Consider the following 144,179-nt stretch of genomic DNA (forward strand, 5'->3'; position numbering starts at 1 on the left):
ACATATAAAGCTTTGCATAGAGCATTCATTTCCTCTTTCACAATCCTAACATTGTTACCATAATTTTTGGTCATGTTCTTGTGTCAACACCATTGCAAATTGATCTGTCAGTATTTCCAATGCATTTTGGCTGTGTCAGTTCCTGCAATGGAATTGCAAGCTCTGGTCACTAGGTAACTTTGTAGAGTGGGTTTTTGAAGTCTTCCAACTCCATTTTATGTGCAAAAAAAGCTTAGTGAAAAAGTTACAGGAGCTCCCTTTTGTTATTGGCAGAAGGATTTAGGAGAACTTTCTCCTTGTCTGCCTGAATTTGGCCCAATCCCATTTCAAATCCAAAGACTGTGCAAAATTTGTTATAATGGGATGGATGCCCAGTCAGTTTACAGCATTACTTGGGTCCCTATAATGGCACATATCATTGAACCTTGATCAAAGTGGGGGTTTAGTAGACAATTCTGTTTAATATTAGCACAGAAAATATAACTTTTTAAATACTTAAAATAATATAGTTTCTCCCATGTAGTTTTCTGTGATTTGATTGAATTTTCTGTATGACAGGTTGGCTTCTGTAATGTTGTACGCTGTACACTGGGCAAAGCAGGTGGGAATTCCAGTTAAAATCATTTCAATCTGACATCTCTATATGAAGTTATGGCATGGAAGCCAAGGAAGGTTTTAAAATCTCTCTGGGCCCCAACTACTGTCACAACTCTGTTAAAACCCAAATGAGAAGCAAATATTTCTGGGCCCTTATTTGACCATGGATCCTATGTGTGTGAAAAATTTATCACGCTACCAGCAACTGGCTCTACTTGGCTTGAAAACCTTTATTTCAAATACATGAAATAAATCTATGCGGCATAGACAATCGATCACTATTTCTCGTGGACTCACCCAGTGTAATGAAACATGGATGGCGCTATATTAAACTCAAAACTTACAAGGTTTCTGTCCATTTGACAGTTTGAGCAAAATCATCATCAAATTCCTCATACACAAGTCACTTGCTAGTTGACTTTGTGGTTAAAACTTAATATCAAAGGAGTTGCTATATGTTGTCTCCATAAGTATGGAGTGTTATGCATCTTTACCTGTTACACACATAATTGAACAAATGGGGGCCAGGGTGTGGTTTATATTCTTCTGCATTTTAATCTTGACCTATTGATAATTGGAAGGAATCTGTGCAAAATTGACTTTAGCAATCTGACCTTCTTTACATTCCTTGAAGTTGTGTTCCAGTCTTGCGGCGGTTTGATAACAACGAGGCTGGATGTTGTAAACTACCACAACTGACCTCTCACTGAGGACTACAGGCCCTAGAAGTGAGGCACATTTTCTTCGTCGCTAACTGACTATTGGAATAAGGAATTTATCCAAATTCGGATGAGGAAAGATGCAACAGTGAGACATTCGCTGGTCTGATATGGTAATGCTAAGGAAGATGAACCATCTGAACCCATATGCCACTGCAGTTTCCAAACAAAGTTTTGGTTAGAAAGTAACCATAATTTTCTGGACAGGTTGATGCAATTGGGATCTTAATTATGCCACTGCAATGCAGTTGGGAACTTAGCACAGCAACATTTGGAGCTTCTGTAAATTGTATTTCTTCATGGTTTACAACTAACATTGCTCTAGTTCCTTTAGTTTTATCTTTTTTTACACTTGCCCGTTCGAGGCTTCCTCGAATTAGTATTCACGAGGAGCTGTCTGTTCATGTTTCCTATTTCTGGGTTAATAAGGGATGAGTTGGCTGCTGAAGAGAACAGGAAGCTGTGAATGGGCAGGGAGTCGCGCTGAATTCCAGTAATGAATGCACCTCGCAGTTTTCCACAAAGCCCCCCCCCCCCCCCCCCCCCCCGATTACATGGGAAAATGACACCTCGTGAATGGCTGGCTGTTTATACACACCTTGCGAGCAAACAGACTTAGCAAGCTGCTGGAACTGCTGGATTCCCAGCAGATGTTGCATGTTTCAGTCAAGAACTGGAAAACGTGGCAGAATGTGAACTCGGAGGAAGTAAAGCAGCAAGGTTGCTGCTGATTTTTTTGTTGTTGCCTCACTCAGTTCCATCCCACGTAAACGTTGGCTGTCTACCTTAAATCTGAGTTGAGATTTGCAGCGACCGCACTGGTGCTTTTGATTGAGATGATAAACTGCACAGCTTGGACCCAGACACCAGGTAAATCAACAGGCTGAGGATTCTGAACCCACAGACAGTTCTGCTTAAAGAAATCCCGCAGGGAATAGCGCAGAACTGACGAAAATGATTACAACTGGAGGTTTGAAATGGACGGAAGTTAATGTCTTAAACAGGGTCCCTTTGGATTCGGGGCATTTTGATTCTCCCTGTGTAGTCTTAAGTATTTTACTTCCACTATAAGCAATTGGAAGAGCGAGGTTTTGATTGCCCTGCCCTTATTTGGGTGAAATGTCAGCGTTTTCTTTGCAGTTGTGGCGGGTTTAATTTGCGCTCCTTCCTTTCAATTTCACCCCCAAATTTCTTCCATACTTTTCCCCCCGCACCTGTTCAGCGTCTATTGCGCCCACCCCCGCCTCTCGTTAACCTCCCAGTCGTGCTCGGATTTCGTGTTGCTCCCGTCTTGAACAGCTCATTGGTTTGCCGCCGGGCAGCTGGAGATGCCTGAGAATGACTCTTTGTTGATCTTACTCGGCGGTGGAGTTCGGTGTTGCCGTGGAGCAGAAATGGCATTGAATTTACTCAGTGAGGCAGAACACAGAACAGGAAGGAAGCAGCCATTCTTTCTGTTCCTATTGTCCGACCACCAGGCTTAAGCAATCAAACAACCCTGCAGACTGGGATTGCAAAGGGTGCAGTTCTGCCTCTTGTCAGTGGAGGGGTTGGACGGGTCGGGTTACTGTTTCCCTTCTAATCAATTTCACCTTTTAAACTTGGTCAACGTGCTCCGACACCTTTCAACCCCGCTGTCTGTGGGCACCATTGTTTACAGGTATCATTTCTAAAGTCCACGTCGTGGCCAACCTTCATATAATACTAGTTTTTTTTTGTTTTCATTCATCGGCAATCACGTGTTATTTTTTAGGAAAAGAAAGGTCATCTCGATCTAACTAAGATTCGCCTTGTTATGTTGCACTTGGGTGTGCCCCAACTGAAAAGACTCAGTGTCTGCAGCTCTTATTGTCTGTATATTCTTTATTCCGTAAAAATGTAAATTTAATCCCGATTCCTTTTAACCTGCTCATTTTTTTTTAATCACAACCATTCAAGAGAGCAGTGACTGGAAGAATAAAAGAGATGAGTAGAAGTGTCCGGTTTCTGGACTGTTTGCCAAGTCAGGAAGTTTTTTTTTGAAAGGATACTTTAAGCTAGACCAACTCACTGAAGATGCTTTCTGTGATAGCCCGCTTGTCTACTCTAGACTAATTTGAGTTTCTATTTTAAGACATGCCCAACCTTGCCATGGTAGACTAACCTTTTTGTATACTGAGGCAATAATGAAATGCTTTCTAACTTCCTGTGACTGATTCTGTTGTAAGGCAGAGACAATGGGGGTGATGGAGAAACGGGCTCCTACTTGACAAGGTTTTGATTATAACCACCAGTAAGCGAGTACAGGAAAAACAGAAATGGTCAATGCAAAATATTTGCTGTGCTCTTCATGTAAGATTTCTTTAGTTTAACTTTATACTGAAGAAAAGATACAAACCACATTGAGAGCAACCTGTTCAAACTGTTATCGAGTGAAACTACAGATGAACAGTGGGCAGGGTTTCAAAAAGTAATGCAACTTAATGCAAGCCAGTATATCCCTTCGGGCAAAGAGCTCTACTTACCAAATAAAACATTCATGGCTGACAAAAGAAGTGAGAGGAAACTGAAGAAAGGAGCGTGCAAAGAACAGCTAGGTTCTAGGGAATGAAACAAATCTAAAGATCAGCAAAGTGCCTGAAAAGATGGGCTGTATTTTTATAAAACAAAAAGTAACTTGTGATGGATTTCAAGGTTAACATTTTAAAAAATAATTTAGCAGTAAAATGGTAATCAGTGAAAATATGGGTTCTTCCAGAAACAGATGTGGATAATTTTGTAAATGAAAATAAGGAAATGTTCAATATAGCCTGTTCAATATTTACTTTGTGTCACTCTTTATGGTAGAGGAACTGAACAGTACACTCTCACTTCATGGAAACTAACAGTGAATCAAAAGCTAGAACATGTTGAAATTAATGCAGCCTCCTCTTCCTTAACCTCTCTATTGCCTTTGACACAGTTGACATCGTGCTATTTCAACCCATCTCCATTCTCATCCAGCTGGGTGGAAATGCACTTACCTGCTTCCAACTGTATCTATCCAATCATAGAGAGAATTACCGACATTGGCTCCTCTTCCAGTAGCCACATCATTACCTATAATGTCCCTCAAGGATTTATCCATGTCTCCATGTTACTTCCCAACTGCAAACAACCCTCATCAACATCATATAAAAATCAACAAAGTCTCATTTCAAATATATGCTGACAATACCCAGACCTGCTTCATTAATGCTGTTACTGACCACTCCACTACCTCTAAACTTGTTAGATTACTTGCTGCATATTGAGTACTGGATCAGCAAAATTCCTCAATATTGAGAATGCCAGTGCCACCTTCTGTAGCTTCTGTCACAAACTCTGTTCCATTGGCACTGATTTCAATTTTCTCCCTGTCAACTGTGGGAAACTGAACCAGAGTGTTTGCAGCCTTGATGATGTGTTTGACCACAAGATGAGATTCAGACCATATCTACCCCACAAAGTGCCTACCTCCACTTTGGTAGCTTCTCCACGCCTGATGCAGTTATTCCAAAGTACTCCTGGTTGATCTTCCTCATTCTACTCTCCTTAAACATAACCCCAAACTGCTGCCTCTGTCCTAACACACATCAGATCCTGTTCACCCATTCAGTCCTTGTTGGCACAGATAGTAGAGTCATTACCTCACAGCATCAGAGTTTTAGTTCAAACAAAACCTTGGGTTTTGTCTGTGTGGAGTTTGCACATTCTCCCTGTCAGCACGTGGGTTTCCTCTAGGTTCCTCCCATGTCCCAAAGAATTGAGGGGTTTGTAGGCTAATTGGCCACTGTAAATTGCCACTAATGTGTAGGTGAGTGGTAGAGTTGATGAGAATGTGGGAGAATTTTTTTTTAAATGGGAATAATGTAGGATTGGTATAAATGGGTGGATGATGGTTAGCATGGATTTGGTGGGCCAAAGGGCCTGTTTCTGTGCCCTATGTCTCGATGACATTGGGACTCAGTTAAGAATGCCTTGCTATTAAAATTCTTCCTTGTTTTCCAATTTCTTCTTGGTCCCAACACTGTCTAATCTCCTCTAGCTGGTTAACCAAGTGGAGAAGGGAATGTCTGTGGATATAGCTTACAAGAACTTCCAGGAGCTATTTGTTAAGATTCCAGTAGGAGTGGAAGGCAGGTTATTGAATTGATTTGGAGACTGGCTAGGCAGTAGAAGACAGAGGCTTCAAAATTCATCAATATTTGAAGTAACAAGGGCATTGGGGACCCACTTCCATTTGTGGCAGGGATTTCCGAAGTCTTCGAGTGGAAGGAAGGTGAATAGGGGCAGCGGCCTTTTGTTCCCAGTGGCCGATGCCACATTGGTCACCATAGGTGGACCCCAGAGCAAGGATGCTTGTGGTCAAGGCACACAAAGGACCCAGTTGAAGAGGGGAAGGTGTGTGGTGTGGTCAGATGGGAAGTAATGACAACTTCCCTGCAGGAAGAACAACCCATGCTGCTGACTATTTTTACTACTGGACTCCCTGGGAGCAGCTCAGGCAGGTTCAACACTCTTAAGCAAGCTCTCACCATCTAATAACAGACTGCTTCTGTAGTCGAGGACTGCAGTTGGTAATAAAGTTTCCTCCTGTACTTGTTCAAATACCATGTATTCATGGTTAAAAATCATGAAGTAACATCAATTTTAAATTGCATATCAATTGACATCACTCAAATACACCCAGCAGGCTCTGATTCCTATTTAAAAACGCATTCACTTTGTGCATGATGGAATTGCAAGCCCCAGAGAGTGCAGAGCAGAGGAATCCAAAGGAAGTGATTACTAAATCTGTGCTGGCATCTCAGTCTGATGTATTGATAACACATTCAAAAGTCATATATCTAAATTATGAATGACACAAAGTTTAGTGAAGACTGGGTCATAACATTACAATGAGGCTTTAATAAATTGAGTGGAAAAACTGGGTCAAATAGACTTCAGAAGAGGCAAGTGAGGTCATCGATTATGAATGAGTAAAGCTTAATTCTGAGATACTTTAGCAGTGAAACTTGTAAAGACAATGGAGACCCAAGAGAATTTGAGAGCTGTATCCACACTCAGTGTACATAAATTCAAAAGGAATATATATGGACCTAAAGTGAAGAAAGTGTTGCTGCGCCTATACAAGGCCTTGGTGAGATCACATACAGAGAACTATGGATAGCTCTGCATACGAAGTCATCTTTAGAATTGATATAATAATCTTAGATCCAGAGATTTACCAAAATATTAACTGGACTCCAAGTGTAAGATTTTAGGGAAAAATTATATAAGCTACTTCTGAATTCCATGAAATATTGAAAAGTAAGAGTTGATTTGGCAGAAGTTTTTAGGATTTTTGAAAGGAATCAATCAGGTAGCTGGAAACTTATTTCCATCGGTGAGGTAGTCGAGGAAAAGGAGTTGGTAGGCTGCTTTAGAACAGATTAGGAAATACTTGTTAATAAAAAGAATGGTAAAAGTGTAAAGCTATCCATCAAGCAAAACAGTAGTCGGTACCTCAAATAATAATCTTCAGTTTGAGATCATTAGATTTTTGCCAGGGGAGAATTCTTTGAGATATGCAATCAAGGTGGGTGATCAGCCATGACCTCACTGATTGCTAGAAGAGGTTCAGTGGGCTGAATGGCCTGCTGTCCTTACATTGTTACCTTGTACATTTCCTTTACAGCTGTAAAGCAAAGTACTTCCAATGCTGGATGTCTGAAATAAAGCAGAAAAAAACGTTGCAAGTCAAGCAGCATCTGTGGGGAGACACGTAGAGTTAAAGTTTCAGCTCAATGACAGTTTCAAACTACTGGAGATGCTGGCAATCTGAAATAAAATGGGAAATGCTGGTTGTATTCAACAAGTCTATGCCACCTCTCTCCCACTGCCTGATTTCCAGCATCTTCTGTTATTTCCTTTGTACTGTATTGCTTATGAGCTCTATGGCAAATAAAGGATATTGCAGGGGTATATTATCAAAATATTAGCATGACTTTCAATCTTACCTTTGAAGAATTTGAGTTATAGTTGAAGTAAATGATCTTCCTGCGCACTGTAGAAGTTTGTTTGCTTTCGGACACAGGGTTTTGACCTGAAACATTGACAATTCCTTTAAGAGATAAGAAAAGATAAGATATCTTTATTGGTCACATGTACATCGAAACACACAGTGAAATGCATCTTTTTGCGCAGTGTTCTGGGGGCAGCCCGCAAGTATTGCCACACCTCCGGCACCAACATAGCATGCCCACAACTTCCTAACCTGTACGTCTTTGGAATGTGGAAGGAAACCGGAGCACCCGGAGGAAACCTACGCAGATACAGGGAGAGCGTACAAACTCCTTACAGGCAGCAGCGGGAATTGAACCCAGGTCGCTGGCACTGTAATAGCGTTATGCTGCCTTCCAGCAGACTGTTTGTTGCTCCAGACTCCAGCATCTGCAGTCCCTTGTGTCTCTCAGAGGTTTGTCTGTGTTGTGAGAATTATATTAAAGATCACCAAATTATGTGAGATGTTGCTGTTTGATTCATTGGAAGCATTCCACCTAACTTTTAAATTCCTGATTGAAAGAGTATCTTTCACTTCACAAATGCCTAAGTTATCCTGTTTCTTCTCTGTAATTGGGTTTGTATAATTCATTGAAGAAGTTGGCAATGATTGTAGTTCCATTCTTTCACACATGACTATCACGTATCAAAGTTATACTATTTGCCAACTCGTTCTGAAGAAGTAACTTTATTCATGATTTACAGAGTTTTCTGAAAAATTATCACAAATATCTGTTAAATTGTCTTCGTAAGTGATAAGGGGAAATCTGGATTCTTTTGGTATTTGGAAAAAAATCATATTGTTCTCTTGTCTTTACCCTTGAAAAATTTTTTAAAATGACACTTTTAATGCATTGACAAAAGACTATTGGTGTGGACTATTTCCGTATAAGGAAGAACTTGTATTTACATATCATCTTCTCACATCCTCATAATAGAACAAAGCGTTTTACAGAGAATAGATTACATGCAATGTGTAATTATTGTTGCCATGTAGGCAAACGTAGCCACTAAAGTGGGCATGTCACCATCTTATCAAAAGCAAATAATGATTACCAAAAGGCTTTGGAAACACGAGACGGCAGATGCTGGAATCTAGATCAACAAACAGTCTGCTGGAGGAACTTAGCAGGTTGAGCAGCATCTTTAATTGTCGATATTTCAGGCTGAAAGTCTGCATCAAGACTGATGTAACAGAGAAAGGGTTGGGAAGTGGTAACAGAGAAGGTTTGGAACAGAGACTGTTCCACCTAGCCAACAAAGAGACTGGCATCGCTGGGGCCCGTGCGAGTGCCCATGGCTATGCCTTTGATATGTGGGAATTGAGGGGAGTCAAAAGGGAAGTTGTTCAGGGAATGAACAGGTTCAGTCAGGCAGATGAGAGGGTTGGTGGAGGGGAATTGGTTGGATCTTTGTTGCAGAAAGAAGGAGAGAGATTTAAGGCCTTCCTGATTGGAGACGGAGACTGGACACGGTGAGGGTGAGGCGGTGGAGGCTGAGGAACCAGAAGTTGTCCAAATGGTGGAGGGACTGTGAGGTGTCTTCGATGTACATGGGAGGGGACTGGACATGATAGAATCAAAGTATAAGTTCAGTGGGGCAAGAGCAGGTAGAAATAATAGGGCTACCAGGACAGTCCTGTTTGTGGATCTTGGTTAAGAAGTGGGCAGTGCGGGGTTGGGGCACAGTCAGGTTGGAGGCTGTGGGGGGAGATTGCCTGATGAGATGAGATCTGTGATGGTGTGGAAGACATTAGCCTGGTACTCGTTGGTGGGGTCATAGTCCAGGGGTTGGTATGAAGAGGCATCCGAGAGCTGCCATCAGTCCTGATGCAGGATTTTGACCAGAAACATCAACAAATCCTTCTTTGCTCCTGCCAGATTTAACCTATTGAGTTCCTCCAGCAGATTGTTTGTTTCACCGAAAGGTATTGATTGGGGAAGGAATTGTGTCCCAGACACTAGACAAAGGGAACATAACAACATAATAGCAAGTTATTCTTCTGAAAGGGCACTTTTTATGTAAACAAAGGCACCTCTGATTATACTGTACTCCCAATCTTGCTTCAGCATTAATGTGTGCTCTAGACCCCAAAACTCCCCAACTCTGGGTCAGAAGTCTTCCAGGTTACCGCATATCAAATACTCATTCTGGCAATAAGGACTTTCTCTGACTTTCTCTGCCACAATTTAAAGAATCAACTTTCAGAATCCCACCACTCCTTGGGCAGAAATATGTTTCCATAACTCCCTGATAATTCTTCTACCTGCAACCTTCAATCCATGTCCTTGAACCTTCTGCTAAGGATCATAGGTCCACTCTATTTACCCAAAAATTTATGCACATCCACTTAGTTTTTTTTTCACCTTCTCAGTTCCAAAGAAAACAATACCAGCCTGGTCAACCTTTTCACATAACTAAGTTTCAACCACCCTGGAAACTTCCTCGCAAATCTCCTCTGTACCTTTTTCTAGCACATTTGCATCCTTCCTGTAATGTGTTGAGCAGAAGACAGTACTTTGGCTGTGGTCTAACAAGTGCTTTATACAATCCCAGCGTGACCTCTCCACCCTTGAACACCGTGATTCAGCCAGTAAAGGGAAGTAATCCCATCTGCCTTCCCAGCCACCTTTCCTTTCTGTCTTGTTATCAAGAATTTGTGGATGTGCTCTCCAAAGTTCCTCACTTCCTTCGCCTGTTATGCTGTCCCCTGTGGCAGTGAACCAGAATTTGTGGTCAATGACCAGTCATCCATACTTGCTAGTACCCTCCGAATAAAAATCACATTTAGCCTTGCAAAGCTCCACCTGATGTAACTATACAGAGTAGCCAGTTCTATCCATTGCAGTGAGGCTTTATAGTGACAGGGGTTTCCACAACTTGATGTTGAAGAATAAGCTCACTCCCTTGGCTTAACTAGCTGTCAAACCAGCCCATAGTTTTGGATGTTTCTGATATTAAGAAATATTCAAAAGTTGTTAAAATCTATATAAAAAAGGTTTTTAAAAATATGTAAGTAAAATAAAGGACACAAAGTAGTTTTTAAACTTTAAATATTTTTAAAATAAAATGATTAAAAATAAATCTAAATTAATGAATAATCATCTAGGTCCCTCACATCCATTTCTCTTCCTTTGAAATGAATGAAGAAGTAAAAAGTTGAACACAACCCTTAGACTTCCATAGAAATCCTAAACTTGCAGACAGTTACAGGGAGAAATTTCAGCAGATTTGCAGGGAACTGCCAATAGTTCCTTTAAAAATCTAGGTCATTACCTCATATTTCTCTGAATTGAATTCCATTTGTAAATTTTGGCTTACAATATCTTCCCTATTTGTGATCTAACTGCCTGGATCTTTTAATTCACCAGCTGGTCCTTTTGAAGATAAAATACCAACAGACCTTTGCAGGAACAGTAATAGCAACATGCTTTTATAGATCACTGCCAACATGTAAAAAAGGTCGCCAAGGAGATATGATCAGAAAAATGGACAACAGGCTAAAACTATAAAGAAAATTGCTCTGGTCAAGAGAGATCTTAAAGGAGAAGTAAGTGAAGGGTTTCAGGAATTCAACAGTTTGTGTGGCTGAAGATATGGCTATCTGTCAAGAGGGAAAGGGAGTGAGAACATATAAAACATTGAGTTTGGTGAAAGGGTTATAAAAGAGAGGGAAAGGCTACAAAATGATTTAAGCATTAAGATGACAGTTTAATTTTAAGACATTGGAGGCCCAGGTGCCAATGTAGGTTGGTGAGTATCAGGTTAATGGGTTAACAGAAGTTGTACTGGGCAAGATAAGAAACGTAAAATTTTGTATGAGCAGGAGGGATAGAAATCTGGCTGTTGAAGTAGTGAATTATGGAGGAGGCAATGGAATAATTGAGGGTTTCAACAACTGATATGTTGAGATAAAGGTGAAGGCACACACTGTTGTAAATCAACAGGATTTGTGAAGGAGTGGACATAGGTTCAGAAGCATGTGGAAATGAAATCGCAAATAGTCTGGTGAATGAATGGAATTAGTGGCAGTAAAATGGAATTTATGATTGGGCTGGGTGTTGGGGATATTAGCCTCAGTCATTTCAATTTAAAATTTATAATCCTTTTAGTGTTTGTTTCATTTAACAACTCCAAAGACCCTGAAGGCAGTTGGGGAGAATTGTATGATGTGCGTTGGAGCCACATTTTGAGCACACCATGTAGAAATGGTGTGTTCCCTTTCCTGAAGGCCTTTGGAGAAACTACATTTGTTTATTTGATAATGGAAGTGAGATAGTTTCATGTGCTTGGGAGCATTTGCTGTTGGGCAACACTAACCTTTCTTATTTAATAGTAGAATTGCTACTGTTGTCTTCAAAAACCAATAAAAATGCATTATTCCTCACTAGAATGTGGCAAATGCATGTAACAGATGGGTGAAAGCATAGAAGTGTGTATTCCTGAAGAAAGCTAGTTCCTGTCACTAATGAACTATTCACTGATGTACCATGCTGTCGTAAAATCAGTGCCGCAGTATTATCTCTGTTTGGCAGACCACAGATAAATCCCAACTCCTAGTCCTGGTCTCTATTGAAAGTTATGGGACTAGTAGATTTAATGGGAATGGCCTATATATGACATTGAAAAGAAACAGAAATTAGTGCCTGTCTCCACACTGTCTGGTATCTAAGCAACTCCAGCTGCTGTGATTTAGTACTTCACTAGTCAGATGCACCCACTGCTCTTGAGCACGGTTGTCAAATATTTGATTTTGGCCTCCAGCACCCAAGCTGCTTTGTTTTAATGTACAGGAGCACAAGTCCTTTGCCAAGTGTCCCAGTTCATGCACAGATTGACCTTGTAATTCTGTGCGAGCCAGAATTGCCAACCCTAATTGGATGTATTCCTGGAGGTTTTATCACATGATCTCCAAAATCCCCACCCAGTCAACTAGCCCTTTTTACCTTGTCTGCATAGAGAATGAGAAACATTTTGTCATTCATAATTGCTTTATAACTTATTTCCCTAGTTTGCTTTTAGCAGTATACAAGGGATTAATCTTCAGTTCCGAGAGACCCTGGGGCCCGCAGAGGGTTGGGCCCACAGTTCAAATTCAGTTGAACCCATCACCTAACTTTGGTGATAGTTCAGTGGAATCCACCCACAACATAACAGGGATCTTCTTTCACTCAGTATTCAGCACATACAGACAGCTGCGAAGGGACACAGTTGTTCGCCTTTTTACTCATAGGGCAAATGAGATTTGAGTTGGGAGTTGGGGGGAAGGAATGTGTCAGAAGGGAAGAGGGAGGGGTGGAGTTCCCAACACTCAGCTCAAACAGGAATCCCTGAATTGGTGATTGCACTGGTTAAAATGTTATGTACGGGCCTCAAGATAGCCTGTGGTACACTTCCAGGTGGAATCTGGTGAGGCCAACCATGAGGTGTACAGGATAGGGTAGTAGAGTCATTGAGTCATAGAGATGCACAGCACAGAAATAGGCCCTTCAACCCAACTCATCCATGCCAACCAAGATGTATATCCAAGCTCATGCATTTGGCCCAGATCCCTCTAAATCTTTTCTATTCATGTACCTGTCAAGATGTCTTTTAAGCATTGTAACTGTACCCACTTTTACAGCTTCCTCTGCCAGTTCGTTCCATATACCCTGTGTGAGAGTTGCCCCTCAGGTCCCTTTTAAATGTTTCCCTTCTTGCCTTAAATTTATGTCCTCTCATTTTAGACTGCCCCACCCTTGGAAAAAGACAGTGGCCATCCACCTTATCTATGCCCCTCATGATTTTTTCATACCTTTATAACGTCATCCCCCAACCTCCTACACTCCGGGGAAAAATGTTCCAGCCTATCCAGCCTCTCCTTATAACTCAAGCCCTCCAGTCCCGCTGACCTTCTTGTGACTCTTTTCTTCACCCTTTCCAGCTTAATGACATCCCTCCTATAGCTGGGTGACTAGAACTGCGAACGATACTCCAAGTGTGATCTCACCAACGACTTGTACAATTGCAACATGATGTCCTAACTCCTGTACTCAGTGCCCTGACTGATGAAGGCAAGTGGGCCCAATACCTTCTTCACCACCCTGTCTACCTTTGTCGCTTATACCTAACTGAGTAGTTTATACCAACAAAGAATCACCAGATTTAAAATAAATTGCAGTCATTGTCCTGGTGTGGGAATACTGATGATGGGGGTCAGGCTTTGGACCTGATAATGGTTCAAATGTGGCAAGGCGTCAGATTTTCCGACTGCGAGGAGCAGACCCTGATGGAGGACTGTCCATGATGGTGTACAGATTCAGAGGCCACGTGTACTGTGGACGCTTCCAAACATCTACCATAGAACAAACATAAAATAGTACAGCACAGGAACAGGCCCTTCAGTCCACGATACTGTGCCGAACTAATTAAGCTAATGACACCTAGTTTACTCTACCTTCACAAAGTCCATATCCCTCCATTCTCTGCATATTCATGTGCCTTTCTAAGACCTCCTTAAATACCTCTATCATATCTGCCTCCACTACCACCCCCGGCAGCGCATTCCAGGCACTCGCCACTCTTTGTGTAAAAAAAAACCCTGCCCCTCACATGTCCTTCGAAATTTCCCCCTCTCACCTTAAATGCATGCCCTCTAGTATTAGACATTTCGACCCTGGGGAGAAAGATACCGACTGTCTATCTATGCCTCTTATAATTTTATAAACTTCTATCAGATCTCCCCTCAGCCTCCAGAGAAAACAACCCTAGTTTGTCCAACCTCTCCTTATAGCAGGTCAACAATGGGAGATTCTGTCATGTTCCCTCAATGACTCCAGGGTCATGTCCTACATCCTTCTGGGGCACTTCTGGACAAGGAAGATAAGAATCTAATTTCTGTTATTTGTTGCATCAAATACAATTAACACCCTGAACAGTTATATTTTTAATAACCATTTACTTCACTTCACATACTACAGCCAAACGGCATCCTGTTGTTTTGAGCTCCCCCATAACCACTCCTAGTTATGCCAATTATTGCTTAAACATCATACGTAGGAACTTTGTAATTCATGGTGACAGTTCTCACACCAAGCATTACCTGCCAAATCCTGTTTTACAGTCTCATGATGTGCATACTCTAGGACACCCAACTCACTAGATTCAAACTGAGCTCCCAGTGCTGCAATGAAGCTGGCATCTTAAAAGGGCAATGTCTTACACAGACAAAACACTCTGAATGCAAACATAGCCCTGTTTAAATGTGAAGGGTTACCAATGATCGTGGGATCCTGCTTCGCAGGCTAGGCAGTATCAAGGAGAGGAAATAAAAGTTAACATTGCACATCATCAGCTTTTCATCAGAACTTTAACTTCTGATTGAAGGCAATTCACCTGAAATTTTAAATATCTTTCTCTCTCCTGTGAATATTTGTAGCATCATCTGTTTCAGATTTTATTTCCGATTTCATGCATAGGAAGTATTTTCACAAAATCACAGTGTGTTACAGAGCAGAGGAAGGTTATTTAGACCATAATGTCTGTACCAGATCCATGTAAGAGCCATGCAGCTAGTCTCAATAGCCCCACCCCCCCCTCCCCGCCCTATAGTCCAGCCCACATATTTAGCTTCCTTTTGAATGCTGCAATTGAATCTGCCTTTACTATTACTCTGGCTGCGCATTCCAGACATTATCCACTCACTGTGTGGAAAAAGTTCTTCCATTTGTTACTTTTGGTTCTTTTGCTAATCACCTTTATTCTAGGTCCCCTGGTTTCTGACTTCTCCACCAATGGGAACAATTCTTATTTACCTACTCTTTATCTACTCTACCGATTCTGTTATGGATACCATCACCAGGTTCCCTTGGAACCTCTTCATTTCCAAGGAGAACAATCCCAGTTTCCTCACTCTATCTGGAGAACTACAATATCTGATCCTTGGAATCATTCGAATAAATCTCTTAGAGTCAGAGAGTCATAGAGTTATACAGCACAGAAACAGGCCCTTAGGCCCAATTTGTCCATGCTGACCATGTTGCCTATATGAGCTTGTCCCATTTCCTTGTGTATCATCCATACTGCTCTAAGTTTTCCTATCCATGTACCAGTCCAAATGTCTTTTAAAACTTGTAATTCTACCAGTTTCTACCAGTTCCTCTGGCAGCTCGTTCTATATACCCATTACCCTCTGTATGAAAAAGTTGCCCCTCAGATTTCCTGTAAATCTTTCCCTTCTCATTTTATATCTATGCCCTATTTTGCGTTCCTTCTGAAGCCTTTATATATCCTCCCTAAAGAGTGGTGCACAGAACTGGACACACTACTTTAAATGTAGCCTTACAAGTATTTTATAATGGTACATCTCAAGTTCCACGTTCTGGTACTCAGTGCCCCTATTTAAAAAGCCCATGATCCCATGTGCTTTAACCACTTTCTCAACCTGACCTCTCACTTTCAATGAACTAAGTACGTAGATCCCCTGATCTCTCTTTCTTGTGCCACTTTTAAAATTATGTCTTTTTCTTTGTATCAATATGTGCTATTTTGTATTTCTCAGCATTAAATTACATCTGTCACCCATTCAGCAGCCTATCTAAATCTCCTTGAAGTCTATTACTGTACTTCCTACAGGTCATTATACCTCCAAGTGTTGTGTCACCTGCACATTTGGAAATTTGGCCAGGTACACCCAAATCCAAGTTATTACGTGAAGCCACGGTCCTAGTACCAACCCCTGTGGAATTCCAATGTACCCTTCAGTTTGAGAAACAACTGTTCCTTACTACTCTTTGTTTCTCATCACTTGGCTTATTCTCTACTCCATGGTCGTTATTCTTCATAACAACCCTATTAAATGGCACCTTTTGGAACTCCCATTGACACCACATAAGCAGTACTTTCCTCAATGATTCTCTCTCTAACTTCATAAAAAACACAATCAAATTATTTAAACCCAATTTGCCTTTAACTAATGTATACTGTTGGATTTGAATGCAGTGGCTGCCTTGAGGAAGTTTCAAGGTATCTATGGGGAAGTAATTAAATAATTGAAATGTACTTACAAACATAAGTAGAAATAACAGACTATGTTGTGTACAACATATGATAAAGTTCTTGAATAAAATCAAATGGAACAGATGTGCGAGTAAATTTTGCAGAACAAAGCAAGTCTCAAATTCCTTGAAATTGACTTCTCTCATTGTCTTTTCATCTTCAACAAATAGAAATGCTACAGAAAATGAATTATCTACTATTCTCTACCCTCTCATCTTTCTTGTACTTAAAATCATTTAATAGGGCTGATGACAGACAGTGTGGAAATGCATGGCACCTTCTGCCAGGTCAGTATTCCCAAAAGATGGCGGCTGCACGTGGAGCAGAAAGATCACTCAGTTCGACGGTGCACAGTGCGAATGAATGTCAGGATGTTTTTCAGATCTGGATGTCTCAGGTCTCCAATAATACAAGTTAAGTGGTTTGAATGTGGATCAGGGTTATGTCTATGGGATCCTCTTTCTCTGAAAGCAGTATGTGTATGACTTGAGCATACAAATGCTGTGAACATAAAACATAGAACTCTACAGCACAGTACAGGCCCTTCGGCCCACAATGTTGTGCCAACATTTTATCCTGCTCTAAGATCTATCTAACCCTTCCCTCCCACGTAGCCCCCGATTTTTCTATCGCTCATGTGTCTATCTAAGACTCTCTTAAATGTCCCTAATGTATCTGCCCCCACAACTTCTGCTGGCAGTATGTTCCACGCACCCACCACTATCTGTGTAAAAAAACTTACCCCTGACATCCCCCTTACACCTTTCTCCAATCACCTTAAAATTATGTCCCCTCGTGTTAGCCATTGTTGCACTGGGAAAAAGTCTCTGACTCTCCACTCGATCTATGCCTCTTATTATCTTGTACACCTCTATCAAGTCACCTCTCATCCTCCTTCTCTCCAAAGAGAAAAGCCCTAGCTCGCTCAGCCTATCCTCATAAGACATGCTCTCCAATCCAGGCAACATCCTGGTAAATATCCTCTGCACCCTCTCTAAAGCTTCCACATCCTTTCTATAATGAGGTGACCAGAACTAAACACAATACTCCAAGTGTGGTCTGACCAGAGTTCTATCTGCAACATCAAAATGTGGAGCTGTAAGCATTCAAGAAGCTGTTAATACTGATGGTTAAAGCTAGCTTGCTTCAAACCACCCAGCACCTCTTAAGGGGATTTTGGTTGAAGCAGTTATTGTCAGACATTGTAGAATTGAAGTTGAATCGGGACAAGGTAAAGAATGTTACAAGTGGGTCAGAGGTTTTCAGATCTTGCACCGGAGGCCTTGGAGAAGGTGGATAGGAGAAATAAGTGTCTACAAATTCATCTCTGTCTGTAGTGCTAATTGAGTAATGTAGTGGCAACAGTGCCTTGAACTCTGCTTCCAAATATTAGTCCATTTATTTCAAAAGAATGAATTTCAGAGGCAGGGTGCAATGCAATCTCAATGCTGTCTGGCACTCTTAGTGCTACCGGACAGACAGTTCTGTTTGTGATGTGGGCCAGAGCTTCATAGACACACACTCAGAAGGCAATGGGAATACATGCACATTGGTGGTCTACATGGAACAGTACAGCCCACGATGTTGTCCCGAACTAATTAAACTTAATTAAATGCCTAACTAAACTAATCCCTTTTACCTACACAAGGTCCATATCCCTCTATTCTCTGCACAGTCATGTGCCTGAGAGCTTTTTAAATGCCTCTATCGTATTTGCCTCCACTACCATCACTGGCAGCGCATTCCAGGCACCCACCACTCTCTGTAAAAAAAAAGCTGCCCCGTACATAAGATAGGATAAGATTTCTTTATTAGTCACATGTACATCGAAACACACAGTGAAATACATCTTTGCGTAGAATGTGCTGGGGCAGCCCACAAGTGTCACCATGCTTCCGGTGCCAACACAGCATGCCCACAACTTCCTAACCCATACGAACTTACCCCCTCTCACCTTAAATGCATGCACTCTAGTATTAGACATTTCTGTTCTGTCATGTTTCATATGGCAGCATGGTTTTCTGTCAGATGCATGCTGACCACAAGTGCTTGGGTTTTGCATTGCTGTTGAGAGCCACATTATCATCCCATGTCACCCTGTTGAGATGGTTGAAATACAGCAAGCACAGGAGACTGCCACTAACATGGCTGTGGCCAGGATACTGGGCAATGGTGTGCATGATTTATTGCTCCTGTTTACAGGCCAATTGGATGTAGAAGTGGAACCAGGACAGAGCTGACAGGCAGATTGATGTGCCTGCATTCCCTGGAAAGGATGTAGCATTCCTAGCATGGTCATGCACTCACTCCACCTACAGGTTACTGGTAAGTGAGAATAAAATTTATGTTTTCTTTATTTTGAAGAAACAAAATTGTCTGAGCACTTTGCAGAACATTTCAGTTCAGTCCACAAAGGCTTCCGTTAGCTTCTAATCTTCTGTCACTTTAATTCTCCATCTTACTCCCACTCTGACCTCTCTGCCTTTAGCCTCCAGTGCTGTTCAATGTAAGCTCAAAGAGCAGCACCTCATCTTCCACCTGCAACCTTCAGGACATATTACCGAATTGAACAATTTTAGATAGCCACCTCTCTTTTATCTCTTTCCATAGACATGATTGTGGACACAGCTCAGCAGATTATGGAAACCAGCCTCTCCTCCATGGACTCTGTCTACACTTCTCGCTGCCTCAGTAAAGCAGCCAACATAATCAAAGACCCCCACCCTCCCCAGACATTCTCTCTTCTCCCCCCTCTCTTCGGACAAAAGATACAAAAGTATGAAAGCACGTACCACCAGGCTCAAGGACAGCTTCTATCCAACTGTTATAAGACTATTGAACAGTTTCCTAGTACAATAAGATGGACTCTTGACCTCACAATCTACCACATTATGGCCTTGCACCTTACTGTCCACCTGCACTGTACTTTCTCTGTAACTGTAACACTTTATTCTGCATTCTATTATTATTTTCTCTTGTACTAACCCGATTTACTGATGTGATGAAATTATCTGTACGGACGGCATGCAAAACAAAGTTTTCCACTGTACCTCGGTACATGTGACAACAATAAACCAATTTACCAATTTCCCTTTCTGTTTTAGTTTGATTCTTTTGTCTCTTTTCTAGCTAACTGCTGTTTTTTAAAGTAATGTTTATCTTGACAACTTTGGTCTGCACCTTTCCACAGATATTCCCTCAGTTCTCTCCACACTTTTCTTTAGCGGGGGATGTTTCAGGGAGTAAATTACCAAGGCCATCGAAGTCCAAAATGGCAGTGCTGGCATCAGTCAACATTGCACTGTGATTGACACCTAGAACAAAAGAATTTATTTCCCTCCTTTTCCAGTTCTGATGAAGGGTCCTTGTCCCAAGATGTCAAATCTATTTCTCTCCCCATAGATGCTGCTTGATCTCCTGAGAGCCATCAGCATTTTCTGTTTTTTTGTTGAGAATGAAGTACATTTGGTTCTCTTCAAACAGAGAAACCAATAGTGGACAAAAAAAGCATTAAGATGTTACAAGTCCAGCATAAAAATGACCAGCACACAGAATTCATTTCCCAGTTACCTTGACAACAAGTGGTAACACAGTCCTAGTCCTGCTCTGACGACACAATTATGAGTAGAGCAGGTAATACATTTCAATGAGGATATCCTTATGGAATTGCAGATTGCTCACAGGTTGTCCCTCCTGGAAGTTCAGGTAGCAGAATAGCTCCACAAACACCCTGAGCAGATATGTCCGCTATTTGATAGGTCTTTTTCCCCTCCTTATTGTTCTGGGCACTCTCTGTTCAATCTCCCAGTTATTCTGTGTTGCAAGGAGAATACCTACTAATGCACACCAGGAGATATTGGTCTGGGCAGAAGGCTTGGAGTCAGCACAAAGTACTTCTCTGTGGTTTCCTTCATTGAGTGGTCAGGTGAAAGGTGAGCAGCTTCAAGTTCCTGGGTATTGGTATTGGTTTGTTATTGTCACTTGTACCGAAGTATAGTGAAAAACTTGTCTTGCATACCGATCGTACAGGTCAATTCATTACACAGTGCAGTTACATTGAGTCAGTACAAACATCTCAGAGGATGTATCTTGGGCCCAACACATTGAGGCAATCATGAAGAAGGCACACCAGTGGCTCTACTTCATTAGGAGTTTGAGGAGATTTGGTATGTCAAAGATTCTTGCAGATTTCTACAGACGTACGGTGGAGAGCATTCTGACTGGTTGCATCACCGCCTGGTATGGAGGCTCCAATGTGCAGGATTGAAAGAGGCTGCAGAAAGTTGTAGACTCATCCAGCTCCATCACGGGCACAACCCTCCCCACCATCGAGGACATCTTCAAGATGCGGTGCCTCAAGAAGGCAGCATCCATCATTGAGGACCCTCACCACCTGGGACGTGCTCTCTTTGCATTACTACCATCGAAGAGGAGGTACAGGAGCCTGAAGACTCACACTCAACGATTCAGGAACAGCTTCTTCCCCTCTGCCATCAGATTTCTGAACGGTCCATGAACTCATGAACACTACCTCATTATTCCTCTTAAGCACTATTTATTTATTTAATTATCTATCTATCTATCTATCTATCTATCTATCTATCTATCTATCTATCTATCTATCTATCTATCTATCTATTTATTTATTTTGTGACTTTCATTGATTTTTATGTATTTCATGTCTCACATTGTACTGCTGCCACAAATCAACAAATTTCATGACCTTCGTCAATGATAATAAACCTGATTCTGATTCTGCCATTTGATGCAACTATAAAAAGCATCAAGGTGTTAGAGATCTTCTGTAACAGCCAGAAGAAATTTATATGAAACTTAAATGCATTAAGTAACATTAATAGTACTTCATACTGCTGAATGTGTGGTTAGCCGTGGGTGTTTCAGACAGCACATTATCTAGACCATCAAAGTCCAAGATGACAGTGCTGGCATCAATCAGCATTGCACTGATTGATGCGTTGAACAAAAAAACTTAGGGAACAGAAGCAGGAACAGGGCATTCAACTCCTCAATCCAGCTTCACCATACAATAAAATCATGGCTGACCTTTACCTAAGTCTCACATTCCTGCTTGTTTTCTTTAATATCCCAAAAGCTATCTCTATGTCTTGAATATGCTCAGTGACTAAGTAATCCCACTCCATCTTTCCCCGCTTCTTGGTTAGAGAATTCCAATAAACATATTTCTTGTGAATACGTGAACATATATTCTTGTGAATGTAAGAATGTGAACATACTTCTTCCAATCTCAGTCCAGAATGGCCAATCCCTTATTTCTAGGCACCCCATCCAGGAAAAACATCACCCTACATCATTCCTATCAAGCCCCATTAGAATTTAGTATGTTTCAACAATATCCCCTCTCATTCTTCTAAACTCAAGAGGCCCAAGTTGCTTAATCACTCTACAATGGACTAACTGCCTATCCCAGGAATAAACCTGAGGAACGTTCATTTCACTCCCTCTATCACAGGGATATCCTTTCTTTAGTGGGGGTATTCCAGATATTCCAGACGCAGTCTTAGCAGGGGCCTATATAATTTCAGTAAATATCATGCTCATATACTCTTGCAACAAAGGCCTTCTGATTCCTTTCTGTACCTGCTTGTTAACTTTCAGTGATTCATGTGCAAGAACACCCAAGTCCCTCTGAACAAGATGATTGGCAGCTTACAAGCAATCAAGAGATTTTTCAATCTCTCACCACTTAAAAAATACTCTGCTTTTCCACTTTTTCCACCGGAATGGCTGACCTCACTCATTTTTCACATAATATTCCATTTGCCATGTCCTCACACATTCACTTAACCTGTTGATATCCTCCTCACAACTTACAAAGCCACAGAGCTTTGAATCATCAGCAAAGCTGGATCCCTGCAATATTCCACTGGTGACAGTTCTCAATGTGAAAATGGCCTGTTCATTCTCACTCTCTGTTTTCTGATCCTTGGCCAATCCTCAGTCCCCACAAGTATATTACCCTTAAACTCATGTGCTCCAATTTTGTTTGATGACCATTTGTATGGCATCTTATCAAAGGCCTTTTCAAAGTCTAAATATACCACATTAACTGGTTTCCCCTTTTCACTTCCATCAGTTGCAAATGCAGAAAGAAAACAGATTCATCAAACATGTTTTCTCATTCATAAATCCACATTGATTCTGCCCAATCTTGTTACCCCTGACTTAGTAACAGTTTCTAGCATTTCCCCTACTACTGATGCCAAGCTAAGTAGGTTGTAGTTCTCTATTCAGTTCCTCTTTTCTTTACATTTGCTGCCTTTCATTCTGTGGGAACTGTTCTAAAATCTGTGGAGCTTTAAAATATGAGAACTGATGCATCCAGAATCTTCATTGCCAACTTGTTCAAAGGCTTGGGATGTTGGTCATCAGGTCTTGGGAATTTATCAGCTTTCAATCCCATTTACTTATCTGAACTACATTTAGCTAATGGTGATGTGCCTACAACTTGTTCTTATGGTGACTGTGTCCTGTGCAAGCATGCCAACATCTTTTCAACATGGCATCTGATGCTGATCATGTGTGCTTCCATCATTAGTCACTCAAATGTCACCCACAGCTTCCAAATTACTGGTGCTACCAATCTAAATAGTTCCATAAGCACTTACAGTACACAATCTTCAAGGCTTTTTCAAATAGGAAATAATATTTGGGACATTCTTACTTTCAGATAAAACACGATGACTGGCACCTTGACAACAGGAAGAATACTGTACCTTCTCAGTACGTTGCACCTTCATGACTTAGGATAGTGAAACATAGTTTTGGTTAAGTTGCACCAGTGACATGGGCATGAATTATATTTGACTGCAAACAGACATATATAATCATGCATACCTGTAAGTCTTTAATGTACTCTGTGATTAGTGAGGTGGATCAGATCCCACATGGGTTCCTTTGTGTAGATCTCTGAACTGAAACAACATTGCAGAGAAGCATATATTGTCATAATAGTCCCTTGGTGATCTTTAACAATGCTGATGCCAGCTTGGTAACCTTCTGAGGAACAAAGTAATTACCACCCATGACGATAAAGCATCAGCCAAACCCTCGTGACCATCTTCACTCTGTTTCTCCCATGGAGACTTCAGCAAATCAGTGGAGCTAACACTTATTTGCAAAATTAATATTTACAGCTCCTATGGTGTAAATTACAGGACACATCAATTGACCAGGTGAAAATCTTTGATCAAGTAATCTACAATATGATCCCATGTCTCCTTGGTTTGGGGCAATTAATTTCTCAGAGCTGCTGGATGCCACTGAGATCACTGTCATCAACTGCAATATTGGTATCACCAGAAGACAATGCATGCTGCAGCAGAGATTCATTGAAACGCCAATGCCTCTACTTCTTCAGGAGGCTAAGGAAATTCGACAAGTCCCCGTTGACCCTCACCAATCTTTATAGATGCACCAGAGAAAGCATCCTATCTGGATGCATCATAACTTGGTACGGCAACTGCTCTGCCCAGGACCGTAAGAAATTGCAGAGAGTTGTGGACACAGCCCAGCGCATCACAGAAACCAGCCTCCCCTCCGTGAACTCTGTCTACACTCTTCGCTGCCTCAGTAAAGCAGCCAGCATATTCAAAGACCCAACCCACCCCAGACATTCTCTCTTCTCCCCCCTCCCATTGGGCAGATGGTACAAAAGCCTGAAAGCACGTACCACCAGGCTCAAGGACAGCATCTATCCAGCTGTTATAAGACCATTGAAATGTCCCCTAGTATGACAAAATGGACTCTTGACCTCACAATCTACCTCGTTATGGCCTTGCACCTTATTGTCTACCTGCACTGCACTTTCTCTTTAACTGTAACACTATATTCTGCATTCTGTTATTGCTTTTCCCTTGTATTACCTCGATCTACTGATGTGATGAAATGGTCCGTATGGATGGCATGCAAAACAAAGTTTTTCACTGTACCTCGGTACATGTGACATTAATAAAAAAATTACCAATTACAAAGGGTCTTCGACCTGAAAGGTTGACTTTGTTTCTCTTTCCACAGATGCTGCCTGAGTTGCTGAGTGTTTTCAGCATTTTCTGTTTTTATTGTAAATACCTAATTCCTGTCAAATTCCTTGAGGCTATTTGAAAGGAGGCACAAGCCTACACACGTATGATGGTTACTTTAAGAGCCATAGGTTGAACTGCACTCCCCATTTACATCCATTTCCTGGTTAACCATAGGTATTAGATTCAGTGCTCCATGTTCAAGAGACGATAATTGGTGCAGGGCTCATTAAAGATTTTCCATAAACATGCAATGTAAGGACCAACGAGGATTTAGTGCAGTTTGTGTTCTCTACACTACTTTCTATATCTGAAAAGTAAATTCTTAGTAGTGTTAAATTACAGGTCTGGGTAACTGTCACTGGCCAAAAACATGAGTTCAAATTTAAAATCAGTAGTTAAATGCTGAATTTAAATATTGGATTATTGTAAGAACCAATTTGGTTCGCTAATGCCTCTGAATGCCTGAAGACTACTGTTACCCAGACTGGCCTGAATGACTCAGACCCACATTGCTACTTAACTGCCTTCTGAAATAGCCAAGCAAACCATTCAGTTCAAGAGGCAATTAGGGATGGGCAATAAATTGACTTGACATTCTCAGCACAAAATCTAACACATGTTGTTTACTCTCCGCTCTGCTCTGCATTTATTTGCCAGGGAGCTCCAATTGCTGCATAGGGTGTCATTGACATCAAAGAAATAATCACTTTTTGGATCAAATCTTGTTTGCGAAATGACTTTTCAGCACATACAATAAATAATTCTGCTGAACCACAGGGATGTGTTGTGTGATTGCATTCTTTGCAGGAAGATCTCAGAAATCAGGCTTGACATTCTATACAAGTTTCATTACCTTCCAGAAGGCTGTGGAGCCTGCCTGACTATTTTGCAGCTTGGAGCTCTTCTCAGACGTGTATCACTAGGAAGCTGGTGTTAAACGTCTCCTCGGAGCACCATGGGGTACATTTAACGAGTGCTCCTGGCACCAAGCCTTGTTTGATGAGAGGGCAGATTGGACAAATAAGCTTGAGGTCAAGGGTCAACAACTTTAACTCAATATAAAAGTGGTTTAAGAGAGATATTGACAGGCGCCTGGAAAGAGACAGTCTGCTCTCACATGGCTGATAAAGGAGATTTTGCTTAAGGAGATACTGAGAGAATTTAAATAATTCAAGATAAATGATGCAAAGTTATAAATGTAACAATTGGAAATGTAGTGAATCATGAGGAGGAAAACAGCAGATACTGGATAGTTATCGTAGAGGGCGAAGATGGGAAGACATGGTGATTGAGATTTAATGAGGCTATGTGTGAGAGGATGCACATTGCAAGGAAAAATGAGGAGCAGCAATATTAGGTTGTACTGTTTTAAACAGGGTTTAGGAACAGAGGGATGTAAGGATTCATTTGTCAGTCTTTGAACGTGACATGAGAAGCTGCTAAAAAATTATGTGACACTTTATTTCATAAATCAAGGTACAGAGGAGGAAATTATGCTGAACTTTGTAAACTCACACGAATGTAGAGTCCAAAATGGGTACAATGTGTTAGTGAGGGCATCAGGGTTTTGGGCAGGGTGAGGAGGAGATTTGTTGGAACGGTACCAAGGTAGACTGACTTCAGTTATGTGGATAATCTAAAGAAGATGGATTTATGCTTCTTGGCACAGAGATAATTAAGAGATAATTTAATACAGGTTTTCAAAACTATGAAGGGTATTTGGTACATTATGCGATGTCATGAAGTCAATTATAGCAACTTCTCTTCAGTTATTTCATAAGACTCTTCATCTTTGTGCTTCTGATTTCATTCTCTGGCCTGTCTCTGCTGTGGTTGTTTACAGCCTCTCTTGTCAAACTCTGGATTCACTGAAATAGGCCGACATTAGTAAGTTTATGCCAACTGTGACATCTTTCACAGGATCTTGAAAACTTTGAATCACCTCCACATTGCAACAGTCCTTGATTAAAGCATCCAGCTTAGTCTGTGTTTTATTCATGCCGTACAGAAAGTGGAAACAATAAAAGCCTTGCAGACACTGAAGTCTTCCCCAAGTCCTGAGCTGACTCATCATTTGCAGGAGTATCACTTGTACCAAATGCAATTGAAATTACCCGTGGATTCCTGTAATGGCACAGTCAATGTCCTGAAACTCCAGTGAACCACACTCTCGCACTCTTCAAGCAGATCATAGGCTCTTCCTCTGGACGGCTTGCTATCATTGACTGCAAATATTTCCATTGTTCAGAAAATTCTAAATCACTGTCTAAATGTCAGTCTGTTCGTATTGGGCTGTCCTTCACACCAGGACATCTCACCTGGTTTAATTCACAAGCCCATTTCTAATGCAGGTTTGTTCCACAACCTTGTGGGGCCTCCACAGACAATTCAGTAATGGACACCACTGCCAAAATAATGCAGTATTTCATTGATTGCCCCACAGGGAAATGGACATGTTCCCAACCCTAGTCAGCAGACGGCCACTACAGCTCCTCAGTTTCAAAGAATTCTCCTAACGTGGGCAGTTAGTACAGCCTCACAGCTCCAGTGACCTGAGCTCAGTCCTGACCTCTGGTGCTGTCACGGTAGAGATTGCACGTCCTCCCTGTGAACACCTGGTCTTCCTCTGGGCGCTCCAGTTTCCTCCCACCTCCCAAAGGCATTTTGGTAGGTTAATAGGCCATTGTAAATTGCCCAGGTGTAGATGTGTGTTGGAATCTGGGGGGGGGGGGGGGGTTATGGAGGTATGGGAAGAATAGGTTGAACAGAAAATTAGTGGAGGAATAGGATTGTTCTGTGCACTGACATGGACTTGATAGGCTGAAATAGCTTCTGTCTATGTCATACGGGAACATGGAATTGTCTAGGTGATGGACGGTATATTGTTTGTTGATATCAACATCTTCGATTTCCACCCTGCCTCTGGAATTATTTCTTCATCATAGCCCTTGTATCTATATCACTCAACCTTCTTTCTCTTTCTCCTGAAAACAAAACCTTTGTACACATTGACCCAGCTGCTGCTTACCTTCTCCTGAGAAGATTTCACACCTAACTCAACCTTTATTCCAAGCTTCACGCTCTCCATCAGATGGGCTATTCACAAATTCCGTCTGCAATGATACTGGTGCGTCTCTACTTGTGTGTTAATCAGCACACTTGTGTTTGTGAAGAGAGCCATCTATCTTTGCTGTATTGTTACCCTGGGTTTGCCCCTGATAGAGCAGTGATAACGATCAGTGTCCCCTTTTCCATGACTACTTTGTTGTGGGTTTGTTCCCCATTTGAAGCACAAAATTCTACCCTAAGCATAATCACTGCACATTCTTAAGCTCCATGCTGAAAGCTATTCTGCAAGATCCCCTGACTGTGGTGCAGGATATCATATAGTTTTGCCTGAGTTCTTTCATTCTTCAGCCGACACGCTAAGCAATCTCACACTGCCCAATCTAAAAAGATCCAGAGGATTGCACATTTTTGCCCATTTCTTTACCTTACCACGCACTGATCAACCATTTCCTCTGATCCCCATTTGCACATGTCCCTGCAAGGTTTTTACAATGTTGTCATAAGAGACCTTATCTGTGGTTCTTGGTGCCAGGAGACTCACTACTCTCTCCAATGCTTTAGTCCTCATCACCAGCAAACATATCACTTTCTTGTTTTTGTGCACATCTACGCTTCTCTGCTCTGCGTCTTCTCCAAGGAGCTCAACAATATTGTTTGCACTCAGAATCAATTTCACCCATTCCACATACAAGATGAATGACTCTATGCACTCCAATCCCACTAGTTTACCAACATATCCACTCCCTAGCACCAGCAATGCTCTATCCTCTAGAACTCTGTTCTCTATTATCTTCACACTTGATTGCTGAAGTGTTACTCCCTCAACCATTAATATACCAAATTCATTGCCAATGTAATGTACGTAGGCACTTCGATACTGCTGTTTAATAAGGCAAATAAAGACTTTGAACTTTCAGTGGTTTCTTCATGACTGACAGGGAAAGTAAAGTCAAGCAAGCCATAATTCTGCTTAAAGCAGAATTTTATTTGAACTACCAGCAAAACATCCTTTATTGAAGACAGTGTGGTTGGTACAGCAATATAGCTAAAGTCATACTACATGGCACACTCACTTCCTGAAGGTACAGTACATCTCATATATACCTCAGTGGATACATCCAGTGGTCTATCCAGTGGAGGGAGTACCCTGGGAATGCTCAGGAAAGGATGGCAGAAACAGGTTTAATTGCAACTTTCAAAGGGGAATTGAATTTATACCTGAAAAAACATAATTTATAGGGATACAAAGAAAAAGAAGCCAATTTGAAAGCATAATGGGCTGAATATCCTCCTTTCATCCGTAGAATTCTATAGTTTTGCAACTGCATTCCAGGTTAACTTGCATTTAATTTCATCCTGTTGTCCATGTGGCATAGCACTCCTGTCAGTAGTTTCTTCATGACTGACAGGGAAAGTAAAGTCAAGCAAGTTATAATTCTGCTTAAAGCTGAGTTTTATTTGGTCACTCATAAATTATATACCTTTATCATCAAACTTATTATTCCCTTCTGGCATTCTCTTTCTTGTAGTCACTTCCCAGGCTTGAGATCATCCTATTTTTGACTTATTCCAAAGCATTGAGCACAATGTAACCGGCAGTGATTATACTCATAACAACTATCTAACTAGAAAGGTTAAAACTCCACGTTGTAGTATCTTCATTTGAAAAGTAGCTTGTATCTATCTGAGAAACTTAATGTTAGGGGTATGGTGATTCAGATTTTAGACAGTTTGTATTTGGCAGTAAATTATTTCATAAGATTAGTCGATCAGTTTTGTGTTCAATTGAAAGGAAATAATGAATGGCAAACTAAATATTTGAATAGTATTTTATTAATTACAGAAAATGCCTCCAGACGTTCTTGTTACTTCCATCACAATTGCTTCATATCAGTAATAGGATTCACTTCTGAGGAGTGTTCTGAAACTGTTCATTTTGCCCTTGATCGCTTATTATTTTATTCCAAGTCCCAGCAGGCAAAAAACAGTCAAAGTCAAAGCCAACAAACACAGCCTTTTTTCAGAAGTAGCTTCGATTCAGCAAACTGAAAAGCAGTTGAAATTAGGATCCCTCTTCACTCACATGTCGCATAATAAAAAGGCCAACTGTACGCTTTCAGCCAGCTCCTGTCTACAGACAATGGCAAATGCAGTGCAAGACTAATAACAGGATTTAAACTAAATCCAGCACAGGAAGTGAACAGTTGTACTGGCAAATAATTAACCAGTGAACATTTTACGGCGACATTAGGGCGCGTTCTGTGCTTTATTGCCTGAGGCAATTGTTATCGTGAAAGTGATACAGATCTTCATGGTTCTAAAAAAAATACAAAATAAATAAAGGCCTCCTTTTTGTTGGGGGGTGGGGTGAGGAGTTTGGGGGGGCTGGGGGGTGGTGGTGGTTTGCAGGGAGTGCTGCCCGGAGTTTGTGTTCTAATCCAATTGCACCAGGGATTATGTAGCTTGATGTAAAGGACTGTTGAAAGAACTTCCTTCCTTTCTACTTTAAGTTAGTCAGCCTTCAAAGTGAGGTGGATTGTGGTTATTTAACACAACTGAGTGGTTCAAAGTGACACTTTGATCTTGAACTGCTGCCAGATTCCCAAAGTTTAAAGCCCCCCTGCATAGTGCAGAAAGCCTGTATTCACAGCCCAGGCTAATTTGTAGTGGTATGTCAAAATGAATGCCACAGCACAGGAAAGTGGGAGGGGGAAAAGAATGACAGAATTTCTCTTTGAGTGTGCAAAAAACACCAGTAATAGCTCCTTAACCAATGGGGAAGGTATGCAAAGGGATTCCTTTATCAAACAATTCAGTATTTTGCTAAATACTTAATTAGCAACATTGCCTACCTCTTCAGCCATTTATGTTTTGTGCTCTTTTGACATAACCTATAGTTATTCCAATATTTTCCCCAAATCAGTGCATGAAGCATAACTGACGATACATTTAAGCTTTGTGAAATATCAACGGTTCCATAGAAACAATGAGTGAGAGAGAGAAAAAGAGAGAGAGGGAGGAAAGGAGGGAGGGAGGCAGGGAGCGAGAAAGAGAGAGAGAGAATAGATTCGCAGTGGTGACCATCTGGACAGGTGCAACAGCTGGTTAATAAGCTCTGGGTTACATGACAAGGATATACATAGAGCTGGTGTCTTCAAGAACCACATATGCTCTTCTGCGTCTTTCAAGAATCAAAACTGTAGTATTTTTTGGACTTCCATGCATTTTTCTTCAAAAGTATTAATTATGTTTTTTGGGCCTATTCTGGGTGTACTCTTTCCAAGTTTATTTTATCCACTGAGTAGTTTGAGTTACTGAATTTCCTTTGACTGAACAGATAGGTACATTGTTATAAACTGTATGAAACCTATTCTTTTGAACAACCCAGCTGATGGAAAATAAATTGCCAATAAGAGAACCCTGATTGCAAATGTTCAAACTCTTTCAAGGATCCTGCATTTTAGTTATTGCAAGGTACAGCTTCATGATGGATTGCTGCAGCCATAATAAATATCACTACCACAGGCAGGGGTAGGGTCCACGGTCCTTATCTGTAGCAACATTACGGAGGCCTCTCTGTCACTGCAGTTATCAATACAGGATTTGTCAGCTTCAGTTTAACTTGGGACAGGCTTCCATCTATAAAGTGATCAGGAAGCAGACACTTTCTTCTCTCACAGAGGTATTGTCTGAACCTCAATGCTAGTGAGGGTCTACTTTGGCATCAGCTTTCAAAAGACAACAAAACTTTGTATTTATACAGTGCCCTTAACAAAACTGAAAATGCCAAGGCATTTTTTAGTGATATGTTCAGGCAAAATTGGGAAAGTCCTTGAGGACAACACAAATCTAGACAGGTACGTGAATCACCAAGGCATAGAAGGCTATGCACCGAATACAGGTAAATGGGATTGTTGTAGATATGTACAACAGGAGCCATGAACACAGTGGACTGAAGGGCCTTTTTCTTCTGTTGACTCTATGCACAGTGAATCACAAGAGGTTTTAAGAACTAACTCCACAGAGGTGAGAAAGGCAGAGAGGTGGCGAGGTTCGGAAAGCTTATGGCCTTGCCAGCTGAAGTAAAGCCAATAGTTGTTGAACTAAGAAACCCAGAAAGTTCAGAAGGAAATGATTGTGACGGTTCAGAGATCAGAGAGGGCTGTACAGTTGAAAGGTGTAACAAAGATTGGGAGGGGTGAACCCTGCGATTGCTTACTATATGAGTGTAAGAATATTAAATCTTGAGTTGCTGGAACAGGAGTCTAGCTGGTTTAGCAGGCAGATGAGTGATCAAGGATTTGATAGAGCTAGCAGAGTTTTGAATGCAGATGTCAGTGGGAGGTCAATGAACAGAGGACTGGGTGGAATTCACTTTCAAAGCTTTCAGGGTCTGCTAAGTATCAGACCATTAGACAATCCATGCTGCTGAGTGGAAGGGACACAAATCCAGGGCTCAGAGGGATTCTGACAGCTGGAACCAACTTGCATGAAGCCCCTGTTTCTCAGGACAGCAGCTTATGCCAGTGCTCAAGTGATACATTGGTTGTGGCACCAGGTTTCCGAGAAACAAGCTTCACAAATGCATCAGCAATGCCTCCATACAAAAGCAGCTGCCTCAAAGGAAGGGTCATCGATGTTTTGTAACACAGAAACAAGGAATTACCTCCTCTGATGGTGAACTTCAGACTGCACATGGGAGACGCATCAGGAACGAACAAAGAAAAGCACATTTAGGCCATTTTAAACATCGGCAAAGAGTAGGATGGCTTTCATTCTCTTCTGCTTTAACTGAATAAAAGGAGATTTTGTCATTATGTTTTTTTCTTACCGTCATTCATAGAGGTTCTAGTTGTGGACTAAAGGACCCACTGCTTATGCAAATGTATTCAATCAAATGTTTAAGGCTTGGCTATGCGGAATCATTCTGGTGTGATGTGATGTTCTATGTGCAGGGATTAAATTGATCCATTTATTTGAAAGAAACAGAGAAAAAAGTTGTGGTAGTGATAACTCCTGCAGCATTATTCATCCCTGAGCCTCCTGGAAGGAAAGTTTGTACACATGTATGCTTGGTCTTTTCCATTACCAACAGCAGCATACCTTTTGGAAAAACAAACTTGGCAACGGCACTGAAAAGGAAAAAAAATAGCCTGCAGATGCTGAAAATCTGAAATATGAATAGAAAATGTTAGAACACTCAGCAGGTCAGGCTGCATCTGTGGAGAAAGAAACAGAATTAATGTTTCAGGTCAATGACTCTATCAGAATAAATAACAGAATTGAATTGTCTTATCACATAGCTGCTATGTTGACTCTTCAGTTCTTTTAAACAACTCTCCAGTTCTTTTAAATAAAAACATCTCAGGTTGCCTCATTATAGGATGTGGAAGCTTTAGAGAAGGTGCAGAGGAGATTTACCATGATGTTGCCTGGATTGGAGAACATGACTCTATCAGAATAAATACCAGAATTGGATGGTCTTATCACATAGCTGCTATATTGACATGAACAACTTTTCATAGGTAGATAGGTTGAGTGATCTACGGCTTTTCTCTTTGGGGCAAAGGAGATTGAGAGGTGACTTGATAGAGGTCTACAAGATGATAAGAGACATAGATTGAGTGGACAGTCAGAGACTTTTTCCCAGGGCAAAAATGGCCAACACGAGGGGGCATAATTTTAAGGTGATCGGAAGAAGGTATAGGGGGATATCAGAGGTAAGTCTCTTACACAGAGAGTGGTGGAACGCACTGCTGGCAGAGGTTGTGGGGGCAGATACATTAGGGACATTTAAGAGAGTTTTGGATAGCCACATAAATGATAGAAAAATGGGGGCTATGTGGGAGGGAAGGGTTAGATAGATCTTAGAGCAGGATAAAATGTCAGCACAACATTGTGGGCCGAAGGGCCTGTACTTTTCTGTAGTATTCTATGTTCTATGTTCACTCTCCATGGATAACATAGCACATGATACCAATGGCTGCTAGGAATGGATCTATGCCTTAAAAGTTGACACTTTAACAACCACAGACAAAACTGTCCAGGTATATAAACATGTAGTGTTCAGAAAAATTATTCTATTACCCATTCAGTGAATGCAACTCTTCTCATTCAGAGCCCTTACTAAGGTAGTCACAGAAACCGCATGTTTCAGAACTATTTTTTTGACTGGGCAGTAGTGTCTAGTCCTATGATGTTTTATTGGACAGTGTTCATTCTGCTTTACTCTTCCCAAAACTGCACATAATTAAAAATTACATTCAAGACAAACCCTCTTTGGAATCTCATAGCTGTTAATCAGCATATCTTACAGTGGGTACAGTTTTGCTGGTTGTCTCAGGGGACTTCAGAACTCTCAAGACAAGTCAAATACAATATGGATCAAGACTCAGAAACAATCAATTTTCAAAATATCTTCTGTAGCTCCTGCAAAGATTTCCTTTGGCTACAAGTCTAAAGTGAAGTACTGAGATTACAGTAGCTGATAATGGCACTTTTATTTCATTCCAAGTTATCGCTGGTACAATTGGAATACAATTCACAACATTTAGAGTTGCCAATATTTATTTTAATAAGTGTTGTTGAAACTCCTAGCAGTGTTGGTCGGTGCCCATAAGGAAGTCCACAGCTTGCACTGGAACTACAGGATAGCCATTGCAATTGGAAATCTAATAGCAACAAGATTTATCCATAAAATTGGTGGTGTGTCTAAATTTTGCCAAAGGCTGTGAGTAAATTCAGGACCTTTCAGTGGCAAATTGAGGTCAGTCTTTCTGCCACAGTAGTAATTGAAGCTTCTTGGCTATGAAATGGAGAAGGCAAAAAAGCTGCTTCAAATATTATTAATCTGCACACTAAAGCTCAAACACTGAGTTTATGTGGGCTGTTCATAATCAATTATATCTGGAATCATTTGATTAGGCCTGTTGTTTTCCAGTAACCTTGAAATGATGAATTGCTTACCAGCTAGTTACACCCCTGTAGCTGGCAAATCCACCGTGAAAATAAGCACTCAGTGTCATTACTGATTACTGATGCACTGCTACACAGCTCAGGGAAGCTTATGTGTAAGGGCCAAAAGATATAAGGGAAAGTAGTCTTTTTTTCCTTCATCAAGAAAGTTATGTGGGAATTTAGTATTGTTATGCCTTTCATTACCTAAGGAATTTCAACAGGGGAATAACACTTTTGACTGTTCCATCCAGCAGAATGCAGGTGGATAATTCCACACATATTTTCTGATTACCTGGCCCAGAAATTGAGGAGGAACAAACAGAATGCTGGAGGAACTCAGTGGGTCAAGCAGCATCAGCCATTGAGGAGTGTCTGTCTGATTCCAGTGCCTTGGCTTTGCATGTCAGGCCTGATGGCTTGCACAGTCGAGAACTGATTTATGGAAGAGGACGGAAGTGGCTGAATCTCACAACAGAAGGAAACAACTGACCACTTTCTCTGGGGCTGACATGGAAGTGCTGCCGGTCAAAAGTATAGAAAGGAAGGGTGCTGATTTGAGGACCACAGAAGAATCTATCATATGCAACAGATCAATGTTTGTGTAAGGCCGTGACTGAGTCCTCAGTCATCCTAAGATGTCCCAGCAGTAGTGAAAACAGTTTAGTAATCTCATTAGGACCAGAAAGAAAAGAATGTTTTCACATAAGTCGTAGGGCTGGATAATAAAATTGCTTTAAAGGGCATGGCCATATTTGAATAAAAACCAAATATTGGAGCTTTAGATGTCACATGTTTCATGTCTGAGAAATTGAGTCATTTGGCAGCACTTTGTCAAACATTTCAATTCCTTTAATGCATGCTAGCACAGTAAAGTTCCACATCTTAGTTCTTTGCTCCTTTACATTATAACTATTATAATGGTAGTCATCTATTTATGAGTCCTGACTGTTGTTGATTACACGGCTAGCTTGTTGAAGCAGCTTATTGATGTTGCATTCTTCCTCGAGGAGGAGACAACAGATAATGTTGGAGAAAACCACAATAATGGAAATGATTACACAAACATCTGGTAATTGACAGCATATGAAGCAGATTCAATGACAATAAGTGGCTAGAAATTGTTTTGCCCCCATGGTTCAAGTGTGCCAAAGCTAATGGACAATAGACCCACATGAAATTAGACCTTTACATAAGCAGGATGATAGAAAAGGTGAGAAGTGGCAGAAGTGATGTAGAAGATCCTGACCAATCTTTATTCTATAATTGTTAAGTCCATTTCTGTGAATAGCACAGCCCATGAGTACTCAGATTATATGGGACAAAGCAATGGTATGGCCTGTGTGAAGGACAGAAAATTGAAGGTGCAATGCAACAATATTAATGTGTCCTTATTCTCTGATAAACTGGAGAACATATCCCAAGACGAGGAAAATCCAATTGCAAACATTGATGTAGTGCGAGATGGGTAGAATTCTGATGTAATGGATCCCAGCTCAATTGAACACATCCAATTATCAAGCCCACCGTCATAGATATTTTAGTGTCTTAAAGCATCATGTTCATTCCAGTTCTTGAAGTGGAGAAACAAATTGAGAATTGCTATTTGGGCCAATCAGGAGAATCCCAGCTCAGTTCCTGAGCAGCAGGTGGAGATGTGGAAATGTGGAAAGAAAATGTGGAGAGAAAACTGGGGCATGACCTGGGATGTAGACTGGCTTTATGCATCAACAGTGACGTCCCTGAAATACCACGCAAATGGATCTATGTGCAAGTGCAGTGGTGAATTAGTTTCAACAAATCCTACTTTCACAGGTGCAACAGGAGTGACCGCAGGTGAAGAGAGGAGAAGCAGAAATGTCTGATCTTTCCCTAAAGGACCACATACATTACTGTTTATATACAATGAAATTACTTAGAGTGTCCTTGAGTAGAGTCCAGTCTATCTTTTTGACTGAGAATTGCAATATGACACACAGAGGTTTAAGGGAGAGATTTCACAAGGAAATGCCAAGTTATTTTAATCTATTTTAGTGAAAGATTTATTTTCATTATTTCTGTCCACTCGCTTATCAAGGAACTCCCTCTTACTGGGATATTTTTCCACATGCACAGTCAATCCCCTGCTGTTTCCGCTGAGTGGCTATTCTCCAGGTGTACCACTGGACAGTGAGTGTCAAGACAAGTTTTTCACTGTACCTCGGTACAAGTGACAATAATAAACCAATACCAATACCAATAATCATGATAAGAGCTGGATGGTGAACTCAAGCCTGTTTTGCTGGACATCAGGTGGAAATGAACACATCACCTGACACCCTCTTTGTAACCTCAGATCATTAATCAAAATCCCTCCACTGTTACCATATTGAGATCAACAAAGTTAACATAGATCAGGCATCAGACCTGGAAGTTAAGGATCTTAATGGCTTAGTAACATACAACATAGTAAATCTGCACACAGTATTATGTTTAACTTTCTTAAAGGAATGCAAAGCATCAACATTATGTATGACTATATTTGAACATAAAGCACTGAATTTTGATTTAAAACCATCCCCTTGCCTATTATCTTACACATGTTTGTTTGTCTTGGAAAGGAATAGATGAAATTTAACCAACACAGAACACAATTCACTGAAGAGAACAGAAATCTGAGTTTCCTTCCAGAATCATCAGCATTTCAAAAGATTACACAACGATATGAACGTCATTCATGACATCTTTCATTTCCACAGAAAAAAAACAAGTAAAACAGCATTCACATTAGTAATTTACAGAATTCCTTACTTGTGATCATTGGTAATTTCTGGTGCAATAATTATGTTAGAAAGATTTTTTTTAAATTCTTGTATTGCATGCTAATCAGATGACTGAAACATGAACCTAATAAAGCATTTGTTAGTCTTCAAACACCCCTTGAACTTATTCATCAAAATCTAATTATATAATTGTGGTTAATGTATCATAAAGCACAAAAGACTGTTTTTCCCATTTAGGTGACATTTAAAGAAATTTTATTGTATTTATTCTTTGACTGCATAATACCCTTTCCTTACAGCATTTTCTCAGGAATGAAATTGGCTCAGAATTCAGTCACAACACAAACTGAACATAAGCAGATGCACAGTGTGTGCACTGCTGGCAGAAGTGTTAAATAATATTTGCATTGGATTCTCAAGAAAGATAAAGCACATCTCTAAAGCTTTATATGCTTTATTTTTTGTTCTCCTTCTGCCACTCTCAGTGTTTCTCCTGACGTCATCACCTTGCCCAAATGGCTGTGATGTAGAAATCTTTAAGATTTAAAGGAATGTATAGAAATAGACCCTTCAGTCCATTCTGCAGTGGTTAGATTACCAACTCCGCTTAGCTGTCTTTAATTAGTGATAGAGTCAGAAAGTCATACAGCATGGAAAGAGGCCATTCAGCCCACTACGTCTACACTGACCAGTGGGCACCCATCTGTATTACTGCCATCTTCCTGTAGCCTTCTATACTAAAGCGACATAAATGCTTGGCTGAAGTCTTCTTAAATGCTGTCAGTGATTCTGCTTTTACCTCTCTCTCTGGCAGTGCATTCCAGATACTCACCACTCTCTGGGTGAAAAAGTTCCCCTCAGATCCCCTCCAAATCTCTTGTCCTCTGTCCTAAATTTAAATTTATTCACCTCTGATAAAAGGAAAAGTTTCCTGTAATCTACCCGATCTATGCCCCTCATAATTCTATATACCTCAATTATGTCCCCTCTTTACCTCTTCCACTCCAGGGAAAACAGACCTAGCCTCTCCAATCTCTCCTCACAGTAGAAAGTCTCCATCCCAGGCAACATCCTGGTGAATCTCCTCTGCCACCTTAATCATTTTGCTTATTTTTTTCCAATTCCAACCCTCTTGCCATTAAAAAAAATTCCTTCTTGTCTTTTTCAAGTTCAAAATAGCAAATGACATTACACCTTATTGAAGTCTACCTGCTGTACTTCTTTCCATTCAGTATATCTGTGCCTGTTTGCAACTTCTTGGCTTGGGTTACTGTTCATTGCTATTTAATCAATGAATACGGATTGAAAAACTAAATTCCAGACTCATGAGATGAAAGTGGCTGCTCTTGACATGAAGACATCATTGATCAAATAAACCCGAGTGAAATTGAAACCAGTAGTGATCAGGTGCAAAGCCTAAAAGTGGTTGGTGACATATCTACTCAGAGGAACATTTATGGAACTGATGAACAGCAATCATCCGCTTTGGGACATTTCAGCAAAAATTCCTCAGAGCGGCAGATTAGGCCCCATTACCCTCAGCCGATACATCCATGGCCGTTACATACATTCCATCAGAAAATTAGAAGTTGCTATAACAGTGTTAAGCACAATTCATGAAGCAGACAATACCCAGGCTTGTGTAGATAAGTAGAAAGTGACATTCATGCCACAAAAGCATCGATATGCGAGGGTCTAACCAGCTTCTCCTGACATTTAATGTCAGTGCAATCACTGAGTCCCTGACAATTACCATTTTGAGGTCAGCAATGGCCTGATACACAAATCTATCAGCCATGCCAGCGCTCTGGCAAGTACAGCAAGCTTCCTGTGACAAACAACTCACCTCATATCAGCTTTGCCTACAGGGACAATGAAGGAATGAGTTGGGTTACTTGCCTGGATGGGTGAACCCATGAGAAGTTTAGCATAGACAGGAATAAATCAATCATCTGGATCAGCAGTCCATGAACATTCACTCCCCTAGCAATGAACATACAGTGCCTGCATGATGGACCACCTGCAGGATGCATTAAGCAAGTTGTCGAGACTTTGTCAGCTCATCTTAAGCTTACCTCCTCCAGTTTGTGTGGAGAAAGAACATTAACACCAAGCCCCTCCCCATCACCTCACATTGTACTAACTTGGAAACATCTCACTCCTCCTGAGTGAAAATTGTGGAATTCCGCAGGAGCACCTTCAGCACATGAAGTTCATGGGAAATACTCATCTGGTGTCACTGGAACTGCTGAATTAAAATTTTTTTCCCTTACCTTATTGCTATGCATTTATCATTTCAGGGTGGATTAACAGTAACACTTAAAAACATGGTAGATAAATGAACATTTCTTTAGAAACCCAAGTCAATTTTCTCTATATTACCCAACATAGAGTCACACAACATGGAAACAGGCCCTTTGGCCCAGCTGGTCCATGCCAACCAAGGTTCCCATCTAAACTAGTCCCATTTGTCCATGTTTGGCCCATGTCACTCTCACCCTTTCCTATCCGTGTACCTGCCCAAGTATCTTTTAAATGTTGTTGATGTACCTGCCTCAACCACTTCCTCTGGCAGCTCATTCCATATACTGACCACCACCTGGGCGAAAATGTTACCCTCAGGTTACTATAAAATCTCTCCCCTCTCACCTTAAACCTATGTCCTCTAGTTCTTGATTCCCCAACCCTGGGAAAAAGACTGTGCACATTGACTCTTTCTATGCCCCCCATGATTTTATACATGTCTATAAGATCACCCCTCATTCTCCAACACTCCAATGAAAACAGTCCCAAGCTGCTCAACCTCTCTGCATAACTCAGTCCCTCAAGTTCAGGCAACATCTTTGTAAATCTCCTCTGTGCTCTTTCCAGCTTAATGGCATCTTTCCTATAGCAGGATGACCAAAACTGAACACAATATTCCAAATGCACCGATGCCCTGACTGATGAAGGCCAGTGTGTAAAAAGCCTTTTTCACCATCCTGTCTACCTGCGATGCCACTTTCAGGGAACATGTTCAAGGCTAAAGTAACAGCCCCAGTTTGGAAGAAATATTAAATTGAGGTTTTCCTGCATTTGCCTACTGGACACATTCACTCTACTGGGGGACTTGAGCAAACTCTCATAAGCATAGTCAGTCCAGTATTCAGCATTGCTGAGTGAGGGTTGATCATTGCAGAATAAAGTTAAGAGTTAATCAATGGCTCAATCAGAGTCAAGTTACTTTTAACAAACAAATTTTTGGTTTCCACCATCTCATTGAAGGAAGTCTTTGGAAGAATGCAACAACAGAATCTTTATAGAATAAGTAATAGTATATGTGCTTTACTTTTAATGTCTCCTGAAGTATGGCATGATTGATTAGTTCATTACAGTTATTATTGAAACAGTTTGAATCCTCCAAAATGCTGCATTACAACACAGGATGAGTTAAGCAAATCTGAGAGTTTGAAAATAGGAGAAGGTTATCAAAAAATCATTATAAAACAAGAATAAAACATCTATAAATTTAAACTTAATCCCTCTATGTAGTCATTCTTGTTATTACAGGAACATAAACAAGTACTTTGCCATCATTATCTATGGCTGTCATCAGTTAGATGTCACTGATACCATTACTGGGACCTGCCCACAGTAATGCACATGCCCTCCAACTTACACTGCAGATATTATGAAAAGCCATTGAAATAGTTAAGACTAAACAAAATCTTTGCATTGTTATAGTGCCTTTCAAGTCAGTCAGGTCACCACCAGGCAGGACTCTGTGCTATGCCAACAAACCACTAGTAGTTCATTAAATTCATTTAATTCCGGTTTTTCTTTGCAATCCTTCAGCTTTTGTTATTTATTGTCATATTAAACTTGTTGCACTGTAAGAGGAGTTCACAGTTTTGGACTGTCTCCTGGAAACCTGTTCTGGTCAAGCAAAAGTACGAGAACACACAAAAAAAAACTTGGCCGTGCTTTAACAAGGCGGTTTCTGGCTTTCTACAAATCTTCATGCTTATCAAGTATGAGAGGAAGTAGTTGAGCAACAAATAAAACAAACGCTCATGAAAATTTCTTAATTGCCATAAATTAGAGACAGCTGAAACCCCAGTTACAAGCCGTACTGCCACACTGTGTACATTTCGCAACAATTCTTGATTAATGGATAGCCAGGGGGAGGCGGTGTCTCATATCTGCTGTGAAAGACACCAGCTTCACATTGGTGGAATAGCAATAAATAGCATCTCTGGATTATTGCTAGGAAGTGACTCACCCTTTAAGAACATAACAGGATTTGTGCTTTCTGTATGCAGAAGAGATCATGCTGTACTGGTGACTGCAGAGGATGTCACTGCTTGGCACTCAGAGAGTAAAAAAAGTACAAGTGTGTGGGTGTGTGTAGTAAGAGCATTGTGATGTGAAATCAGAACGCTGCTTTTAAGTTAGTGCTCTTTCATTCACTAACAAAGCATTAAGGCTCCCGCAAAATGAAAATACTATCAATGTAAAAATCATTCTATTCACAACTCTTTTGAACTGAGTTGACCAATGACTTTATAATGAGGGTCAGTGCAATACTTCAACGCCGCATAGCATTAATTAGTGTGCTGAAAATTAAAGCTGAAAAGACGAATTTTTAAACGTCTTCACCCAGCAATGTCGCGACAGCAGTGTTAAACCTACAGTATACTGGCAGCAGTGGTCTGAAATTTAGATCCATTTACTTGAATGGAAAATGAATTTATGAAATGGGGTAGGATACACAGATGCCACTATATTGCTCCTTTTCTGTTATTGACAGAGCACATACATCTACCTCAACTGTTGCCTGGATTTTCCACTTTGTTTACAATTGGTAATCTGAACCCAAACTGGGCATAAAATTGGACGTGTATTTTGTCTTTAATTTTTCACTCAGACTAACTTCCATGATGCCACATGGAAAATCTGCCAAGATTCAATTCAACAGCCATTGTATAAGGAAGTAATATTTTTTAAATGACATCCAATTCTCACATTAAAAATATCCCTTGATATATTTAAAAGTGTCAACAATGCATTCCCATTATAGCTGAAAATGGGGTTATTAAAAAAAATTAATTACTGTTTGTGAGTAACCAGATTTCATAAGGACCTAAGAAAACAAGGTAGGAGTAGGCCATATAACCCCTCAATAAGATCTCAGTTGATCAGAGCCACTTTCCTGCACAGTCCATATCCATTAACTGTCTGAAAATCTATATAACTAAATTTAACTTTAAAAAAAATGTGCAAACCATTTGTTAGTATTATTGATGTAGATTAGTCTGCTCTTGAGAAAATTAAGAAAAAGAATCAAATGCTTTTAAAACATAGCTATTTGTTTCCTTGGATCTGAAAGATAATAATTTGTAAGCCTCCCGTGGGCGCAGAAAAGGGTGCAACTAGAACAAGGAGTTAAAATGAAGAATTGCAATTATATAACACTTCAAGAACTCCTAAGGAGTTTGAGAGAGAGTTTGGTATTTTTTGAAGTGTAGTTACCGTTGTAATGTTATAAATGTAACAGCCAATTAGCATGCAGCAAGCTCCCGTTAATAGCATTCAATCAGTAGATAATCTATTTTTCCATTGATGTTAATTGGGGGGGGGGGGGTGACAATAAATTCCTTTTTATTCTTCAAAATTGTGCCACTACATCTTTTACATGCACCTGGGAGAGCAGTCAGAGCTTTGATTGAACATCACATCTGAGCAACAACACCTCTGATCTTCCATTTTACTGCACAGTGACAAGTTTCCCGAGTTGGATAGAAACCAGGAACCTTGCAATTCAGAAGTACAGATTATTGGGAACTCACAAAGGTGATTAATTCAATTTAAGGGTGTGGTCAGTTTTGTGGGAGTGGTTAACTTCTGTTTATCACTGCAAACCGGAGCAAAGAATTGCAGAATCTTGAATAGTATGGAACATAATTTGTCTTTGAAGTTCTGCAGTTTTTTGTAAAGTTTGGACAAAAAACAGCACTGCCTAAACAAGTCTCTTGCCTTTTGAACTAGCCAAACTCATTTTAAGATCAAAGCAAAAACTGATAAATATTATATTTAACTGATTATTGTGATATTTAACGATAGTAATGGTTTTCTTTTAAGGAAAAAAATTACTTATTTGTAAGGCTACTAACATGAATGTTATTTTCCATAATTTATCACGTATTATTCGAAGTGGTACAGATGTAAACCATAGGACTGTTAGCTGAATTTAATGTCCAACAAATTGCAGAAAGATCTGAGGGATTCAGAACAGCCACGAGTCAAGTCACAGCTGCATGGCTTGAGCCTTTATTTGAAGAGATATGGTACCCCTCAGCAAAACACATTTTAAAGCAGTGTAAGATGAAATTATTGACTGTGATTTGGCAATGAGCCCAAAATGACAGGATTTTCCTGTGTGGTTTTGTCCAATTGAAAAAAAAGGATTTTATTAATAGCAGGAACATTATGTACATTCTGTGGTCTTCTGGGTTACTTGTGTTAAATAATGCATTATGTTGGTGCCTTTAACAAAATGCTGTTGAGGTCACAAGGGCACAATGTGCTCACTTGGATATGTTAGCTGTGGTGTGTCATATGTGGGGAACTGTAGCTGAATGCAGCTGGCCCAGACTCAGGCATTTTGAAATGAAATTCCATGCACATCCTATCTTAGACCTTAGGAAGTAATCCAGCCACAATAATAATGGAGTTGAAACTTGTTATTATCAGCATGTGCTTTACGATGACTACAGTGAATGTCATTCAAAAAGAAATAGAGGATAAGTGTGTGTGGGTTGTGCAATGTACTTCTATTAAGGGCCTCATTTCACTGAAACATTGTGGACTTCCTCTGGGAGTGGGAAAGAAAGTTCATCATTACCAAGAGTTTATTTCTAAATAACAGAGTGTGTAATAACAGTGCTCTACTGATTATAACTTTGACCCAAAGTCATTCAGCACAGGGTGTGGCAAAATGAAGCTGGCGTATCTGGAGTGTGAGCAGCACATTTGATGGGTGTGTTGACCAGACACACCTCAAAACTCTAATGCCCTGTAGCACATACTGTAAAAAGCTTTCAAACTGACAGCAGCCAGACTCAAGCACGTTTTTTGTACAGGTGCCAATATTTTTGGAGACATCCTGCACTTGCACTTAAGGAACGTACTGAGATTTAATACCAAAACCCAAAGTAGCATACTCGATGCATTGTGGCTATATAACAAGGTTAACTATTTCCCATCCCATCCATAAGAAATCAATAAAGCTTATTTAGAAATATACATTAAAGTAATATTACTAAGGGAAGAAATGTGACCCAAATAACAGACCAATTAGTCTAACATCAATTGTGACCTTTCAAATTCAAGTTATTTTAAGGAGTGGTTTACAGAACTGTCTATAATTAATGGTTTAACAAGAAATAACAGACGTACTTACTTGAGATTATTGACCCATTCTGGACATATCCATTGTCTTGTGTTATTCTTTCAATCAGAAAATTGTGGGTTCAAATGCTACTCAAAGATTGAACATTTCATCTCAGGTGAAACTTCAATGAAGTAGTGAGAATGTATTTCTTTGTCCAAAATGCTGGTTTTCAGATAAGTAGTAAAAGTTTGCATGGCACTAATATGAAGAAAAGCAAAGGAGTTCTCTCCAGTCATCTGGGTGGCATTCATTGCTCAGTCAAAGTCACTAACAAATTGACCATTAGCTCACTGGGCTTTTCGGGATCCCACTGTCAGTATGTTTGTTGTTTTAGGTTTTCTGTCTTACTACAGGGACTAAGTTTCAAAAGTATTCCTAAAGCAAAATGTTCTTTATTCTGAGTTTTATTCTGAGTTTGAGTTTGTGAAAGAGATGGTAACAATGCAATTAAAAAGCAAAAAGAACTGCAGAGGTTGAAATAAAAACAGAAAATTCTGGAAATACTCAGCAGGTCAGTCATCATCTATGGACAAAGACATCGGGCTAATGTTTCAGTTCAATGACCAGAACTGGAAACAGTTGGAAAACAAGCATGATTAAGTTGCAGAGAAAGGGATAGGGTGGAACAAACAAAGGGAAGGCTTGTGATTGGGTCATGACTAAGAAAGGCTGTGGTGACACCATCTGAAAGAGGGTGGTGAAAGCTTATTGACAGCAGGTGATCTGTCTGGAAATGAAATAGAAAGGAAATGAATGGGCATAGAGGAAGAAAGAGGAAAAAAAAAGTGCTGGAACTGTGAGATATGGAACACTATCGATACTGGAAATCTGAATTGAAAGAAAATGCTGGAAATATCAAGCAGGTCAGGCAGCATCTGAGGAGAGACAGGAACAGAATTGATGTTACAGGTTGATGACTTTTCATCAGAAATGGCCAATTCTGATACAAACTGGAAAGGCTGGTTATCTGAAGTTCAAATCAAATTCTATGAGGGCTCCATTGTGCCTAGTCAGATGGTGCAATGGTATTCCTCAAGCTTATGTTGGGTTTTGTTAGAACAGAGAGGTTGGGATAAGATTAAGATGGAGAATTGAAGTGGCAGATAGCACTTTGGCTTTAAATAATCACCCCCTTATCTTGTGACTATGTCCCCTCATTCGAGACCCTCCCACCAGTGGAAATATCTCATCATATACCATTTCAAGCCCCTTAGGATCTTTTTTGTTTCAATCAGATCACCCGTCATTCTTCCAAACTCCAAAGAGGAATTAACTTCATAAAATTTCATGCATTGGACTGCCTCCAATGCTAGTCTATCCTTTCTTAAATAGGGTGACCAAAGCTGTTCCATCCAGCACTTTTATTAAAAAATGCAAATTCTTTCTCTTTTTTCCATTGCACTTTTAGTATTTACTGTATTTTAGTTTTCATAGGTTGTACAGTGCTACTAAGAAAAATCATTCGCTGATCAAAAGTAAATGGATTGGGTTTAGATGGTGTACATGCTGCTTTTTGAGAGCACTACAAATAAAATAGTGTTCTGTGATATAGTTCAATGAATATTTAATGACATCCAATATGAAAAACAAGAAAGGGATATTTGCAGTTATGTATATCCTTTCATGACCTCAGATTGCCCCATTTGTTTTATTGTTACTTAAGTATCCTTTTAAGAGTGGTCACTATTGTAGAAAGTGTGGCAGGCAATGTATGCATGTCAAACTCTCACAAATTGCTATGTGTTAATGGCCATACAATCCATCTTCTAGTGATGTTGATCAATGCATAAATGTTATCAGGACACCAAGGATAACCCATTCACGTTCGTTTGACATTATACCAATCTTTCACATTCACCAGAGAGAGCAAATGATCCTTCAGTTAAACATCTCATTCAAAAGATGGCAACTCCCATAGTGCAACTTCTTCAGCGCTCTCATGGAACACCTGGTTTGAACTTCTGTGCTCAAGTACTTAGCGAGAGACTTGAACCTACAATCTTTCTGACTGAGTGATCAAAATATTTTCAACTGAATGTCAATACAGAGCTGTATACAAAAATGATTAACAAATAATGGATTGTATTTGCAAGAGTTGCAATAAATAAGAGTTTTAATAAATGCACGTTCCCAGGAGTAAGCTTTGCTTGCTGAGAGAAGATATCAGGGTACCAGACTGCAGGAAAATTTCCCATTCGGGATACTGGCTGTCAAAATTTAGGATGTTCACCTCCAGTACTCCGATCTAAGCTCTAGTGCTGATCTATCCTACTGCAAGTCCATACATTCCAACCGGGATTTTACAGATGTGAACATAAACCGGTAAGAATAGTATGAGTTAAAACTTCACGTTCTTTTATTTGTAAAAAAATTTTTAGTTTGTTTTAAATGGTGTGTGTTTCAGATGATATTCATTTGTATTTTAAAATCATATCACGATTTTAATTGTGTTTCATTTTTAATATATTTTGTATACTGGGGTCATAGCTTTGGTTCGTCAAAGGTCTTCTCAGAAGTTTCGAAAGTGAGGCTTGATTATTTTCTGTAGATGGGATATCACACGAGGTGCTGGCACTGCATGCCAGTTGGGTTCAGGACAGGTTCGACTTGATGGGTCTTAACCAGATTCAGTGCAGGATAATCTGAGTGGTGAGTGTAGGTGGGCAGGCCCACTGAAGCTTCATACTGTTCATTAGATCACAGGCTACAGAACACAATTCTGTTTAGGAAAAAGAATGATTTAATTTTATATACTAGTCCTCATGCAAAAGAATATTCCAGGGTATGGGAGTCAGTTGAGCAGAAAGAAAGAAAGGAATTAAGTGCATTTTTTGGGGAACAGAGGCCTGGTCAGAAAAGATATAAGGCAATGCTGCTGACTGGCACAATTCCAGGCTGCAGGAGTACATGCTGAGGGGCACACTGAAGCTCAGTGTAGCCAACATGAGGGCTTGGTGGGGAAGGACTTCAGGTTAAGGTTCTTCTGCCACTGGAGAGGGAGGGGCGGGGTCAGGCGAGGTAGCCCCTTAAGCTCCAGGGAGCCACACGAGTGGCATCGGTGCTGTGTTTTTTTTATATGTATATATAGAAAGGTAAACACTAATGAGTGATCTGTACACGAATGTAAAGGTTTGCACTGTTTTATTGTTGTATATAGTTTGATTTTTATGATGAATAAAGTTTATTTTGGAATAAAAAAAAGAAAAGACATTTTTTAAAGAAGGGGAGAGGATTGTAAGATAAAATTGTTTTGAAACCGACTAACAGAGGATAGGTGTGTGGTTGACCTTTGATGATGAAGCAGAGAGACAGAGCTGAGCCTTTCAGAAAGGGTGGGTCAAAGGGCAAGGAGTAATGATACTGAGGACAAAGAATATGAAGTTGATTCACTGAAGCACGCATGGGACAATGGGATTTGTCAAGGAAAGGGATGATATGTATCTGGGGCTCTAAGGGAGTGGACACAGTCATGGAGGTACTCCAGTTTCTTCCTTCATCCCAACAATGTGCAACGTGGTAGGTTTCAACTGGCCACTACAAATTGCTCCAAATGCAGGCGATTAGTAGGATCTAGGGGGAGGTGAGAAAAATGTGGAGAGAATAAAAGAATTGGATTGGCATAAGATTAGTGTTGATGGATTCTTGAATGTTGGTCATAGACCTAGTGGGCCAAAGAATCTGTTTCCTTGCTGTATGACTGTATGACTGTATGACTCCATAATTCTAGCACTAGGATCAGGTCAGGGTTACGTGCTCGGTGATGTCATCACCTGAATATTGCTAGTGATCATTGGGTGTGTACGTGCTGGCCTCTTTTACCATTGAGGGCATCCACGGTTGGAAATGTACTTCTCATTGTATTCCCCCATGAGCAGTAAGTTTAAAGCAGAAATGCAAAAAACGTATTTACTCTTAAAGGAGATGGATATTTGAGGAATGATTCTTTAAGTACCAGATCATAACACAGAACCTGTTCTTATCAGCAGTGCTTTCATAAAAATGCCATTTCAGAATAATTGGCCAGCAAGGTTACAGAGTGTAAAACACTGAGGGGGTTTGAAATATTGTTGGATATGAGGCTAAAATCATGTGCAGAATCAGAGGGGCAAACCTCAAAGGGCCTTTTCTTAATCTCGGCTTTTCTCTTGTTTCCTTGTGATCATATCTGAAGTAGCTTTTGAATTCAAAAGGGATATCCATCAATCCTGGAAATAGCTGAATCTGAGTAATCTGCATGTACCTTTTGTGAGAAATCTTATTAAGTAAGCATGCGTCCATTCTGCATGAAGTTTATCATCAGTCGGGTGCCAGATCTGTCTGTAGTGCAGCTATATTCATTAGTCTAAATAATATTCCATTAATTGTGACAGCTGGCATATTGATTTTGTATTCCGTGTCCAATGGCAATAAAAGTACAAAGTAAAATTGGAGTGTATAACACATTTTCCTAAATCAGTCTGGGACCAATTTGCTGATTAAGGTCAAACTGATACAGAGGACAAACTTCATCTTTAATGATGATTCACATCTTCACCTTTCACTTTTTCAGATTAAAATTCGGTCAGGAACAAGATTCTGACAATACTATGATTTCCTATACTTTGGAGAGAATAATCAACTTGTAGTGTAGGGCCTTTATGAAGAAAGTCTGTCACTTCTTATTGCAGCTACAGATTGATAGTGATGACCTGGCAAGCTTTAGTAAATTAAATGACTTTGAATGTGCACATATTATTATTAATTTCAGTTTGGCTGTGCTTTATGAATCAAAAAGTTAATGCTTCTCAAATGTTTATTTAAATGACTAAAAATACCCAGTTATGTCAATCATTAATGAAAACTTTAAAAAAATCCTTGAACTGAACCAAAAATGTAAACTAAAAGAATCAAACCCAAACCTACTAATAATAAAGATAAGGTAAGATCTTTATTAGTCACATGTACATTGAAACACACAGTGAAATACATCTTTTGTGAGGACTTTATAAAATAAAACAAGAGATAGTTTTTACAATTATGTACATCGATAATAAAGAAAGCACATAGTACAATTATGAAGGTGCTTTACACTCAATGAAAACTCTGCATTGAGTAGTTATTATTACCAGACAATTTGCATACTACAAAGCTCCAAAAGCAGCATTAAAATAATGACCAAATAATCTGTTTTCAGTCATTGTGGTTGAGGATTAAACACTGATCAGACCACTGGGGAGAATTTCTCAGTTTAAAGAATACTATGGGATATTTCAGATCTGTTTCAAACAAGGCCACCATTAAAACCAATCTCATCACCCGAGAGGCAACATACTCCAACACAACAGCATGCTCTCAGTACTTCATTGGGGTACCTGTCTGGTCCATAAAGCTAGGAGATTGGAGGGGTCTTGAAACCATGTTCTTTTAACTCATGGAGAGTGTATTACTATTAAGCCAAGATAGAAAGCTATATCAACAACCAAAAGTAATTATATTTTAAAGTTTGATTGCAGTTGTGACAATTTGTATTCATCTAATAAATTAAGCTCCCATATGGAATACAGCATCACAACAGGAAGGTTTTTGATAGCTTGTTAAATTATGATCCAATAAAAGGTCCACGTAACTCTAACACTTTTCCTACTGTCTTCCTCTTTTGTGAAGGCATCATTCCTTTTGTGGACATTATACAACAGATACAACACGGTCACCAGTAAGTAAAAAAAAAAATGCCTTAAGTTCATTGATGAGGTTTTACAAGGACTTTCTTCAGCAGGTTGTCCAACTATATAGGGTTCTGTCAAGTTTGTCCTTAGTCAAAGACCCACACTTCCAACAGAAGTCCCTGATAAAAATTAAGAGAATGAACCTGCCCCAACCCAAAGCCATTTATTACAACAGTGGCACCAAGGCAGAATAAGCAGAAAATGAGGTTCAAATCCGAGACCTTCCTGAACAAAATCATTCAGCAGCTCAATGGATAAACATGGAAAATTGTAAGTAGATTAAAGCAGCCCTGCTGTTGACAGGGAATTTTGGATTTAAGTTGATACGTTACATCTGTGCTTCTTATTTTAATCAACTGAGACCTTGGAACAGCAAAGATCAAATACTGTGACATTGGGTACGGTACTAGTGCAGTGGTTAAATTACTGGACGAGTAACTTAGAGCCCTGGACTAATAACCCAGTGACCCGTGTTCATATCTCACCACTGCAGCTGTGGAGAATTTGACTGGAATACTCTGGAACTTAAAAAGGAACAGCCAATCTTTGCAAAGATGACCATGAAGTTTTAGGATTGTTATTAAAAATGTATCTGGCTGACTAATGTCCTTCAAGGGGAAAAAAAATCACAATCAGGGCTGGATCTATGTGTGATTCCAGGTCCACTGCAAATTGATTGACTCTGAAGTGGTCAAACAAGCCATTCTGTTCAGGGGGGATTAGGAATCAGTAACAAATGCTGGTCTGGCAGAGTTGCCCACATCTTATGAAATGAATTAAATAAAAAAAGAGTTCGGCTCTGGACTGGACCTCTGTGATGTTCACTCTATCCATCGCTGCTCTCTCCGGTTCTCCCTCTAATCCAGCACATCATTCTCCGCCACTTCCGCCATCTCCAACAGGATCCCACCACCAAGCATATCTTCCCCTCCCCACCCCTTTCTGCCTTTTGCAGGGATCACTCTCTCCACCACTCCCTAGTTCATTCCTCCCTCCCCATCTGTCCCGGTCCCATCCCGGGAACTTTCCACTGCCCCCACCATAGGTGCAACACCTGCCCCTACACCGCCTCCATCACTTCCATCCAGGGACCCAAACAGTCCTTTCAGGTGAGACAGAGATTCACCTGCACCTCCCTTCATATCATCTACTGCATTCGGTGCTCCAAGTGTGGCCTCCTCTACATTGGTGAGATCAAATGTAGACTAGGTGACCATTTCGCAGAACACCTGCACTCTGTCCGTAACCGCGATCCGCATCTCCCCTTTACTAGTCACTTCAAATCCCCCTCCCACTCCATCACAGATATGTCAGTCGGCCTCCTCCACTGCCAGGAGAATTCCAAGCGCAAACTGAAGGAACAGCACCTCATTTTCCATCTTGGAATCTTGCAGCTTAATGGTATGAACATTGAATTCTTCCACTTTAAGTAATCCCCTCAAACCCCTACCCCACAACACCCCCCCCCCCAATATGCCTCTTCTTTTCTTCCCTTTCCTAGCCTATCTCTCTTTTTTCTACCCCCTTTTTCTCTCCTTACCTTTGACCCATTCCCCAGTGGATCTGCTCTCCCCTCCTCCCCCGCACCTTCCTATCACTATCTCTTACCTGCATCTACCTATCACCACTTAGTTCCCACCCCACCTCCCCTCTTTTCTCCACCTATCACTGCTCTGCTTTTCCCTCCTATATATTGGGCTTCCCCTTTTCCTACCTTCAGTCCTGAAGAAGGGTTCTGACCCGAAACATTGACGGCCTGCTTTTCTCCACGGATGCTGCCTGGCCTGCTGAGTTTCTCCAGTATCGTTGTGTTTTTCATCTAGATTCCAGCATCTGCAGTCCTTTGTTTCTCCAGAGGCAGGTGGAATGGTGGCCTTTGTTGTAATGAAGATGGAGTATAGAAGGAGAGCAGTCTTTTGTACAAGGTGTTGGTGAGACCACACCTAAAGTACTGTGGATAGTTTTGAACTCTTCATTTAAGTGAAATGTAATAAAATTCTGCTTTTCAAAGTCGATAACCTCACATTTTCCCATGTTATACTCTGTTTGCAATTCACACATAAAAGTAATTTAAGTTGGAGTAGATCAAATTAATGGTTATTTCTAGTTGAAATCACACCCATTGGGAAATGGTCATGCAGCACATGGTCTCCTCATAAAATGATGTTTTTCGGGGTAGGGCCTTTGACCTCCATTTCATTCCATACTTATTGCTATGTGTCCACATTACAGGAGGTAATAGCTGTGCAACAAACAATCTGCTGGAGGGACTCAGCGAGTCGAGCAGCGTCTGTGAGAAGAAAGGAACTGTCTACAGTTCAGGTTGAAACCCTGCATCAGGAATGAGAGTGGAGAGGGGAGATGACCAGTATAAAGAGAAGTGGTGAGAAAGGATTCTGAGATGATTGGTGCACTGAGGAGGGGTGTAAGACGACAAGCAGGTTATGCCAGGTAGGGGAGGTGAGCGGGGGTGGAGTTGGTAAATTGGTGAATTACTAAATTGGTTTATTATTGTCACATATACTGAGGTACAGTGAAAAACTTGTCTTGCATACCATTCATACAGATCAGTTCGTTACAACAGTGCATTGAAATAGTACAAGGTAAAACAATAACAGAATGCAGAATAAATTGTTACAGTTACAAAGAAAGTGCAGTGCCGGCAGGCAATAAAGCACAAGGTCGTAATGAGTTGGTTTGTAAGATCAAGAGTCCATCTTATCATATTAGGGAACCATTCAATAGCCTTATAACAGCAGGATAGAAGCTGTCCTTGGGCTAGGTGATATGTGCTTTCATGATTTTGTAACTTCTGCCCAAAGGGAGAGGGGGGTGAAGAGAGAATGTCCGGGTGGGTGGGATCTTTGACTATGTTGGCTGCTTTACCGAGGTAGCAAGTGTAGACAGAGTCCATGAAGGGGAGGCTGGTTTCTGTGATGTGCTGAGCAGTGTCTACAACTCTCTGCAGTTTCTTGTAGTCACGGGTAGAACAGTTGCCATACCAAGATGTGATGCAACGGGATAAGGTGCTTTCCATGGCGTATTCATACAAGTTGGTGAGGGTCGATGGGGACATGCCAAATTTCTTTAGCCTCCCAAGGACGTAGAGGTGCTGGTGAGCTTTCTTGGCCATGGTGTCTCCATGGTTGGATCAGGACAGGCTATTGGTGATGTTCTCTCCTAGGAACTTGAAGCTCTCAACCCTCTCAACCTCAGCACCGTTGATGTAAGTGGGAGCATGTGCACCACCCTCTTCCTGGAGTCAATAACCAGCTCTTTTATTTTGCTGATATTGAGGGAAATGTTGTTGTCATGACACCATGTCACGAAGCTCTCTATCTTCTTCCTATACTCCGACTCATCATTATTTGAGATACGGCCCACTACAGTGGTATCATATGCAAACTTGTAGAAGGAGTTAGAGCAGAATCTGACCACACAGTTGTGAGTGTATAGGGAGTAGAGTAGGGGGCTGAGCACACAGCCTTTTGGGGCACCACTGTCGAGGATAATTGTGCCGGAGGTGTTGCTGCCTATCCTTACTGATTGTGGTCTTGTTGTTCAGGAAGTCAAGGATCTAGTTGCAAAGGGAGATGTTGATTCCCAGATCTAGGAGCTGGGAGATGAGTTTTCTTGAAATAATTGTATTGAAGAGACAGTGGCAGGTGAACCATAGCTGGAGGCAGATAGAGAAAAAAAATATGGAGAGGTGGAAGGAGCAAGGTGGGGGGAGGGAGGTGTGAGGATCGGAGACAGCTGCTGAGCTGCTGGAGGGAGATAAACAGGAACACAAAGGGCTACCAGGTCTCTTCTCAGTAATAGCTGTGTGCCTGCTCCTGCCCTCACCAATATGGCTGCTCATATCCACCATTTTGGAACCTATTCAGTACCCTTACTTTCTAAAGGATGGACACTACAAGGTTGAATTTTGAAAGTTAAATGTTGTCTTGGTGCCTAAAGTACCGGCAAGGCTGCGTTTGGAGACCTCTTTAACAATGGTTAAACAGTTGAGTAGCTTTCAATTTTATATCAACAGCATTCAAAGTTATCCACTACCTGTAATCCAGATAAGGGAGGCTTAACAGGTTTAATTCTCTGAAGAAATTTAGTAAACTTTAAAGCAAGCCATTTTTGATGTTTCTCCCCAAATGTTTATATCATTGAACTCAAATTTATAACTTCCGATCTTGGCTTTTACAGTTCCTGACCTCCAAGGTGATGAGCCAATGCCACAGCTGGTTCAACAGAGACACAACCTACATAAAGTGTACAGTATAGCCAATCATTTACCACTTAGCTGAAACCTTCAGCTAAGTGAGTTAATCTTTTCCCACTAACAGGCTTAAGCCTCTCCATTCATCTAAACCTCCTCCAAAACCAATCCTTTATGGCATTCTAAGAATGTTAATAATAAAAGGATAGAGCATTAGTACTTACCTCGACTCTGACCTGTTTGTTTTCTTCTTCCTTGCAAACTCCTTGAAGGAATAGTAGATGTGAAATTTATCATCCGACTGGATGCAAGATTCCTCATACTACTTTTTATCTTGAGTTATCTATCTGTGATTACAAACATTTGCAACAAATATATACTACTATGCCGTAGAAGGAATCAGGATTAACATTGAGAACATTTAACTCATTGCATCCAGAGCGGAGCCCTTATCCTTTCTCAGCTACTTAGGACCTTACCTCTTATATTCTGTCCCTTCCCCTCCCCACCTATCCCTTCCTTTTTGATGTTCCTCAAACCCTAACGTTTAACCAAATTGTTAGTTTGCTACCAGCCTCAAAAAAAAGAGAAAGAGAGACGTGAGTATTCAACTTGGTCATAACTTTGCCAAAGTTATAATTTGTTGTGTTTTTAAGACCTGAGTAGACGCCACAGTGGGCTACTCTCTACCACTAACCCCAACACAACGAATGGCTGTTCAGTATCACTGCGCAGATTAGAAAACAAGGACACCCTCAATGAGTTTCCTTTGACTGAAATATGACAAATGTAACAAAATTTAGTTCGGGCAGAGTGACTGCATGGTCAGAATAACAAGGCCAGGAACTAAATTTGGTGAAACATCATGAGTGTTCAAATTATTCATGGGATATGGTTTCTGTGTGTATTTCATCGCAAGGATCTTATCATAAGTAACTGCTTCTTAGGCAGTCTCTCATAGTTGAGGGTGACTCACTTCCATTCAGGCTCTGTTGGTAAAGAACCTTTACCGTTCAGATGGTTAATGTTAGGTTCACCTCTGGCTTATTTCACTTAAGGAACCATCAATGCCTTGGAGATCGGCCTCCCTAGTGTTCATATATGCAAGTGTCATCTGTGCACTATAAATCAGTGACTGAGCTTGGGGTGACTTTGGTTCTGCTTTTCATATGGCAGCACTTGACCAGGTATGGCCTCAAGACGGCTCAGACTGTAGAGGTTAAACAACAAGGAAGATTATAGTACAGGACCCAAAAGAATATAATGGTAAAAAATAAGAGATAGATACTGAGGAAATGTTTAAAAAAAAAGAAAAAGCTAAATCAATTTCTGAAATGGTTGAACTCTGTAATGCGATACACTCTTCCTCAAGATTACGCTAAGCTGCTATACAACTCTGAGGATGCAAAGATCAGAATGTGATTGAGTCATAGAATTAAAGTGATAGGGGATTGGACGTCTGGGGTCACATGTATAGATTAATTGGAAATGTTCTGTAAAATGTTCATTCAATCTCCACATGCCTGGGTGAATGTAATTCCACCAATACTCAAGAAGATTGACATCATCAGAAAGAAACACTCATTTAACATCCGTCCACCTTCCTCCACCATCAATGGACCATGATGCAGTGTGTACAATTCACTGCAGCAACCACCAAAGCTCCATTGACCTCATCTCTCCAACCCAAAACTTCTAATATCGACACAGATAAGGACAATAGGTGTGTGGTTAATACCCACATCTGCATATTCCACTCCAAATCATCGATCATGGCTTGCAAATATATTTTCAGTTCCTTCATTGCTGGGCACTCCCACTTTCTGGTGGGGAGTACCTACACAGAAGCTTCACATTTCAAGAAGGCAGCCTACCACCACCTTCTTAAGATAAGCGGGCAATAAATGATGGTCTTACCAATAATGCCCACTTCCATTGAGAGGATTCTGATCTTTGCAAAATGATGCAATGTCATATCAAAGTATAAAGTATCAAGCAAATTTATTTTGCCAAGATTTTGTGCACCATAGTTGTCCAACTGAATTACTCAACAATTCAATAACATCCGAAAGAATGAAAAAGGTCACTGCTGTGGGAACATTTTCTGATTATATGCATGATACACTTCAACACAGAAGACATTCAGAAACTTTGCTGGCTTCATTATTAGCTATGGAAAATTTTATAAGATTTGACTGTGTGGTAAAGTGATAGAAAATAGTTGGGAACCTAAAGCAACACTGAAGTATTTTGTATTCACTTATCACTACCAATATAGGATCCTTTACTACCCCGATCCCAAAAGGAATTCCTATCATCACTGATAATATGTGGACATAGGCACATGAAAATATACAAATAAAGTACAGGATAATTTGCAATGAAGGATATTTGTGGGGTGAGGACATGAAACAATGCTAGTGAGGTTATGAGAAGTCATTACATTGCCATTGATGAGGGAGATGATTGATTCATTCTGCTCTTGGTGCACCATTACTCTAGTGTGCGGAGTGACCTGCTAAGATGGACCTGCTACAGTTCCCTTGACCTCACTGGAATAAATCTGCTGAGCTGTGGTTGCCAATTGAATGTACTAATCAGCTTTTTGGTTCAAACCCTTCAGTCGGCTCAAATGTGAGTCCACGGATGGAGGAACCAAATCGGGGGACGGTGCTAAGCACAGGGCAGCAGTGAGCTGCCGCATTAATGTGGTAGCAGTAGCAGCATTGCTGCATCACCTGGCCCCACATTAAATTTAATAAACTTTCTTACCAATTTCTTCAGCAGCCTCCAGCAGTTCCTTTGAGCAGCACCAACTGAGCCACTGCAGTGAATGAGAAACATGTTAGACATTACGCAGAGAAAGCTCTAACTAGCTGAAATGAATCACTTGATTTTTTTCTTAATTCACTTTTTCAGGATCTGGCTAAGGTCGGCATTTACTGTCCATCAGTATTTATTGTCCCTTGAGAAGATGGTGATGACTGAGTGACTGAACCAGTTTTAAGAATCAACCGCTAGAGTTGGTATGGAGTCACACTTCGGACAGAATGGCAGACTTCCACCCATGAAGGGGGCAATGATGAACCCAATACACTTTTAACAAGAGCCCTGTAGTTTTTGTGGTCATTTTACAAAGACTAGTTGTTGTTGCGAATCCCAAATCATTAACTGAATTTAAATTCCACAGCTGTCTTGCTATGGTGGGATTTGAACTCAGATCACCGGATTGCTCATCTAGGCCTCTGGATTATTACTCAAATAACTTAATGACAGCACCATGCCCTTGATTTGGATCCAGGACCCTTGTTTCAATATGAAAATGAGGGCCACAGTTATTTCTAGTTGACACCAGGGCCACTAGAAAGGCCACACTGAATTTAGTGGCATCCTGAACACACCCTCAAATTGTTAGAAGGTTACCATTCTACAAGATTCCCCATTATTCTGCCCATTTTGTACCTGTGAGAAACAAAGTTGACTTGGATCTCAAAAAGTGGTCATCTTGATGTTCCTGGTGACATATTAACAGCTATCTTGACTTAGCACATCTCATGTGAAGTACTTTGTGGGTTGTTGTCTCACCATTAAAAATGGACAGTGAAGCCAACTGCTGTTGGGATGGATCGTCTGAAATTGATCCAACAGGGGGAGTCATCCTTCTCAGAACTATGCCATTCCCTTCAACAATTATAAGAAATTACTCAAATCAACATTTAAAATGTCTTAAAATGCTATCAGTTTGAAGAAGGGCTTAGTTAGTGAAAAGGAATAACAGAAAGAAGGCTATCACAAAATCTGAGAAAAATTAAATAAAAGAAAAGATTTATGTTCTAAATATATTGTATAGCTCTTTAAAAAAAGACAAGCTTCAAAAGTTTCACAAGAAACTTATCTTTTTGTAATATTCTTGAGACACAAATACCGTGTTTTCTATTCCTGGTTTGTAAAAGGCAGCTGTTGTTAAATAGTTAATTTAACTCCTGATTAAAATCACTGTCCATTAAGGCTAAAAGCAGTCATAAAATCCAACTTTTCCCAATGCGTCGCAAAATCAGTTTCCTACTTCCTCTCTTTCTTCAATGTCTGCCTCTGAAAAGCTCTGGGTTTATCAGGAAATCAACAGCCATCAAAGTTAGGGGCCTTGAGACGTGATAACAATTGCCATCAACACACATGGGCTCTCCGCCAATGTCTGGTATTCCGGCGCTGTCACTGGAGGAGGTCTCAGCTAAGTGCGGTTATAAATACATCAGACCCTGTTAAAGAATAAACTGACACAGGACTAACTACTGCTGTTCACATGGTGAGGAAATAGAGGGGTAATTTGGCTTTCTAATTGCACCCTGCTCAGACAGGATTCTCTGCAATATGAAGTAAAGAGAGCATAATGGGTTCAGTCTTCTACTTTGAAAATTTACAAGACCTAGTCTCCTGCCTGCAGGCAGTGCAGAAGTATTTAATGTTTTAGGGAACTCACAAAGAAAAATCTATTGCCTTGTAACAATCATTCCTAGAATTTTCTTTTAGTATATAGCTGTAAGAGAAAGATAATTTCATTTTATGGCTTCCCAAAACATTGATAATGCAGACAATTAAGGGATGGGTTAATCCACATTGAAATAAAATAATGAAGAAAAGTAGTCAGCCACATCAAATGCCTGCACATATTTCACTTCAAATTGAACAATCTGAACTCAGTCAAATTTGGAAGGGTCTCTGTCTGGGAATTCAAATAATTTCCTAATGCACTTTTCAGTAAACAAAAACATTCTTGTCACTTTAAAATTATAGCAAATCATACAAGTGCCAACTTGCATTCAAAGATACATTTTCCCTCCAGTAGTGTCTATAACAGTAACAAAGTTAGTCAGTCATAAAAGAAAGACTGTAGCCAGTAAGAATTGATAGGAATTGTTGATGGCTTCCTCTCTCGCCTGAGGAAGCTTCATTTCAGGGTAAGTGCAGTGAATAAACTATGAAGCATTTAAGACATCCAGTCTAACAACTCTTTTAAAACACTTTCCTAATCTCTCTAACCTCCTGTCCACCCAGCTTTCACTGACCTAATGTTTCAGCATTTCTAAAGAGACCAATGCTTCTGAAAAAAAAATCAATGGCATTTTATTCAGGGAGGGAAAAAACAAAGATCTCTTTATGTTCTTGGTCAGAGAACATGCACGCAATATAAGGTAGATCTGACATGCAGAGAAAAAAGGGTTAAGGGCAAAAATGACTAATTTGTCCTTACTCTGCAGGGGATTTTGGATAAAGGAAAAGTCCATTAATATATAGTTTATGCAGAGTCTATGTTTGACTTGATGCATCAAAGTGCAAAGATAGAAACATGATGTTTCATTACTTAATATCTTGTTATCAGCCAGGCCCCTGCTGAAGATTAATCTTGTAACTAGTTTCTATTAGTTTCTACTTGTTTTATCATTAATCATACACCCCAAGCATCTGTTTTCCTTTATTCGTCTCCCTCCATTCAGTTCCATTTATTTCTGACTGTGCTGGACAATTTAATGCTGGTTGTCCTGAAAATAATCATAAATGAGAATATAACCCTCACTGGTTGAAAAATAAATTTGTATCAATGATCTGTTTTGTGATTTGAAGGAAACTTTCACTTAAGATAATGGCTGAAGTTAAGTTAAAAATAATAGTGCCCTTTGTAATGCAGCACAGAGGTCTGGGAAAGGTTTCTTAACTTAATGCTTGCTATAAATGTAAAACTGACAGTTAAAGTCTGGGGATCATCATAAGGCCACCAAAAGCATGAGTGAACCACTTCTAGTTTCTCTCAACCAGACTCTGCTGCCTACTAATAATTTACTACTTTTGGCAAATTTATTATTTGCGCTGGAGAGGGTACAGAGGAGATTTATGAGGATGTTGCCAGAACGGGAAAAATTTAGCTGTGAGGAATGATTGGATAGGTTGGAGTTTTTTTATTCCCCAGAACAGCAGGGGTTGAGGAAGACCAATCGAGGTGTATAAAATTATTAGATAAAGTAAATAGGAAGGACCTCAATCTATTATAGCAAAGGGGTCAAAAATCAGGGGCATAGATTTAAAGTAATTGGTAAAACAATTAAAGGAAAGATGTTCCTCATCCAGAACATGGTAGGGGTCTGGAGCACACTGCTTGAAAAGGTGGTAGAGGCAGAAATCCTTGTCACATTCATGAAGTATTTAGATGTGGACTTGGGATGTTTCTTGCAGGGTGATGGACAGGTGCTGCAAGGGAGAATTAAGCCAGGTAGCTCTTCTTGGATTGTTGCAGACATGATGGACTGATGGGCAGTAAATTTTCTGTGATTTTATATTATGTTCCTTATAAATGATTAAATCCAGCTTGTAAAAATCAAATCTAATCTGACTTGCTTCCATTCATTACATCAGTGAGGACATTTCAAAGATACTTTACTGTGCACTGTGTTCCTGTGCACAGAAACTCGAATGCACAGGAATGTAAAGCACAGGGGGCAATGTCTCAGGAAGGCATCCACAAGGGAGGACCTCTACAAGATGTGATATCTCAGGAAGGTGACATCCATCATCAGGGACCCCCACCATCTGGGCATACCCTCTTCTCGATGCTGCCATCAGGGAGGAGGTACAGGAGCCTGAAGACCCACACCTCAAGGTTCAACAACAGCTTGTTCCCAACTGCCATCAGGTTCTTGAACTGACCTGAACAACTCTAACACTCCCTTGACTATGTTTCTTTTCCTCTCTCTCTACTTGCACTAATGTCATTATGTTTATGTAAGTCATGAAAAATTTATTTTAATTTAAGTTTATGTTAACTTATGTATGTAATGTACTGTGCTGCTGCTGCAAAAAGCTAATTTTAATGGCATTTTATGGTTTGTATGCCAATAAACTTAAACAAAAATTGAACTTGAACTTACTAGCTGTAGTTAGTTAGTTTAACTTATTGTCATATACACCAGGGTGCAATGAAATTTCTTGCTCACCTGAAGCACACAGAGTAAACACTGTACATGTAATAATAATAAATACAACAAATACATTGACAAGTGCAAAAACAACAGAATGGTGCAATGTATAGTAGTGCAAACTGAGGTAGTGCAAAAAAATGCTAAAGTGACTTTAATGGAAGAAGTGGAATGGATGATTCGAGAACATAGCAGCACCACCGGGAAGGGGATGTGGAAGAGGTGATTGTTTCAGAAGTCTGATAGCAGTGGGGAAGAAGCTGGTCTTGAGTCTGGTTATTCAGGCTTTTAAGCTCCTGTATCTTCTCCTAGAAGGTAGAAGAGACAAAAGCGAATGGCCAGGGTGGCAGGCATCCTTCATGATACTATTAGTCTTCTGGATGCAACGTATCATGAAGATGGACTGAATGGAAGGAAGTGCCAAGCCTGTGATGGACTGGACAGTGTTTACCACTCTCTGCAGGTTCTGTCGGTCCAGAGCAGAGCAGTTCCCATACCAGGCTGAAATGCAACCCTTCAGGATACTTCCTTTAGTGCATCTGTAGAAGTTCCAGAGAATCCTCATGGACAAGCCAAATCTTCTCAGATCCCTAAGAAAGTATACATGTTAATGAAAAAAAATTCCTTATTAATTGTTGGCATGTTAAACACTCTGGATCATCCTTAATTGTATAAGGTGCTATATAAATGTAAGTATTTATTACTGTTCTTTCTTTCTTACTGGTGTCCTTACCTCATGGTTTCCAGACATATCCTTGTAATACAGCTCTCCTAGGGTTGTGCTAAAAGACCTTGTGCTCGACATATTAAAATGACAGTTTAAAATAATTAATTCATTCAACCAGATCAACCACTTTTTATGCACCATTTGCGAGTTTTACTTTCTGAGACCACCCGACTCACTTTGCAGGGTCTCCAGAATGAGGTAACTGATCCCCACAGTGTAAAACCGGCTTCCTGCTTTGATGGAGAACAAGAGCTGATGTTGGAATGAGTTGTCACTTTTCCCACTGAAATTGACATTAAGGATTCTCTAAGTGGAACTGCCTTATAACACCACTAAACAGCTTATGTACCTGTCTGTTCCCTTATTAATATGATTTTTTTTTCTTTGAGTGAAATGGACAGTTGGTGGTTTAGCAATGTTTGACTGGGGGCGTACTTCAAAAAATTGCTCACTCACTATGACACAGTTCATCAAGTCCATGCCACCTCCCAAAAGATCAATCACATTCTCCTGAGGCTTATTGTCTTTCACATGTCCATCAACTTGCCTTTGGTTCTTTTGCCAATTAATTGTACGGAGGGGTAATTTACAGCCACCAATTAACTTACCAGAACATCTTTGAGATGTGGGAGGATACTGGAGCATCATAGGGAGGTTGTTAACCTCCACACAGTCTGCACCCGAGGACAGGATTGAACCTTGGTCTCTGGAGCAGTGATGCCACCACCAGGACTCAATCTCAAAGTTTCCAAACGTATATATCTCTGTAAAATGGCTCACCCAGGGTTCTATGCACCACCATTGACTGCTACTCCCTTTTCTTCTCCTGCTAGATTCTACACGCCAGTCAACATCGATTTCTCTAACTTCCGGGAACCACTCCCCTATGTTTTCCCTTCAGCCCCTTTTTTTCCCCTCATTCCTGTGCCCCCTCGCCCCTTGTCTTTCCCTTCCTCTGTCCTCACGACCTACCCATCACCACCCTCTGGTTCCCCACCTCCTTTCCATGGACTACAGTCCTCTCTTGTCGGATTCCTTCTTCCTCAGCCCTTTGCGTCTTCCACCTCTCACCTCCCAGCTTCTCACATCCTTCCCTTTCACCCCCCCCCCTCCCCCACCCACCTACCTTCCCCCTCTCACCTGGACTCACCTATCACCTGCCAGCTTGTGGTCCTCCCCCTCCCCCTTCCTTTTTATTCTGGCTTCTGCCCCCTTCGTTTCCAGTCCTGGTGAAGAGCCTCAACTTGAAACATTGACTGTTTCGCAGGCACGGTAGTGTAGAAGGTAGGCATGGTAGTGTAGCAGTTAGTGTGAGGCTATTACAGTGCTAGTGACTCAGATTCAATTCCGGCCACTGCCTTTAAGGAGTTTGTATGTTCTCCTTGTGTCTGCGTGGGTTTCCTCCGGGTGCTCCGGTTTCCTCCCACATTCCAAAGACGTACGTGGTTAGGAAGTTGTGGGCATGTTATGTTGGTGCTGGAAGCGTGGCGATACTTGCAGGCTACACCTAGAATATTCTACGCAAAAGATGCACTTCACTGTGTGTTTCGATGTGCATGTGACTAATAAAGAAATCTAACCTTACCTCATTTTCCTCCATAGATGCTGCCTGACCTGCTGAGTTTCTCCAGCATTTTGCGCGTGTTGCTCCAGATTCCAGCATCTGCAGAATCTCTTGTGTCACCCAGGGTTGTTCGAGAAATATTTCAAATTAAATTTAAAATTCTTATTGCGGGCCCTGCAAAAATAATGTTGGGTGCCTTCACCACAGATTGAATGGCACTTCCTGACCTCAGAGCTCTTATAGAGTCATTGAGTTGTGCAACACAGAAATGGGCCCTTCAGCCCATTGCATGCATGCTGACTTTTCCCCCTTTCTACACTAATCCCATTTACCTGCATTAGGACTATATCCTTCTATGCATTGCTTATGCAAGCAACTGTCTAAATGCCTCTTCTATGTAGTAATTGTACCTGTTTCCACATCCTCCTCAGGCAACTTCATTTATCAACTATTCCCTGGGTAAAAACCTCCTGAGATCCCCTTCAAAATACTGCCCCTCACCTCAAAACGATGGCCTCTTGTTTTTGATACCCCTACCACTCTCTTCATCAAAGGGCAGTGGCAGCAGTGTCTTAGGTTGTTTTTAAGGTAGGGGTAGGTAGGTTCTCAATAAGAAATGGGGTAGACATGAGTGTGAAGTTGAGGTTACAATCAGGTCAGTCACCATCCTATTGAATGACAGAGCAAGATCAAGGGGCTGAGTAGCCTACCCTTGCTCCTAATCCATCTGCTCATACATATATGGTCACATGAGTACAATCTTTGCCATTATTCTGGGAATGATAAATGACTAATCTAAGTTGGAACAACATGACCCAGTTTCTCCCAACAATGCTCTGAATAAACATTGCACAAGGACTGACATTCCATGTGTGTCCTATGTGACAAGCAGTTGACATGCTCAAGCAGTGTAACCAGAAGTGTCAATCTACTTGTCTAATTTACCGTTGACCAAAATTCTTGATGATCATGATCTACTACCAAGAGGATTAATCTTCCAACACTTAGTAGTTAAAAATCACAGGAACATATGAATCAATATTATATATTGTATGAATGGAAAAGAGGACTTTAATTGTTCAACAGATAAATATCATGTGGTCTTGTGAAAACTTCAAATCCATCCCAATCTAATGAAATAGCAGTTACCTCTCTACACCAGACTTAATGGTTCCAGCTAAGACTGAAGCTGTATTACTGCCATACAGCATCGAGGTACAAACAACTAAAAAGAGCAAGAGAACAGGAGTCCTTTGAAATTGCATTTTCATTCAGAAAAATCTAAGAGTTTACTCAAAAATTAAATGGAAAATTCACAGCAAGAACGAGGGAACGTGCTCATTGTTGGGATGAAATGATACACCTGCCACACTGGATGTGTGCTCAGGTTGAATACTTCTGACCCTGTTATGTCAATGTGACAAAAGTAGATTCATTACCATTTCATACCATTTTCCTCACTCAAAAAAAACATTGAATTTTCATAAATCCTTGCCAATAAATTGAAGTACTTCATAAGTCATCTGCTTTATTCAGAATCTCTTGGTGGACCATTTGATAGTTCTTCTCCTAGATCTGTTGGCTGGAGGTATGGAGTGGGAGGTGGCTTTGAAGGAAAGGACAATACTGCTCTGGATCAGACACAACACATTGCAGGATTTGAACTCTTTCAGTGGACGGATGCTATTTTGTCTTCCAAGTGGTGCTGCTGCCTGGCCTTCATGTTTAACTTAAAAAACATATTTTGGTGGGTTTAGCAATTGTTGTGAATACCAGCAAGTGCTTCACTGTTTGCCATCTCAGTCATTTTTACTTGCACTGGGAAACAGGTATTATGACTCTATCTAGTTCATACACACAAAGAACTTAAACAATCCTAATCAGAACACTCACTCAAGTGTCACCAAGGTTTTTTCCAGACTTTTATTGACTTGGAAATCCATCCAACGTGTTCACCAATGTGTTAAGAAGACCTCCCAGCCACTAACCATGAATGTGCTTTTCATTTATTCAACATGTTCCTTTGTCTCCATTTAATTTGAATGAATGTTCTCTCTTACTTCCCCTATGTCATTCACTATGAGATTTCTATCTGATACCTCCTTGTAAAACTGAAATGCAATGGTGCCTCAGTCATTTAAGCACAAACTTCTCCTTTGTGCCTTTATCCAGAGCTGGGTTCCTCCCTCGTGTCTCTGATCAAAACTGAATTTTGAACTCAGGCTACCATTCTGTATCTTTCATTGTTTCCCTGCTTTCAACATGACAGAAAGAAGTCTAATGTTTCAAGAGCTCTTATCACCTCTCAAATGCATAAATGCAAATCAGTTGCATTAGTTTCCTTCAAATATTACTGATAACCCTTCTGGATTGTAATCCATTCATCTTTGCAGAGTCAACTATTCCTATCATCTTTAAATCAGCAAATAATCCATTGGCACAAGACTTTGTTGAAAACGAAGACTGAAATGCATTGCCTACTGTCTAAAGGATGATGACTGAAGGGTACACAATCTTCCTGTTTTCTTACCTTTCCTTTCGAAACATTATTATGGTCAAATACTAGCTGCATGTTCATGTTTCTTGGCGGATTTTAACTCATTCTAAAATGAGCAGAATATCTCAAACCTGGAGTTACTGTAAATTCTTGAAAATTGCTTGTGTCTTAATTATGTTGGAATTAAGAGTTTGTAATAGCTTTCAATGAGGCATGTTGGCTTAATGAAGTGTGTGTGCCAGCATCTCTACTTTCTTAGAAGTTTAAAGAGATTCAGCATGTCATTGAAGACTCTGACAAACTTCTACAGATGTACATGGAAAGTATTCTGACTGGTTGCATCACAGAACTCCAAAACACAGGAGCACAAAAGGCTACAGGGAGTGGTGGATTCAGCCAGTTCCATCACGAGCATAGCTCTCCCCACCATCGAGGACGTCGACAAGAGGTGACATCTCAGGAAGGTGACGTCCATCATCAAGGACCCTCACAGTCTGGGCCATGCTTTCTTCTCATTGCTGCCATCAGGCAGGAGGTACAGGAGCCTAAGGACCCACACCTCAAGGTTCAACAACAGCTTCTTCCCCACCGCCAATAGGTTCTTGAACCAACCTGAAAACCCCTAATTCTACCTCGGACTATGTTTTCCTCAACTTGCACTAATGTCATTATGTATTTTTTGTTTATTTTGTTGTATAAGTTATGTATAATTTATGTTAATTTAAGTTCATGTAACTTATGTTTGCCATGTTTTAAATGTATGGTACTGCTGCAAATAACTAATTTTCATAGCATGACTATAAACTTGAACTTAACTGTGAAGATCTCAGTATAATTGTTACACGTAGCAATTCACAAATCTTTCAAGTATACTTTCCTGGAGAAAAATTGGGCAAGACAAATAGCATGACATACAACTCTGAATCCAATCAAAAGGAGCTTTAAAGGAAATCACAATAATGCACAAACTTGTAAGAAGTTAGTCTAATATGATCCAAATGTGACTAAGCAGATTACATAACTATTTGATCAGTTTTTCTTTAAGCTGGGGCTACACAGAACTGAATTATGGTCATGGAGGTCTGAACCAAGTTTTCATTGGTTGAGGGATATATCATACCTCTCCACATGAGAGGCAGGGGTGGCAGGCAAGAGATTTCATTGGGTATAATTACAAAAGTCAAATCAGGTGCTCAGAAAGTGAAAAGGAGTTGGTTTAGCAGAAATTTTACTGAGAAACTTGGAAATGAAAAGTGATTCTGTATTGCTTTATTTACTTTCTGGTGGTATATGTGAGCGGGAGGATGTAAGAGCTGTTTTATTTATTTTTATAGTATTAGTATTCTAATATAGGCAGAGAAAATGAAATTTATGTCATGGTGATCTATGCTACCCGAGGGCAATGTTAATAACACAATAATGGACAGGCATCAGAAAGAGCCTGGAGGCTTCCACTGCCAAAAATAAACTGGTAAGCGCTGTCCACACTTATATTCAGAAGCAGGAAATGTTTTTGACCAATCTCTGACATTTCATCAGAATCAGAATCTGGCGTGCCTTTTTCATGATTGCATCAAGGTGTTGGGCCCAGGGTGGATCCTCTGAGATGTTGATGCCCAAGAACTTGAAGCTGTTCACCCTTTCCACCGCTGACCCCTCAATGAGGACTGGTGTGTGTTCTCCCGACTTCCCCTTCCTGAAGTTCACAATCAATTCCTTGGTCTTGCTGATGTTGAGAGCAAGGTTGTTGTTACAACACCACCCAGCCAGCAGATCTATCTCACTCCTGTAAGTCTCCTTGTCACTGTCTGAGATTTTACCAACAACAGTGGCGTCATCAGTGAATTTATAGATGGCATTTGAGCTGTGCTTAGTCACACAGTCATGAGTGTAGAGAGAGTAGAGCAGTGGGCTAAGCACGCATCCTTGAGGTGTGCCTGTGTTGAATCTCAGTGAGGAGGCAATGTTATTACCAATTTTCACTGACTGTGGTCTCCCAATAAGGCAGTTGCAATCCAGTTGCAGAGGGAGGTACAGAGGCCCAGGTTTTGAAGCTTGGTGATGAGTACTAAGGGAATGATGTTGTTGAACGCTAAGCTGTAATCAATAAATAGTAGTCGGACGTATGTTTTGCGGTGCTCCAAAGTAGAGTGGAAAGCTAGTGAGATTGCATCTGCTGTAGACCAAGTATACAAGTGAACACAAATGCTGTATACAAGTGAACAGTGGACAATTCTCCCTATGGGATAGAATGCTATGTTTTCTGAAAAGCTTTATCATAAGGATCCACATGAAAGTCTATTACACGATAATGGATTATTGCTGATAGAATGTAGAAGTGCATTAGTTGAAATGATAAGAAGGCAATGCTAGTTCATTCAGTAACATCAGGATGAAAAGATGGGCTAAGTCGACTATCAATGGAATTAGTTGCACTCCTGTCCCATCCACCCTTGCCCTCAAAAAAACAATGAAACTTGGCCAATGAAACTTGGTGAAGGAAGTATCACGGCCAAATAATGCTACACTAAGAGGTCAGTAGATCACAGTGAGACGCCCAAGGAACTGCAGAAAGACCTGCACAAAGCTTGTCAGTAAGAAAAGTTATGCCATATGAAATTTGTTGTAGATAAACGTCCAATATTGCACAGAGAAATGAACAATGAGATGTAAATGAACCTAATTAATGTGTAGAAATAACTAGGAGAAGACTGAAATGGAAGGGACAGAACTGGAAGAAATGAAAACCTCAACATCATTATGGAGTAGTACGTAATATAGCTGGTGAAATTGAGAGATGTAGCACAAGAAAATAGGATCAAGAGTCGGCCACCAGGTCCCTCAAGCTTGGCCCACTTTTCAATATGATCATGGCTGATCAATGCTGGCCTCAACTCTTCTTCAGTGCCAGTTTTCCATAACCCTTGATTCTTCGATTCATCTATATGTGTCTTTATATCCCAAGTCAGTAGCTTATGTAATGTAAGTTATCATGAACCAATATTTCTCTCTCTGGCAGGATCATCCTCAGAAAGGTGATGGTTGGAACTAATACCTTTCTGACTGAACTGACACTAAGTTCCAGTAAAACAGTCAGAATCAGCTTTATTTAAGGAGCTGAGATTTCAGTGTCATATCCGCAGCTGGTAGGTGAAGGAAGTATCACAGCCAAAGTATATTATCCATGAGATCTTCAGGCATTGCTTTGAAAAATGTGTCACTTTTCACTGACAATAAATCCAGCTTGTTTGAATGAGTTTACAATGTTATTTGAAGGACTATCCACACTAAACCTGCATTAGTCAGCTGCACAATTCTCTACATTCACATTAGTTACTGTACACTGATATCTGACCCTTTAGAACATGGACATAGAACAGCACAGACCAGGAACAGGCCCTTCAACACACCATGTCTGCGCCAACCAAGATGCCAATCTGAATTAATCCCATCTGCCTGCATGTGGTCCATATCCCTCTATTCCCTGCCTGTTCACGTGCCTGTCTAAATGCCTTGTAAACATCCTTATCGTTTCTGCCATTACCACCTCCCCTGGCAGCGCTTTCTAACACTTTCAAACACTTTGATGCAATAGAACTGCCTTCCAATGCTCATTTCTCTAGATCTAACACTCTTTTAGCTGCTTTGCAGAACACCTCAATTCAGTCCATATGGGCGGCTCTAAGCTTATAGTTGCCAGTCACTTTTATTCTCCATCTCATTCTGACTTCTCTGTCTTCAACCTTGTACATTGCTCTTTCGATGTCCGAAGCAACTCAAGGAACGGAAAGCACTTCATCTTCCATCTGGTTATGTTGCAGACCTCAGGACTTGACAATGAATTCAATAATTTCAGATCATCACCTTTTTATTTAACTGTCCACTAACGTGACTCTTACCTTTCTGTTTCAATTTGTTTCTTTTTTTTCCTCTTCTGTTTCTAACTGCAATTTTTAAAATAATTGTTATCTTGTAAACTTTGGCTGCTCCCTCTCACATACATTCCCTCAGTTCTCTCCTCCCTTCACCAACTGTGCAACTCAATACACTTCTGTTTTCCAGCTTCTCCAATTCTGAAGAAGTGTGCTGGGCCTCAAATGATGACTCTGTTTCTTATCCCTTTTTTTCTCTTTGTTTTGGAAATAAGCATCACTTTCTAGTAGCTGGAAGAGTGTGAGTGCTAGTAAGTGCAGGTGCCTTTAAGAATTGCTGATAAGGGTGCAGCAGCATGTCTGAGTGCCGGCAGCTGTGAGCAATCCTTCTGGAGCTTTGCAGTAGTGCCCACTATTAATGAAACAGTACGATGTGACACAAGTAAGCCAACAACACTGGTTTTCAAATGGCGCTGTCCAATATCGCAAACTATTTAGAGCTTTTTAAAATGGTTTGGGAGAAACGCAGTGTTGTTTTAACAGCAACAAAAAAAGACATGTAATTTTAGCCTCTTTTATTTTGATTAAAAACATAGGCCTAACAAGTGGATAGACAGGGAATGTCTAGTCCTGTGAGCCTGCCCACATAATGTTCCTTCTTCATCATAATTCATAAGCCCCTCACCCACTAACAATTAATATAGTCTCCTTAAAAAAAGAACATAGATAAAGGTCCAATGCCACCCTAGGGGAAAAAAGTTTCAAATAATCCTGTGTGCCTCCCTAAAGCTTGTGTGGAAGGTCATATGGACCAAGTAATAGAATTACACCGACATTTAGCTTGTGACAATCATCACCAGGAACTCGACATATGCAGTTTCCTCACTTAACATTATTTCATTCATTGTCATTTCATTATTATTTTGCAAACTATTAGTGACTTAAGGTTCACTTTGACTAAATTCTATTATAGCATAGCTTATGTCATGCAGTATTAGTGAGTGACAACATTCAGCAGCTCTGAGCTCTGGACTTTCATGCTTACCTTTTACCCCATCCACTGCCATCTGATGCTCAGATCTTTGCCGCACCCCTACCCAGCCTCTTATCCATCTCCTGTACCTGGGCTTGGCCTGGGAAAAGGATCTGTTTATCACTGATTCACTTCACATTACAGTATCTAGAAATGTAACTGGGACTTTAAGCAAGGACCAGTTATATGAAGTAAATCAGTGCTTATTGCATTAGCTGGTAAATTTATCCTCTGTCATAATAAATACCTTCTGTTGTCAAACCCTGTTCTGGCCTTACATAGGATCTAGACATGGCCCATGGCCATTCTCCCCTTATCATTTGGAATGGGGAGATGGTTGAAGAGAAATGCCTGTAGCGGAGAAGAAGTGGATGGACAGTCACGTCACTTGGTCATATGTCACCTCGACACATGAATCCCCTTTCAGGTTTTATGTGCAAGCTGTCAGCACAATTCACAATGACAATTGGACATCTTTCCGATAGGGAGTAGTGATTGTAGGTCTGCCTTGATTCCATCTACCATTCTGAAGTGGCCCTGTAGCTCTTGAAGGTGAGAGGGGGTGCTCATTTTTGAGTCTGGCCTGAGACTACTCGTGCAGTGGGAAGCAAAGATATACCAATCATTGAGAGCACCCAGATTCTCCAATAAATCCCTGGAGGCTTTGGTAAAGGCAATTGGAAACAAGAGGACTATTCTGTTCTCATCAGATGCAATATCAAAGAAAGCACTAGGGACTTCTGTGCACGACGTAGGCAGGCAAGATTTCCAACAGAACTTACAATGAATGTAATTCTATTACATTGGAGTTAATACAGGCATTCGTATGTTGAATGTCCACTTATTCTATCAAAATCCATCTTCATTATTTTAAGCTCCTTTTTTAGTCACTCCAGAGCTTATGCATTTTGTAAGATTAGTAAACTCAGCTTTTTAAGCCAGTCTGGGTGAACAAAGGGTTTCAGATGGGAATTACGTTTCCTGCCACCCCTCTGAACAAACTGCAACTCAAATGCTTTTTCAAGTTCTTTAAATAGCGTAAAAACAATTTGTTCGAAGGAATGTCTGGCAGTCTAACCTACATCAGCATCCTCTCACTGTTCTGTCAACTAACTGGCCAAACATGAAACAACAAAATATTAAATCAGAGTGATTTCCTGTGCAGCTATTTTATCGGACTGGCAATTTCCGAAAGGATTTGAATCTGAGCTTGTACTTCCTCAGATATCCAGGGGGTCTGAAAATGGCTGCCAATATGATGCATATCACAAGCTGGCCCTAATAGCTGAGCACATAAAAACATTCTTTTTCTCATATTTTAAAGGACTTCAGCTGGGTGTAATAATTCTGGTTGGGAATACAGTAATACTGTACTATTTTATAGACTCCTGGTTTTATTTTATGAGGGTAATTTACAAAGAATATATAAAAGGATGATTGCCAAAGGGAAGGAAGTACTTTTGCTATATTTTCAAGTCCAATAATGATGTTATACCCAGTATTTATAATATTAAGTGTCATTAAGTGGCAATTAAACAGAAGTCGGCAACAATTAATTTCTCTTCTTTTAGAAGCTGAATCTACAGATATTATTTTACAACATCATAATATGCTTTGAAGATGCTATTGTGTTTGTATGTTGTTTGCCATCAACCTAGTTATGAGCTACTCTTCAAAGCAGGATCACATTTAGACCTAAGAAGCTCCAGTGTCCAAATAGCCTGTAAGTGCTGTCAAGTTGAGCAAGTAATAAAGGCCATTCAGATGAGGATTTAAGGAGCATTTATCGGCCCACAGAGTTATACCAAAGCTAAGATTCACGGAGATAGACACTCAAAGAGATGGAGCATCAGCTGGCCTTTGTTTTCCTCATCTAACGTTTGGTTCCATTATTCAAATACTTGGGACAACCTCCAGAAGCAAAATGCCACAGATGCTGGAAATCTGAAATAAAAAGAGAAACTGCTGGAAGAGCTCAGCAAGTCAGACAGCATCTGCCGAGTGGCAAATTGAGTTAATGCTACAGGTCAATTAAAATTTGTCATGGCTGGGATATGTAAGAGGTCAAACAAATCCTAAGATGCAGAGAAATTGGAGAGGAGGGTTAAAAAAGGGGCATTTTAATTCTCCCACCCAATCCCACTTTGATCTTTCAGTCTTTAGCCCCTGGCATTGCCCCAATAAAGACAAGTCAAGTTCCAGGTACATCAACACATATTGCAACAGAGCACATTGCAGCCTTGTAAACTTACCCCACATCCTGCAGTTTTAGATAATCTGCAATTCTCAACCTTGTACCTCATATTTCCAGTTTTCATAGCATTATATTATTTCCTCCTATTAATTTCACACAATTATTTGTCTGCTGCTACTTACCTCTCCTCCAGAAGGATGTTATTTACTTTTACATTTAACACTTTCTTTCAGTCTACACCATCACCCCTTTTGACATTTAATCCCCCCAAATATCCACCCTAGCACAGACCTCCCTTTTGTCTCCTCTGCTCTCTGCTTTCCCTGCACCTGAAAACTTGTTTGGTCTCTAACTTTTTCCATTTCGGATGAAAGGTCATTGACCTGAAATGTTAACTCTCTTCCATTCCTCACAGATGCTGCCTGACCTGCCAAGTATTTTCTAATATTTTCTGTTTTATTGCAACTTCCATCTGCAACATAAAAGCACTGAAGACAAAACTCATCTAATGTGTCAAGAGTTTAGTTGGACTCCATGTAATTGTGACAATGGTACCTCATTCTTTCACTGAAGGGGTATTGAGTGGAATGTCAACTGTGGATGCTTGTGTTGAGACTAACTGAACAATACTGGTAAACCTTTCACAGCTCTCAGTCTAATAGACTTCTCCCCTTTCACTGAACTAGAATTACACAGGACCAGGACTGTGTCACAAGCCCAGTTAAGATTTTAGCCTTACCTCTGTCCCTAATCTGTTCAGATGCTGAGCAGTATCAGATTACTGACACGATGCAAGTGGAATGACTTCTCAAGAAATGACTGGGTACTGCAGTATTCTGTTTACATCTGCCTGATTCCAGTCACATTGACTCACTTGTTTTAATCATTAATCTTTGTTTTTTTCTTCTGCTATTTCTCAAAATTAAATTCCCTGAAATGAAATTTTTGATGGTTTTAGCATATGAATGCTTTAAACTTGTATACATTTATATATTATGATGCTGAATTTTATGTGATCTTGATAAAGATCCGTACTTTGAGTTATGTCTGTTCCCCATTAAACCATGCTGTTGGAAGACAGAGAGATTTAAAAGTACAATCAGATAGGAGTAGTTCAGTGAATGGGGGTGGGGAGGGGGTCATTTTAACTCACCTTATCTCAGTAATTTCCTCCAGCTCTTTAATCCTTCAAGATATCTGTAGTCCTCTTAATTGCTCTCAGATTTATTTGCTCAGTTATTGGCAGCCATGCCTTCAGCTATCATGATCCTAAACTCTGCAACTCCCTTCTTAAATATTTCCATCCCTCTGTTTTCTGTAAGGCAGTCATTAAACCATCTCTTCCTCTAGACTAATATCTCATGATGTGGCTTAGTGATGTGGCTTCCATCTTGGGACATTTTACTCTATTAAAGGTGCTATATAAATACAAGTTATTGTCATTGCGTAAAGTCTGGAACCATCAGGAACTATGTTTTTGTTTTATTCATATGCTGGATATGGACCTTTGTTTTGTATTTAATGTCCATCTCTCATTGTTCTTCAGGAGGTGCTGAGGCGCTCTTTTCTTGAACAGCAGATGTCCTTGGATTTTAGAGCCTACCGATTGCACGGGCCTCTTTCTATCCTTTGGACGTCCACTCCTTGCAGATACCTGGATAATTTGAGCTGCTCCTTGCAGGAGCTTCCCCTGTCAATTAAATGATTCCACAGCTAAACTTCTGCACTTCTGGCAGCATTCTGCAAAATTCCCTTGGATGCACTTTTCACTGTCCACATGTGGTCTGCAGTCCCTTCTCTCCACCTCGCATCTCTTGCGCTCTTCAATGGCCAACCCAGCCAGTGGCATCTCCTTCCTTTTCTACCCACCTTGCTCTCCATTACTTCCAGTGTTGTGTCAAGAGATCAGCCATCACTGTTTCTCCTTGGGTTTCCCTCTGGAATAGTGCTCATTTCCAAACAAGGTTTTTGCCACCCAAAACCTATTTTGGATAATTGCTTTGACATTTTGGTATCCACTAAAACCTATTTCATGAAGATCCCTTATTGTGATCTCCCAACCTAATTATAATTTCCTCACAGCACCATTGCCACAACTGTGTAGCCTCATTGATAAATCTGGGAATACAACCACTCCACTTTCTCTTCCTTAAAGATTCTCCATAATCTTACCTGTGAAGGACTTTTTTTCTCTTTCCACAGATGCTGCTTGAACTGCTGAGTTCTTCCAGCAATTTTTGTTTTTATTTCAGATTTCCAGCAACTGTGGTTTTGTTTATTTGATTTCCAGTGGAAGGTTTGCTGGGCAGGCAAGGGAAAATGGTGGAAGTAGTAGAAGAACAAGAAAACATTATCTCAATCTTGGCAACAATGAAACCCATGAACTCCTCACTCCTCCTTCAGGGAATGAAGGTGGGGAAGAATTCAAGATGGTTGACAATGGCAAAAAGCTGTTGTGAGCTACCTTTATCCTGTACAATAATCTTGGAATACTAGGTGGTTTGATCTAAATATTTAACATTGAGAGTCACTGTGGATTGGATGTAGAAACCTGATAGTATGTTGTAGTTCATACCATCAACGAACTGTGAAGAGCAGCTAAACCTGTGTAAGATAAGCTTGAGGTAGCCAAGATTGGGGCATACTGAGGAAAAGACAAAGAAAGAAGACTGTGCAGATTTTGGTGGTATAAAACACATCAGTGATGGACATGGGGGTATGAACGGGTGAATTACAGCTATAGATGTACTGTGGTGATGCCTCAAGTAATTGGGAAGATAGACAGGTGAAGACTCGTATTCACTTACACATGTTATATGTGCAATACAGTGGTGGCTGAATGCTTCTGAAATTCAGTTCCACTGAATTCAATAGATCCAGATTTTGGAAGTGGAGTATAAGAATAAAACACTATTTAATTTGTCTTTAGCATATGTGACGAAGAACAAATTTCTATCCCAGAGTGTTAAAATAACCTAATGGATCTAGTTTATTTTGCAAACGGTGCTTGAGTTTCTACTGGGGCTTCCAACCAATAGTATCTTCAAATGCTTGACTATATTTAAATGAAGTGAGGTGATGTCATAGTGGTGGGCTTTCACTGTGAGGGGTGGGGGGAAGGGATTGGCAATAGGGGCTCCTTCATTGTTGCTGAAATATCACTAGAAACCATAGAGGAGCAAAATAAATTGTCAATGCCACATCTTCCAGGGTTTCCATTGTTCTTCTGCCAAACCTACGGAACATCATCACGGCAACGAGGAAAGTCTCTCTGATAATGTTTAAAGCACTTCTGACAGTATAATATGAGGAGGGAAAGATGGCCATTTTGAATAGACAACCAAGGTTGTTCAGAAGAGCTGTGGAAAATTACCTTTTAATTTCAAGTCCGGTACTCTAACAAGATTCATAATTCTTTACAAGTTCCACCTTGGTTGTCAGTTGCTTTTGCAAATTTTTCTGCTTCTTCTGGATCTGTTATTCATGCTAATGATTCCCCATCTCATTTGATTGAAGGAGGGACAGACCAAGGGTGACATGCCAAGCAGAGTATGTGGTACCTCAGATGTTCCAGGCTTATTTACCTGCACCACTGTACATTTGAAGACAGTTATTAGTGGACACAGAGACTGACTGGAAACTGCTCTCGGTACCGGCACAACATATAACCATAAAACTGATGGGGCACCAAATGGGGGACAAAAATTTAACAAGACACGTTCGTCACCACAGTTCCTGATTTGCCATCTCTACTGAAGGCCAAACAATTGGGTGTAACCATTCAGAAAATTCAACCTTAATTATTGCTTTAGTTAGCAAACAATCACATCTAAAGGTGTAAGTGTGATTGAGGTTGTGCCAAGGGAATCCACACTCTGAGAATAAGCCCAGTGGAGCAAAAACAGTCTGACTGGAGTTCTTAAACTGCTTCTGTTTGCTTTTGTCCTATTCACAAATAGTAATAATGAACATCTCAGCATGTTTTATGCTGAAACTGTGGAGAAAGGGCCAATTTAAACATAAAACCCAGCAGAGTGCTTTAACCACTCATTGCTTCCCTATTGCCACAGAGAAATTGGTGGAATGTTCATTATTACCATGTGAATTTATGCAGAGCAGATAGAAGTGAATAGTTACAAGAGGAAAATACATCCCACTGCCTGCTGTTTCCTTATTTTGAACTGGGCAAGGCGTGGTATACATTTTGTTTATTTGGTAGCTGGTAACAGAACAAAGCACTCCAGATCCTAAAGGCTTAAAAGTTACTAGTCATCTGAAAGAGTTGCTGATTGGAGCCCTTTGATGATGTTCATAATTTGATATCAGTGTCAGTGATTGGATTTAAGAACACAAGTGTATGCACTCCTTTAATAGATACAGACTAGTTGGCAGCTTCAGGAGAAGGAATAGTTCAACTAACGTATTATAAACCAATGTCTTAAATAACAACACAGTATAAAGCGAATTGCAAATCAAATCACAGATTACTTTTAGAGTTTGTAGAGGGTCAGAGTGTCACACAGCACGGAAACTGGTCCTTCAGCCCAGCTGGTCCATGCCCATCCAAGCTTGTCCATTTGGCACCACTTGGCCGATATCCTTCTAAACCTTTCCTATCCATCTACCTGTCCAACTGTCTTTTAAAAGGTGTTATTGTACCTGCCTCAACCACTTCCGCTGGCAGCTCATTCCACATACATACTGCCCTCTGTGTAAAAAGGTTGCCTCTCAAAAGTTGTATTATAGTAATCCAAACATATTTACATGATATTGAATGTTTTATTTTATTTATTCATTTTTCAGGATCTGGGTGTTGCTGGCTAGGCCAACAATTATTGCCCATCTCAAATTGCTCTTGAGTAGGTGGTGGTGAGCCACCTTCTTAAACTCTGCAGTCCACCTGAAAAAGGTACTTGTACACCAATGTTATGTAAGGCATTCCAGAATTTAGATGCAGGTGATGGTTAATATATTTCCAAACTGCGGCACTGTGCGACTTGGAGGGGTGGTGTGTTGTCTCGTCCTCCTTGCAGGTTTGGAGATAATTTTGGAAAAAGCTTTGTTGAGTAATTGCAGTGCAATTTGTGAGTGTTCCATCACATATTCCTGACTTGTGCCTTGTAGATGGTGGAAAGCCTTTGAGGTGTCAGGAGGTGAGTTATTCATTGACAAAAACATGCAGCCTCTGACCTGCTTTTGTAGTCATGGTATTTATATGACTGTTTTGGTTAAGTTTCTGGTCAATGGTGACACTAAAAGATATTGATGGTGGGGTCTCAGCATTGATAATGCTATTGAATGTCATAGATAGATATTAGACTGTCTCTCGTTGGAGATGTTATTGCCTGCACTTTTGTGGTGCAGATATTACTTGCTGCTTATCAGCTTATGCCTGTCTAGGTCTTGCCTCATGCAGGCATGGACTGCTTCATTGGCTGAGGAGTAGAGAATAGATTTGAACATTATGCAACCATCAGTGAACATCCACACTACTGACCTTATGGTGAAAGGAAGCTCACTGATGAAGCAACTGAAGATGGCTATGACTAAGAACTCCCTCAGTGATGTCATAGGGCTGTGATGGTTGACCTTCAACAACCACAACCATCTTCTTTATGCAAGTTATGACTCCAACCATTGGAGTGCTTTCCCTTTGAGGCTTACTGATTTCAGTTTTATACGAGCTCCTTGATCCTTGTTTGTGTCAGAACATTACCAACTAAATGAAATTTAATTCAGTTCTGATGAAGCGTCTTCAACCAGGAATGTTGGCTATTTTGTTCTTTTCATTAATGCTGCCTGACTTTCTGGATGTTTCTAGATTTTCTGTTTCTTGTTTCAGATTTCCAGCATTCACAGCTTTTTCATTGATTTTCGGATTAAATTATCAACTAAATATGCTGGGCTATTTCCAGTTTAAAATCTTTGTTGATGATCTTCAGAGTATTGACCTAATTCTGGAATCCACGATGTTAGATCTTCTATATGGATATAAAAACAGCTATCATTATCCAACAGGTAAATTAGTAACTAGTGTTTATGAATAGTTGTGCTTTGGAAACACAATAGTCATTTTTTTTGCCAGCAAATGTCAATGGCTAGTTTGCTGACTCATTTTTGATTGTCAAATCAAGACAACTTTTCCAACCATAAATCAAAGCATTATTGTTCATCTGTGTGGTACCACTGTAGGTTAAAGCAGCAAAGGACTGTTGAATATCTATCCATTACATTCATAATGTTGGGCAGCATTCACAGAACTGGTGGGAAATACCACAGTAAAAGACCACAGCTGGCTGACTGAGACAGCCTGGGGACTGCTGCAAGTACAGAGAAAGCAGAGGAGATCTCGTGATATTCAATCTCAGGGTATTCAGTCAGGTTGACAAGTGTACGGTAAAACTTCATGTCCACAAATACAAGTTACTGTATTTTAGAAGTAAATCCAGGAGGAAAGGTGTTGATTTATCAAGGAGGAAAGTGAAGGAGTTCTAAAAACATCAGTTGACATTGTACAATCATGTGCAGACAGAAAAGTATAACAGTAAACATGTTAAACTGTTCAAACGATTCTCTCCGTAAACCTCTGGCCCACTCTACCTCTCTGTCTTTTAAGATTCTCTCTGAAACTGAATCTCTTCAGAGAGCCCTTAACCATCTGTCTTTGCATCTCCTTACTTAGCTTGCTGTACAATTTTGTTTAGTGATAATCCTGGAACAATATTAAAGGTGTTACGTGGATGTGAACTGTTGTAAAGTGGTTGGATGTAAATGTTATTCTGATGCTCAGAGTATTTGGATCTGACTATGTCTGGGGTAGTCCATATGGTTCAAGTAACCATATCATACAGGTGATGTGAATCCTAGAGGTGATGTGGGAAAGGCGACGACTGTGTTAACAGGAATAATCTATGAGGACTAACTTAAAAAATTAAGACATTTGTACTTCAAGAAGAGATGCCACACCAGGTATAACAGTGTGTGTGGCATCTATGTGATACATTGCAGAAAACTTGCGACAACCTATTCAGCAATACATATCAACTCTCTTAGAAGATCAAAGGCTTCAGCTGCATTGGAATGCCACCTCCTTAAAATTCCCCTACAAAGTCATAAGCAATCCTGATTTGGAAGTAGGTCACCAAATCTTCAACGATGCTGAGTTCAAATCCTGGAGCTCTCCGCCAAGTAGTCACTTAGCACACAGACTGTAGAACTTCTCATAGGCAGCTCACCACCACCTTCTCAAGGCTAATTAGGGAGGGTAATAAATGCTGGCCTTGCCAGTGATGCCCTCATTCAGTGTATCAATAGAAGTACAAAGATAATTAAATTGAAAGGAAATAAACATGGGAGAGTATTTCCAGATACACTAAAGCAGCAGGACAAAAGTGCATAGACTCCAGGTGTGTAAACAAGTTTATGACCGATGTGAGGAGTTACTTCTCCCAAGGGAAGGAAGAGATAGTTTAGGAAGGACATTGGGTTCATTTAAAATATGTAATGGGAAGACAGTCAGGTTGATACAATGGAGTGAAGAGATAAAATGGCCTCAGGAGGTCTCCACCCTCTGAACTTTTACTGTAGCTTTCATTACAGTGAAACATATAAAAAATAACTTGTATACCTCAATGCTCAAAATTATTTCACAATTAAATCATATTTCAGGTTCTAAAAAATCTCAGCAAACCTGCATTTAAATTATTTTTCTCAAATGATAAAATGTCAAGACAGCATGACTCATTGGATTTTTGCCATTCATCTTTAATTCATTGTGTCCTCTCTACAAGTGTAATTGTCAAAGAAAAATACGTCAAGCATTGGAAGGTCATTGTCGTCAGACAAAGAAGTTTGGCATACCTTTATTGGCTGAGCTCACTCGGTTATGCAGTATTGCATCATAAAACTATATCACCTGTTTCTTATGTGTGCGCATAATAACATTTTTAAAAGAGGTGTATCTAAATTAAGGGTGCCCTGGGAGAACATATTTTATTGATGACTGAAAATAAAGTGATTATTTACATGCCATTGCTAACTAAGCACCACTATTAGGACCAAACCATAAATTCTTGTTGATCTTTGTGAGAATTAATAAGCGCACAAAGGAAATTTGCATACACATATATGTTTAAAGTTAAAATTGCATTTGAATACTTAACAGGAAAAAACATTAAGGATGTATGGAAAAGTCCACAACATAATTATTGGTACACAGTGCCCATTGTCAACAGCCACCTTGTCCCATATGGTATTTTGCCCAGAAATTCATTTGTTGATAGTACTACATGCAATATACAATATCAGGAGCACATTGCACTCCACCTCTGAAATTCAGTTCCTTTGAATGGATTTCAGGGCATTTATCTTGGCTATGTGACAAAAATAATAATTATTTCTTCTTAGCTGAGAATATATAGTGAGAGGATTGTTTAAGATGAGTGTAAAAGATTCTGCAGCTCTATACACAGAAAGAATAGGGAATCCTCCCTGGTGCTTTGGACAATATTTATCCCTCAAATAGCACCATGTTCTTTGAGAGATAAATGTTGCCTCATTGCTATTGTGGAACCTCATTGTTTGCAGTTTTTCCACATAATGAGAGTAACTGCCCATCAAAAGTATTGTATTAGGAAAGTTCTGAAAGTCTCTTTAGCAAAGCAATTTAATCCTCTCTTTACGAATAACCTTGATTTACACGTCTCTGAATCAATAATCTCAGCCTCCTGTTAGTAGCCCATTAACTTAACCACTACGATACTATACCATGAAATGATACCTCCCAAAGCATTAGATTCCGAACAAGCTGGATCATCATCTTACTTCCAGCATATTAGTACCTGAACTAATTGTAGTCTAGTTAATGCCTTTATGTTTCTTCTTTATCAATCCGTTGCCGATTATCCAAGTCTAGGTGAGTTATTTTACACAAAGCTGCTGTGAAGCTTAAATGAAATAAGCTTGAGAGTTATCCCCAGGTAAAAATAAAATGAACACAGTTACTTACTTATCATCAAAAATCAAGATGATATATTGGATGCAAGCAGCTTTTACCTTATAATTCCGTTGTTTCAGATGGTCAGAATCAAACTTATCATGCCAAGAAATTAAGAGAATTATTAAAACATTTGAAAATGCTGAAAACATATGTCGGCATTAAGTTTACTGCTGTTACTGTCCCGTCCAACGCTTCAACACACATGAATGTTGAAAAAATAGAAGGTTTGAAGAGCCAGTAAAAAACCTTCCTTTCTAATCCTTTTTACCCCACAATTCCCCAACCACTCTCATGTACCCACATTCCTGGGAGTTTTGTGACAATTGCTTACTTTTGCAACCAACACCATTACTGATACAAATGGGGATCACTCAGAGACATAATGAATCACCAACTAAGGGGTATGAAACAGATTGTGCTCCATGAGAGATGTCCTGTGCCCACCAACTTGTGTACTTTGACTTAGGTGAAAAGTAAGAACAAGTAGAACCTAGCCATTGTTAAAACAAAGAAGTTAATCAAGGAATATAATTGTTACATGGGTCCAAGATTAGCATGTCTAAATATTCACAGTTACTGCTTACATGGTGGGTCTCAGGAATTGAAAATTGCTCACTTTTTTTGTGGCTAGTTTCTGTATGCAGTTTCCTAATTATTAATTTCTTCATTGTCTCTGCGTTTTAGTAGCAACTTGCATTCCAAGATTATATCTACATTTTATGTCATAAACCCAGTTTTGGAGCAATTGAATTTAAGGACATACAGAAGACCTGAAGAGGAACATCACAGATATCCTGGAAAGTTGAAGGGCTGGAAGAGATTACAGAGACAGGGATGGGCAAAACAATGAGATTTGAAAACAATGACAATTTTAAAATTCAGATATTACTTAACTGGTTACAAGCAGATATCAGTGTATTGCAAGGGTCATGGCTGAACGGGACTTTATGGAAGTTAGTTTTCCAAATGTATTGGTATGTGTGTTCTTACAGCAAATTGCACAACAAGATTGTTCGGCATTTATGATGTATAAATGAGTGATTGTATCCTGGAGCATAAAAAAAATTCCATATGAATCACTGTATGGGCAGAGTTTACACACAAGCTGATAAGCACCTGGTCTCACTTCCATGACCATTTAATCAATCTGACTGCTCTATGACGGAGCCAGTCAACAAATTCCAGAACTAAATTTTGGATTAAGTACGCTGATAAAATTATATAGCAGTCCCTGATTGCTAAACCCATGTTTCCAGCTTCTGTACATCAATAAGAAAATGTTTAACAATTGTTCTTTGGTGCTGAAATTCTAGGTTTGAAAATCAATAATATTTGATACACAGAGTATTGCTATATTTGTGAAATGTATTCTTTCATTATTTTATTTAAAACACATATGAAACAAATTTGCAAGCAAATACTTCCATTTTCCTGATACTATCCAGTGTTTTGATAGGATTGTTACCAACATTTAACACCAAGTTGAATTGTCATCATCAACTATATTATCCATTTGTACTTTTTCAGGAACATTATCAAACAAAAACTTACACAAATCGTCAACAGGAGATACCACGAGAGTTGAACAAAACTATGGTCTAAGAGATAGTTTTAAGGAGCATCTTAAAGAAGGAAATTGAGATGGTGGGACATAAGTCTGAGAGAGAGAATTCCAGGGATCATAGAAACAAAGAACATAGGACAGTACAGCACAGAAACAGGCCCTTCAGCCCAACTTGTCTGCACTGACCACAAATACCCTCACCACATTCATCTTGTCGAGATCGTTCATCAAGTCCTTTCTCACTCTTCTAAACTCCAGCAAGTATTGTGTAATGTTCTGGTCAACACACTACAGAAAGACTGTCATAGAGTCACAGAGTCATACAGCACTGAAACAGGCACTTGAGCCCAACCCATCCATACCCACCAAGATGCCCATCTAAGCTAGTCCTATTTGGCTGCATTTGGCCCATATGCCTCCAAAACTTTCCTATCCATGTACCTGTCCAAATGTCTTTTAAATGATGTTATAGTACCTGCCTCAAAACCACTTCCTCTGATAGTTTGTTCCATATACACATCACCCTCTGTGTGAAGAAGTTGCTCCTCTGGTCCCTTTTAAATCTTTCCCCTCTCACCTTAAATCTATGCCCTCTAGTTTTTAATTCCCAAACCCTGGGAAAAAGACTGTGTGCATTCACCCTATCTATGCCCCTCATGATTTTATACATTTCTATAAAGTTACCCCTCACCCTCCTACACTCCAAGGAATTAAGTCCTAGTCTGCTTAACCTCTCCCTATAACTCAGGACCTTGATTCCTGGCAACGTTCTTGTAAATCTTCATTTCACTCTTTCCACCTTAAAGACATCTTTCTATAACAGGGTAACCGAAACTGTACACAATACTCCAGGTGTAGGCACCAATGTCTCACCAATATCTTGTACAACTGCAACATAATGTCCCAACTTTTATACTCAGTGCCCTAACTGATGAAGGCCAGTATACCAAATGTCTTCTTCACCACCTTATCTACCTCTGATTCCACTTTCAGGGAACTATGTACACATACTCCTAGGTCCCTCTGTCCCTCTGTTCCCCAGGGCCCTACTGCTCATTCTGAAGGTCCTATCCTGGTTCAACTTCCCAAAGTACAATACCTTGCACGTATCTGAATCGATAGCCATTTGCCATTCCTCAGCCCACCTACCAACCACTTATGTGGTTGAGCAGGCACAGTAGTGTAGCAGTTAGTGTAACGCTTTACATCACCAGCGACCTGGGTTCAATTCCCACCGCTGTCTGTAAGGAGTTTGTACGTTCTCCCCATGTCTGCGTGGGTTTCCACCAGGTGCTCCGGTTTCCTCCCACATTTCAAAGACATACGGGTTAGGAAGTTGTGGACATGCTATGTTGGCACCAGAAGCGTGGCGACACTTGTGGGCTGCCCCCAGAACACTCTACGCAAAAGATGTATTTCACTGTGTGTTTTGATGTACATATGACTAATAAAGATATCTTAATCTCAATTGATCAAAATCCCCCTGTAATTTTTGATAACTTTCCTCACTGTTTACAAAACCACCTATTTTGGTATCATTCACAAACTTACTAACCATGCCTTGTACATTCTCATCCGAATCTTTTATATAAGTGATCAACAAAAATGGGCCCAGAGTTCAGCTGAAGACACAGTCCCTAGGTGTTGAGCAAGTAAATTCAGAGACTGGAGTGTGGCCAGAAATTGAGGAATGTATGTATCCCAAAGGGTCATAGAGCCATTGTGTGTCAGCAGGCCACATTGGTAGTAGGAGAATAACATGGTGTGAGTTAGGACATTGGTCACAGATTTCCAAATAGCCTCAAACTCATGCGTAGTAGAATGTAACATTATTCACTACTGATCACAATAATGGAAAAAGATTTAGAAATTGAAAAACAAAGGGATATATAATCTATGAAGCTTCACTTCACAGAAATATTTTCCAGTTGATTACTCAATGGTGAAGTAAGTGATTGCAAAAATGTGTGGCTCGGGCTACTTTGGAAAGAAAGGCTGTGATCTGTTGTGCTGGGACGGCAAACCAGCCACCAAGGGGCAGAGGGCCAAGGGGGTTCATCCAGATTCTACTTCTAATTGTAGATGTTGTCTGGCTCCCTCGTGTACACTTCTGGACAGTGCTATTTACATCCACATGGTCACACCAATGATTCCTGAGGGGAGGGGTCATGTTCCCTGCTTTAGTGAGAGGGGCGTAAAGAGAGTAGTGGGTTATGTCACCCACAGGAGAAATATCTCCTGTGTAAGGGACAATAAGAACATTAGAGCTACGAGCAGGAGGTTGATAGGAACATTTTTGGTATTGGTTTATTATTGTCGCTTGTACTGAGGTACGGTGAAAAACCTGTCTTACAAACTGATCTTACAGGTCAATTCATTACACAGTACAGTTACATTAAGTTAGTACAGAGTGCATTGATGTAGTACAGGTAAAGAAAAACAATAACAGTACAGAGTAAAGTGTCACAGCTATAGAGAAAGTGCAGTGCGATAAGGTGCAAGGTCACAACAAGGTAGATCGTGAGGTCCTAGTCCATCTCATTGTATAAGGGAACTGTTCAATAGTCTTATCACAGTGGGGTAGAAGCTATCCTTAAGTCTGGTGGTACATGCCCTCAGGCTCCTGTATCTTCTACCCGATGGAAGAGGAGAGAAGAGAGAATGTCCCGGGTGGGTGGGGTCTTTGATTATGCTGGCTGCTACACCAAGACAACGAGAGGTAAAGACAGAGGGGACCCTGCATTGGTGATCAGTGTTGAAAAAGGTACCACAACCTAACAAGATTGGTTAAGGTGAGTCCTCATGATGTGAAGTTTCTTTATTATCTCAATCACTCTTGCCTTCACCTCCCTTCACTTTCTGCTAACATCTTTCCTTAAAACAAGGGAAGTCCCTCAATCACACGCACAATCTGCTTGCCTCTCAGTTTCAAGTTCAAGTCAAGTTCAAGTTTATTGTCATGGGCATACATACCCAGGGTATAAATACCATGAACTGCTTTTTGCAGCAGTTTGTACATTACAAACATGACAGATGTAAATTACGTAATCTTAAACGAACATGAATTATACATAATTTACACAACAAAATAAACATAACAACATCAGTGCAAGTTGAGAAAAATATAGTCCGAGGTAAAATTAGGGTTCTTCATGTTAGTTCACAAACCTGATGGCAGTGGGGAAGAAGCTGTTGTGGGACCTTGAGATGTGGACCTTCAGACTCCTGTACCTCCTGCCTGCTGGCAGCAATGAGAAGGGGGCTCAGCCCAGATGGTAGGGGTGCTTAACGATGGATGTCGCCTTCCTGAGACATCGTCTCTTGTAGATGTCCTCGATGGTGGGGAGAGCTGTGCCCGTGATGGAACTGGCTGAGTCCACCACTCTCTGTAGGCTCTTGCGTTCCTGTGCATTGGAATTCCGTGATGCAACCAGTCAGAATGCTTTCCACCCTCTGTCTTCCTTTCTCTCCACCTTTCTCTCTCTCCTTCTCCCTGCAGCTCTATCTTCCTCCCTCCCTCCCTTTCTTTGCTCTTCTTTATCTACCTTTCCCTTTCCATCCACAATGCCATGGCTGCGGACATTGCCTGACCGATGTCCAATGATAAAACTATGCAATGCATAGCTCATCAGTACAAAGAATGATGTTCCAGCTGTTGAAAGCCACCAGCATGGTGCAAACAGTGGAATCCCTTTTTGAGGAGCTTTATTATAGCCCTGGATAAGTTCCTGGTCATGACAAACCTGTGATTGTGACATTGTTCATCTGAGAGCTCCGAGTGAGGTGATCAGCAGTGGAAAATCTATCCTTTGGGACTGTGTGCACACTGAAAGATAAGCAGCTGAGACTGGCTAAGAAAAAACCTAGAATTGGCCCTAACAAAGATAAGATTTCTTTATTCGTCACATGTACATCGAAACACACAGTGCAATGCATCTTTGCGTAGAGTGTTCTGGGGGCAGCCCACAAGTGTTGCCACACTTCCGGCGCCAACATAGCATGCCCACAGCTCCTAACCCGTACGTCTTTGGAATGTGGGAAGAAACCGGAGCACCCGGAGGAAACCCACGCAGACACAGGGAGAACATACAAACTCCTTACAGACAGTGGCCAGAATTGAATCCGGGTCGCTGGTGCTGTAATAGCGTTACGCTAACCGCTACACCACCGTGCTGCCCTGGGTCCTCTATACACTACACAAAGTGGGCAATGAGAGAATGTTGTTCCTTGCTGTTAATGAGCATGTGCCTGTTAAGTCTGGGAGCTGTAATGGCCACAGAAATGCTGTCTATGTGTGTCTGATTCTGAAGGAACCTGCATTACCTGTGATCAGATAGTCTGGTCCTGTGAACTAATGGAGAAACAGATGAATTCTAGTCTTGTGTGGTAGAGAGTTCCAATGATCTCTCTAAGAGATTAGCAAATAGTGACATGTGGCACTTATCAGCAGCCTGGTATGATCCTGATGCAGACACGTCTGCATTTAAGGTTTCATGAGGTCACAGCTATATGCAACATCTTGCAGCAGAGCAGTCAGCATGCACGCTGTTCCTCCAAGGAGTCCAGATGAAAGCATGGCTTCTTGTGAAGCGTGGTTGGATAAGGAGTTGTATACCTCCTGAGAAGTGGTCTCCAAGGATACCTGTGGTAGTTTCAGTTGCAGCAAGCTGTTTGAGGATGTAAGAAAGGCTCAGTTCTCAGTGTAGAGTGCAAGCCATGAGAATGTGGAGTGGCATGTGGTAAAGTAGCCAGCATAATTAAAAACCCACAACCCCGGACGTTCTCCCCTCTCCCATCGGGTGGAATTGAATTGAATTGGAATTGGTTTATTATTGTCACATGTGCCAAGGCATAGTGAAAAACTTGTCTTGCATACTGTTCATACAGATCAATTCATTACACAGTGCATTGAGGTAGTCTTATTATTTATTTGTTTATTAGTCACATGTACATCGAAACACACAGTGAAATGCATCTTTTGCATAGAGTGTTCTGGGGGCAGCCCACAAGTGTCGCCATGCTTCTGGCACCAACATAACATGCCCACAACTTCCTAACCCGTACATCTTTGGAATATGGGAGGAAACCGGAGCACCTGAATGAAACCCACACAGACACGGGGAGAACATAAAACTCTTTACAGACAGCGGTGGGTATTGAACCTGGGTCGCTGATGCTGTAAAGCGTTATGCTAACTGCTACACTACCGTGCCGCCAAAGTACAAGGTAAAACAATACAAAATGCAGAGTGAAGTGCCACAGCTACTGAGAAAGTGCAGTGCAGGTAGACAATAAGGTGCAAGCTCATAACGAGGTAGATTGTGAGGTCAAGAGTCCATCTCAGCATACTAGGGAAGTATTCAATAGTCTTACAACAGTGGGATAGAAGCTGTCCTTGAGCCTAGTGGTACGTGCTTTCAGGCTTTTGTATCTTCTGCCTGATGGGAGAGGGGAGAGGGAAAATGTCTCGGGTGGGTGGGGTCTTTGATTATGTTGGCTGCTTTACCGAGGCAGCAAGAAGTGCAGACAGAGTCCATGGAGGGAAGGCCGGTTTCTGTGATGTGCTGAGCTGTGTTCACAACCCTCTGCAGTTTCTTGCAGTCCCAGGCAGAGCAGTTGCCATACCAGGCCGTGATGCATCTAGATAGGATGCTTTCTGTGGTGCATTGATAAACGTTGGTGAGTGTTAAAGGGGACATGCTGAATTTCTTTAGCCTCCTGAGGAAGTAGAGGCGCTGGTGAGCTTTCTTGGCTGTGGCATCTATATGGTTGGACCAGAACGGGCTATTGGTGACTTTCACTCCTAGGATCTTGAAGCTCTAACTCTCTCGACCTCAGCACCATTGATGTAGACAGGTGCATGTGCACCGTCCCCCTTCCTGAAGTCAATGACCAGCTCTTTGGTTTTGCTGAGATTGAGGGAAATGTTGTTGTCATGACACCATGTCACTAAGCTCTCTATCTCCTTCCTGTACTTTGACTCATCATTGTTTGGGATACAGCCCACTACAGTGGTATCATCTGCAAACTTGTAGATGGAGTTAGAGCAGAATCTGGCCACACAGTCATGAGTGTATTGGGAGTAGAGTAGGGGGCTGAGGACGCAGTCTTGTGGGTACCAGTGTTGAGCATAATCATGCCGGAGGTATTGCTGCCTGTCCTTACTGATTGTGCTCTGTTGGTCAGGAGGTCAAGGATCCAGTTACAAAAGGTGGTGTTGAGTCCCAGTTCTTGGAGTTTGGTGATGAGTTTGTTTGGAATTATAGTATTGAAGGTGAAGCTGTAGTCAATAAACAATAGTCTAACGTAGGTGTCTTTACTCTCCAGACGCTCCAGAGATGAGAGTAGGGCCAGAGAGGTGGCGTCCGCCGTAGACCTGTTTTGGCAGTAGGTGAATTGCAGTGATTCGAGGTTTTCCATAAGGCTGGAGTTAATGCGTGCCATGACCAGCCTCTCAAAGCACTTCATGATGGTGGATGTCAGAGCCACCGGGCAGTAGTCATTAAGGCACATTATCTTGTTTTCCTTAAGTACTGGGAAGATACAAAAGTCTGAAAGCAAGTACCACCAAGCTCAAGGACAGCTTCTATTCTGCTGTTATAAGACTATTGCAATACACAAAAAATGCTGGAGGAACTCAGCAGGTCAGGCAGCATCCATGGAGGGAAATAAACAGTCGACGTATCGGGCCGAGACCCTTCATCAGGACTGGGACTTATAACTGTGACTTATGACTTATAACTGTGTCTCTGTTATAAGACTATTGAACGGTTCCCTAGTACAATAAGGTGGACTCTGACCTCATTATGACCTTTCACATTATTGCCTACTTGCACTGCACTTTCTCTGCAGCTGTTAACACTTCATTCTGCATTCTGTTATTGTTTTACCTCGAATACTGTGTAATGAATTGATCTGTATGAATGGTATGCAAGACAAGGTTTTCACTGTGCGTCAGTACATGTGACAATAACAAACCAATTCCAATTCCAATTCCACATGCAGCAACCTAAATATGAATCCAGGTTTAGTGTGATTGCCCTTTGAATTAACATTGCTTCTGAGTATTTATCATTAGAAAGAGTTGGTTCTTCTGAGACTGAACAATGACTGCAATCTTTACGACCAATCTGGTTAAAAATTTCATTGAAGAAGACCTTTGGGCATTATATTCCTTTTGGCATTGTTTGAATGAGCTGACTGCTGGAAAAACAGTGAACACATAAATCCTGCCCAAAAATGAGGACACATCAGCAACTGTGGTAACATAACGTTAGCACAAGTCTGCTTGTAAGTGTATTCATTCTATTTTTATAATTGCAACACTTTTTTTTTCTGGTGCTTAGATACCAATTTCTCCTCTAAGTGCCATGTAACCAAGACTGTCACAGTATCTGAAAAGACTTTGGCCCATATATGGAGGCAGTCTGTGGTTTCCTGTAGGTGAGATTTTGTGGCTGTTTAATTCTGGAGTGAAAGATTTACACAACAAACATCACTCCAAAATTACATGCTTGCTGGGTTCACTAAACTTGGTGCAATTTAGCACATGGCTTCACTGCATATCCAACTCTTGGCATGCCAAACCTCAGGATTATTTTCTGTAAGATTTATGCCTATCTTTACTGTTGTTGTTCTTGCAGATTGCCACAAACTAAAGCAGCTTTCCTCTTCAGGATTGGAAGTACATTTGTTTCAGGTTTCACTCATTTTAGACAAGTGTTTTTTTTTCCCACTGGGGCTTCACTGTCTGACCTCTTTAGAAAACGGCACGAGAGTAATCCATGCCAAGCCCTTGTCAGAAAAAGGATCCGCCAGCTTCAGACAAGAAGGAAATCGATCTCCTGAGTCTGTCACACAAGTATGGAACTCTGTGAAATGCTGTATAGTGTTACAGTGTGCAGGTGCATTACTCCGACTGCAAGCTGATGGGAGTCAGCTTCAGGAAGGCGTATTCTTTCTCAGAATTGTAGAAAGAAATGTGTCAATGCTTTGAGGGATGGCCGGAATGCCTTAGATTCCTCTCTATTCAAAATAATGAAAATAAATAGAGGAAAAATCACTTTTCTGCCAAAGATGTCAACTCCAAACTTAACACAGGTGCAATATTTTCTTAAACAAAGAAAGCTTTGTTTCTGTAATAGTTGGTGCGATGAATTGAGCACTGCTGCTTTATTGGTGGAAGGTAGACTATTATGTTAATATCCTGATGCTTCTGCCAATAGTGAAACATTTTATATCTTTTATATGACTGGGTTTTGGCAGGGTTGCCTTTCAACCCCTCCTCTGACTGGCTCCTAAAATTCTGGTATAATATGGAAAATAGAGAGCTGTTGGATCTAAGCTGCATCAACTTGTTTTAAGCTACTGAAGTAGAACAGTGGCTACTTTGCTGTCCTCGGAATCTAGAAACCTGGATTGATGAGCGTACAAATCCCCCCAAATTTCCTGAAATTTAGATCAAATAAATGGTGGAAATGGTTCACTGATATCCTTTTGGGAAGAAATCTCCTGGGCTTACCTGGTTTTGTTTGTTTGACTCCAGACTCACACCACATGTGCAACAACTTACTGCCATCTGAAGTGCCTGAGCAAGCTAGTCACCTTGAAGGTAGTTGGGGTGACCATCGAATGCCATCTTTAATGGTGCAAGTAATTAACAGTAAAAGAAAGTTAAGTTTTCATCAGCTGACAATTTATAGGCAAGCACTTGCCCACAAATTCCATTGCTCCTGAATTTGAGCTGTAATCCAGCATTGTGCCTTTTACTAGAGAAACAAAGGACTGCAGATACTGGAATCAACACTGAATTCTCCCACTTTAGGTAATCGCCACCCCCTTCCCCACAACGCACCCCCTATGCTTCTTGTCTTCTTCCCTTTCCTAGCCTATCTCTCTTTTTTCTACCCCCCTTTTTGTTTCTCTCCTCACCTTTGACCCATTCCCCAGTGGATCTGCTCTCCCCTCCTCCCCCACACCTGCCTATCACTATCTCTTACCTGCATCTACCTATCACCACCTTGTGCCTACCCCGCCTCCCCTCTTTTGTCCACCTATCACTGCTCTGCTTTTCTCTCCCAAATATTGGACTTCCCGTTTTCCTATCTTCAGTCCTGAAGAAGGGTCCTGACCCGAAACGTTGACTGCCTGCTTTTCTCCACGGATGCTGCCTGGCCTACTGAGTTCCTCCAGCATCATCATGTTGTGCCTTTTACCTCACTGATCCATGCCAGGCCAGCCTTGATAGAGGTTTAGATTCAATCCTCTTGTGAAAGAGCAGGTGTGTCTTTCACTAGCTGAAGTTACTATACACAGTTCAATTATCCATTGAATTTGGTGCACTTGCCCAACATTTTGCAGCTTTGAATCATATCGAGGTTCCAGTCTTTTAAGGCAGTCTTCTATAAGCCACAGACAGTCGGTCCTCTGGATTTCTGGCCTGAAATAGCGGACAGGAAGGCAACAGAGGGGAGGAAGCACATCTACTGTTTGTCAGAGTATGACCTCAACAGCCTTGTGCCTGAGGTAATGAAGAGGAGAGGGGATCATTGTGTTGAAGGTCAAGGAAGCCATCCAGATTGCACTGAGGAGGAGCAGACAGGAACTGGCAACTGAGATAAATTCAAGGAGTGACTCACGCAGAATAGTACTGTGAGAAGTTTCCTGATCTGAGTGTGTCAAGGGTAGGCAAACTTCTGGTGCAACAAACAATTTGCTGGAGGAACTCTGCATAGTCAAGCAGCATCTGTGGGAGGAAAGGAATTGTTGACGTTTCGAGTCGAAACCCTGCATCAGGACTGAGAGTGGAGAGGCGAGATGGCCGGTATAGAGACGAGAAGGGGAGTGGTGAGAAAGGAGTCTAAGGTGACTGGTGGACTGAGGAGGGGTGTAAGGTGACAGGCAGGTCGTGCCGGGTAGGGGAGGGGAGCAGGGGTGGAGTTGGGAGACAGTGGCAGGTGAATGACAGCTGGAGGCAGACAGAGAGAGAGGGGAAAATATATGGAGAGACGGAGGGAGCAGGGTGGGGAAAGGGGAGTGTGAAGGTCGGAGACAGCTGCTGGAGGGAGATGAGCAGAAACACAAAGGGCTGCCAGTGCTGGACTCTGATAAGTAAAGGAGGTGAGAATGGGAACCATTCGGGGAGAGGTGCGTGGCAGATGGGACCAGAACTAGGTTTGGGGTGGACCTGTGGATGAACTGTGTGTGTAGTGGATGGATAGAACCAGGACGAAGAGGGGGATGGAGATGGGTGATAGAGGGCTGAGAGACCTTCACACTCCCCTTTCCCCACCCTGCTCCCTCCGTCTCTCCATATATTTTCCCCTCTCTCTCTGACTGCCTCCAGCTGTCATTCACCTGCCACTGTCTCCCAACTCCACCCCTGCTTGCCTCCCCTACCCGGCATGACCTGCCTGTCATCTTGCTCCCTTCCTCAGTCCACCAATCACCTTAGACTCCTTTCTCACCACTCCCCTTCTCGTCTCTATACCGGCCATCTCGCCTCTCCACTCTCAGTCCTGATGCAGGGTTTCGACTCGAAACGTCGACAATTCCTTTCCTTCCACAGATGCTGCTTGACTATGCAGATTTCCTCCAGCAAATTGTTTGTTGCACCAGAAGTTTGCCTACCCTTGACACACTCAGATCACGAAACTTCTCACAGCGCTGTTCTGCGTGAGTCACTCCTTGAATTTATCTCAGTTGCCAGTGACAAAAATGTAAGGACCAGAGGAGGACTGGAAGGAGAGAAGGTTGGGGGGGGGGGGGGGAAGGGTTATCTGAAATTGGAAAGCTCAGTAACTCAATGCATCTTCTGGCCCTTTACCATCTACCGCTCTGTCTTTGCAATCAATATTCTGCCTTCATATATCTGCATGCTTGCTGACTCTCATGCAGCTAGTGTCGTGCATTCCCCATAGCCATGTTCTTATTCATTTATTTATTTTTGCAGTCCCTTGGGAAAGACCCAAGAGTGAGTGCAACTCCTGCCCCCACCCTCCCTCATTACTCACCCCACACAACAAAGGTCAGCTGATGGGGAGGCAGCAGAGGAGGAGGCAGAGCAAACCATGTTGGTGTGGCTGACACTGCACACCAGGTCAGACACTGCATGGTAAGAGTTGGTTAGAAGGCATGCTTCATATGGAGAGATATCTGGCATTAGAGGGTTACAGTCAGGTCAAGGGGGTAAAGGGAAGCTCACCACTGGTGGAAGTTGCACACTAGTACACAGCAGCAACTCAACAAGACTCCCTTGTCAGCACTTTCCAAACCCACAACCTCTACAAAATAGAAGGGCAAGGGCAGCAAAAGCATTGGAACGCCACCACTTGGAAGTTGTCCTACAAGGCACACACCATCCTGATTTGGAACTATATCGCTGTTCCTTCCCCATCACTAGGTCAAAATCCTGGAAGTCCCTCCCTAACAGAAATGTGCGTATACCCACACCTCAAGGACTGCAGCGGTTCAAGAAGGCATCTCACCACCACCTTCTCAAGGGCAACTAGGGACGGGCAATTAAATGCTGGATCAGTCTGCAAAGCCCACATCCCTTGAATGGTTAAAAAATCAGTACTGCCCCAAAGGAACTTGAGTACAACAGGGGAACAGACATGTAGACAATTTTGTTTTATTCATTCACTTACAGGATTAAAACATCACAAGGCCAGCATTTATTGTTCATCCCTAATTGCCCTTGACAAGATGCTGATGAGCCATTTTCTTGAACCACTGCAGTCCTGGTGAGGGTATTTCCACAATGTTTTTCAGTGAGAGGTTCCAGGATCTACACTGAGTGATAATGAAATAATGAAATATGCTAAGTTAGGATGGTGGATGATTTGGAGGGGAAGCTGCAGCTGCAAGATCTGCCACCCTTGTCTGTTTTGAAGATAGAGCGCCCAAATTTACAATGTGCCATCAGGAGAGCATAGATGACAACTGCAATGACAATGAATTTTGTAGATGGCAATAGTGGAGAGAGTGAATGTGCAGGGTGGTAAATGGAGTGCTAGTCAAGTAGGGTGTTTGTCATGAATGGCATTGAGCTGCACTCAACTGCATAATGCATGGTGTTTTGCCCAGACTGCTATTAAAGTCCAAGATGGCAAGGAACATGGAGAGGCCTACTTTGAAGCTCACGTAGAAGTTCATGCAGAACAAGGAGCATAAATCTTCAACATTGGAAGTTGTGTAGAGGCCACAACATTAAGTTACTTGTAAAAGCTGGGTCATAACACAGTCATCTAAAATTCTTCTCTCAATGCCTCCAACAAAATAATGTCAAGAGAAATCCCAGATTAATGTAAATTTAGTCTTAGTCGATTCTCTTAGCTTGGAGTCAAAATGCGATTCACATAATTTTTAACACAAGCTTGGAGTAATATGATTAACTTGAATTCAGGTAATAAGCTATGTTTATAATATCTGAACACATATAAATGATGTGAAATTGAAAAGAAGGTCTAGGAGTGTATAAAAAAAGACACCCAGAACAGAACACACTTTTTTTCCCAAGAAACATGTAACATCTGTACACTGTTGTATCATCTGAAATGGTAAAAGGATAAATATTAATGCTTCTGTCAACGACACAGCTTGTTCTTCTCACACATACCAGTTCCTTTGCAATGGTGGACGCACAATTGGCTCAAGTTTCCACAGATATGTGTGTGAGCAAAAGCTGTCGCTGAGAAGTACACCATTTATCATGCGCCTTGTGGCACCAGGATTGTTAGCTTGTATCCCATCCTATTGTGTCTTGACCTTGGAAGAAAAAGAATCCCATACCAGATAAAAAGTATTTACTACGAAAGCGATGAACATTGATAAGACTGAAAAGAAGTCACTGACAAGTCCCTAAGGTGCCCATGGAATTATTGTCTCCAATATTCCACATCTCTGAAGCAATCCTCATTGAATAATGATGTGGACTAATTTTTGAATCAAAAATCAGTCCTGTTCATTGTTTAATGTTAAAAGCTTCAGAAATGGAAACATATCAGATTTGTAGAGTGAAATGCACTATCAAGACTGGTGTAATGGCACTTTGTTAAAACTCCTCTATATTGTAATTGGTTGATGCCCATAAAGTTGTGGTACACTATCAGTTTCCAGCAAAACCAAGAACATTAGCTTTTGAAGAGCGCTACTGGAAAATTCAGTGGTGCAAACCCAAATGTGTTGTGTTCCACTGCTCAGCTCTTGCACACTCGGTGTCCTTCTTTTGCCATTCTGCTGCTGCAGAACATAGGAAAGAAATTGGGCAAGTCTAGGACCGGGCCTCTAAAACATAAAAATATTAAAGTGGGCATATGATTCAAATATAAAACAGTTCTAAAAATCCAGACTCAGTGGGTGTGAATTAACCTCTGAAAAGGCAGTAAATGTTGTCTGGCAACTACACAGAGTTTGTTCCATTAAAATGAGTAAACATAAGGCTCCATGAAGGAGCCTGGAAAAGAGGATTATTGTTGTGCTGAAAAGATTAAGAATGTGCAAACAGAGAGAGGAATTTATAATTTCTGGTATTTGTACTAAAGATCCCACTTGTGTTAGGGCAACATTTTTCCTCAGATCATTACAGCTAAGCACACAATATAGTTGTCACTGCATCACAGACTCAGCTTCAGAAATTCATCCTACCAACTTTTGTGGTGCAAATCTCAGATGTGGATTGCAATGCACAGCCATTACAACTTGCAAAGTTTAGATTTACTGAATCTGGGATGAAAAGGTTCAAATGTGACTAAGGCTGAAAGTAACTTGGCTTCTTCCCATTACGGTTATATTGCTAATATCACTGATTCAGCACATTTGTTCTGATTGCATTGGCCACTTTATTTTACTTTCACATTTGAATGAGACTGAAATATCTTTGTGCAGTTCTTTTCTTATTTTGATTGAACTAATCTCACATTTATGTTAACCTTTCATAAAGTCACTACTTTAAATCCACAGCAACACATGTACATTTTCTTTTGAATTCAAGAGTTAATTTCAAGAGTCCAAAGAATGGGAAACAAACTTCAGATTGCTCCCAATAACATTGTATGCACTGGTATACTGCCTACAGTACTAGTTACATGACAGCTGCCTTGACATTTTAACACTAGATTCATTTGAGAAGTCTCACCTGAGAACATATTGCATTCCCTGCAGAGCAGGTTAACAAACATGCTTTACATTCCCTCAGATTTGCTTCCCTCTATTCAAAGAAAGCAGCACAAGCTGAGAAGAAGTAACAGGAACGGAGTATTGCTTGCCATTTCCCAGAAATTCAACCATGTAATGTTTTTTTTGAAATGACATATGACACTCTGATTTCCTCCCACATTCCAAAGACCTGCTGGCTGGTGGGTTATTTGTAAATTGTCCCCAGTGTGCAGGTCAGTGGTAGGACAATGAGGAGAGGGGGTGGAGTTGATGGGAATGTCGGGAGAACAGAATGAGATTAGTGTAAAGGGGTGCTTGATTTTCAGCATGGAATCGGGGGGTGGGGGTGGATGCTGAAGGGCCTGTTTCTGTTTGTCTGAATCTATTTCTGGAGTGGAGGTTAACACTAGGAAAAGTCAATGGGGCCTTTCTGGTGGCAAATCAACCAGACGTTGATGACACAGTTTCTGTGTCAGTTGATGTCATTGCACGCCTCTTTACTGGGATCTGTGGTCATTTCATTCCAAAGACTGACCATTGTTGATCAGAAGGACAAAGCTTTCAATGTATTGACTCACCTACAGCAGAGCTGTGTAAAAGGGACTTCCTGCAGTAGGCAGATCCCACTCTACCAATGGATTGCTGACCAGTGTAGCTCCCCTTTAATTTACTTTAACCGCTCTCTCAGGGCCACTTCATAACATTACCTCACTACCCCTCTGCATCAATGATGATCCCCATCTTTGATCTTTGGACCAAACCCAGATCCCAATACACTCTCCCCCTCTGATGGTTCAACCCCAGAACCCCTCCTGCTAGACTCTGATCTCCAGACACATCACATAAACCTATAACCAGTGGACCAAGGCCTCAATTTCAAAACCCCTCCAACCTTATATCCTCTCTACGTGGATCTTGAGAAGGAAAAGCATGCAGCAGAGTGGCGCAGCCGGTAGAACCACTGTCTCAGAGCTCCAGAGACTGGGTTCAATCCTGACCTCGTGTGTGGAGTTTGCACGTTCTCCCTGTGACCATGTGGGTTTCCACCAACTGCTCCAGTTGCCTCCAACGTCCCAATGATAAACTTCTTGGTGGGTTAATTGTAAATGTTCCCACTGTGTAGGTCAGCAGTAGAATAATGTAGAGAGGGGGTGGAGTTGATGGGAATGTGGGGAGAATTTACAGGCAACTTCTGCAGAAAAGATTCATGGTGCAGCTGTTCAATTCTATGACCCTCTTCCTCAAGAGAATTTGTCTGATAAGAGGTGATCACAATTAGGGCTGACTGAACCCAATACGCTCTAGACTATAAATGACCCCTATTGTGTAAGTGAGTGGCAGAATCTGGGGGGAGTTGATGAGAATGTTGGGAGGATAAAAAAATGGAACTAATGTAAGATTTGTGCAAATGGATGGTTGATAGTTGGTGTGACTCAATGGCTCCCTTTCTGTACTAGGATTCTATGATACTACATGAGGTGGTTAGCAGTACCCAACACCTTGACCCTTCAACATACAATATGAACAGTATGAACAAACTGCACAGAGAATGCGGCAAATGTGGCGAATGCACGTGTGCACGCCTGACGGTCGGTCGCTCATCAGGCCAACGATGCCCTCCTACGCGTGAAACATCACTTTTGGTGTGCGATTGCAGGGACTCGTGCGCTATAGGTCTCCGTAGACCTTCTCGTTGATCTACAACTGTAGGTTGCTCGGTTTCTTTATTTTGGTTCATAAGGAGTTAGTACGTTCTCCCTGTGTCTGCGTGGGTTTCCTCCGGGTGCTCCGGTTTCCTCCCACATTCCAAAGATGTACAGGTTAGGAAGTTGTGGGAGTGCTATGTTGGCACCGGAAGAGTGGTGACACTTGCGGGTTGCCCCAGAACACTCAACACAAAAAGATATATTTCACTGTGTGTTTCGATGTACATGTGACTAATAAAGATCTTATATATGAATCAGTAAAGATGTTTATTCTACCGCACCATTGTCGCTCTTGCTCCATGCACACGTAACACCATTAAAGGCACTGTTGAATTCCTAGGCCTAAATATTTCTAAAACTTAGATCTGAGTCACATAATCCAGCAATCTCTATTGTCTGAGATCCTGGACACTCAGTATAAAACAAACCAGATACTTGGTGACGTATCAAGATTTTGTTGTATCTTATCGTTGTTTGCACCTCATGATGTTCATGGCTGTGATCTGAAATTGAAGGTCATGTTGCCCTTTGAAATTGGCAATAAGAGCATAAGTTTTTTTTATGTTTATGTATGAGTGCAGTAATTAACTTGTCTTTCAATAAAGCTCAGACAGGAGGGCAGACCACCAATCTAATATTAGAATGGTGCAAGCATGTGGTTTGCTTATTAATGTCTGCTTGTTCATCTTCTGTGCCTGAATGCAAGAACACCACAATATTACATTTAGATTATAACATTAGGTTCTTTGGCCTACAAATTCAGTTGTGGATTGCATGTTTTCTTGAGCTAAGGGACTGAATAGTAAAATAAATTGAATCACAAAATGCGCTTCGAACCGATGTGTTAGCTTGGCATGCAGCATTAGACTGCACGGCACCGCACATGACAAAAAGCATCTATGTGCATTGTATTGCATAGGGATGACACCAATCTTATGCAACAAATTATTGATGCCAACACAAGAAATTGCAAACGCTGCAATCTGGAGCAAAAAACAAAGTGCTGGAGGAATTCAGCAGGTCAGACAGCATCTGTGGAGGGAAATGGACAGTTACCGTTCTGTCGAGACTGTGGATTTCCCTCCACAGATGCTGCCTGACCTGTTGAGTTCTTCCAGCAGCTTGTCTTTGCACAATTCATGCCTCTTTTGTAAAATTAATTTTGCTCTGCACAGAGTACCTGGTCTGATCGGGAAGAGGAAGGTTCACCTGCATCATTTGCAAGAACCACAATAATTTGCAGGTTTGTTCAGGGGGCAGGTGGAGCAGAGCTGAACTCAGGTATGGCGAGAGTTTGCCATAGAATGATAAAGAGATACAGCACAGGAAAAGGTCCTTTAGCACATCAAGTCTGTACCAACCATCAACCACCCATCTACACTAATCCCACATTAATCCCACTTTTTGATGGTTTTGAGCTGGGATGCCTCTAGATCTTTGGGACCATTTTGGAGATGGAGATTTTTCATCTGAAACAATGGTCCAAATGGACCTCCAGCGTGATCAGGAGCGTGGGGAGAAGGTTCAAAGACGGAGATTACCTCTCAGAGAAGGCTAAAGGGAATGAAAGGCTCTGGGAAGAAGGTCAATCCACCAGAAGTCTCCAAATAACCTTCAACCTTACCCCACCCCTGAGACCAGGGGTAATAGAGATCTGTTGTCCTCAACAGGCAGAGTTGCATTTGCCTGCAGTGTAATCTAAGCACATTGTTGCACGTGAGACATTGTGAATGTTCTCGAGGATTAGTTGCGTCATCTACACCTCTTTAGGTAGTGAGCATCCTACAATATGACCATGTAAATTTACCCTGATTGCAGGTTTCTTGAAGGTTGAGAAAGTGACTGCTTGCATGTTTGAGACACCAGGCTTCTTAAATCAACCCCAATCTCCCCAGCAGCTGAAAAAGACTTCCTGAGCATCCAAACATCACACCACTACCAATGGTTAAGCTAAGCCTCAGGAAGCTTGCTTGCTTCATTCATTCTGAAGCATTCACTGCCTCCTCCATACTTTAACCACCAGAGCACACTGAAGGGTTCAGGTCCTCTCAGGAGAACAAAACCTGACTCCCAACTCTATTACATTATTCTGGTCCTGGTTACAACTGCAACCATGAGGCTATTAGGAGTTTGGTAGAGAGCACTGTCAGGGTGTTCACGTTGCCATCCCATTTTCATGTCAGAATTTGCAACGTCTCAGCATTGGGTTACCTCAATATTATACAGCCTTTCCAAATCCTTAACCTTTAACATGTCTATTAAACCAAATTCTAATTGTATGTCGAGACAGCAGAAGGATTCTAGAATGCCATTAAAATTCAATGTTGTCTTCGTTGAAATGTACCCTACGTTTTCAGTTGCTTAGGCTCAATTCTCCAACGCATGGCAAAAAACTAAATCTTCATAGATCTTTTCATCATTGGCAAGGACTGTCATCTGAAATTCCCCAGAACTGATTGGCTTGTTGGACTATTAGACCATAAAATATAGGAACAGAATTAGGCCAATCAGTCCATTGAGTCTGCTCCACTATTCAATTCTGGTCGATTCCTTTTTTCAACCCCATTCTCCCGCCTTCTCCCTGAAACCCTTAACTCCCTTACCTATCAAAAACCTATTAATCCCTTCCTTAAGTACACCCAATATTCGAGACTAATTCAAGAAGGTAGTTCAATGTCAATCACATTGCTGTGCATCTGGAAGCAAGTATGGGGTATGGCATGCAAGGTCAGCAGATTACTTTTTCTTATGGACATTGATTAACTAGATGTATTTTTTGGGATAATCTGCTAGCTTCATTACTGATAGCAGGTTTTTAAATTCCAGATTAATTTGATTGACCATCATTCACCACAGAAAGTTAAGTTCAATAGTTAACTGTCAGGTTGATTTAAGTTCCTTAGTTGCCATAGTATGATTCAAACTCCTGTGCCCAAATTATTGGTCCGGGCTTCTGGATTACAATTCCAATAACATAACTGCTGTGACAATAGAGCCACATATAAAATTATTCCAGGAATGTAATACACACAGAACAGTAACATTAGGGCACTTTGCACCGCAGATAGATGGAAGCAAACTAAATAAAAATTTTGTCAGTTTAGGGAAGAAATTAGAATTCATATTAGAGTAAAGGACAATGAGAAAGTAGAATACAACTGAATACAGACAAAATGAGTGTAAGAAAGACATGATGATGAAGAGTGCGAAGAAAATGCTCTCTGATCTAAACAGAAACAGGCATGTAAAATCCCATATGTGATTGTGCACTCTAATCAAAAAGACCAGTCTCAAAATGAGTGAAAGACTTCAGCCAAAATAGGAAGTTCTTGTGGTGAGACGGCTGATATGGTCAGGCTGGAAAACCTCACAACTGCTTCCTGTGGTCACCTGAATTCCATGTGCTTGCTGATTTGCAGGGGCCACTGAATCAAAGGTTTCTTAGAAATCACTGTGCACTAATCACAGACTCCACCAATGGCATGAGATTCTGAGGTGGATGAGTTCAGTTCCTTGAGCAAACTTGCAAATGAGGTTGCAAGAAATGCTCTCATACATAAAGTGGAATGGGGCCAGAAGTTATACCTGAATAACAAATGCAAACATTTTTCTTCTGTGTCAGCAGACCTACCAGTTCAAAAGGTAGCCTCTCTCTCTTTTTATTTTGCTTCAATGCAGGAATGTATTTTGCCAAAAATATGCACATAGCTTTTTTCTTATTCTTTTTTTGAAAGCCACCCATTATACATTCTGGAGTTTGAAGGATTAAACAATCTGGACAAAAGCATGTTTAAGTATCATCAATAGAATACGACTCGCATAAAATAGGGCTCAGTATATCAATAATTTCCTGTCTCCTTTTTTTTACACTGGACCTTACAACTGTGAGCTAAAATAAACAGTTAATTAATTGAAGCAAAAGCACAAAAGCAAAGTTAGACTTAAACTCATTAAGGTAGATCTCAGATTTGGGTGTCATATTAATTAATTACGCACTTCCTGATTTCTATCAAAGACAATGGCAGTAAAATTAAGGGGTGGTGTGAAATTGCAATTGGTAATTGGTTTAATATTGTCACATGCACTGAGATACAGTGAAAAACCTTGTTTTGCATGTCGTCCATACAGATCATTTCAAAACATAAGTACATCAGATTGTAGAATATAGTGTTACAGTTACAATTATGGAGAAAGTATAGTGCAGATAGACAACAAGGCCATGACGAGGTAGATTGTGGGGTCAAGAGTTCATCTTTATCACACAAGCAGTCTGTTCAAGAGTCTTATAACAGTGGGATATAAGCTGTCCATGAGCCTGGTGGTGCGTGTTTTCAAGCTTTTGTATTTTCTGCCCGATGGAAGGTGGGAGAAGAGAGAACGTCTGGGGTGGGAGGGGCCTTTGATCCTTTTGGCTGCTTTACCGAGGCAACAAGGAGTGCAGACAAAGTCCATGGAGGGGAGGCTGGTTTACCTGATGGACTGAGCTATGTCCACAACTCTCTGCAATTTCTTACAGTTTTGGGCAGAGCAGTTGCCATACCAAGCTGTGATGCATCCGGATAGGATGCTTTTTATGGTGCATCTACAGAAATCGGTGAGGATCAATGGGGACATGCTGAATTTCCTTACCTTCTGAGGAAGTAGAGGCGCTGGTATGCTGCTATTGGCTGTTTTACACCATCCCACAAAGTCAAGTTGCTGGAAATGATCCCTCTGTGACCTACCTTGTTAGCTTGTTCTCTATCCTGTACATTTAGATTTCAAAACCCTTTGTCTCAAAATTGCTGAGATTGCTTACTGATTAATGGTGGTACAAAGGCAACTGGCCATCTGAGTCCTTAGTGAAGAAGGAAACAAATAGAGTGTGTCCTGAACCAATGAGATTAAATGATTGAAAACTAAGTGTTCAAGGCAGAGAAATGTTCTAGAGTTGGCAAATTTAATTCTAAGTCAGGACCAGAATGAGAAAATGAGAGAAAGAAAGACTGGGCTAAAAGAAACCAAAAAAAAGAAAACAAAGTAAAATTTTAAAACCAGACATTCTTAAAATCTCTTAAAACTATTCAAGGCATATAGAATTAGACTGCATGTCGTATTGTTCATTTTCAAGGCAATTGACAATAACTATGTTATTAAAAGGATACCTAAGTAGTAAATTACTATATTTAACTCTCTATGGCAAATTCAAAGAGAAATGAATACTTCTTGAAAATCACAGAAGCAAATGTTAAATGTCAGATTAATTTTTTGTGAAGCTGAAGGCAGTGTAACGTATATTTTTCATGACTTGGTGGTGTTTTGCAATTCACAAGATATCTCTTCCTTGTTACATATGAAATCTACACAATGGTAACAGTTTACATCATTTAGACAATATAATCTTTTCAGCAAAATCTACGTTGAGCTACCAAGTTATTTTCTAATCGTCTTCCAAAAATTTGTTCCATTGAAGTCAATAGGCTAATTGGGATGTAAATAATCCACAACCTAAAAGACTACTAATAAATACTAAATGATGTCCACAGAAGAAGCATAAATTTCCACAAAGCTTGAATAGTTTATATATTTATTAACCCAATCGCATTGAACACAGGGAAGCAAAATCAAATGTAATCTTCAGGGTAATTAGAGCAAGGGTAATCAGGGATTGGAAATGCATGTGCATTCAGAATGGATTTAAAGTCATTATTTTTCACTTGTTAAATTCATATTATTCCTAATGAAATAACCAACAGTGTAATAAACACAAAATCATAGCCTGTGTACATTATATTCTGTTTCCAAAATGTAATACCATCATCTTCAATAAAACAATTTTTTGGAAGCTATGTATAGTATATATTATCAGACATTTGCAGCACAATATCCAAGGTGAATTTCTACTCCCAGGATTTTGGGATACAGAGAAATGGGATTATTTGAAGCACAAGAAGCCGAGGAGTTTAAAGATACAGGAGTTATTACAGCACAGCCCTTAAAAGGAGACGTTGGTAGTTTTCATTAAAAATGCAATTATAATAATTGTTAATGTTAAAACATAATGTTAAAGAATGATAGAAATATTGCACCTGGAAATTGGTTTTAGCAGAGTTTCATATTTTTAGATACTTCAAGTTTCAACATGCAAAGCAGATTTACACAAATCCCATCATCTAATCTCAGTTGTATCCTATCATAAAATGGAGCTAGCCCTCATTAATCTTATAGCAAAACAAAACTTTTCAGAGTGCATGAAGAAGAGATAGATTAACACATTTTTAATCTGAATTTAAAAAGGGAGATGCTACTAAGCACAATGATATTGAAGTCATGGGATCACCTTTCTTTACTACTGATCACTTCCTTATGCCATTGGAATATGTCATTTTCTTGAAATTGTAAGTCCTGTAAAATAAATTAGAACATTTCTCTTATGAGTTGAGCACACCAAAAATGTAAATTTAGAAAATTAGATATAAACACATCAGCATTTTTGTTCCAGACATTAATAATCCTACCAGATATGCTCCGTAAATGTTAAATTCCAAGAAGAGATTTTATTGAATGGATATAAAACACATAACTCCAAAACAACTTCACACAACTTCCAAGGCTACATTAATAGGAAGAATTTTGATCTGATATAAAATGATGAAAGATTGACATCATCATTTGTAAGTGACTACAATCTCCTAACTTTTGATGTCATCCAAGTCTGTTTCAATTATTCAGTTAGACCCTGGCTGACCTCTAGATCAATACCAGTTTCATTTCCCTTCATACCCTTATCTACAAATAAAACTCCATCATTCTTGGTCCAACTGACCCAGCATCCACAGTCTTTTGGAGAGAAGTTCAAAGCTTTCCATTCTTCCAAAGTCTTCTGATTTTGTTTCTAAATAGCTGAAGTCTTGTTTTAAAATGAAGCTCTATGACACTCTAATTCTGGATTTTCTTACCAAAGGAATTAATTTCCCCTTATCTACTCCACTGAATATGCACAGCATTTTAAATTCCTCAATTACATTATTCCCTCAATTTTCCAGCTTCATGTAATCTGCCTTCATAAATCAGGAAAATGTTTGGACATTTCACAGATCCAAAGCGTTTCTCTTCACATTTGCCTATATTGAACTCAATCTGCCATAAATGACTTAATCTGCTGACGCTCATTTGTAGCTTCCTCCTCCCATCCACACAATTTGTATGTGATACTATTCTACTGCTTAACCCAACCAAATTGCAGTAAATGTCATTATTTGTTCAGTACAGAATGGATTGGTATCTAAGTGAGGAATCATTTCTTTCTGCTAGTTTCCCAAATACTGGACAAGTCTGCCTGCAGCGTGTCATCAAACAGCCTGCCAATGAAATTAAAATTACAACTTTTTTTATTGTTAACAAACAATCAAAAGATTATAACAACATAAAAATAGAAGCAGGAGTAAGCCTTACCCTTCCTTGGGCCTGTTCTGTCATTGAACAAGATCATGGCTGATCATCTACTTTCCTTCTCTCGTCCCCAAGTCCTCTGGTTACTTTAATGCTAAAATCCATCAGTCTTAGCCTTGAACATGCTCAATGACTGAAGATTCAGAACTTCATTCATATCAGTCAATAACAAGCACAATAATGAAACTGAAATAATTCTAAAGCACTTCAATGATCACCTGGGAGTATTTAAAATTTTAGTCTAGACTAGTTGCAGATACACCACAACCCATGGCTGCTGCTGATTTCAATTTGCAAGTTGTGTTTTAGTATAAAAAGTCAAACCTGCTCTACAATGAAACGAACTGACCTATAAAACCATTTTGTGCATAGTCCAGAAATGACATTTCCTTAGAACATCTGCCCAAACACAGGCCACAAGTGGGCAAAACAGGTATCTTTGGTTTATAATGTATTTACCTTTGCAATCGTGCCCATTGCCACAGACAGCAGACACTTGCCCATCAACCACCATCAGCCAAATAAAATTATGAGGCTTTGGGGAACATTCTGTCCCTTAGCATGTGGGCGGTGAAATGTTTTGGGAAGGATTCGGTCAACATGAAATGAGAAGTTGTAATTTTTTTCAAAATTAACCGCAAAATAGCCCAATTCATGCCAGTTGGGTGTGGAATTTGCTTCAGTGCTGCTGGGTAAAACATAACAAAGTGGCAGTGTTTTTTTGGCTTCTTGAGGCAGTGGGGAGACGTTCTGTGGCGCCAATGCACCACTTGAAGATTGCTGGGACAGAACTTCCAACCACCGCATTGAACTGGCCCGCTTCCATCCCAAATCCTTGGGAAACTGCCATTTAAGTAAAAAGGGTAGGCTCCTGTACTTGTAGTAACCAGCAGGCAAGGCTACACACTCATTAGGTCAGGGTTTGCACAAGATCCTACATTGACAGCTTTCATAGGAACATACGTATGCATCATTCTTAACGTTAGCAGTAATAATATCTGTACATGTGCAGAGTATCACCAGAGTATTCTGAGGGACCTTTACCCCCACAAAAAATAAAACTCTCCCTTCGTCCCCCCCACCATTGTCCATTTTGTGCGTAGTCATTGCCAGAGTCCAAAGGATATATCTCTATAAAGCAGAAAATTTGTTCAATTAACGCAACTGAAAATGTTATTGAATTAAAGATGCTTAAGAAAGGAAGATGCATTTATGTGGCACCATCCAAAGATAAAGTGTTTTACAGCCCACAAAGTTCTCATGAAATAAGATTGCGGATGTAATATGCCACAAGTTGCTTCTGAAGCTAATGGACATTTTAAACCATTGTAATGGGGCAAAATTCATTTTGGCAAATTGTTCAGTGAGATGAGGGATCCCAAAATAAAAATACAGAACTTACAAAAAGGAGTATAAAGGGACATGGAAGAAACTAAACACGGGACATAAGACTTGTAGAATAAGTAACCACTGAAGTGGAACTGCTAGTAAATCTAAGATGTAGACTGATGGGGTGTTTCTAAATATTCAAGTGCTTAAAGTGCTTATGTGACTTAGTTCATTTATTCAGAGACATTCAACAAAATTCAGTCTTTGATAGACAGCAAAGCTGAGGTGATACTTTGCCAACCTTGAAAAGGTTGATTGAAGCAATGCTAATGACTAGGCTGTGCAATAGCCATGCATGACAGAAGGTTGCCATTGTGTTTTGGAAACACATGTAATGCTTTTACTCCCCATCTAAATGTGGCAAAGGTATTGGAATTGCTTTTATCCAATTACTCCCACAAAGAGACGAATATCTATCTTAATTAGTCTCTGGATGGTGAGGGGGTGTGGGGGAACATTAAAATGGTGAGCACATGGGTGCAGAGTTAAATAGTTAAATCAGGAAAAAAATCCTAGTGTGCTGGAAGACCAGCTGCAATGTATTGACTTTGTTTTTTAAGTGAAATGGAACGATGGTAATGCTATGAATATGCAACCAGGAGGCGGGTTTGTCTTTTGTCAGTGAAGTATTGAAAGCAATCTCCAGGCAACGGTTTCAATAAAGAAACACCTCAACTTAGATTTTACCAGTGCGGGACTGCTCAGTAAAACAGCAGTGTGGTGTGTCACTGAATATAAGTGTTTCAATCCTGACCCTTATATCTCCAGGTTTGACATAATTTATGCAATTACCTGCAAAGGAAATACAAAGCAAATAACGTGGAGATCATGAGTGAATGGGCGCAAGAATTCTCAGTGGTGGGAAACTGTAAAATGATAGATGGCTCTCATTAAATGTGCTGCCATATAGTAACCTAGCAAAATGGATCCCCTACCTTTTAAAGGGTTCACTTAATTTTTCAATTCTATTGAAGTCGAAGGAAGTGGAATTTAATTTTTACCACTTGCTGGTGATCTGCTCCATCATGTTGCGTTCAGGTGAAGTTAAAACTTAGTCCCTCTTTTTAACTAGGTTAAAATATCATTACAAATCACACCAAGGGTTTGGTTTTGGAAGTGAATGTATTCAAGTGCCATTGTGGGCTACCTACAATGTAAGGAGAATGAACCTTATAATGATCAAACACAGAAATATGCCATTCGGTTGATCAACACTGTGCCAATTCTTTGGTAGACCCGCCTGATTTGTTCCACTTGCCTTATCTACCATCATAACCCTTTCAAAATTATTCCCTTTAATTACACGTTCAAGTGTCTTTCAAATTTAATTTTGAATCTGCTTCCATCACACTTTCCAGCAGTGAATTCCAGATCACAACAGCTCATTGTGTGAACTTAGTCGAGTAAAAAATTCATCTTCCTTTGTACGTACTAAGCACCCATTGGACTAACATATTTTGGTTCAGCTTAATTTCTGAAGATCAGTTGCCTGTGAAACCGTATTTCAAAAGCTGAGTTCAGCATACAGATATTATCATATAGCATTTTTAGTGCATGAAACGGAATCCAATATCTTGATCCGCAATATACGTCATAACCCTAGTCTGAAAGCTGTTCTATACCACAAGCATGGATTTGCAAAGAAAGGGACCTCTCCACCATGAACTCCCTCAACAGGAATTGAGATTATTTAGAGCATCTCCAGATGTACAATCAAGCTTGTGTGGTACTGAGTCACTATAGAATGGAAATATTTCAAATCTTCTCCATGATATGCACTGACCTCTGGCAGAATAATGAGGGGAATTCTACATCTCTGTGCTGCTGGGATAAAGAGAGAAAGAATATGATCTGCCTTTGGTCTGCCTCTTGGCCATTTATTCACCACTGCCGAAAAGCGCGCTTATATCAGCACACACCAGCAAGATCAGATTCAAATGCGAGCCTCCCAGGGAGCTGGCAACTTCAAGGTTGAAGCCTGATAAATCATTTGGACCAGATACTGGAAGGTTTTTACCACCAATGGAAATGATCTTCAGAACTCTGAATACAATTGTCATTTTGGCCACTTATGCTCTCTAATTTTAATCACTCCATCATTGGCAACCATGTTATCCATGAATGTCTGAAAGTCTTTCCCTAATGCTCTGCCTCTTTTTCCTCTAAGATGCTCCTGAGATCCTCCCTCTTTGCTCATCTACCCTGATTGCATCTCCATTTGGTTCAGTGAAATGTTGTCTTTTTTTGCTTAATTATACTTCAGTTAAGTACCTTGGAACTTATATTCCTACTTAAGTGCAAGTTATTATTGACAAGGAAAGAACAAAGGGTAAAAATACTAGTATTTTAAGATGCAACAGGTTTCAAGCATTTATAAACCTCAAACCAATAGTGATTTATATTCATGAAATTTCAAATAATTTTGCAAATTTATGACCTATCCAGCAGATTACAGTAAATCTATGTGTAGAGTGATGTTGCTTTATTTCTGATTTAGAAAAAGTGACAGAGGGCAGTGTTTAATTTTATCTGTGTGGTCACAAGTCCCAAACTATGGAATACATCAGGTCAACCTGTCTGTAAATTCTTTTGTGGGTGGAATCTCAATCCTCTTGGCAACTCAAAGGGCATTGAGTGGATTGGACAAACTGAATATCTAAGAGAAAGATTCATAAAACTGCAGAAGAAAAATGATGAATTTCACTGCTTCAGAGAGTTTCACAGGTATGTCTTCATACAATTTGATCTCATTTTTCACTTAGTGGTTTGAGGTCTGGAAGGGTGTTTGATGAAAGGAAGCATTTGCTGGCTTTACTAATGCCAGATGTGGCTGCACCATAGTTAACGTCAAATTGTACAGGATCCACTTTGGTATTTGTGAGAAGGAACAGCAGTTTTTGGTTAGGGAATCAATCAGATGACGAGCTGTTATTTTCCCACTTTTACTCAGCTAATATCATGCAGAAGCCCTTTTGATTTTCTGTGTTTAGTATTAAGTTGTTTATATTTATGACCTGATATTCAGAAAATATAGTTTACTGGCATGATGCTGTTATTTTGTTTCTAAGTTAGATATTCCTTTGTATTCCTTTTAAAGATCTACAACTTTTTTCATTCACTTTGGGATAACATCCAATTCACTTATTCACATTTCTATTGATGTCATAATGCTTTGCCGATATTTTCACTAAGTTCATAATAAAGAAGTTACAGCATGGAAATACCACAGAGTATTCCCAATAATGTCTAATGGCATCTAAGGACAGACTTCTTCATCCATAATAGAGCACACAGTGTTGCAATACTAGTAAGTTAACATAGGATTTCAGACCAATTGATTTACGTCAATGTTTATGCTCAACACAAGCCTTCTCTGCATATCCTTCTAGTTCTTTCACCTTCATGTACTTTCCCCAAAATATATCCATATTATTTGCATTAGCCAGACTCCATAGTCACTGGTAATTGTCACTTGAAGCTAAAATCAAGATATGCATTGCAAAACTGCAACTCTTAACCCTAAGAGACTCTTAGATAGGCACATGAATGATAGAAAAATAGGGGGCTATGTGGGAGGGAAGAGTTAGATAGATCTTAGAGCAGGATAAAATGTCAGCACAACATTGTGGGCTGAAGGGCCTGTACTGTGCTGTAGTGTTCCATGTTCTGTGTTCTAACCTGAGCAAGACAGAATGGACCAACAACAAACTGTGAGTCTACCAAGCCTGTGTCTGTAATACATTCCTTCATAATAGTGAGGGCTGGACATCGTAGGCAAAGCATGAGATTATCAACTTAAAGGTCCCAGAACATGCTAACTCTTGTCATCAGACATTAATTATTAAGCCAATGACCGTGTCAGTGATATGTAGTGGATAACAAGATGGGGTGGCATATGGGATGGAAGGCCACCATATAAATTCAGCTCAACTACTCCTAATGGTAGTGATTTCCACATTCTAACCACACCCTGCATGAAGAACCATTTCTGCCTTTTAACAACACTAGTTACCATGCCAAAAAGATGCATACCATAAGGAGACTGAGCCTTGTAGAAAGTGAAGCCTGTTGTCATATATACAGAGACAGAGGGAGACAGTGCTGCAGGTTAATATTCACATTTTGTCCATGGTATTGAGCAGGAGATTCCTGTTTTGTTCTCCTAACTCTTTCTAAAGACACCTATGTTTTGCTGTCAGGGTAATTTCTGTGACAAATAATAGTGAGATTAATTTGCAAATTACTTGATGATAAGAGCATTAAGACTCAGCAGCACACTGGGAGCACAGCACTTAAAAACCGCAAAATAGAATCAATCTACAAATGTTTTGATATTTTTAAATACTGTTTCTCACAGTTTGATAACCATAGGACAAAACTGAAGCAATGCGGTACTGGATGGCATGGAGTTCTTGATCGTTTATGGAGCTCAGAGCTTCAACCAAAACATTACAGAATTTAATATTCTGCAATAATCAGTTCAATAACCTCCAAAGATAGGCTACTTATTCATAATTTAAAATAAAACACTTTGTTGTAAACTAATGGGTAGAACGATGATAAGTTACATCTTATCTTGGTTCTGGTTTCCAAAGACCTTGGCTATGTTCAACTTAATTAGCATCTAATCATCTAAATATAAAGCAGGCAATAGGGAATCAACACTAAACCCTATTTTGGTTATTTTATTCGTTAACTTCAATGGAAAAAAGATTATAAATCGCACTGTTGAATACTTAGATCCTGACAACCAAGTTTATTGCCCAAGATTACATATGTTCTTTTCATGTCCAAACCTTAATTTTATACTTGATAATTAAAGCTGTTTTGTACCAAGTAGCCCTAACACATGGTCCTTGTCAGCAAATACAAGTCAACACCAACTATTCAGCTGAAGTCATAATTAGTCAATACATTGCTTTGATATTTTTATTCCGTTCTGCTCAATAACAAAAAGGAGTGATTAAAACCCTGGAGATGATATGGAGACAGCATTGCTCCTGACATCAATAAGATCATATAGGAAGAGACATCTCAAGGAAGGACTTTCTGCAGTTATCCAGCATCCAATTCCAATCAGGACTACCTCAATAATCAGTTACTTAGGCTGCTGAAGCTAATTAAGGTGTTCCATTACAGCTCCAGCTACAGTACAATAATTCAGAAATCTGATTTGTAAGGCTCAGAGACAATCACTTTATTACTATCTCACCAGAAGAGCTTTTTAAAAACATTTTTTTCTTTAATTTTTGAAGTTTGCAAACAAAACTAACTTGTGAAGTCTAAGCATTTTATCCCCTAGATAATTTTTGCCTGATGATGCTGGTGCTTTTCATTTACTTGGGTAGTATTGAACTGGAATTCATTTTAAGGGTCATTGTAACTTCCTATTCTTGTTGCTAGTTTTATAATTCAAGCATTATTCTACTCAAATTGCATTTGATACATGGTACTCAATTCAATACTGAATGGGACAAAAAAGATTACATTATTTCTTCCTTATGTCCTGATTAATAATCTCTTAACAAAACATCATATTTGGAGATATTTTGGAACAACTTTAATTTATTTTATCAACTTACTTATTTTTCAGTTTAAATTTTCCATAAGTTTATTGTTTTCATGGTAATGACGACCAGTGTAAAATGATGATGTCCCCGTTGTCAATGTTCTGGGGATAACCATTGAACTGAAACTTTATTGGACCAGTCACATAAAGACTGTGGTTACCACAGCAGGATAAAGAATGCCGAGGTCTCAGTCCTGAGGTCAGTGATTTCCTCCTAAAACCTCTCCACCATTTAAAATGCACAGGTAAGAACCGGAATGGAATATAATTTCCACTTGCCTGGATGACAGCAACTCCAGCAACAGTCAAGAAACTCAACACTATCCAGGATAAAGCTGCCAATCTGTTTGGAACCCTAAAAACCAATCCTCTATACCATCAATGCATAGTGGCTGCAGTCTGCACCTCCGACAAATGCATTACAGGAGCTCAGTCAAGCTACTCCAACAGCACTTGCCAAACCCTCAAGCTCTACCGTCAAGAAGGACAAGGGTAGCAAATGCACAGGAGCACCACCACTTCCGGGTTTCCCTCCAAGTCATACACCATCCTGGCTTGGAATTCGGTTGCCAATCCTTCATCATTGCTGGGTTTAAATATCCAACAGCATTGTGGAAGAATCAACACAAAAACAACTGCAGCGATTCAAGTGGCTCACCATTACCTTCTGAAAGGTAACTAACCATTGGCAATAAATGTTGGCTCTGCCAGCAATATCAACAAACTCAAAAAATAATAAATAAGAAGTTTCACTAATTTGCACCTTTGTCCTATTGTCATAATTTAATTTGAAATAATATTCCAGATATACTTTCTTTGTGACTTTTACTCTGCTACACACAGAACTTAGTGCTCTAAACTTAGAGCCCAATTTCATGATTCAGCTTTTCACTACCAATAAGCTTAGTTGAAAACTGAGACTCCCATTCAAAAGTGTCATACTTGGCCAAGGGAAAAACTGATACTTTTGACCTCCCTATTTTGCAAACTTCCTTATAACAATTAAATGAGGCAGAGGATTGCTTATTAATCCTCAATACTCCACGACACCCAGGCGATGTACGTAAAGATTCCAAATATGACATGAATGCACTTTGCTATTGCTAATGCACAGGCAGAACTAATGGTAAAATACTGAGTGATGGACGGCGTTACTGCCACCATTGAGAAAAGACAGGTGCCTAGAAATTTGATCGCATGGCACCACAATTTGCAGCTCATTTTTAATGAAAAATAAAACATTGTGGAAAATCTGTAACTTATCAAGCAGATAGCAAAAATCTGTGATATTCCAGCTGGGTGCTCTGTGCAAGTGGAACGCTAATTCATGAAAATGATACCCAGTGGCACAATATGCCCACTTGTACACATATTCGGTCATTTTCATTCACCCATGCATGACCCATGACACCTTTAGACTTTCCACCATCTGCCAGAGCAGCACCCAGTCCAATGCTGGGACCCCACTACAGATAGGCACGCTTTAAGTAATTTATTTAGGCTCTCTCCACCTTCTCCCCAACCCCATTAGTGACCCACACCCACCTCCAAACCAGAGACATTTACCTTCCCCTTCCCTCCACCCACCAATTTGCTGACTTGGTCACACCATGGCCAATGGTCACCCTCTTTGACTACCAAAACCCTTGCTGCAAACTACTGATTGTCCAGCCTGAATATTGAACATCGATCACATCCCTTGCCAACTGGTCTCTCCCAACTACCTTGCTCCCCATCCCCACCCTGCCGCTAATCCTCACTTACCAAGCCTTATTCGGGCCGACCCCCTACCAGGTGATTGGTACCGACCCTGCTTTCAATTCCCCTATGCACCCACTCCATCCCTGATCCCCCTTTGACCCTCCCAACCCCATTCAGTAGTGCACAATGCCTTGGCCTAGTGCATTGCTGAATTTTCCACTGGCAGGTCCTTAGTTGCTGGGATGGTTGCTGGACCTAAACTGCCTGACCTTTCTCACAAGGACAGGAAATTGTAATATCTGTTTTGTTGAAAGAAGAAAAATGTATTTGCATAAAGTTTCTGACATAACAGAAATTGCTGAATATACTCAGCAAGTCTATCAGCATATGTAAAGAACATGGAGAAGTTAACATTCTGAATCATTCAATCATTTATCTGTCCTTTCTCTTAACAATTGCCTCTTATAAATATATGGGAATATTAGGGAATAATGGAATTATTACAGCATGGAAATGCAATTTGGCTCATTAAATGGATGTTGGGCATTGGGAGACTAACCCCTTCAGTCCCATTTCCCTGATCTTCCCTGTAGCACACAAGCTATTCTCTCAAATGACACTCAATTCCTTTTTTAAAACCTTGTTTGGTTCTGTTTCCAACAGTTTTATCTGCAGTGAACCCCATAAATTAATTACTCTGCATTAAGTATTGTTTCTTCACAACCTTTTGACCAAAATTTTAAAACTATGCCCCGGATCATTGAACCAACTGCTAAAGAGAATAGCTTCTCATAACCTACCCAACCTAAGCTCGTCATGGTCTCATACATCTCCAACAAATCTCCTTTAAGCCTTCTTTGCTCCAGCTTCTCCATTCTAAACTTTTAGTTGAAATCCCCCATTGCTGGAACCATTTTAGTAAATCTTCACTACACTCTCTCTGGGATCTTCACGTTCTCCCTGAAGTCAGGTGATGAGAAATGGACTCTCCAGTTGTACCATGTATTGGTTCAAATCAACATCCCTAATTCCGTGCTCAACTTTTGAATCTCCGAGTCCCATATAATTTATGAACCACTCTCTCAACGTGCACCCCACTTTTAGACTCAAGCATATGTACACCTGCATCCCTTTAATCCAGTGTGCCCTTTCGAACTGTGTCATTCTGTCCATGTTGTCTCTTATACTTTCAGCCAAAATGTATCACTTCATATTACATTGCATTAAATGTTATCTTCCATTTTCCTGCCCATTCTTCCAGCCTGCCTGTGTCTTTTGCAGTTAATTACTCTCCTCCTCAAAATTTAACTCTCCTCCTCAAAGTTGCCTGTGGCAACTTTGGAAATTTTACCCCAAACACCAATGTCTATGTCAGTGAGCAGATTCAGATCACCCTGGCCAACACTTTACCGCCACTGCCTACCCCCGGCCCCGCATCTGAACCAGATCTGTGCCATGATGCAGCTTCCAATGAACTGCTAGAGTGGCTGCTGCAGCCTTTTGTTGAGATACAACTGTCCAATGACAAGGCCACAGGCAGCAAGAACTCAGACCCTGCTACGAACTTATGGCCTTCCGTCAGCTTGTGATGTCAAAACTGTTTCATTGTCTGGTGATCAGAGGCATTTGGAATCATATTTTTCTAAAAAAATTGTTAAAATGGGATTTTTATATAAGAATAGTTGAAAATGCATGAAATTCCTGTTAATAAATAAATATATAAGATAAGATATCTTTATTAGTCACATGTACATCGAAACACACAGTGAAATGCATTTTTTGCATAGAGTCTTTTGCGGACAGCCCGCAAGTGTCGCCACGCTTCCGGCACCAACATAGCACGCCCACAACTTCCCAGCCCATATGTCTTTGGAACGTGGGAGGAAACCGGAGCACCCGGAGGAAACCCATGCAGACACACGGGGAGAATGTACAAACTCCTTACAGACAGAGGCCGGATTTGAACCCGGGTCTCTGGCGCTGTAAAGCGTTATGCTAACTGCTACACTACTGTGCCTGTCTGGAATAAGGAAAAATAACCAAAGATCTAAGCTTTTACATGAATGGGACCATGCCAGATGTACCAATTATTGTTGGCATAAAGGTAAGGGGCCAGATGTGGTGTACCCTTCTCAGTATGTTACCAAACATCCTTGGATTTAATGGTGAGTGTGGGGCAAAATGAGAGGTCAAATGCATGCACAACTGGCCTTCATTGTGTTATGGACAGTATGCTGGTACAGAAGTCCATTAGTTGATGGAGTTAACTGGTGGTTCTCCATTCTACTGGACCATTAACCAACCACTGGCACTTTGCAGCTTGTTTAATATAAATTAAAATAAAAGCCATAGTCTCAATCCTGGTGGATACTGCTGACTACCATTCTCTTTATGACAAAGCAACCAATCTTCCTGCTTTAAACCTCCAGTTTCAATTTCCTCTCCTTGCACCCACTGACTTTTCAATTTCTTCAGTTTGTCAAATGAAGTTATTTTTATTTGGTTATGATAATCATTAATATAACTTCAAAAATCTTCAATACTTTGCATTAACTTATTTAAAATGGCATTTGCTTACCAAAAATGTTGTTAAAATGTCAGGCCCTTGTTTCTACACTAAAAATAGAATAGGTTGGAAATGCTCAGCAGGTTGGGCAGCATCTGTAGAGAGAGAGACACAGAATTAATATTCCAGAGCTGTTATCCAGGAATGCTGCCCAAGAACTATGCAACAATGCAAAAGAGGAACCATGACTTGTATTCTCAGACACTCATGCACACCACCACTCAGAGAGGCAAATACGCCCCATGCACAGACACATACATTCAGATACAGCAGATAAACACCACGAAAAGCATGCAAAAGCAGACATATAAACACACACAAACCACACAAAAACATACATACATGTGCACACACACACACACACACACACACACACACACACACACACACACACACACACACGGCAAGTAAGGCAGTCACGTCATTAGTACGCTTATGAAAAGTGCCTCATTATAGTCATTCAGTCCAAAGTTTCCAATAAAAGATGACTTACCCAGTAGACAGTGGCAGTTCTGAGTTCTCAAACTCAGAAACCGACCAGACTGGACAAGGCTGTCCTGTAAAGATGGTGTTTGGGACAGCTGAGCTCTTTGCCCCACATTCAACTAATGAAGTACGATCAGTGGGAGCATAACACAAGCATGAATGTTTCAAGTTCTGAAATGACAGTGGCCCACCCCCAACATTTTTGTTGTCAATAGGAGCAGCTTTCAGGATCAGCAGCTAGAGTGCTGCTCAAACGTTAGAGCAGAAATTATGAGTGGCCTTTCAAATAATGCAGCTGTTTGGGTTGTGAGTGTCTGTTGGTAGATATGCTTTGGAACAATGAGATAGTTTCTACCAGCAATGCTCTAGAACAGTATTGCATGTGTTGTCATTAAGCTTGCATCCCATGCAGAAAATACCTCATCTGTGCTAGTGTGATTCGTAACAGGAAGTGCCCAGTTAAATTTCCAGCATGACACAGTTTGACCTGGCAACCAATGTTTCATCCTCCAGGAAACATCAGTTTTCATTCATATAGTACTGAATTTCCAGGCCATCCCATTTAGATCTCTGCGAATTATAATGGGGTATCCTGTAGACAGTGTACAAAGTTCTTTTTCGATGAGATACTTCAGTAAGAAGATTGAATCACCTTATTGAAAATATCCCAAAATGTTTAACCTTTGGGCATGCACCTCAAAATAAATTCAAGATAGAGTCACAATTATTATACCTCTATCAGGAAGACAACACCGAATGCTCCAAATTTTCAAAAGGCCAATGTTGAAATGTAGGGATGGAGAAGAAATAAAGAAACAGTTACTCGAAACAGTTGACTTCTGTAACTTCTGTCCTTTAATGCATCCAAAACAATTCTAAAGTGCTTTCAGATAACCTGTACATTGTTCGTAATAGATCAACATTCTTTACATATTTCCTGTCAACTCATTTTAATGTGGATACCATTGTCCTCGTTTGCAATGGAAGCTCTTAATATAAATTTATGAACAATAATTATAATCTTCTAATAATGAAAGACTTGAAGCTCCACCACTGGGACAATGGGGTAACTACAGTGTGACGAATTTGCGTAAATCAGTAGACTTTGGTCTTGTGTGTGAATAGTCTCATGATTCAGCAGCCATTTTACCACTCTTCCAATTTTAACTTCCGGCAATAAAAAACATAGTCAATAATTAAAGGTTTATAGGATATGAACCTTCCTATTGGGCCATTCCTGGTCAATCAGAGATGTGTGGTGAAAGTTGCCAGCAGAGGCATGCCCAGCTCTCCGTTAATCATTATGCACCTTAAGAACGCATGCATATGTGCACATCTGCAAATAACATGTGTGTGTTTAAAAGGCTCCTCCGAAAGTGGTCAGAATTAAATTTTTTGAGCAGATTGATTGAATTTAGCAGTGCTTGTGGCGAAGAAAGAGAGTAAAGCCTCCTCTATTCTGCTTCAAGAATTTGCCTCAATCCCAAACTCAAAGCATTTTCCATTTCTGCACTAACCGCCCTGTGACCTCACTGAGAAGATATTTTCTGATTTTAGAAGCAAGGGCAGAGTTTCCGCTTTGGATGTAATTGGTAATCTGGATGCAAATTGTGCTTGAAATTGCACTAATTTCCTAAAGTAATGTTACGGTTCATGTTTCCACTCAGAAACATTTGCATAATCACAAACATAAAATCTTCCATGAAGCAGTGCAATAGGGCAGTAGTTCAGAATGCCATTGTTTATTATTTTTCTCCTATGTTTAAAATTATTCCTTGATCATATTTAAAAGTGGATCTTGACGCAATCTCAATGTACCTAGAATTGCGTTGGTCAGAAAGAATTATCAGTGCCAGGACGATCATCTTAGTACATAGAACTATGGAAGTTTACAGCACAGAAAGTGATGATTTGACCCATCTTGTCATCGCCTTCTTTATCTGTGAATAGCCTGATCCGAAGTGTCTAAAATTACTTTAAAAAAACTGCCATTTATTAGTCTCATTGGTGTATACTAATCATTTCCCTAGTAATTTAAATATATTACAGTCTTTTAAAAGATATCTAGTAGCTAGGTTAACTCTCTATGCCTCCTTGAAGACTTCAGAGCTCACTGACAGGTGAAAATTCATCACGGTGTTAAACTTCATCAGGAGGTGTGACTTGTTTCATTGTATGAGCAGTTTCCAGTAGAATTATTTTTAAACCAGTGTTTATTAGTCAGGTTGCACTGGAGGTAATGCATGCTTGAACTCTTTAATCTTCCATGCTGATTCAGTCATTTCAAGTAAATGTCGTAAGCAGATCCACGACCTGTGACTTCAACAGAATTGTCAGCCTCAACTAGCTCCTCCCACAACTGCAACAGTTGTGCGTAATTTACTTTCCTGGTGACATCCTCTGAATATCCCTCGGGCTCTGTGGGCTTGCTGTTAACGTCTGAAGAAAGTGAACATTGCAGGCTGCAATTAGTTGCAATCAAAATGTGCAATAGAACACCCCTCTTGCATAAGCAAAATGGCTAACGTTTATTTCAGACATAGAATTACAGAGGTATAGAATTATCCAGCACAGAAAAAGGCCCTTCAGTCCACCCTATCCATGCCAGCCATCAAGCACCCATCTGGACTAAATGCTCTAACTAACATGGTAGATTTTGTACATTTGTTGCAAAATCCACCCGCCATCTTGGATCCATTTCATGCTTGCAAAACAAGCTCAACCTGTCCAACAACACACAAAATGCTGGAGGAACTCGGCGGGTCAGGCAGCATCTATGGAAGGAAATGGACAGTCGACATTTCAGGTCGAGACCCTTCATCTGGACTGAAAGATGGAATGTTGGTAGCCAGGCTGACAAGGTGGAGGGAAGGGGAGGAGCAATAGCTGGCAGGTGATAGGAGGATCTAGGTGAGGGGGTTAAAAGGCAGATGAGGAAGGGGGGAGAGAGGGAATGGTATCAGAAGCTGGGAGGTGATAGGTAGAAGTGACAAAGGGCTGAAGATGATGGAATCTGATAGAAGAGGAAGGTGGAGCTTGGAATAAAGGGAGGGAGGTGGGTAAGGGAACCAGTGGGAGGAGTGTGTGGATGATGGGCAGATAGAGACGGTGGAGGAGTAGAAAGTGATATGGTGATGGGGCCAGGAGGATCAGGAGGCTACCTTCCCTCTATCTTTCAGTCCAGATGAAGGGCCTCGACCCAAAACATCAACTTTCCATTTCCCTTCCTAGATGCTGCCTGACCTGCTGAGTTCCTCCAGCATTTTGTGTGTTGCTCCAGATTCCAGCATCTGTATCTCTTGTGTCTCAACCCATCCTATGTCTAGGCCATGTTTATATGTTTCATGTTTCATGTTTTCTGCCTCACTGTATATGTTTAGACATCCTGTCCTTGCTCGCAAGGTGGGAATCTGTCAAAATAAACCTTGATGGAATGAGCTCTGGATGCTTCTACAATGGGCATCCAATAATACAAAATGGAAGTAGGAAACATTAGATTAGGAAGGAAGAAGTTTAATGAGGGACATCTGAATGGAAATCATGAGCAAGCTTCCTGCCCATTACCCTTTTAGTGATGGATGACCAAGGAGCCTGTTTTTTTGCATAACATGGAGGCAAAAATAAGCCAAATTGGTCTTATCGGTCATCCTAGAACCTTCAGAACTAGAGTGGCAGCAAGTCATCCTCAATCCTAAGGGATCGGCCTAAGAAGAAGAAGAAGGTGGTATGAAAAGGCTGTTAGCTGTCAGCTGTTAAAGGCCAAGATTAAAACACAATGCTAAGACTTTCAGGGCCATATCTGTTCAGTGAAGTTTCTATTACAATCAGCAACCTACGCAGTCCCACAGGTGCAGTTTATTTGCTGAGCAACTGTATGATATATTTTGCACAAAGTTTATCCTTTAGAACTTATTTAAGACAACAAATGCCATTTGGAATGAATCAGCACCTTCAATGCAGTAAAATATCCCCAGATGATTCATAAAACTGTTATCAAACCAGGTAATAGGACAGATGGTCAAAAATGTTAAGCAGAGTCTTCAGGAGAGAAAAGTAGAGTGATGGAAAATTTTGGAATTCGAGTCCTTGGGGCCTCAGTGACTGAGAATGATCCCTAATGATAAAAGTCACTGAATATCAAGAGAGAGGGTATAGAGACCTCAAGGGTACTAAGACTATTGAAGCTGCAACTGATGAGATCATAATCATTTGTTGGGCTTGAGGCTTAGTTAAAATAATTTAATTTTTAAAAAATTTTTTATTTGCAGCGTAGTAACAGGCCCTTCCGGCCCAACGAGTCCGCACCGCCCATTTTAAACCCAAATTAACCTACCCGTATATCTTTGCAATATGGGAGGAAACCGGAGCACCCAGAGGAAACCCACGCAGACATGGGAGAACGTACAAACTCCTTACAGACAGCAACGGGAATCGAACCCCGATCGCTGGTGCTGTAATAGCATCGCGTTAACCGCTACGCTACCATGCACATAGTATAGGGTAAGGATATGTTATGACGACTGATTTATGAAAAGCAGGGAATAACTGTTTCTAAATGTTCAGATTAATCAGTCATGTGATTGTCCTCAAGCCACTGATTGGTTCATAAGCCTTCCACAGTGAACTTTCATTTGTTTCTTCCTCATCTTTTTTCTACACCAAAGATTGGGGCTAGGCTTTCTCACCAATTGCCAAACAAAATTCTTGCTGAGTATTTCCAACATTCTCTCTTTCATTTCAGCTTTTCAGCATCTCCATTGTACTGCGTTTCACATTTCTAGAATTGTTTTACCTTCTCTGTTCTCATTAATCTCCATCTGTTTACATCTCCTCCAGACATATCAGGTACAACGAACATATCTTCACCACCCTCTCCCAGCTGGCAACACCACCCACCATACTGAATGTGTCACCTTGGTCCCTACCCCATTAAGGTACTCCTTCCCTTTCGCTGTTTCTAACCTTTCCTAGTTCTGATTAAAGGTCCTAAGCCTGCAATATTAACTCTGTTGTCTCCATAGATGCTGACTAACCTACTGAGTATTTCCAGTATTTTCTGTTTTTCTTTCAGATTTCCAGCATCTGCAATTTTTTTACGCTTCCAAACAAAATGCAACTATTGTTTGGCTTTGAAGGATCCAATGGTATTTATTATTATGGCACCTTTCAGTCAGGCATTGAGTCGAAATGATATAAAAAGCAAAGTCACCTTTTTGAGATTAACAGCCAAATGCTTGTCATTGGTAACAGCCATATTAATGTCCCATTCATCTACTAGATAACACTCATAACAATAAGATCATAACACACAGGGTTTTTGTATCTCAATGGTATCACTGTATTGAAATTTTAATCCTGTATATTAGCCACAGGCAGGACTATCCTGTATAAGGACTTATCCAGAGACAGCCTTGAGGAAACACCAGACCTTAGTCATTGTTCTGCCTGTGAAAGGTAGTCCTTAAAGTGAGGTTGAACCTTTTGCTATCTATAAGCAATTAGGTCAGAGGTTCTATGCAGTAAGTAAGTTTGGATACCAAATGTATTAGATGTAACCACAAATGTAATCTGAAACATTTCTTATTCCATATCAAGGAGCATCAATGAAAATTGTTGCTCCTTGATATGGAATCAGTTCCCATCCTGACCAATTTGATGACTACAAGTGAAAAAAAACACACAAGAGCTGATAAAGCTGTACAGCCCCAACAGATGTTGACAGTGCCAACAGATGTATAATTCTTAATTACTCCAGTTTGTTCAATTAGTTAACAATTTAACTCATTTCGGACTACAAGTCCAACATAATCGCCTCTTACACTTTAATTTTGAGCTTGAAGTTTCTTGGGGTTTAGACAAGAGCACGATATTTGCAGATCCTTTCTGGCTGGATTAGGTTATTAATTGTCTGGAAGTAGATCAAAAATGAGACCACTGAACTGTATTTACAATTTGGCTGCCACAAACACTGGCAGGAAGATACACAGAGCAAAATTACACTGGCCAGAATCAGACATGGCTTGGGAGACCATGATGCACCCTAACATTAAGAAGAGGAATACCTTTTATAAGGGACCTTTATCATTTTGTGTGCTTTCCTATTCACGTTGTTATGCTTCAATGCTATTACAACACCAGCAACCTGGGTTCAATTCCGGCCGCTGTCTGTAAGGAGTTTGTACGTTCTCCCCGTGTCTGCGTGGGTTTCCTCCGGGTGCTCCGGTTTCCAAAGACCTACGGGTTAGGAAGTTGTGAGCATGCTGTGTTGACACCGGAAGTGTGGTGACACTTGCGGGCTGGCCCCAGAATACTCTACGCAAAACGATGCATTTCACTGTGTGTTTCAATGTACATGTGACTAATAAAGATATCTTATTCTACGCCCATACGATTCCTTTCTGCAAAGTTCACCCAAACATCTAAAAGTAAGCATAAGTATTGTAACATAGACATTAATTACTGATTCAGCAGCTTGTGCTCTGCTCCATTGACTCAGAGACATGAGTTCAAATCCCATTTTAGCAGCTGGGGAATTTAAATGCAAGTTATTAATAAAAATCTGGAACTACAACAGGAAAAACTAGTCTCAGTAATGGTAACCATGAAATGAATGGGTTGTTTAAAAGAAACATCTGCTTTACTAATATATCTCAGGGAAGAAAATCTATCCATGTGTGACTCCAAATCCACCGATCTTAATTGCCTTTTTACTTTAGGGGGAATTGGGGATGGATATTGAACACTGGCATTACCAGTGACATCCAGTAGATAAAATGAAAATACTAACTGGAGTGTGTCATTCTGCATCATCTGTAGCTAATATGGTTGGGTACTGCTTAGTTATTTTGTCAGTCGCATGCTTTCTGCTAACTGTTGCATCAGGGTTGGAATAGTTAATCCAAAATTATATTAAATTAATTGAACAACACAGCCTTTTCTAGCCACTGTTAATGGAACCCACATGGAAATTGTTTTAAATACTTTTGCCAGTTCCCTCCTTGGCATCCTGAGTGTAAAGAGCTCATGGTACTAATTAATCTACGTGATTTTCACGGATTATCATCAACTATTTTTAACCTATTTATTTTAGGTCTACGCCTCACAATGTACTTCCTTTTACAAATATTTTACCTGTATAATTGAGTGCTATATTGAAATGTTAACACAAGCACATTGTGGTTCAATGTCCAACATGCACATGGGCTGCCAAATTCACATACAGGAAATTCTGGATATATTGGCCATGGCTTTACATCCATAATAGTTGGAAAATCATGGGTATCTGTGATTTTCCTGTTGGAAGTAGTGTTTTTTATTGGTGTCTTGTTGAGGGTCCCTCCTTTTTTGGGAACTAGTTCATCAACAGAAGTGGAATAAAAATTTAAATCAAACTGTTAGACTGCACGCTAGCCCTACCAATGCCTGTTAGTCAAAGGCCAATTCTACATACTATTGTTAGCTAGCGTTCCTCAATGGACTGGGGAGTTCAGAAAATCCATCCTATTTTATATATTGTTTTATTTTATTGTTTTTCACAAAGAGATATTTTATCAAAAAGAACTTACCAAAAATAGAAATTGAGTCTAAGGAACAAAATTAAATTAATTAACTTTATTCTAGAGTGTTTCCAGTTAAAAGGGGGGCCAATATTTGTTGGGATGTATTTTCAAAAGAAGATGTCTGGCTGGGGAAGTTCACCTTTCCCCAACCATCAAGGAGTTTTGGGATGGTACGCTAATCTCTTCAAGGATCACCACCCACATCCGTGTTTGACGGACATGGCTTCTCATCAGACTGGGAACAGATAACCAGAAAGCAAGCATGTGATGATAACTGGAAGATGGCCTGTTGAAGTCCAATATGCTGCTAATTTCATAGAGTCATATTGCACGGAAACAAGCCCTTCGGGGCACCCAGTCCATACTGAATGTCAAATATCCATTTGCAGTAATCCTACGCTAACCCATTTTATGCTCCCCATATTCCCATCAACTCCTCCCAGATTCTACCACTTATGTGGAACAGGAGGGACCACTTACAGTACCCGATTAATTTACCAACCTGCACATCTTTAGAATGTGCGGGTGGGGAGGTGGGGTGAACACACCGTGCCACAGGGAGAATGAGCAAACTCCACACAGACAGCATCGAAGGTCAAGATTGAACCCATGTTCCTGGAGCTGTGAGGCAGCAGTTCTACCGGGTGTGCCAAAGACCACCCAACAGCCTAATCCAGCCCCAGCTGCTCTCAAACCCAAGCACTCCTACCGGTTAAAAAAACACATGCTCTTTTTCAGTCTTGATGTGCTGCTTTCAACTCATTTATTTTAACTGGGTGATTCCCACATGTACAAAAGGGCTACAGTTGTGTATTAGTTAAGATACTGGGCTAGCAGCTAACGTACTATTGATTCAGAAACACGAATTCAAATCCCACCAAGGCAGTTGGAGAGTTAAATTCAAATATTACAATAAATTTGGAATTTAATAAATATGTTAATCTCAGTGACGGGATGGTTGTATCAACTGGATTGTTGTAAAAATAAACTTTGTAGTTCATTAACATCCTCGAGGGTGAAAATCCGCCACCTTTACTCTTTTTGTCCTATATATGAGTCCATACCCATCAACGTACCTGATGTTAACTGGCTCCTGATGAGAATTTAAAATCAATCCATTGCATGTTCAAGGTTCAAGGTTATTGAGTGAATCCAGCAAGTTCAAGGTTATTGAGTGAATGGTAAATAATACAATTTAGGAGATGGTTAACATAATTTTGGATGACCTTAGTCTTATAGAATTTGACCTGGTTTGCACTGGAATAAATTCACATCTTTCCTGAAGGCAAGGGATGTTTGTCCAGTGACCTGCTCTAGAAAGGGCTTCCTGCTTGATTTCACCCTCCTCCTTGCTGCTCTCTGTCCTTATCTGATGCTGCCCATCCTTCTCCAATCACAAAGGAAACACCGCACCCACGAATTAATTAAATATTTGCAATGCGGCTAACCTGTCCTACAGCTCTAAACATTTGTTCCCACATTGCAGACAGTTCCGTTGCAGACAACATAACAAATAGTGAGGACAGAGACACTCACCAATAACATGAAAGAGTAAAGCCACAACTTACCCATAAGGAGTGGATGGTTAGTATATGTAGCCCTTCCTCTCAGTCAGCACCAGAATCTACGGTGCCGTTTCACAGCACACTGAGGTGAAGGTAGAACAAGTTCACAAAAATAAGGGCTGTTAAGATTATGACCATGCTTCTCCTTACTATCAGTACACACCTGTCCGACTGTGTGACACCTGAACTGACATGGCAGGCAGAGCCCTTCTATGATCGACGTGCACTGACAATCCTCCAGCCACCTTGGCCATTTTATGCCAGAAAATAAATGCAGCACATTCGAATTTCTGAGGCTTTGTTTCAAATTATGAATTTGAAGCACTGATGCCAGGGTCACAAGGGGAGTCTGTGACAGCAGAAAATATGCAGAATTACAGAAGTAATAAGTTTCACCACGGATTGTCTCTCACCCACATGTTTCCCTGTTTGATGGGTAAAATAGATTGTGAATCAGTAAGCTATGAGCTCAGCTTGCCCCAGGATTTATTTTAATGTTTAAACTAACAGCCTTGGAAAGAAATGGCTTGTGTACTCAAACAGGGTGGATTCAGTGAATATTACCCATGACGTGACACACAACACAGGAAATAAAGTGGTATGAGCTACCTAGAAAATATTTTCAAGCAAGTCATTAAGCTGCAAAGCTCCCGCTTGTGCTTTTAGGAAGTCACTTATTAAGAATCAACACCACAAGTGCCAAGCTGACCCTTAAACTTTTGGTTATTATCCAATCAAGCAATCAACACCCAGACTTGGTCTTGCTTTGGGAAGTACATGCCTGGAATGTTAGCAAGCTATATGCAGAGAATTGCCCCAACAGTCTTGATGTTGATCGCATTAATACGTTTGAGTGGGTATAGAGTGCAAATGATTGAAAGTGCTTCCAGATCTTGGTCGTCGACAATGCAGGCACTGTTCTCTGATCTGATGGTCATTTTATTGCCAGAGGATGTGGTGCAGGAAGACGGAACAGTGCCAAGCTCTGTCTAATGGTTGCAAACAGGGTCTGGCCCATATCTTGGATTCCGATGAGTGGGAAATGAAACACAGATGGGTCAGATGGGCATAGAAGGGGATTACAGGTCAAGCCAAGGAGTTGGAATGCATTAAGTACTTATGAGGTACAGAATGGTGCATTGTTAAAGCGAATGGACAGGAGAAAGCAATCCAACCTTTGTCAGTCACTGTGAACACACAAGTCCCTTTACAGACCACTTCAGTCTATCACATTGCTATTACAGCTATGAGCAGTTTGATGTCAGAATCAGCATGACAATCTTTAAAGTGCCAGGACTACGGGTTGATATCTACCCTAAACAATTCCTGCAGAAACTTTTCAAAAGTGAAAGAAATTTTTGGTTCTCCAAACCAATGCAAACAACTGAAGGACACATTGCATCTATTGTTTGCATTAGCATACAGAAGAATTACTCATTAATTATTTAAATTGTGTCCTATTCTAATCAAAAATAAACCCAGATTTTTATCACAGTGGAGTTACCAAATTCAGCAGGTTTAGAATACAAAATGTCATAAGGGGATATGAAGAAACTTCTGACTAAAACAAATCGAATAGTTTTCTTTCACCTGACCTGCACTATACTTCAAAATACTCATCAAGCACACCAATGGCTAGAATGTTCATACATAACTTGTTTTCACACTAGAAATATCTAGCAACTTTTCTTTCATTTCACTGGAAATTGTAATTTCTTTCCAAGTCCCCCCTCCTCTCCAGAAGGTGCTGACTTTTGCTGGGCTAAGTTCCACAATGTTCTGCAGGTGCTGACAAGCCTCCAGTGCCTTATCTGCAGTGTCCCTCATTCATATCTGAGCTCAGACAGTAAATACTGGTAGGCTGTCTGACCGTACAAAGAGCAAACCTGTCCTTACCTGATACCCATATGCATGGATCTTCCAGTAGGGGTCACTGGTGAGCAATTAGAGATACAGAATTGAATGTTTTCAATATCTATAATCCAGCATATACTAAAACCAATTTTTGTACCTTTCCTTCTACTTTTGTAATGATTAGGAGGTGGTTGAGGCAGGCATGTTAACAACATTTAAAAGACACTTGGACAGGTAAATGGATAGTAAAGGTGTAGAGAGATATAGGCCAAACGCGTGCAATTTGTTTATATAGGCATCTTGGTTAGCACAGACCAGTTGGGCTGATGGACCTGTTTCCATGCTGTATGACTCTATGACTAGCTCTATTAGCTAACTCAGTGCAGAACAAGGACCAAACACACAATAATTTTTTAATATCCATTTTCGGGATCTGAACTTTGTTCGCCAGCATTTATTGCCCATCTTTAATTGCCCCTGAGAAGGCGGCAGTGGGCGGTTTCCTTGAACCGCTGCAGACCTTCTGGTGAAGGTATTCCCACCGTGCTCTTGCACAGAGAAATTTGGTGAAGATGGGTTTAAATGGTGCAACTGGTATAACTGAGTAGCTTTTCTGGTCCTGCTCAGAGGCCATTTTAGAGTCAACCACATTGGGTAGGTCTGGAGTCACATATTGACCAGCCTGTGTAAGGATGACTGATTTCCTTTCTTGACTGACATCAGTAAACTAGAACTTTTTGGCATCAATCCAGAAGCTTTTGAAGGTTATCATTTGTAAAGCTAGTTGATGTGTTATAATTTTTGGATTCTCTCATCTCATCATCCCAACAGCCCAACCTCACCCCTCTTCTCCAACACCCCACCAAGAGTGAACAAGACATGGATAATCTTATCAATGAGATAAGTGCTGGGAACATTCAGTTAAATTCAGAATTCTGGGAATCAGAAAGCAGCAGCCATCTTGGCAATGCTGATAGAACAATGTCTGGAAAGGTCCACGAAATTACAAAATCAGAATCCTAAACTTGCTGATGAACTTCCAGTTAGGTTTGCAGTTGATAAAGAGATCAGTGGAACAGGGAGTCTGCTGAAATAATCCTTGAAATTGTTGGTAGAAATTTGGAGGATGTGGTTCAACATTGTGAAGATGCAATTTTTTCTAGCAATCTCCCTGTTTGTATGTTTATTACTTCCTGGCATAAATGGGGATGACATTATGTGGGGTAATATTGCCAAGAAAACACAGAATTCAAATCTAATCACAGAAGTTCCTTGAAGAATATACACCAGTGTTGAAATTATCCCAGTAGGTACACTACAATTAAGATATCTTTATTAGTCACATGTACATCGAAACACACAGTGAAATGCATCTTTTGCGTAGAGTGTTCTGGGGGCAACCTGCAAGTGTCGCCACGCTTCTGGCGCCAACATAGCACGCCCACAACTTCCTAACCTGTACGTCTTTGGAATGTGGGAGGAAACCAGTGCCCCTGCAGGAAACCCACGCAGTCACAGGGAGAATGTACAAACTCCTTACAGACAGTGACCGCTACACTACCAAGCCAACCCAAGTCTCTTGCCTGATAGAGTTTGTTGTGACTCTTTGCTAAGGCTAACTTCAAAAACTCAAACTAATTTGCACTATTTGAGCACTAATTTATTACTCATACCATTACATTGTATAGGGTATCACTTGCTGAATAAAAAATTATAGCAGTATATCTGCTTGAATATAATTAGGAAGGTTTCTGATTGTCAGGTAATCTTCCATAGGTTGTAACAGAATGATTGAAAACGGACAGCTTTTAATTGTAGACATCAATGGTGACAGCAAACTTTACTGCATCGGCTGTGTGGTTGCCCTCTCAGTGCGGTACCGGGAAGGTAGACTAAATCAGTTTCAGGATTGAGTACTTAAACATTTTGGCACTTAATCCCTAACTTCATTGAAATTTCCATCCCCATTTTTATTAACTTTTGTGGTTTTATGCAAATTATTGGACTAGAGCAGAAAACATTGAGGTTTGTAGGGGTGGGGATTGATGTTGGTGTGTTGTGTGTTGGCACCTCTTCCATTGATAGGTGCCAACATTAAAGCAAGTGGTGGAAAATAAAGGAAACCTGCTCCATAATTTACTTTTTAAAACAAAAATAAAACTGCTGGAGGAACTCAGTGGGTCAGGCAGCATCTGTGGATGCAGAGGGATGGTCGACGTTTCAGGTTAAAACCCTGCATCAGACATCAGGCCTGCCCAGGGAAGCAGTAGAGACTACCTCATTAAATATATTTAAGACACAGCTAGATAGATTTTTGCATAGTAGGGTAATTAAGGGCGACGGGGGAAAAGCAGATAGGTGGAGCTGAGTTCACGGCCAGATCAGCCACGATCTTATTGAATGGAGGAGCAGGCTCGACAGGCCAGATGGTTGACTCCTGATCCTCCTATTTCATATGTTCTTATGAAGTAGGCCCTGTCTTCTTTTAGGGTGGAGACGGAGAGTTCAGGACCAATACAGGAGTTTGGCAGAAGGTGGCTGCAGCTTCTCCTCCTTTTTTAAGGATCCCCACTGAAATGAACAAAACAGAAATAAATTTGATATCAGGGCGGGATATACTTGTAGCAAACTGGTTCAGTAACCGATGTTGTAAAATAAGAGCGAAGCATCATGGTGGGAGGTTACTAAGGGGTTGTCTGTGCTCCTCACTTGATTATTGATAACAATTGGAACGCGGAGGAAGTCTTTCCACAACATTTTACATATCTCAGTGATGACACACTTCGACAACCTGAGTCTGCAAATCTGTTGTTCATTCCGGAAGTCCATTTAGGACATGATATCCCTGAAGACTCAGTGACTGTTGGTTCTTTGCTGATGGACATGTCTTTAGTTCCTCTCTTAGGTTCCCAATCCATCCAGAGTAGTTATATAACACCCACCATTCATATACTCTTGAATGAGTAGACAAGAGACCGCAGATGCTGGAATCTGGAGCAACAAACAATCTGCTGGAGGAACTCAGCAGGTCAAGCAGCATCTGTGGGAGGAAAGGAATTGTCAATGTTTTGGGTCGAAACCGTGCGTCAGGACTGATACAGGGTTTCATCCAAAGCATCAACAATTCCTTTCTTCCCACAGATGCTGCTCAACCCGCTGAGTTCCTCCAACAGTTTGCTCATTGCCCTTGAATGAGTATCTCTGCAAAAAGAACATTCCCTGTTGGATTATGCACAGCCTGTGAACCTTGGAAGGTACTTGAGCAGCCCGCAATCACTTCTGAAGGGTCGCAGTCAGGTATTCCAATGTCAGCGAAATGTCCCTTTAAGTAACAACAGAAACAGTGAAGTAGCACTGTGAAGTTGTGCTGAGATTGATCCATGAAGGTTGTAGGTTGCACCTTTGTGTTCCAGTTTTCATTGGAATAGAGAAAGTGGGCAGCATGTGAATAATGCCATCGTCAAATGCATGCTTAACACTGGAAGAACATCAAGCAGGCTAATGTGCACACAGCCTGGAAATGCCTGGTTCAGTTTTGTGATGGGTGCAATTTCACCGGGCAATTATCATCAATGCAATCTACACCTGGTGTGAAATAATCCAATTCCTCAGTTTATGGCCTGCTGTTAATAAACAATGTTCTTTGTCCCTCCTGTGATTCCTGTAGTAGATAATTGTTCACGCTGTTACTTCTCTCATATCACACTCCACATATGGCAAAAACACTTTGTCATCTTTATCAACTCCAGATACGATTTCTCCAATGCTCTCCTGATCTATACTGCCACTGAAATCCTCATTATATTCCAGCTAATCCAGAACTCTGATGTCCATCTTCTACTCTGCTTGCCACGTTCACTGCCCTAGTTTACATATGCAATCTCTAATGTCACAAATTTGTCACCTTTGAGTTTAAATCCCTCTATCCCTCTTTATCTCAATTACTTCCTCCAGCCCCATTACCCTTCAAGTTACGTGGATGCAGTTTATTATCCATCCTACCCTCTATATGTCCCTCACTAACAACCAAGTCTTTAGACACGTGGATCCCATGCTCAGGGATTCATTTCAAAAAGCTATACCTAGGAACTTGCCCAAACAAGTTATGGGAGGCTCAGGTAATCTGGGGATGAAATCTAAGTCACTGAAGAAGGAAGGGCTGCAGAGTTGAGTGTAACCATGTATATCTGAGATGTCACCAAACGGGGTACTTTGTCAGAGGCAAGAAATCGCTATGAAGTGTTGCCAGTGGTGGAGCAACTATACCAGTGAGGTGTAGCTGTTGGGTTTAACCACTGGTATTATATGTTTGAGCATTTCTGTGCTTGTACATGTGCCTGGGAAGCTTGAAATCACAAAGCACCAAGCAAAAGTCTTAACATCCACTCAAGGTAAAAATATCCAGAGCTGCAGAAAACCTAACCTTTCCTCTTTTGTCCCTTCTTGAAACCTGCGACCCAACCAGTCAATCCCTTCTAAATTTACCTCATTTGGCTTGGCCTCTGCTTTACATTGTCAAGTGCTCAAGGCTGTTTTTTCCCACCCTGAAGGAGTTCTAAAGGAAAAACATATGTTCAAGTTGTTTTGTTAAAGGAACAGAATAATTTGTCAGAGTGGCTGTTTTACATTAAATGCAGAGGTTTGTTTTCAGAACATCCATACCACAGGTTTTAATGTTTGAAAAGGGAGGCAGAAGCAGATCTTATCATTGTTTTCAAAAGGCAATTGGAAAGATAGCTGAGGAAGCAAAGAACTCCAAGGATATTGGGGAAAGAACTGAGGGACCGGACTGACTGGATTGTTCTTGTGGACGGTTGACATAGGTTCAATGGGCTGAATGGCCTTATTCTGTGCCTTAATGATACTATTAATTTTATTCTTGGATTAAAGAAGATGAAAAGGAGCTAGAGCTAGCCATCTTTCTTCAATTGCTTCCTCAGTAACCTTCCATCTACTATAAGATCAAGAGTGGGCTTATTTGTCGATGATTCCGCAGTATTCAGCACTATTTGTAGCTCAACTAATAATGAAGAATCCCCTGCTAGTCTACAGCAGGAAACAGTCCATATCAGGGCCTTTGACAGGTAACGTTTGCATACATATATGACAATGAATGTTTATCTTCAAAAAGGCATGATGCCACCGGCCATATCTGTAGATCGAGATGAAGGGCCTCAACCCGAAACGTCAACAGTTCATTTCCCTCCACAGATGTTGCCTGACCCATATTTCTGTAATGATTTTGGGTGTTTAGAGGATGGTAAGACTCAAATTTCCATCAGCCATTTAAGTTAATTATAAAGTTGTTATATGCAGTAATACATATCAAGATGTACAGTACAGTGCAAATGGGAATAAAGAGTAAAGAGCAAAATTTCAGACCAGTTCTTTTATACTTTCAAGTAGATTTTTAAGAATTTATTAACACATTCAAACAAGACCACAGAAAAAAAATCACCAGTTAACTAGGCCTCAGCTGGCCCACATTTCTGAGTATCATCTAATGATATAAGCGAAACAAGTATCTGGAACTGGATGTCTGCAATAGACTAAAGTGTAATGGTTGACCAGCACTCTTCAGGTTAAGGTCATAGCTTTAATATTATTTCTTGTTCCAACTCTCATTGGAGGACTGTGAGGCAAATTACCAATGCGTCAAGACTTAGTGTTCAGATTGCAGCCCAAGTAGCTTCAGCTGGTACTGCAACTGGATAACACATCTTCTTTTCAAGACAGCCAAACAGCAGTATCACATAAACCCAAGAGGATTTCAAAGGATTTGCAAATTGTGCCCCTTGTATTTAAACATTTAATTTGGACACAAACCAAATCTTTAGAAAGAGAAATCATTAAACTTTTATGAAACTTGGATTATTGGTGATACCAAGAAGATAAGGAATTATACAGGTGGGTATAACAATGCTGACTTTTTACTCCCTGGGAAAAAATTCACAATGAATACATGTTGCTGGGTGGGATTTTAATGTGCAAGGGTCGGTTGTTTGGGAGCAGGTGGGGTACGTGAAAGCCAGCAAAGTTGACAGCTCCGGTTCATTGACCTCCAGACTTTATTATGGTGGAGTTGGCTGTGTGCTCACCACTCCCTTGGGTGAAACAGATTGTCACTTTATACTTGTTAACCAGTCAATTAGAGTGATAATAACAGGATTTTTTTTTAGTTTAACTTTGTCCTCGTGTTTCCTGGGATTCCAGGAACGTGGAAAGAAAAGGAAAGGTCAGAGTGACTTTTGGAGGGATAGAAGCAAACTCAAAGCAAGCTCATTCTTTAACCACTTTCTACCAAGTGTGTGTGTGGGTCTCTCTTTCTCTCTCTCACTTTGACCTCTGTGTCCTCTTTCACTTTTTCAGTGTAGGTCAACATAATCTCAAGGAATAGCACCTCATCTTCCGAATGGACACTTTACAGACTTCCAACCTCAACAGTGAATTCAACAATTTCAGATCATCAACTTATTTTTATTCTGCTTTTGGTCTTCACAGCTCTTGCAGAATGATTTTTCACTAATTACTTTACTACCCTAATTCACTTTGCACTATCATCTGTTTTGTGATTGGATCTCTCCTGCCATATAACCTATAATGGACTTTCCTCTCTGTTCACTTCTCCACTTCCTCTGCACTGTAAAACTTGTTTTATCTTCAGCTTTTCCCAGTTCTGATGGAAGGCCATTAGCCTGAAATTCTAAATCCATTTTTCTCTCCCATAGGTACTGCCAGACCTGTTAAGTATGTCCAGCATTTTCTGTTTTTATTTTAAAATAGTGCAACACTACATCCAACACCACAGCTCCGCCTCTAGCTCAGCAACTTCACTGAGCATAGGACCCAGATTGGTTGCCTCAGCTGACCAGTTTTAAAATAAACCCAAAGTAGATTATGGATCTGCCATATATATGTTTCACAGTATTTAACTCAATTTTCCTGAGGATAATGGTAACACAGGTGGAGCTGTGGTGTTGGATGTAGTGTTGCACTATTTTAAAATAAAAACAGAAAATGCTGGACATACTTAACAGGTCTGGCAGTACCTATGGGAGAGAAAAATGGATTTAGAATTTCAGGCTAATGGCCTTTAAAGTACAGAAAATTCACAAGTTAGTTCAATTTCCTACTTAAAATAGTGTCTTTAATGTAGAAAATACATCCCAAGGCACTTCACAGGAGCATCATCAAACAAAAAAAAATGATACCAAGCCATTCAAGGAATTAAGTGGATAGGCAATCAAAGACCTGGTCAAACAGGTAGGGTTCACAAACTTTCCTAAGGGAGCAAAGAGGTTTTGGAAGGAATCCCAGAGTTTAGCATCTTAGCAGCAGGACGTATGACTGCTAATGGTGGATTCATTACATTGGAAGTTGTTCAGAGGTACAGATTTGGAGGAAAACAGTTATCTTGGAGCGTTATAAAGCTGTAAAAGATTATAGAGATAGAGAGGTAGGTAAGATCAGGAAGCGATTTCAAAAGAAGGATGAAAATTTTATGCAATTCCCTGAAAAATAGTCAATGAAGTGGTGATAGAGTTTTTAGGATTTAGAATGGATCTGATGTTTTTTCTGCTCTTGGGGAAGCCTCAGTCTATGGAATATAACCTTAGGGTCAGAGCAGCCAATTCAGAAGAAAATTTCAGAAGCAACTCTTCATTCAAAGTTGTGATACAGGTATAGAATCTCCTCTCACAAAAAACAGTAGATAACAACTCAATGAGATGGTCACTTCGAGAAGTTCAGTTAAATTCCTTAAGCATTAAATATAACTCTTGAAATGCATTCTGGAAATTGTTTTAGAGATTTCCATCAAAATTATTACAAAGATCAAGCTTTAAATATCCATAGTTAAATGGACCCACTTATACTTACTGGCTGGGCTCACACATTAAGAATGTCCAAGTTATACCTATGGAATTTTGAGAAAGGGAAGAAGACTAAGGAATAATTCACTAGAAAATACAATTCAAGCTGTAGTTAATTACAGAGTTTAGATAAAGCACAAAGTATGCAATTTCTCATTATCAATTTAATGTTTCCAGTCATACTAAGGAGGTATACAAAACTGCTCCAACAAAGCTGATAACATTGAGTGAAAAGGCATATTTCAAAACTAAAATTACCCAGAACTTCAACTAAAAATAAAACACATAAGCCTAGAAATTCAATTGCACTGTAGTGTAGCGGTTAGCATAACGCTACCACAGGGTCAGCGACCCGGGTTCAATTTTGGCCGCTGTCTGTAAGGAATTTGTATGTTCTCCCCATGTCTGTGTGGGTTTCCTCCCACATTCCAAAGATGTATGGGTTAGGAAGTTCTGGGCATGCTATGTTGGCGCCGGAAGTGTTGTGACACTTGTGGGCTGCCCCCAGAACACTCTACGCAAAAGATGTATTTCACTGTGTGTTTCGATGTACATGTGACTAATAAAGATATCTTATCTTATCTTAATACTATTTCAGAAAACTGATTACCTGTCAGAGTGAAACACAGTTATGACCATTTCAAGAACATTCTGCATTCATCTGAAAACTCAAGTGGCACATTCTATTGTGAGGATTCGCTGAGTCCTAATGCAATGATTTTGTAGGTAGAAACTAAGACTAAGTTGGCCCTTGACAAAGCATTAGACTACTAGATCTTCAGAACAAGGCTGCCTAGAGATCCTGTGAGATAACTGCCCTACTTACCTTTTTATCTTCTTCCTTTATGCCCAACATTGCACTGATCCCCACACCCTCGAAGGACAACTCCAAATTCCAGGTTCCAACCGCAATCTTAATGATCCCCTGAATTCCCTCTGAACCTCCTGACCACCAGCACCCATTCCTATCTCAACTAGGCTCTCCCGATTCCCCTAACTTATTTACCCAATGATCCCAATAAGATCCCAATGAAGATCCAGAACTCCATGCTCCTCTCACCCACCCCGTACCTGACAGCTGTCTTGATGTTTGGGTCCAATTCTTGTGCCTAATCTACGGCCAATCCTCAGCTCCCTCCCTCGGCCTCCATTAATCCAGACTGACCTCCCACTGATCTAATCATTCATTCCTCAACTCCAGCTCCCCAACGACAAAACAAACCCTGATGGTTTATTCCTTACCCTTTACCCCAATATCAGCCTTGATTTTGCCCCACAATCACCGGCCGTCCCTTCTCCCCAATCCCCAAACCCAGCCATGGTTCGAGCTGAACATTTTCAAATGCAAATGACAACATCCATGCAGTGATAAGGCAATTGAAAATTGCTGATTGCGTGTGGAGGGGAATGGTGAATGCATTGCTAGAAGGCATGCATTTAAGGTGAGAGGGGGAAAGTTCAAAGGAGATGTGCGGGGCAAGCTTCTTACACAGATAGCGGTGGGTGCCTGGAATGCACTGCCAGGGGTGGTGGTGGTGGAGGCAGATATGACAGAGGCACTTAAGAGGGTCATAAGGTAGGCACATGAAAATGCAGGGAATAGAGGGATATGGGCCATGTGCAAGCAGTAGGGATTAGTGTAATTAGGCATCATTAGCTTAATTAAATCAGCACATCGTGGGCCAAAGGGCCTGTTCCTGTCTTGTACTGTTCTATGTTTTATGTTTTACGTTCAAACACAATGGAATCAAATGGTTGCTAGTTTCCCCTTCAAGTACCAATGTAATGAACACATTTGGGTCCACTGGCAATGATTTTTCAAATCAACAAATATTCAAATCTGTATTCAGGGAGGTACATTTGTTTAAGGTACACCACCCCAGACTTCTTCTCCAAAAATAGCATGACTGGAGTAAGCATGAGGCATTTTACCTTTCAACCACCAGTTCAAGAGGTCCCATTTCAGGGAATGCAACCTTTGTACAGTTGAACACTGGACTTCAGGAGGTGGCTTTTGCTGGTGTGCTGATTTGAGTTCTGTAGTCTCGAGACCAAAGTGTGCAAGGTAGCATTTACTTCATATCCCAGAAGCATTGGGGACTTTCAGCCTAAAGGCAAGTCATCACAGCACAGAATGGGCAGGAATAAACCTCGTCCCACAGAGGGCTGAAAGTTTTGTTCCTGGCTTTACTAAGCCAATGGCAAGTTTACAGGCACGTACTTTAAATTATATTATTGGTACCCAAATATTAGAATAGAATACAGCTGGTGGTGGGGAAGCCATTCATCAGCCATCAGCTACCCTCCTGTTGTAGGCCATTGCCTCTTGATGCTTCTTTTTAACCTGGCATTGAGAACTCTCTGTCTAAAAGCTATTCAACACAGCATGGAGCGGGCAGAGGGACGGACCCCTCCCCACACATGGCTAAGAGTTTGCTTCTGGTGAACAGCTGCAAGTATGTTCTCTGGAGGTTCCAGCTGGCTTGATTTGCCAGGCACAAATCCCATTGATCTAGTTCCGTTCTAGCTCTCTGTTCTCATAGTTCAAAGAACAACAAGGTCTGTAAAGAAATTACTGCCATATTGTTCAATCTTCAACTACAGGCATTACATTCAAATATAATTAGGAACACGTTAGGAAAAACAGCTCAATGGAGATAAGCCTTTTCACTGAGTACAGTTTTTCAATGGGAGCTTAGCACCAATTGCAGATAAAAATGATTAAGCATTTGTTACCATTGCCTTTGAACTTCCAACTGAACATGTGGTGGAGCATTTTTCTGTTCAAATTAAAAACATCCTGGGACAAAACTATTTTTTGCCAGCATGTTCCTAGGGTGTATTTAAAACCGGTGCAATGTATTAGTGTGGTTTTAACACGTGTTCGGATTATGCTAAAGTCTCCGTTTATTTTGAGACTGCCGCATATAGTAAAATGCTGGTGAAGCTGATTTAATCTTAATAAAAGAAGAAGAAAGATCCAACTGCAAAATGACTAAAGAAAACCAATGTTAGGTACATAGGAAAATGGGTAGTCTTTTCAGCGCTTCAAAACTCTTCCACAGTTTAATGAGATAAGGATGATTTTATCCCAACTACTTCCATATGCCTGTATGTGCCCTAATATATCCCTTCAGCAAAAAATCTATTAATTTCAGATTTAAAGTATTAATTGAGCTACTGCTTCTCATGGGAGGAAATTCCACACTTGTATCACAGTTCTGAGTGAAGAACTGTTTCCTAGCTTCCCTTCCAAATGGCCTGGTTCTGATCATAGGATTATGTTCCATTGGACAAGTCTCCTCCAATAAAAAAAGCTGCCCTCTATCAATTCCATTCTAACTCCTACAAACTCAATCACCTCTCGGATGAATAGTTTGCAGAGAATACTGTCTTAGTTGTAGTAGTTAACAATTGCAGCCTTGGTAATATTTACTGAATCTAATTTGCATTCCTTTCAACGCCAATACATCCTTGCCAGGGTACTTTGCCAGGAATAGACGCCACCCTATTAGGGACTAATAGCGAAGATTACAACAGGATCCAGATGAACTAGGGAAGTGGGCCAAGGAATGGCAAATAGAATTTAACTCCGACAAGTGTGAGGTGTTGCATTTTGGCAAGTTAAACCAGGGCAGGACTTATGGAGTAAAGGGTAGGGCACTGGAGAGTGTTGTAGAACAAAGGGACCTAGAGGTACAGGTAGTTCCCTGAAAGTGGCAACACAGGTAGACATGGTGGTGAAGAAGGTGTTTGGCACACTTGCCTTCATCGGTCAGGGCATTGAATACAGGAGTTAGGACATCATGTTGCAACTGTACAAGTCGTTGGTGAGACCACACTTGGAGTATTGTGTGTGCAGTTCTGGTCACCCAGCTATAGGAAGGACATCATTAAGCTGGAAAGGGTGCGGAAGAGATTCAGGAAGATGTTACTGGGACTGTAGGGCTTAAGTTACAAGAAGAGGCTGGATAGGCTGGGACTCTTTCCCCTGGAGTGTAGAAGGCTGAGGGATGACTTTATAGAGGTATATAAAATCATGAGGAGGGTAGATAAAGTGGATGGTCAAAGTCTTTTCCCAGGGTAGTGGAGCCTAAAACTAGAGGATATATAAATCTGTGAGAAGGGAAAGAGTTAAAAGAGACCTGAGGGGAAATATTTTCACACGGAAGATGTTAGGTGTATGGAACGAGCTGTAGAGTTGGGTACAGTTACAAAGTTCAGAAGAAATTTAGACAGGTACATGGATAGAAAAGATTCAGAGGGATATGGGCCAAACACAGGTAAATGGGACTAGTTTGGATAGTTTCCATGGACAAGTTGGGCTGAAGGGCCTGTTTCCATGCTGTATAACTCCATGAATCCAAGACTACAAATTGCAAGCAACAGACCTATGACCAACACTGTCTTTGGTTAGTCAATCACTGACTATTTGATGTATTCTTGTAGGCGCTGAGGAACCTCCAGTTCACCAACTCCACTGGGTGCGTATGGTGCACACCTCAGCTGCCTTGCTTCAAAATAAACCCAGGCTGACAAATGATAGCAAGTGGACCTTCAAAGCCCCCTACCTCAAAGGGGCTTAAAATCCCATCCTTTCATGTCTGTAATTAAGCAGAGAAAGACCACCATAAATCCATAAGACCATAAGATATAGAGCAGAATTAGGTCATTTGGCCCATTGAATCTGCTGCACCATTCAATCATAGCTGTTTTGTATTTCTTTTCCTCAACCCCATTCTCCCGCCTTCTTCCTGCAACCCCCCCCCCCCCCCCCCCCGACAACCTTACCAATCAAGAACCCACCAATCTCTGCCTTAAGTATACCCTATGATTTGGCATCCATAACCCTCCGTGGCAAAGAATTCTGCAGATTCACCACCACTGACTAAAGAAATTCCTCCTCATCTCAGTTCTAAAGGGATGTCCCTTTATTCTGAGGCTGTACCCTCACAACCCAGACTCTCCTACTGATGGAAACATCCTCTCCATGTTCTCTCTACCCAGTCCCTTCAGTAGTTGGAAGTTTTTGATGGGGTCCCCCTTTCATCATTATGAACTCCATCGAGCACAGCTGCAGAGCCATCAAAGGCTGCTCATACGTTAAATCTTTCATTCCCGGGATCATTCTTGTTGAAGAGAAGAAACCTACCTCAAAGCATCTTCTATTCACCCATCAGTGTTAACATGAGCAGAAGGATCAAGCACCTTCAGTGGGCAAGAAAGTGTATTTAAAATCCATGTTTCCACAAAATCATTCAACAGAAGGACAATACAGCAGAGATGGAGTCTATATGGCTTATTGAATCCACTATTTTAAAGAGTAGCCCAGTTAATCACGGTCTCCTGCACAATCCTTGCACCTCCGTAAGCTTTTCTCCTTTACTCCTTTGAGTGTTTCTCCAGTTCCTTTTGATGGTCAACACTGAGTCTGTATCTGTCATCTGATAAGGAGGTGAAGGGGGTCAGGGAGATTGCTCCTCTATATCCAGGCCAGTTGTGTGCACACGTGAGCAGCCTACTGGCTGCAGCTCTGGTGACCCAGTGAGTCTGATCCAGCCCAATAAAATCCCTGTCGGTCCAATGACTTTGTTCTTTCCATAGATATTAACCAGGAACTCCCAGCAAATCTAGCCCCAGCCATTTTGAAATGCAGTCACTAATGTGATGTAGGGAAGATGAGATCACAGCAAACTCTCTCAAACAGTAATGTACAAACTTGGTTTATATTTTTGCTTACACCTCTCAGCAGGCATAACTCTGCTGCCTATGTCCTCTCTTATTTTAGGACCCATCACCACTGTGCTCAGTGGCCTACATCTGTTATCAGATAATCCTATTCTCGTAAATTCTCTTTCCTGCATGATCTCACCCCTCTATATCTCTACCACCTCTTTTCACATTATAATCCTCCAATATATTTGTGATCTTATAAGATAAGATATAAGATTTCTTTATTAGTCACATGTACATCAAAACACACAGTGAAATGCATCTTTTGCATAGAGTGTGCTGGGGCAACCCACAGTGTCGCCACATTTCTGGTGCCAACATAGCATGCCCACAACTTCCTAACCCATACATCTTCAAAATGTGAGAGGAAACCGGAGCACCTGGAGGAAACCCATGCAGACATGGGGAGAAAATACAAACTCCTTACAGACAGTGGCGGGAATTGAACCCAGGTCGCTAACCGGTACACTACCATGCCATATCTCTTATTCTGAGCAACACCAAAGGTATTGATCCACCATTGCCTTCAGCTCCTAAGGCACTAACGCCAGGGATTCCTTCAAAAAAATCTTCTCACTTCTCT

Source organism: Pristis pectinata, chromosome 11 (genome assembly GCF_009764475.1).
Source record: "Pristis pectinata isolate sPriPec2 chromosome 11, sPriPec2.1.pri, whole genome shotgun sequence".
Taxonomy (NCBI): domain Eukaryota; kingdom Metazoa; phylum Chordata; class Chondrichthyes; order Rhinopristiformes; family Pristidae; genus Pristis; species Pristis pectinata.